Source organism: Pezoporus occidentalis, unplaced genomic scaffold (assembly GCF_034315485.1).
Source record: "Pezoporus occidentalis ecotype Australia unplaced genomic scaffold, CSIRO_AGI_Poc_V1 ctg29, whole genome shotgun sequence".
Classification (NCBI taxonomy): domain Eukaryota; kingdom Metazoa; phylum Chordata; class Aves; order Psittaciformes; family Psittacidae; genus Pezoporus; species Pezoporus occidentalis.
Window position 1 is genome coordinate 7,207,842 of NW_026914829.1, and position 144,179 is coordinate 7,352,020.

The following is a 144,179-nucleotide window of genomic DNA, read 5'->3' on the forward strand; positions in this document are numbered from 1 at the left end:
CTTGGTAACACATCTGTAACAACACTGACCTGCCCATCCAGTGAGCCATCAGTAATCGTATGCTGAGGAAAATGCTTAGATGCAAAATACTTAGACATACAAAGGAAAAAAATATTTCTGGACACCATGAAATTCAAAATTTGAAGTTTACAATATGGTAAGATTTCCTCCAAGAAAGGATTCTACTTTGACTACTTAGGATGGTAAAACATTTAAGGTTAAGATGAATTAAGTTATCTGCTGACTTTGAACACAGAGCATACAGTCCTAACTATGACCCTTTGGGAATTACCTTGATCAAAATAAACCCTATGAAGACTGACAGGAAATTGGGCTGCCATATATAAAATATAGTCCCAAAATAAATACGTAAAGTACTTGTATTATATATAAATTACTACTGTCTGATTAACTGCACTTCACCAATAAAAACAGTTGGTTTATATGCTGAGGGCAACTGCTTCTAAGAGTATGATGACGAATGTACCTGCTCAATGCCACAGCAGTACTTTGCCTGTAATCTCTGTTGCTTTCATTAAAGTATTTCCTTCAGGGAAGCCCACGGCTCTGTAACTCATTTTTTCTCTTCTAGTACAGATACCCACTGATTTGGTCCTATCGACATCTATCCTCCCAACTCCCCACCAAAACTCAGATGCCAGGCCATAGCTGCTCTACAAACACATTTAATGCTTTGTGCTGGAGGCACCACCTTCTTCAGTATCTTTTCTTTCCTCTGGATCTGAGCAGGCATCCTACAGCAAAGGAACACATACATAGACTTTTTTTCATGGAAAACCCTCTCTTACCAGAACAGAAGTCTCTTGGGTGACCCTTTATCTCTAGGTTTTTCTTTCTACACCTGCTTCAGGGAACCCTCCTATATAAACTACTAGTTTCTTACACATCTCTTAAGTTTACTGAGTCGTGCAGACTGCCTTTAACTGTAAAATATTTTTAATGTAAAAACACTTTTGGAATTAGCCTGAGCCCACTGATGTGGGTCAATCCAGCCTGTGTCAAAGGCATGTAGGATGAGACAGTAGAGTTCTGTATTGGTTTAGGAAGGTTTGGTTTTGACAACCAATAGCTTTTCTTGCATTAGGTTAATTCACTGAATCCTCTCTTTCCTCCATTATATTTAGATGAAGAAAGGAATGTTCCAGGTATGAGATACACTTCCCATTCAATATTTTCTCCTAAAAATGCAGCTTGGATTTAGTAATTACTCAACACTATCCTGCAAAGTCTATAGACTATCATGAATACTTACATTAGCCAATCCTCATTTTCCCGCAAACTCAGCTAAGGCAATCCAAGAAACCGAATTTATATAAACAATAAAATGATTTTACTGTGCAAGTTCAGAAATACTGACAGTTTCATGGAAGAAGACACTTGAGATGAATTAAGAAGCTTTAACAACCCTACAGAAAGGCAAGTACACTGGCTGAAAAAGCAGCCAGCATCTGGAAATGAGTAATGAGGTACTACAGCACAATTCAGCTAGTGGAAGCTTCAGCTTTTACTGCATAACTAAAGTGCAGCAACATGGTATGACAAATGCAGGAGTGATTCTTCATGAATATGAGGCATATAGAGCTTCTGGGACTATGATATTAATTCTATTTGCTGAGTCTTCATATTGGACAATTTACTGTTTTCTTGCTTAATAAGCAATAGATGCAGCCTATGATAGGTAAACACAGAATTTGCTTTCTCACCTCAAATTGGCAGATGCTACAACAGTCCTTCTAAAGACATATATTAACACTTCCACTGCAGCTATGTAAGCCTATATAACTTTTTCCAGCTGGTTGGAAAATAACTTCTGAAAAAAATACCTGCAACAGTATGGATCTGTTTGGTGGTGGCATCTGTCTGAAGACAGACCACAGACATCTGTTCTGTCTGTGAGGCAAAGAATATGAAGGATTTTCATTGAAAGCTAGTAAATACATTTCACTATTCCTTCAGTCTCTTCTGTCTCATTTTGAGTTTCTTAAAAACCTGCAGCCCTGTCTGAAAGAAATCCAGGAACTTTTGCCAGTGAGTGTAATGGAATGATTTCCTAATGATGCCTTCCTCTCTACGAGGCTAGAGGAAGTAAAATTTTCTGGGAGGGACTATTCATGCATTTTATTAAGCAAACTTTCAGAAGTGTTTAAACTCTTCAAAGATGAGGGCAATATAAACAAGCTATCAGAGAAGCTGAACTGCTTAACTGTTACAGAGTTGTCTAAAAAAAGGTCTTAATATGCCTAACAAGGATAAATACTGGGAACAGGACCTACAGTAGTTACTAAGAAATACTGCAATGCCTAAAGTGATTTTTAAAACCAAGTATAACGGTAATTTCTTCCACTATACCTGTGAATAAAAGATCTGTGTTTACTAAAAGTAACAAACTACAACTCAGAGATTCTTTGAAGCAAAATTGAGAGCATTTATTAGAGACCATAAATTATAATTTAATAAATTAGTACTTATGTTTAGTTTGAAATTGTTCGTAATTTTTCCCTCATGTGAAAAATAAATCCATATAGCAAGGCAGAATTGAAACAAGACACAAACTGGAGTAGATTTATACAGCAACTTGCTAAAAACTAAAACTTTCTCATAAATGGATTACCAATTACTGTTTATTTAAGAAATGAATTTAGAGGAGAGTTAAGGTCATTTGATGCATTTCAACTTTATGTTAGAATAGTCTTGACCAAGAATCTCATTTTAACAAGATCTGAAAAGTTAAAATGTATTTTTCACTGTAAATATACTACTGCTTCAACATTTTCTTTTATATGAACTCAGTTGTTACTTATGGCAACATAATTGGCTGGAAAGATGCCAGTTTGCCCTCCTACTCTACCTTCCCACCAATCAAACTGGGAATCTGTTTTGGTTGTGACCATGATTTTGTCTCCAGCTTTGAAAGTCAAGTCACCTGGCTGTTGTCCTTCGAATGAATAAAGTGCTGTCACTTCTACCGGCTTACTCCAAGAGTTACCTGAAATGACAGAAATTAAATAAAATTACTAAACTACATATACAATAAGCCCTTAAATACAATATTCTTAAATGACAGTAGAAATCTGTGACAAAGACACCAAAATAATTTATCTGAGCATATAAACTGTTGGTGAAAAAAACCCCTCCATTTCCACTACAAGTGAATGGAATATGGATTCCAGCCTATCAGCACAGTCTATTTAATAATGTAGTCTATGCAAAATAAAGATCAGCAATTTTTTCTATATGCCTCATATGTCAGAGACAGTGGGAACAGAAGCAGTGGGTTGAAGAAAGCACGAGCACTTTCTGAAAGATTGCTGAAAATAAACAGTTTTGGATTTTAGTTTTGGTATATGTTCTCTGTGACATTTTCACCATAGAATCTGCAAAACTTAAACCAGGTATTTGATTTTTTTATCAATACTCAGGATAGAAGATCGCAAAATACAACATCCACAGCACTCCCTTTCTCTTTCCAGGGGGCTTACTGCATGTAGATTCTGGTATACCTTGCATGTTAAACAAAACACACAAAACGTGCTAGCAGAAAGAACCGAGTATGGTTTGATGTATGGGAAGTGATTTGGCTTGCATTGTGGTATGTTAGACCACATACACATGTGGCTTTTATTCTCTTCCCACCAGTCTCTTACATAACTCTTCCAGTCCTTAGCTGAGGTTGGAATCATGCCATGAGTTTTCTGATCTAGTTTTAAAGGGATCTAAATTCTTGGATACCATCATCCAGCCTCCATTCCTGCTGACACATTTTAGCCAGTATCTCAATGGTTATTACTATTGAACTTTTAATCTGAGTATCTTTAATTTGCTAATAACTGTTTTTGCTCTCAATTCCTTCAACTGTCTGAATTATAAGAGGTATCTGTGTCTGTTTAATGTTGATGTAGAAAGTAGTTACATCTCTTGCATGAATGCACCTAAAAGTGAAAAATGGAAGGTACAATGGAAGCATAGTTAAGAGGAAATAATAAAGATGTTCAGACAGTCAAGTGGAGAGATTTCAGGAGGTATGGATCATATGGACATGATGGCTGCACAAACGCTGAAGATTAAAGGTTTCTAGCACGACTTGCACCTGCTTGCTGCCAAAACTGCTGCAAGAGAGGAAACCCAGGCTCTTTTTAGTCTGTATGTTGCAAGTACAGAGCTAGAAAGGATGGTGAGAGAAGCACTGATACAACTCTTTTTTTTGTTTGGAAGTCTGTTGTCAACAACTGATACCCGCAGAACTTTTCTTCCAGTTGCTTTTAGCATTTCAAAAGAAAGAGGAAAAGTCCTTTCCCCCAGGCCTCACAAATATAAACTGCAGCCAAAACAGGACAGGCAGAGAAGAATAATGGACTATAAATACATGCATGAACACCATAGATTTCCTCCCCCCCCCCCCAGCATCTGTCAATATATATATTCATTCCATAGTCCAGTTCTTTGCCTTCATGATCTGCATTTGTAGCAATCATCAAAGATTTATGCAAAATTATTTGGTTGTGTGCTGGGAGAGTGTTGGTTGCAGAGAAGCCAAATCCTGTTTTCCTTGATTCCAGTCTCTCCCTCCTGATATCTATATTCATGATCTAAAGTCAGACACCAGTATTCCTTTTAATGTGAAAACAAAACCAGATGAGAATATCCATGTTTATCAGGTCTGTATCTCCAGCAGTTACTCAAACCAAAAGAACAAAAAAAGGCAGCAATACAGCTTTTCTAAATATCTTTTTTACTTTCACACTTGAAACGCTGACAGGCTGAGTATTTAGCAATTTCATGATCTTCCTCCAAGAATTCAAGCACTTGATGCAGTCAGAATGATATACTGTGGTTTCATGCAAAGTGCAGTTTGAGGCTAGGTATTTTGATTGAGGAAATCACAACAAAAAACAGGAATGTAAAAGACATTTTGACTTTTTACTTCTAGTCTTAAGGCATGAAAACTGCTATGACTTAGTTGCATATAAAAAAAGAAGAGGGGGTGTGTTTTATCCCTGTGCCACATTCAGGCAGCACACTTGGGTAAAACTGCATTCTGTAAGTTACAATTAAGGCTACAAGTTCTTATACTTTTGAGTTCTTAATCATATGCTTCCATCACCTAAGCATTCAAATAGATAATCACCTAAGGAGACTTAGAGTTATTATATATTTATAACTGCCCAAACTATATTAACATACTTGGAAAAATTAGATAATGGTCAGCACAAGAGACTGAAAGTGCTGAAAGTGATGGTGAGAGCTTCTTTTCATTACATTCAATAGAGCAGCCACCACCATGTTAATATGCTGGACTTTTTGGCAATGGCAGCAAGTAATAGTCACCTCATCCATGGCTGAACTTGCTTTAATAGCAAGATTATAATTCCTTTCACACAAGCTACCAAGTAAGCTGACACTGGCTTGGTAAAAGTAGAGAAAAATGAAGGGAAACTAGACATAAGTTAAAGCATGAAAATGCAGAACAAAAAAGTACATGTGACGGATTAAATTGTCGGAGTGCATTCAATGCACCACAATATTGCCTCCAATTATTATTTGCACTGTCATATTAAAAAGATTGGTTTATGCATTTCCCTTCCCACTTTCTGTATCTGTGTAAACATACAGAAACCTCAAAGCACTACAGCTAATTACGAACATGAGTTCTGTGTCCTTGCTCCATTTGCTACTTTGCTACCATTTAAAAGCATTTTCCAACTTTATTCCTGTCAGCTATTTCATAACAATTCCTATTTAATTTTCCCTAGCAGCTCTTTCCCATCCCATAGTTCATTTTATTTCTCACAGAGATTCTAATCTCTCTGCTTTACTTCTGCATTTTTGTAGCATAAAACCAGATAAAATACATATTTATTGCCTCCTGATTGCAGTATCCCATGCCTCGTATTTATTTGGATCATCCTGGCATATAGGTATCTTAAATGAATGCATTGTTATGAAATCTACCACATATATTATAAGGGGGAATTATTTCATGTTCCTGTTTCCCCAATTTCAGTTTTACATGAAAGGGTTTTAAATAAAATTGCTACAGTCAACATGAAGATTGCTGAATGCATATGCTGAAACCGCATTTGAAGCTCACACAAGATGGTGCTACAGGGCTACACACAGGAAAAGATACTGAAATCATTGAGATTTATGAGTGTGCACACTGAAATAAAAACAAATTACATTGTAGAAAATCATTAATTAATGGTATCTGAATAAACACAGCACACTTCTACAAACAGTGGTCAAAACAGAAATTTTGGCTGAAGATCAATTGGTGCAGCAGCCAGCATACATACTCAATGCTCTAGCATACATGTGTATGGTGTATGCTTTATAACAAACTGCTCTGACCACAATATCCTTTCATTTTTATTCATCTTTACATACCATAATGATTTGAACCTTTTGCTAAGGACTACTGCTACAGACTTAATGGGGTATAAACTAGATTGAATTTACAGCCTCTTGGCTGTGCTGCAGTACCCATCCCAGAGTGACTGAAAGAGTGATAAAATTACCTTTAATTAGAGGGCATTTAGCACAGAACAAGAACATTCTCTAGAAAGTTGCTACAGAACAGATACATGGTCTGCATTTCTAATAATTGGCTGAAGAGTGCCAGGAGCCTTTTTTTGACTTCAAGACCAATTGGCATGGACTGGCCACATACCTACCAGTATACACTCACCACACAGGCGGGAGAGCCAAACTACCTACTGTTTCTATGCTGGAGTAACTCCTAAATTACATCTGTGAATTATCTGGAAAAGTGCAAGGTGAGAATAACGCCAAAGAATTTTATAACACCACAACCACACAGGTAACTGAGTTATAGTGCACAGGCCTGTGCCTTCACACTCTTTAATGTAGTAGTAAGTGTAGCCATTAGTTTCACATTCTAATGTAAACCTACAAAATATTAATTAAATCATAGGGTGTTTCTAAGACTGTTTTTTAGAGAAGAACAGTCATTTTACATCATTTTAGGTTCAGCTTATTATGCTTCCATAAATCTGAGTTGGAAGACAGAATAATATAGTTCAGCTGTGGGTCCCAAATTTAATTTTACTGGCATAGATGCACATATACCCTAGCCACTGAATGTCTGATCTTGAAGAGCTTGCAGAAGAATTATACAAAAACTGTAAAGTGCTGCTTTTAGTCCTTGGCACAGCAAACTGAAACAAATTTCACGTGTTTGAGATTACTGGTGAGAATGCTAAACATCCACTTTGGAAAATTTACTAATTATCAATAATTAGAGAGTTAGCATGATTTTGTGGGTCATGTGTGCACCTATGTCATGGTTCAACCACAGCTGGCAACTAAGCACCACACAGCTTCTCACTCACTCCCCCTTGATGGGATAGGGAAGAAAGGAGGGTAAAAGTAAGAAAACTCACGGGCTAAGACAAGAACAGTTTACTAGTAGAAATAATGATAAAATGATAATAATTGTAATGAAAAGGAAAATAAGGAGAGAAATGAGCCCCAAGAAAAACAAGTAATGTGAATGAAAAACAACTGCTCACCATCAACCCGACTGATGCTCAGCCTGTTCCCAAGCAGCAGCTCCCTGGCCAGCTTTCCCCCTAGTTTATATGCTGAGCATGATGCCACATGGTATGGAATATCCCTTTGGCTAGTTAGGGTCAACTGTTATGGCTGTGTCCTCTCACAGCTTCTTGTTCAGCCCCAGCCTATTCACTGGCAGAGCATGAGAAGCTGTAAAGTCCTTGACTTAATGTAAGCACTGCTCAGGAGCAACTAAAACATTGGTGTCTTATCAGCATTGCTCTCATTCTAAATCCAAAACACAGTAATGTACAGCTACTAGGAAAAAAATTAACTCTATCCCAGCTGAAACCAGAACAATCCATATGATAGAAATGATAACTGTACTAACTCAAACTAGTACTTCTGGCTTTGGGTTAATCTAAACCATATTAAATAGCTTACACAAAAGGAGTCCTTGGACTCAACTGCCACGGCCAACAAGCCATCTGATCAAGGTGACTGATGACTGGCAGGGTAATCCTATTGTTGACTGTCCATATATTACACACTTTCTGCTAAATCTCTCCTTTGGTAAATGGGACTGGTTTCTTTTGCAGTTGAAAGGTCGTAACATTGCTTCTATTGGGATGCAACATACCACATGGAAATGTGATTGTCTAGATAGATATATTTTTCCTTGGAACTGAATAGTCTATCATACTCTTTTTTTTTTTTGTGCAACCTTTAGAATGCATGGCTAGTAGTTTTTGATATTTAAAAAACAGTGTGTATGAGTAACACATTCTAAATACTAAATTCTACTTTCTCTGCATATTGTAAAGAAATAGAAGTGACTGGAACTGCAATACAAAATGTTAAAAGTCAGATGAGTCTCCAGCATCAGAGATGACAGAAGTTGTACCCTGCTGCCATAAAAGCTCCACCAAAAAGTGTCAGCTTACAGAAAAGCTGCAATAGAATTCTCATTGGTTAAATGGAGACATAGAAAATTAAACAACCACATGAATCCTGTTTGTGCAGCAGAAGTAAAAGAAAACTGACAAAGAGACCAAAGCACAGAAAACAACTAATCAATCTAGGCAGACATAAACATCTATGCTTTTAAAAACAAATATATCAAGTATCAAAAAGGTTTCCTATCACTAATACACTGTTCAGAGACATTGAAAGCTTCAGTACTGCTTGTAGGTTTAGGATGAGAGCTGTAACCAGCAGGGGACAGAAATCTTAGTTCTTTACCTGTGATGGGACACTGGGCTTTTGTTTGGAAAGAATTAATACTGAGTTTATAATTAGAATTTGGGAAAGGATTCAAGGCAGGCTAATGAACTAAGTTAATTACAGTATCCTGCAAATCTCCAAGTGAAAAATGATAGTTGGTGCCAGCAACAACGAAGAGTTTATAGGAGATTTTAATTATTATCCTTAGCAAATGGTCTGGACAACACCACCTGCTAAGACACTATTGTGAATATAAATACTTGGATGACATGGTCTAGGGTGAGGCATCCCTGCCCATGGCAGGGGGTTTGGAACTAGATGATCTTAACGTCTTTTCCAACCCAAACCATCCTATGATTCTATCAAATACATACACTGATTATAATAAACTGCCTGAAGGATATCTGTCCCAAATTATCATATTAAAAAGGAAGACTATTATCAGGCCCCAAATGGGCATGTTAAAGTGGAAGACAAACATCAGCTTGATTCAACATCTTTAAAAGAACCAGCAACACGTTGTTGCAGCAAAGAAGGTGAACAGTATCCTGAGCTGCATTAAGCAAGAGTCAGTGGAGGAATGTAAAGGATGGGCAAAGTGATAGGGCAGGAAATTAGCTTTGAATCAACAACTGAATCTAAATGAAAATAAAGGAATATTGAATTTGCAAAGGTCAGACAGAAGGATGTTGTAACAATTGAATCATAACAAGACGAAACCCTGGACAAAAGTGGAGACAGAAAGAAAAGGCAGCATCTTTCAAATGGTACTGAAATGGAAGAGAACTATCTATAAGACTTATTGCTCAGAAACTGAAATTCCAAATTGATGATCACATGTGCTCTGCACTGGTTAGGAACAGGCAGTTTCAGATTCTATTTGATCATTTTTAGCTTGAATTCATAATTAATTAACAAAAGAGAACCAGAGTAAGGGAGGAAGAGAGAGATCTGGAACAAAGATAGTTATGAATTGCCTGCAGAAAATGTTATTTAGCAAATGAAAATGGACAAAGGCCAGCTAGCTGGGAAATCTTAACAGAAAAATAGAGGGCTGATAAGAATGCCTTCTCATTGAGACATTGGAAATACACAGAATCATAGAATCATAGAATAGTTAGGGTTGGAAAGGACCTTAAGATCATCTAGTTCCAACCCCCCTGCCATGGGCAGGGACACCTCACACTAAACCATATCGCCCAAGGCCTCATCCAACCTGGTCTTGAACACTGCCAGGGATGGAGCATTCACAACCTCCCTGGGCAACCTATTCCAGTGCCTCACCACCCTAACAGGAAAGAATTTCCTTCTTATGTCCAACATAAACTTCCCCTGTTTAAGTTTTAACCCATTACCCCTTGTCCTGTCACTACAGTCTCTAATGAAGAGTCCCTCTCCAGCATCCCTATAGGCCCCCTTCAGATACTGCAAGGCTGCTAGGAGGTCTCCAAGCAGCCTTCTCTTCTCCAGGCTGAAAAGCCCCAACTTTCTCAGCCTGTCTTCATACTGGAGGTGCTCCAGTCCCCTGATCATCCTCATGGCCCTCCTCTGGACTTGTTCCAACAGTTCCATGTCCTTTTTATGTTGAGGACACCAGAACTGCACACAATACTCCAGGTGAGGTCTCACAAGAGCAGAGTAGAGGGGCAGGATCACCTCCTTTGACCTGCTGGTCACGCTCCTTTTGATGCAGCCCAGGATGCGTTTGGCCTTCTGGGCTGCGAGCGCACACTGCCAGCTCATGTTCATTTTCTCATCAACCAACACCCCCAAGTCCTTCTCTGCAGAGCTGCTTTGAACCTCTTCTCTGCCCAACCTGTAGCTGTGCCTGGGATTGCTCCAACCCAAGTGTAGGACCTTGCACTTGGCATGGTTAAACCTCATGAGGTTGGCATCAGCTCACCTCACAAGCCTGTCAAGGTCCCTCTGGATGGCATTCCTTCCCTCCAGCGTATCAACCGAACCACACAGCTTGGTGTCATCGGCAAACTTGCTGAGGGCGCACTCAATCTCACTGTCCATGTCAGTGACAAAGATGTCAAACAAGACCGGTCCCAGCACCGATCCCTGAGGGATGCCACTCATTTACTGGTCTCCAGCCGGACATTGAGCCATTGACGACAACTATTTGTGTGCGGCCATCCAGCCAGTTCTTTATCCACCGAGTGGTCCATCCATCAAATTGATGTCGCTCTAATTTAGAGACAAGGATGTTGTGTGGGACAGTGTTGAATGCTTTGCACAAGTCCAGGTAGATGACATCAACTGTTCTACTCCTGTCCATCAGTTCTGTAGCCCCATCATAGAAGGCCACCAAATTGGTCAGGCAGGATTTCCCCTTAGTGAAGCCATGCTGGCTGTCACCAAGCACCTTGTTGATTTTCATGTGCCTTAACATGCCTTCCAGGAGAATCTGCTCCAAGATTTTGCTCCAAGATTTTTATATATAAAGGCAATTATAGACATAGGCCGGCAATGGAATTCAGGGAGCACAAGTATTAATGAAGAAAACCAAAGGTAACAATTAATCTGTCTATTAGGGCAAGGGAGGATGGAATGTGATTTCTAATATGTGGTTATAAAGAGGTCACCAGAGATTTGGAAGTAACATTTACATCAGTGAATGGAGCAGTACCAAGGCCAACTGCTAGTCTGGCCCTGTCCATGCTATTAAGTTCCATGTCTCCAAATCAGAGTAGTTTCATTTACATTGACTACTGGGGACAGTCTCTGGCACATCAAACTTCCAAAACACTAAGAACAGCCCACTACACTTCCTAGATCAAAATCACACTGGGAACTTGCTAGCAATTTGATAGAATAAATGATAACATTTCAGTGCCAAAGCACATTCTCTGGCAATGTTTAATTTATCAGCATAGGCAGAACTGATGTCTTGAACCACATGCAAGAGAAACTGTTTTAAAGAGGGTCCAGCATAGTACTGAAAAACGCCAAAGCAACAACATAAAAGATTAGGTTAACAGGATTGTGATCAACTACGGGATTTATAAGATGAAAAGGGATGAGATGCTAACACTGGAAAGATATCGCTAGATGAGCTTGAAAGCTCAAAAGTCAAAAGGAGCAACAAGATATGATGGAAACCTGTAACAGAGAGGTGATAAAACAATGAGAATCTCCTGAATCTGTGAAAACTCAAAAGTTTATAGAAGATATGAGTTGAGGATGAGTAGAACCATCATATCTGTTATTAGCATACTCCTGAAAGATACCCGGTATGTACTGCTAAGAAAGGACAGGAACTGGCTAGGATCTAAGGAATGTTACAGTAACGCAAGACCTCCTTGCGGTGAGACTGGGAGCATGTAACTAAATAAAGCACATTCTCTGAGACACAGGTTGGAGTCTGGTGTGTTGCCACACATTAAACCACCTTTTTGGCCTGTCCTCTTTTTGCCCCCTCTATTCATTTGGAGAGGCTATTTCAGAGCTGTATTCCCCCTGCTGGCAAAATTGCTTTCTTTATGTCCAGCTTCAAGTAATGTGCTACCAGTTTACATCTATTTTGTTGTTTGTTGACATTGGCTTTTGGCTGAAAACTTGCTTTCTTGACAGTTACCTTTCTTATGCTTTTATAGTCAAACCCCGTTTTATTTTTTTAACCTACAGCTTAGACCTGGATTTTCTAGGAAATCACTAATTATTACTATATGCTAGTTTCCTGCAAGCTGTTCAATCCTTTAATTTTATGGATCTCATGCCTTGCATCATTATTACATTTTGTAATTGCTTTTAACTAAGAATTTTAAACAAGAATGAATACTAGTTTTAAATTCCAGGTATATGAATTAACAGTGGTTTTCATCATAATAGTTCTTATGAATCACACTCAAATGACTTGGAACAAAGGATACTTTTGAAAAAACAGAAAAAGATACTCTAGGATGTAAAGAAATAAAGGTGCAAAAGTACATAATTTTATGTTTATTAGTAACTACATGCACACATACAAGAAAAAAAAAATATCTCAGATTTTAGAAAGCAATCAAGATCATTAAAACTACATCAGAAAACAGGATTCTGTTACTGAAATAGAAAATATATGGCTTGCAATGTATGTGACTACCAGTTTAAATATTTCCTCAAAAACCTCTTGCATACGTAACTCCTTAAAAAGGACTGGTTCATTTATGTGCTAGAATGTAAACCAAGAAAAAAAATATTATAAGTTTTACGTAATTAAAAAAAAAATATATCAGTGATGTTCTAAAATATTGAAAAAAACCTGCCTTAAAATATCCACTTTATGACCACATGCACTAATAAAAACACAACAGATACAACATCTTGTTTCATGTGACTTTTGGAAAATAGGCACCTTGGGGATTAAGACTTCAACAGGTATAGTTCAGTGGATCTTCATAATGCTTTATGGATGGGAGAATTTTAATGCAACTAACAGTCCATGCTTTGATGATATTTGAATTCCAATGCTTTACTATTCTTAAGTATTTTCTAACAAATATTGTTTAGGTAATGTGAAATTTGGCTCAAAGTTGGGGTTCAGACCCACAAAGGTAATGCTGAGTTCCTATTCAAAACTAGGTTGCACAGAAGTCAGATTACTGAATTACCTAGGTTACAATGTCATGATAAGCAGAAAAAAATAATACCTGATAAGGTTAGATTCTCTTATTAGGCGACATCAGTTCCCAGGCTTTATCATTCACCATTCCTATCGATAGGCCTAAACCAGCAGCATTTCTGGAAAGTGACAAGGGGTCAGTGTTTGAAGACTTAAAATGGAAGTGAAGTAAGGTAAATCAGAGAAAGGATGAAAGGAAGTGCTATATGAGTGTCCTGGGTTCAGCGGTAGCAGTCATTTTTCTCCTTCTTAGTAGCTGGTGCAGTGCTGTGTTTTTGACTTTCAGCCTGGGAACAATGCTGATAACACCAATGTTTTCAGTTGTTGCTCAGTAATGTTTACTCTGACCAAGGACTTCGTGAGTCTCATGCTCTGCCAGGGAGGAGGGGAAGCTGGGAGGAAGCAGACACAGGACACCTGACCCAAACTAGCCAAAGATGTATTCCATACCACAGCACGTCATGCACACTATATAAACTGGGGGCAGTTACCTGGAAGGGTTGGTTCACTGCTTGGTTGGGCTGGGTATTGGTCGGCCGGTGGTGAGCGGTTGTATTCTCTTCTCTTGTTATTTTCCTTATCATTATTATTACTGGTGGTAGCAGCAGTGGTTTGTGTTATACCTTAGTTACTGGACTGCTCTTATCTTAACCTGTGGGACTTACATTCTTTCAATTCTCCTCCCCATCCCTCCAGGAGCAGGAGAAGAAAGAGAGGGGAGTGAGTGAGCAGCTGCAGGGTTCTGGGTTGCTATAACAGAAAAATTGGACAGCAAACTAGAAGATGTCATGGGGTTCTTCTCAAGACAAGATGAAACATCAGCCAGCGGAGTGGGGAAAACTAAAACAGCAGTATACTGTAGCATGTCACAGAACGGGACTCTCTGAAGAAATTACCTTTTCAGGACCTGCAGAACAACCAAATATTACCTGTGCTAATATACCAAGAAAGAAAGTCTCCATGAGCTCCCATTCAGAAAGAAAAATAATAGCCCAACTGTATCTTAAAGAAGTCATGAAAATAATTTCAGTTCCTGAATAATACCAGTATACAGATAAGTTTTTTTTCAACCTAATGTACTTTATTTTCCATATTCTTGGATCACACCTCTCAGCCTTTAACCTAAAAAGAAAGGGTTTTATCCTAGCTTTTAGAACAGAACAGACATATACCTACTTACAAAGTTCATTTTAATTGTTTCTAGACAGATTACAAAGTGTTTGTTCAACCTTAAAAATGAAATCTCAAACGTCCTATCCACATTAAACTACTAATTTCCATAATGGCTTTTACTTTGTTATATGTAGATTCACTTCAAAAACCCCTCAGCATACACAACACAACAACATCAGATCTCACTGAACAGATGTTTGGGAAGGCCGAAATATGCACAGTAGATTTGACATTTTAAAGCTACAGGTACTAATCTGCCATAATCAGATATAAACATAAATCTTTCCATACAGGTACTTGAAGCATCTCATATGCCACCAGTGATTCAATTAATCTCTAGTAATGCTCATCTGATCAAAGGTCAGGAGACATGATACCCAGCAAATCATGCTCAGAACAAATAATTTCTTGCCTTAGTTGTTGCTCTGCCACTAAGTATAGCTTGCTTGCGGTAATTAAACAAAACCTCTTGTCTTTCTCTGCTTCGTGAAAAAAAAAAACAACAACAAAACCTTCAACAAAACCAACTCTTTTAAGATTCTCAAAGTATTTAAAGTTAACACTGAAATTCGAAAACAATTCCTTCTTCATAACTAAGAAAATAAGGATGGATTTTTTTGGGGAACCTGAGCTTCAGTGACACTACAGTAAAGGAGTACTCTTAAATGCCTACAGAAATTCCTCTGTGCTATCAGTCACACAAACCTGCTCTGAAAGGGAGGTTAGGCACTAGCTGCTTTGCTCTATTCTACAATCACAGGCAAAGAAATGTCCTACATCCAGAAGACCTGATGTCTGTTTTGTTACAGCAGCTGTAGCTTTAAAGCAATTTCAAAAAGTTCAGCACACCTTGGATAATACCAAGGAAGGCCTGTATCATTCTAGGAACTACACTCTTTAATATCTCTTGATAATAAATGTACACCCATCATGGAAAGGACTGCAAACCCAAGTGTTAAGCCCTCTTCGACTTCCATGAGAACAGCCTCAGCAAACCCTATGTTCTGAATTAGTTGCAGAGACAGATGTTACAACTTACTTCAACTAGGTAATTCCTTCAGATTGCAAGTGTTACAAAGCCCTCCAGTTGATTTCTGGAATAACTTAATAACTATGTTCTACATTAACAAAGAAATGGCGTCTGGAAAAAACTATTCCATGCTGTTAAAGACAGTACACAGCAAAGTTAGCCACAGCTGTTCCATACAAGGGATGCCACCCTTAATTTTGCTCCAGAGCCTCAACAGATTCATCATTAGCTGCAAATCTGTTATGCACAGAAGAGAGATATTATACACACTTCTGCAAAAGACTCACAAAAATGAGAAAAAGGATCAAGTATTTTTGACTTCTTTCACATAAGCTAGAAATGGGCAATTTAAAAGCAGCTTCCAGGTCATCAACTTGTGTCACTAGCTGAACAGTCTCAAGTCTAGCAAACAAAACTGGTGGTTTCATTGGTGGTTGAAACAGACCTTACTATATTTAACATTTAAGTTACTGTGCAAATTAAGCTCATTCAGTATGAAACATATTCCACTGTTTTTGAGTTTCTGGCCTAGTAGGGAACATGCTGGCTCATCATCTTCATCTGCTGATGGAATGCTTTCTATCTTTGTTGCAGCACAGTCAGCTTTTGCATTAAAGAAGTGCCTTTTCTGTTAAGCATCTGTGGATGTATTTGATATTTAGGGTATAACCCCCCCCCCCCCCCCCCAGCTTGCAAGAGTCAATTCCATAATAGTACTTCTGCTGACTACTTTTTGGATTTTTCTGCCTTTCCAAAAAGCATTTAAATTTTCATTCAGACTGAAATGGTCAAATAAACTATATTAATACCAAGGGCTTTATTATGTTCAAGATTACTTTAATGCAAATAATGCCTGTGTTGAAATCATACTGCAAAAGCTGAAATGCAATGCTAAGTATAACCTTCATATTTTGAAAAGAAATAAGCACTGTTTTATTCAGGTCAAACTGACAATATAGGAATGATTTGTGGATCTTTTATTACATTGACAAGTTTCTCCATGTTTCCGCTACATATACTGAGTTAACATCTCAACTTGAATACGCTGTCTCTGCATTTTGCTTCTCAAATCTCTGTACTATTAGATTCAATATTCTGATAATTAGGTACTTGCACATGATTCTTGATGTGAGTCTTAGCTTTTTTCCCAGTCTGGGAAAGAATAAAATAAGCCAAACCCAAACAACCTCATAACTAAAAAACTCTCCAAACGCCTAAAGAAATCCCAAATCAAAAGGAGTAAACTCATATTAATTCTATATAGTTTCTGCCAGTTTCTTAGGGTAATACCAATTTAAAATTATTTTCAGCCTTTCATGGAAAAAACCTTATTTGCATTGGTTAGAAAAAATAGTTAAAAATAGCAAAGTTATACGAGACAAAGAGGCATCTCATATAGAAATACAAAAAATAATAGAAATAATATCATTGTATAAGGCCTCATTTGAAGTGCTGCTGACAACCCCCATTACCAGTGTTTAAAACTGGACAGGGAATAGGATGACCAGGAACAGAAACCCTGTTTTCATGGGGAAATGAAAATGAGCTTCACAGAATAAAACTCAGACAAAAGAGGTTACTACTACCAGATAAAGAGATAAGCCAGAAAAGTATTTCAGCGAAAGAGCATGAAACAAGAAAGATTTAATCTTGCTAAGAATGAATTTAAATGAAAAGCATAAAAACATGGCAAGTCATTCAAGATCAAAGTCAATCAAAATCAAAGTCATCAAAATCAAAATCAAAAAAAAAAAAAACAAAAGCAAAGGAAAAAAAAGCTGGACTCTCTATTTTAAGCTAATTTATGTGAACACCTGCAATATATAGAAAAATTTTGTTAATGTTAGTTGGGTTAAAGGGTTCAGGGGCTGTTGAAATCTATGCTAGAATTTATTCTTGCCACAATTACTTATTCTCATTGCTGTTACATTACTCTACTGCAAGTACAGCTATTATTAACTCTACCTATACCATAGTCTGCATCAGCTTCTAAATTCAAAAGGTATTCAACAGATGTTTCCTTCCTCTGCCAAATGGCGACACAAGCAATTGTACTTCCAGTTACAGCATCCCATAGCACAATCCTGCATCATCTGACTACAGTGCAAACTTGTAGAAGAAAGGCAAACACCCCTACTTCATCACAGAACAATTTCTGTAAACTGAGGCTAGAAACAGCACATATCCATGAACTAATGCCTAAACTGATGACTGCAAATATTGCAACTTACAACATTCGCCCTCATGAGGATGAATTATCCTGGACTGTCACCATCACCTAACCTGTGTTCACACTATGATTCCCAGGCTAGCCCTCCCAGCCTTTGCCGAATACTCACTGCATCCGTCTGGCCAAAAAGCACACAGCTACGACAAAGTTCATGAAATGAAACAGTAAACAGTTCTGAAGCTTTCAGTTAAAATTAAAAATGGTATTGGCAGTTGTCCTGGGTTCAGCTGTAGCAGTCATTTTTCTCCTTCTTAGTAGCTGGTGCAGTGCTGTGTTTTTGACTTTCAGCCTGCAAAAAGCACTGGTAACACCAGTGTTTCTAGTTGCTGCTCAGTAATGTTTACTCTGACCAAGGACCTCGCGAGTCTCATGCTCTGCCAGGGAGGAGGGGAAGCCGGGAGGAAGCAGACACAGGACACCTGACCCAAACTGACCAAAGACGTATTCCATACCACAGCACGTCATGCCCAATATATAAACTGGGGGCAGTTTATACTGGAAGGGCTAGATCATTGCTCGGGCTGGGTATCGGTTGGCGGGTGGTGAGCGGTTGTATTCTCTTCCCTTGTTATTTCCCTTATCATTATTATTACTGGTGGTAGCAGCAGTGATTTGTGTTATACCTTAGTTACTGGACTGCTCTTATCTCAACCCGTGGGAGTTACATTCTTTTGATTCTCCTTCCAATCCCTCTGGGAGTGGGGGAAGGAAGGGGGGAGAGTGAGCGAGCAGCTGCATGGTCCTGAGTTACCAGCTGGGCTTAAACCACGACAATAGTATTCTTCATACTTTTGTGAACATGATGCAGTGCTACATATGCTTTAGGTCAAGTGAAATACTGGATGTGTAGATGCTCCTTCAAAAGCAAAAGCTTATAGTAACTATATTTGTGGGGGAAAAAAAACAACCCAACCCCCCGAAAAACAACCCACACAAGACAACAAAACCCAAACACAAAACAAAAAAAACCAAACCAACCAAACCAACCAACCAAAAAAAAAAACCAAACAAAAAACAAACCAAAACCAAAAAACATCCCTTAGTTCAAATATGAGGAAATTCTAACTTGCGGGTGGGATTCAGCCACTAACTCAAATTCATCCAATGTGCAACAAACATGAAGGCAGATTTTGCCCCAGCTCTACCTCCAAACTGCTGCCCCATACCCAGCTGTACCACTAATCCCAAATTCTTCCTCATCCTTCTATCGTAGCTGACAAACAACAGAACTGGTGGAAGGACTAGGGAAGAGATGGGCTGAAGTTCACAGCAAGGGACCAGGTACATGGAATTGTGTACCAGAGCAAGTTTTTCCCTTCTATTTTTCTTTGCAGAAGAGTCTATTTTTTTTTTTTTTTTATTTTCCTTTGACATCTTCCTTGCTAATAGCAAAGGGTCTGCTAAGAACACAAACATGAACCACTGAGTGGTAACAGGGAAGACTGTTTCAAGCCTCCCAGTGTATGAACAGATTAATAATACCTCACACTTCCTTTCCATTAGAGGTCATTTCAGCTGTGTTTCTTAACGAAACAAACAACTGGAAATGGACTATTTGAAGGTTGCCTAAGATGGTGATAAAATTGTTAATGAGAAAGTGAAACTCAATGGAATATAACCACAGAAGCCTCAATTAAATCCTTGCCAGACCTCCCCATGATCAGGTAAAGAAACTCTTGAAACTGTAACTTTTTGTAAAAGTTTGTAAAAGTGAGAAGCATTATTACACCAGTTCTAAACAGTTATTTGTCACACTAATTTAAGTTTGTATTAGTGTTTGCCTTATTGATTTAATTTTGCAATTTTTATTTTTTTTTTTAATTCAGAAACCTACATTTTTTTTCTACAATATATGAATGACCTTCTTGGTGCAATCAGCAATATCCAGCTGGCTATCTGCACAATCTAACACTGAACTAGCACAGCCAAAGTAGAGGCAGGACCCCAGGTCCCTCCATGACAGAGAGCACATCATTTTTTTGGAAATCATGGCACTTAATTTTACTGGTCATGGAAAAATATATTTAAAGTGTTTTTTTGATCAGGGCAAAAATCAAATGAATTCCCAATGAAAGGAAAGTAGTATCAGAGTTTTCCCTTAGCACTTAGTATAAAGTAGATGTTCAGTATCCTTCCAGGAACTTGTACACAGCATTTCCTTCTATCTCCTTCCTGCCTCTTAGCAGAGATAAGGGGACTATGTGGAAAACAAGATGTTCTCAAACATTCAGTTTTCAGATAGAGCAAAACTTTTTGTCCCTGCTACCGTGATGGATCTGTAGGCAATCACCTTACCATTACTGCAAAATTATCTTCATTTCTTAAATCAGTGTTAGCTTTCATCTCAAGTCGATCAAGCACAGGGCACTTTGCCACAGTCTGGACAAAAATCCTGTATATCTATCACTTCCTTGAGGTACTTGAAAATCCTGTTTGGCTTCTACTAGTATTAATGAAGCAGAAGCTCTCATACTCCCAAAGATTTTGAGATAAATAGATAGGAAAGCAATTTAAACTTGCCTTTGTCCTACTCCTTGAATAATAAAGAAAGAAAATACTATCTAATGCAGGACACAGCATCGAAACAACTTTTTAAGCATTTATTTATAAATATGCCAAAACATTAAGCTGCCTGATTGACAAGGGCTTCAAACAAAAGACTTTAACCCATACCATTTAACATTTATGTGTTCACGTGAACCTTTTCATATTTTATCTCCTGTGAACCACACTTAAAAAATAAGTATAGATTGCACTGAGATTTTCCTGTGATTTAGCTCCAGTTACCTAATTTTTATTCCAAAATGCCAAGAAAAAATACTGCTCCCTGTGCCAATATATCTGGTTCATATTTAGCACAACAGCTCTCTGCCCCTGCATGCTCGCATCAGAAAGACACCAATTTCATCCTAGCATGTCTGACCTCAATCTCTCTGTGCCTCATTGTATTTTGAGTTAGTTGATTAAATACAGTAATTTATTTGTTTCAGTATGACCAGTGAAGTCCTGCATGCTACATATTTTCCTCTCAGCTTGCCACAACATAAGCCACAAGCAGCTTGATTATCTGACTTATTACATTCACGTTAGTAATAGTATGAACCTAGTAAAAACGAATCAGGGATAAAAATAGTCTCAAAAATAATTTCCTGGGATTTCCTGGGTTTGGTTAGTATTAAGAAAGAGCTCATAATAGCAAGAAAATTAATACTGTGGGGGACCTCCAGATGGATGTTTTATTTTTCTAAATATAAACACGTCACAAGCCTTGCCATGAAAAACAAAAATAGACCCAAGCTTAGCTAAAACTCGTCAAACAAACAAACAAAAAAAAACCCAAACAAAATCCCACAAAGAAAAAAAAATAAAAGGTATTTTTTTTACTTTTCTGGGAATTAACTTCTTCACGTTTACTAAATTACTAGACAGTATCATGAAGGATTATGACAGATACATCATATATCTTACTTTGTAAAATTTTTCTACAGCAAATATCTATTAGTCACACTGAGCTGTCTTGACTGATTTTACAGTTTATAATCTCCTAGACTTCCTCCTCAAATTATAGTACAGAAGGAACAGATTTCTGCACAGCTTGATGAGGGTTCTTGCTTACAATGTGAAATGGCTCAACTTGATCCTACAGCAAATCTCTGCCTTTCCTGGAAAGGTTCACGAACTGAATAATGAAGAGTGGCTTTTTATCAGTTCCAGATATACAGCATCTAAAGGAATATGCACCTATGTGATTTTATTATTTTATACAGTTTTCAGTTAATTACTGAAATAATTATCTTTTATTCACCATAAAAAATGTTTACCCCACTCCATGAATACACACAATGGGAGAAAAATTTCATTAACCAGTTAACTTCCTTATCTACAAGGAGTGAGTAATAGCTCAGAAATATGACAGGAAAATATGGAAAATTCAACTGAAAGGCTTCCTTTATCAATGCTCCATGAGGTGGAGCAGATTTTTCTATTTATCTACAAGTTATCATACATCCATTACTGAATAGACTTTTAAAGTGTACAGTCTAATGCCTATGAAAATGACTCAGGGCCAACATTTCTGAAATATCAGCTAGTGACAGAAATAAATCATATTTCCATGGATGACTTCATTTCCAGTTCAAAAACAAAATGCATTTTTTCCCTTACTGTGAAACATGGAGCCTTCCTTCATCCTTAAACCCAACAGATTTTGGATTCCTTCTCCATTCCAGGTCTATGCAGATAGCATGGTACAAAAAACACTTTTTAATCTCGCTTAAGTAGAAGTTAAAAGCTTTGATTCATTTTTCCTTCAAGTTGGCAAATCAATCTCCAGAATGATGACACTATTTTAAATCATCTTGATTCAGAATATACGGAAAGAAGCAAGACCTACAATAATTGTCAATATTCTAGAAAGACAGGCTTTCAGTATGTTTTCTGACAACAAAGGAAAAGCAAAACTTAGGTATTACAACAAAGGAAAAGCAAAACTTCAGGTTCAGGTTAAACTACTGGCTTCCAAACTGATGAGATCCTTTTACTTTACTGTTGCAGTGTTTAGTTTTAATTACCATAAAAATACATAACTCAAAAGTCACTCATCAAGCGAAGATTTGGGAATGCTTACGTTTCTCTTATAGTTGTCAGAATTTTTTTGTCCATGGGTATTTCTAAATATGGAACTGCATAGCTGATATAAATAGCCGCATGTTAGATTTCCAGTTAAGTTTGCATTGGTCTAAAATAGTACTAGTTTTGTTAAAACTAATCTGAGCTGCATATTAGAAAAACAAAGTGATTGCTTCAACACACATTATGTGCTTGGAACTTTAAAACAGGCTTGCTTTGCTTAGAGTGATGCTCTCTTCCAGCAGCTCGAACTAAAAATTACATCTTTTCACTACATTGTTTTTAAATAAGCTCAGCAGTGCACATGATTAGAGGTACTAACTAATGAAGAGACAACCAGAATGCTGTCAACATTCCAGGTTATATTTTGTCTTTTCCCCGAATTTGATCAATATTATTCTACAGGATAACAGTTCTAAGAATAACAAGATCATAAGTCAGATGGAAACTGCACTGCAGAACAAGCATGCATGTAAAATAAGAAATGGGAGATGAAGTTACAAGTAAAAATTATGCTATTGCCCTCAGAGAGCTGCAAAACAGAACAACAGACATGAAAAACAGCATCTCTGAGAGGGTTTTAGTTAACACAAATTGAGGTTACCGCAGCTTCATGATACTGCCTAATCAAAAAGGATTTCTTCACTATGGGAGTGGAGAGACACTGTAACAGGTTGCCCAGAGAAGCTGTGGCTGCCCCATCCCTGGCAGTGTTCAGGGTCAGGTTGGATGGGGTTTTGAGCAACCTGGTCTAGTGGAAGGTGACCCTGCCTGTGGCAGGAAGGTTGGAACTGGATGATCTTAAGGTCCCTTCCAACACAAACTCTTCTATGAAACTGTGACATTGTCTCAACCATTTTAACATAGAGTAGCAGTATGTAAGAAGGTTAAAATAAAAAAAAAAAAAAAAAGGTAAGGACTGGAGTTTTGTCCATATTCATTATGGTTTTTAGGAGCCCAAATCTTAATGAGCTTGCATCTCAGAATTTGCTATTTGTAGCACTATTTAAAACTGGAGAGGAAAGAGAAAATTACTTATGACAAAGAGCTCATCAGTCTGTTTAGCAATCAAAAGAAAGATCAAGGAAGATCAAAAGGTGATTTGATTACAGCACAAGTGTCTCAAAGGGAACAAGAGGGGAACAAAAAAAACCCTGGGCAGGAAAGGACTCTATAATATAGTGAAGAAAGCCACAACAAACATCATTGTCTAAAAGATGCAGACAAATTCATATGGGAAGGCAAAAATTTTCAACAATAAGGTTGGCAAATCACTCAAACCATCACTGAAGGAAGGAGGGAAACCAGTAACATTTCTCATTTGCCTCTGTGTCTTCATCAGTAGGCTTGATATAGCACCTCTTTCAGCATGTAAGAATACAAGTATATGCCTAATGGGGCAGTAACAACCTATTAATATTTTCATGTTTTTTTCAAAGTAGAACATTTCTGCTAAAAAATTAGATTTTTAAAAAAAATTTACTGTAATCATGCTTGGGTGTGATGACTTTATGCACAATAATAATCTTAAGAGTTCAATGTCTGCAGATAAATAACTTATTCGGTTCAAAAATCAAAATCAGAGGGCACACATTCTCCCCAAGATAAAATGAAATTCAAAACTATTTAGCTCAATTAATTGTGGATGGTAAGAAAGCCTTCTGAGAGAGTTTGAGAGAAATCTAAAGAAAACCTTGAACACAGGCTTTAGGGCACAAGTTCTTATGAGTTTCTTAAGCAAATCATGACTGCCTAAAACATGCAAACAGCATCATTACTTTTGCCAAATTATGACAAAATTATTAGTTATACTGTTATAAAAAGAACTGCTTTTGTGTTTACGATTAGCATTTGGACTTACAGTATTGTAGCCGTAGGCCTTGTTATAAACATTTTTGAAAGGAAACACATTACTGAGCAAAGGCAGAATGAAGCACTAAGCAAGCACGCATTTGTGAGGCCAGAGAACTCAAGCCCATAATGATTTTTGATAACTGTGAATGAGTACTGAAAGAACAGTGTTTGGATGGAAAACCTTTTTTTTTGCATTTTCATCCCCTTTCCTGCCTCACATCTGTTTCCCGATTCTTTCTGCATCTTGGCAATTTGAAGGGATGATTTTCCAAACATGTGAACAAGTCCTTCCCTGATTAGCTGAGCTAAAGAAAAAGTGAAAAAATACCTGACTTCCGATTCTGAACAATTTGTCTGTTCATTATTTGCTTCTCACCAACATTCACTTTAACCCAGCTCCTACTTTTACTAGAAGATTGCTACCCCTGCTACTACCAGTTCAGCTGGAAAATCATGGCACTGATGTTTGCAGAATCCTACAGTATTCAGCAAACTACTAGGAGGATAGAAAACTAAGTCAAGTAACCATTTATCTACATTTTTGGTTACTTGCTGCTCCATGGGAGTACCCCAAGCAGAAATAATTAGAAATCATAACACTAATAAAAAACTACCATGCATAAATACATATTCTAGTGTGACAAGCTACCAAACTAATGTATCCAAAAAAAAAATGTTCTAATAAAATAAACTTCTCCTGAGTCTACAATGCTGAATTAGTCCATTGAAGAGCCATGGGTCATTTATATTATAGATGTAGTACAGAAACTGTCCATCCAGATAAAGTGAAGCTAGATCACGGTAACAAAGCTTGTAATGCATTGTCGACCCTTTTGTTAGATTGTACAGCATAGAGGTGAAAAGTAGTAAAATGAAGCTGCAAATCCCTAATTTTAGTAATGGAGGAGGTATAAACTATCATAAGCAAATCCAATTTCTTTATCTGAACAGTCACCAGAAAAATCTCTGCTACTGTAGAAACTTCGTACTTCACCAAATCTCAATAACTGCATCAATTATTGGGTTTTGGTTGGTTGGTTTGTTTGTTTCTTTTTCCTCAGAATTGTAAAAGGCTTTTGCAAATTGATAATTAAAAAAATAATAAATTGTGGTATTTTCAAGTTTCTGGAAACATTTTAAAGCATTACTGAATTAATTTTACAACTAAATGCATTACCTGAAGTACTATTCAGTTACATGAAAACAATCTACTTGCATCTGAGTTCAGGTATCACACTGTCAGTTAAGAAAAACATGTTTTTCATTTAAAATTCTTCTTGCATTTGAAATAGGTTATATTATATTACCTATCTAGATAATACAGCCCACATAAAATAATTAAAAATGTTTCATCCAGAAGTCTAGCTCTTCTTCCATCCGATGAGAAAAATTAATGTTTTAACCTCTCTACTACTTTTGTAACTGTTGCAAAACCAAAGCTTCATAACACAATGACATCCTCCTCCCTTCCCACCCAAAAGCAAGTCCTTACTACTGGCAATCCAGAACAGCTTATTGCTCAGCATCAAAACCTACACCTGCATCAGTCATTACACCTAAAATGTAGCTTCCTAAACGTTAGTTTCACACAGTCTTCTATTAGTTAACTAATATATATATTTTTTTTTTTAATTAGGAAGATGCAAAAAAAATGCTGAAGACATTTTTTTCAGATCACTGCAGAACATCAGTTGAAGCAAGTAATCCTGCAATCAAAATTGGCTAGTATGAACTGTAGGTGCTAGGCAGCTCTACTGAAATCATCTGGACTATAAACATGCAGAAAGAGATTACTGACAGGTGGTATGGCCTTAAACCTCCTTCTATTCCACCATCCAGCATTAATCCACTCTTATGTTACTGCTGTAAAAGGGGCTTCAACTCTATTCCAGCCTCCCATCAACATGCATGTAGGCTATAGTATTGAAACACTCAGGGTAAAGGACTTTAACCTTGATTTTTCCCTGGGATAAGAACAATTCTCTAGCCTTTAGAAACATACAGTACTTCTGAGGATTCAGTTGGCATTTGAACTGTTTCCTATGGAAATACAGTCTGCAACAGCAAGCAAAATATACCATGCCAAGCTTACAAAGTAAACAGATTTACCATGAGACATCATTTCTTGCAGGGAGTAACATTTACACAGATGCTACTGCCCCTTGCACTCCTCAAAAATAAGCTTGTGTATTTCTAGAAACTGTTAGAAATCATCAGTAGTAGACTGAACAAGTCTACATATTTATTTCAAAGAATCCCGAATCAGAGATAGTTCTTGAAGATTTCTACCTTGTCTCTTGCACCTGAGAAAGAACACTCCCTTTAATAGAGCAAATGTGTGTGCAAGATTTTCCTACTGCTTTAGTAATCTCAACTGGTCCAAGAAAAGTGAGAAAGTTTAATTTGAGTGGCCAGAAGATTAATTTTTTTTTTGTTTTGGATCACAGCTGCTGAGTACAGATCACTAGGATCATCATTCTTTTCCTGGTAAAAGTGATAGAGCACAACAGCAAACTTTGATTCTCAGAAAGTCTCTAATCTGGAGAACTCACATCAACAGCTGAGCTTAAGATCCTGCTATGCTAGTCCCCTCAAGAGATACACACATCAACAACATGTATACAGAAAAGGTATAAAGAAGAATGTAAAGACAATGACACAGATAATTTATCTTACTTTTTAGTGAAAAATCTCTAATTACATTAACCAAGAAATGAAAAAAACAATGATGATTTGACCTTCAGACAACTATTTAAATAGTGTGTTAAATCACAGTACTCTACCTAAAGTAGACTTTTCACTGTGATCTATTATCAAGCTTGACTTTAGCTCCATTTTCAAAAGTTTTTTTACTTGCAAGTAGTGCACGCAATATATGCAACTTTGCATACACATTCACATATATATATATAATATATATATATACAAACATATATGTATGTAATATATAATGCCTTGGTCTTGGTTTTGATCATAGCAGAGACCATGAAAACATTTGTTTATCAAACGGACAATATATTTCATGGTAGGAATAATTTATTTCACTGACTTTAAACAGCTAACAGTCTTTTACCTGTGTAACATGAGATCCTGGTGGGAGAGAACGCTACAGCAGGCAAGTGAACATAAGCACTTTTTATTATGATTATTTTTTCTAACAGATCACAAATTTCCAGATGATAGGCTCCACACAGCTCAACAGTACTGTGCAAGTACTACACAGTAAAATTCTTCCATTAGAGCCAAAAGTGCTTTAAACTTAAGAGAATCGGAATAAAAAAAAAAAAAAGTCCTGAACTCAGTACATAAACCTGATGGAGTATAACTGCAAGAAAATCTGTGTTTATGCCAGCATAATCAGATATGACCTGCAGAAACATTTTTTAATTAAAACAGCAGTTACAGTACCTTGCATAAGGAGTTGGGCACAAGCTTGTTATATCAGTTTTCTATTTCATTTCAATTAGGTAGTAATATAAAACAGTTTTACTGCTTTCAATTAGTTTTTCAAGCTGACTGAATAAAGCAAAAGAACTTGCATTGTTCAGAGAAAGAACACTGGTAGTGGAATATAAGGCCAGGGAATAAGATTCACATTTGTAAAATATTTTCAGAAAAGCATAAAAGATCTGAATCTCATTTTAACATATGGACAATGAAGAAAAATATGTATAGCCCAATACTGTTAGATGTCTTTCAAAGTACTTTCAGGATTTCTCAGACTGCACATTCCATTAGTAAAATATGTGTAATCTTAGTACTTACCCACAGAGGCATAATCATTTGGAAGCTCAGGATAAAGTTTGTTTGTAGTCTTTTTAGCTGAAAGAGAAAAAGTAGCAAGTTATATAATATACATCACATATTATTATATTTCATATACTGCTTTTGTAATACATGTTCAATAGTTATAAAATTATTGCAGTTACCTAAGGAGCAATACCCAAGAAAGAAATAAGGACTTTGCCTTCTATCCTTGTCTGGAGAAATAAATCAAGTTAACAATAGGAGCTGCACATTAAAGCCTCACTTTCAATGACAGCACTTTGGTAGTCAAACTGTTACAGAGCCCAAACTCTGCCTCCTCTGCTCTGCTGTCAGACATCTACCTATTAATAGATAATGACAACCTAAAAGAGAAACTAAGCTTTCTAGAAACCAGAATTTCTAGGAGTAGGGCTAGCAGTTTCTAGTAGGACTGTTGTTTTTACTAAGAAGCTTCATTGTACCATGGGACTACTAAGCATGCAATAAACATGAATGGTTCCTTTTGAACACTTACATGCTTAAGTAACTACACAAACACTATATATAGCAAACCAAACAAAATATTTACCTTTTAGTGCTCATGGCACTATCCCAACATGCTTTCAATGTTTGCCCAAGTTTTTATAGAGACAGCTACTACTATAATAATTGCATAATATTCATTAGCTTCAGTATCTAATTTTATTTAGAGAATAAATTAATGATTATCAAAATGCTTTTAACCTGGTGGTGTTGGTCTAACAGTGGGTTTAGGTGGTTCAGGTCTCAACGATGGTCTAGCAGGTGGGTCATTTACCTAAAATGTACAAATTTTAATAAAAAATTTGTATCACACCTGGAAGTAGATTGTAACTTCAGAGCCTAGAGGTAGGACAAGTTACACTGGAAAAAAAAAAAAAACATAAAAATCACTCTTTCTCCACTGAAATGGTGTGAACTCCAGAAGCACACTGAAGAACTAGTGACATAACTGTAATGTAATTCACCATAGTTTAACAAAGATGTAAGTAAATTACTGTTTATCTGTAACATCAACATCTACAAGAAAATATCTACAGTCTTAGTATGACCTTGTAAATGTGATTGTTTAAATGGAAGAAAAATAGAAAGAAAGTATCCACATCAAACCTGGTATTAACTTCATTATTATTAAACCCACGTTATTTGCAGATTAACTTGATTAGGAATAGTTGAACAAACTTTTCTAATCATCACCTCAGATTTGATTACACACTACTGTAAAAACAAGGATGTACTTTATTATCCTGGAGGATGCAAAGCAAAATCAACAACATTCTTGTCCACAAGAGCCTACCAGGGCAATGCTTGAATGAATGTATTACTCATATGAAGTATCTGCAATGTGCTTAAGCATCCAATAGTGAACAATGGTACATGAACATCAACATTACCACTGACTAGGAACAGCTCAGGAGCAGAGAAAGCCTATGTGAAAGAGAGGTGCACAAACCCTTCTTTGTTCCCTTACAGTTTTTCCTGGATTATTTTTTTGCTCTTCATTTTCATATACTTCAGTGAAGGATGCTAGAGTTTCATAAAGATCTTCTGCTTGTGCAGGAAAAGGCACATCACCAAGCAAGATGGCACTAGCACGAATATCTTGGCCATAAAACCTGATACAGAAGAAAAGATGCCAGGTATTTGATCATCATTACATTGCAATGTCTAGATAAATTAATGTGTCCAAATGTTGCCCCCCTCCCTGTCCCTGCATTTCTCCTACTGATCATACATTGAGAAGCGACAGAATTAATTCAATTATGTAAATCTCAAATGATAAGTAATTGCAGCAAACCTCAATGCCTACCTACCATCTTACTTCTACCTATTCTTTGTGAGTAATATTTTGTTCCTGGTCACACAGTATAAATCAACTAGACCTTCTGAAATCCAATCACACAGCAAACTGAATAGAATCATAGAATAGTTAGGGCTGGAAAGGACCTTAAGATCATCTAGTTCCACCCCCGCTGCCATGGGCAGGGACACCTCACACTAAACCATGTCACCCAAGGTTCTGCCCAACTTGGCCTTGAACACCACCACGGATGGAACATTCACAACTTCCTTGGGCAACCCACTCCAGTGCCTCTCCAATAAACACCACACCACTTTTCAAAAACACTTTAATAGATTCTTTCCTGAATGGAATTTTTTGAAGAGAGCTAAAAGTTACTGACATGCTGTGATTAAAATCAGTCTTAAGTCTTTGCTGATGTTACCAGAATCACAGTTTTCAGAAACACAGAACATAGAAGTGCAAGACACAGAGGTTCTGTGGATTTTAAACTTAACAGGATGCAAAAAGAAAGCACCATTTCATAAGCTGGGCATTTTTCCAATTTCACTGGTGCTCTAAACCAGATATCTTTTTTTGTTTCGAGTTGCCTAAAAGAATATTATTATGCAGTAAACACCTCAATACCTATCTTCTACAATATGGTGCTGGGTTTAGATGGCAAGGTTGTGGTAAGAGGCAGGGCTGCAAGGGTGGCTACTCTGAGAAGCTGCTAGAAGCACCTAATATATACATAATCTTTGAACATTCAGCATCATCTCAACACCCATTGGAAGATGTCCAAATTGAAGAAACCCTTGTCCCTCAAGAAACTCTAAACTCAGCACAGTATGTTCTTACAACAAAGATTTTTCCAGATTGAATGTGTCCTAGTTAATTTTATCACTATGAATTCACTGAATCTTCTAGATTTAAAGAGAACTTACTTGCGATTTGTTTCTTTCCTTTCTATTAAACAGGTTCCTTCCAGGGATACACCTGCAAACAGACCTCGAGATTTGCAGTATGTATACACAGCCGCAGAACTTCTCAGGGCAACATCCCCTTCTAAGTTTCTAGGAGGAAAAAAAATTTGATTAACATTTTTCAATATGGCTTTTCAACAAGAACAGCAACTGTCTTTTTTTTTTTAATCCTACAAAACACTGCAAAATTTCACTTCCCTCTGTTCTTATAAACTCTATTGAATACACTAAAGTGGGTCAGACTTGAAATCCCTTTTCAGTTCTTATTTTAGACAGGACCCAGTACAGTGTAATTTAGGTTGGTTCCTCTGAAGCACAGAACAATGCTGTCTCGTGTGAATGTTCCACATTAGACCTCCTCTTGCATTCAGAGGTCTGAAATATTACCCCATGTTTTAATCATGTTTTCAAATTATCTGATTATGTTTGTGGTGACTTGGGACCCTATCCAATACATACAAATCTTCCCTGATTTTACGGTGCCCAAAACAGCACAAAATATTCCAAGTCAGACCTTATCAAACCTCAACAGAACTGGAAGATTACAACTTTTGTCCTACACAGGACCACATAATATTCTAGGTTTAAAGATACTTCAGGCAGTCAGCCAGTCCAAAACAGATACAACATCAAATTGAGAGCAGGCAGCTCTGGGCTTTGTTTTGAAGACTTTCAAGGATACAGATTCCACAGACACTCTGAGCAACCTGGATCAGTGCTCAGTTATAATCATAGAATAGTTAGGAAAGGACCTTAAGATCATCTAGCTTCAACCCCCCTGCCATGGGCAGGGACACCTCACACTAAACCATATCACCCAAGCCTCTGTCCAATCCGGTCCTGAACACCACCAGGGATGGAGCATTCACAGCTTCCCTGGGCAACCCATTCCAGTGCCTCACCACCCTTACAGTAGAGAACTTCTTCCTTATATCCAATCTAAACTTCTCCTATTTAAGTTTGAACCTGTTACCCCTTGTCCTATCACTACAGTCCCTAATGAAGATCCCTCCCCAGCATCCCTATAGGCTCCCTTCAGATACTGGAAGGCTGCTAGGAGGTCTCCACTCAAGCTTTCTCTTCTCCAGGATGAATAGACCCAACTTTCTCAGCCTGTCTTCATACAGGAGGTGCTCCAGTCCCCTGATCATCCTCATGGTCCTTCTCTGGACTTGTTCCAACAGTTCCATGTCCTTTTCATGCTGAGGACACCAGAACTGTACACAATACTCCAAGTGAGGTCTCACGACAGCAGAGGAGAGGGGCAGGATCACCTCCTTCACCCTGTTGGTCATGCTCCTTTTGATGCAGCCCAGGGTAGGACTGGCTTTCTGGGCTGTGAGCACACACTGAAGCCGCCTCATGTTCATTTTCTCATTGACCAGCACCCCCAAGTCCTGCTCCACAGGGCTGCTCTGAATCTCTTCTCTGCCCAGCCTGTAGCTGTGCCTGGGATTGCTCCGACCCAGGTGTAGGACCTTGCACTTGGCATGGTTAAACTTCATGAGGTTGGCATCAGCCCACCTCACAAGCGTGTCAAGGTCCCTCTGGATGGCATTCCTTCCCTCCAGGGTATCAACCGAACCACACAGCTTGGTGTCATCGGCAAACTTGCTGAGGGCGCACTCAATCCCACTGTCCGTGTCAGCGACAAAGATGTTAAACAAGACCGGTCCCAACACCGATCCCTGAGGGACGCCACTCGTTACTGGTCTCCAGCCAGACACTGAGCCACTGACCACAACTCTTCGCATGCAGCCATCTAGCCAGTTCTTTATCCACCGAGTGGTCCACCTATCAAGTTGACGTCTCTCCAATTTAGAGACAAGGATGTTGTGCAAGACAGTGCTGAACGCTTTACACAAGTCCAGGTAGATGACATCAACTGCTCTACCCCTGTCCATCAGTTCCATAGCCCCATCATAGAAGGCCACCAAATTGGTCAGGCAGGATTTCCCCTTAGTGAAGCCATGCTGGCTGTCACCAAGCACCTTGTTGTTTTTCATGTGCCTTAGCATGCCTTCCAGGAGAATCTGCTCCAAGATTTTGCCAATAATGCAATAATTTTGCTCCAATTATTTTTGTCATAATCATGTTTTTTTCTTTCTCATATCCAGTCATAACCTTTCTTGTGTAAATTAATGACTATCATTTCTCACTGCCTTGACATGCACCTCAGTAAAGAATTGGGCTCCATCTTCTTGGTGATTCCCTTTTGGGGAAGACCTCAAAGTCTTCTCCAGGTTAAATAAACTGAGCCCTCCCATCTTCATTATACATGTAATCCATGTCCCTGGCCGTCTTGGTAGCCACTCACTGCACAGAATCAAATTTATAAACACCTTTATTGTACTGTAGGGCTGAAACTGGACGAAATAGTCTAGACTGTCTATGAAATGCCAAGTAAAGGGGAACAGTTATGTCTCTTATCCACTGATTAGAGCTTTACACTGTTCAGGATGCTGTTTTCTGTTCTGTACGCTTTCATATTCAACTTACTGTCCACCAGGGTGCTGGTACCTTCCCAATAGGGCAGCTATCCAGCCTGGCAGGCTTGCCTACATGACGTGGTTCATCCAACCAAGGGTGCAGAACTTTGCATATGTCCTTGTTTAACTTCAGGAAGTTTCCTGTTGGATCTTCCCGGTCTATCACTCAAAATGGTGGTCCTACCCTGAAGTGCACCCCCTGATTTGGTGTCATCCACAAACTTGAAGAGAATGTTTTGCAACTGCTCCTCCAGGTAACTGATAAAATATCAAGCAGGAGTGGTCTCATAAGACTCTTCTGAGGAATTCCACAGAAACCTGGCTTCTGAGTACAACATGAATCATTCACCACTGTTCTTAAGCCTGCTTATCTGTTTTGTCACCTATTTGCTAGTCTGTCCCACCCCGACACCAAGGCCGAAATAGCCCTGCTTGGACATGGAGATGATGCAGAACGCTATACTGAATGCCTTTGAAAGGCAGATGACATTCACTGCTCACCCCTGATCCATAGATCTCTCTCATCTGTGGAACAGGAATCATCTTATCCTTTTATTTTGTCAGAGAACATGGAAATAAAAAAAGGTCAGTAAAAAAAACCATAATTAAAAAAGGCATAACGAGGCACATGTCCTAGAGAATAGCCTGAGGCAAGTGGGCTAGGTAAGTCTGGAGAAGGGATGACTTAGGGAGAATGTAGCAGCCTTTAAGTATCTGTGAAGAGGCAATCCAGAATATGAAGTCACCAGCAGTATATGGTGGAAGGATAAAAAGGTACGGACATAAATTGAAGCAACAAATGTTTTGACTGGATGTAAGGAAAAAAATTAACCATGAAGACAGCTGAACAGTCAAGCAGGTTGCCCAGAGAGCCTAAGCAGTTTCCACCTTTTGAAGTTTCCAAGATGCAGCTGGAATAAAGGCCTGAGCAACCTGATCTGAAGTCAAAATAGACTCTGCTTTGAGCAGGAGGTTGGAGTAGAGTTCTTGTAAGATCCCTTTTCAAGTTAAATTATCCTGTGATTACACCATCTTAACCTTCAAAGCCAGCTGGCTTAACCTGCTTTAAGGTTTAAAAGTAATTATTTGGTATATTTTTATTTACTGTCAGGCAGATCTGTGGTGACAGAAAGCAGAACCTGTAATTAACAAAATGATCGCTCAGGCACAATAATGCCTGTGCTCTTTATTGAGCCTACTCAAGCAGTCTCCTGTAAAAAGAGAATAAATGTCAGAACACTTTCCTTCTACCAATAAGTGCCTTTATCAAAAAAAGAAACCAAACCAAACAAACAAAACCCCCACAAACAAAAGAGGGCAACAAGTGACTTAAAAGGTGTAACACTACAAGAACAGCATGATCCAGTCAACATACAGTACAGGTTGCCCAGGTTGTTTTGTAACATATCAGAAAAAGCCACATTAATGTCTATATATAGATTTAAAAACTATCTTCCTTACTTAACTACCCTATACTCAAATCTATTAGGAAAGTATTTCACTCACCTCCCCAGAGGTCCAATTGCCACAGTAAGATTTCCTCCAAGTGTAAGATTACCTCCTTTGGCAAAAGCTTCTACTGCTCTTTCATGATTCAGTATGATTACTAAGTCTGAAACCTACAAAATATCAAATAAAAGTAGTATGCTTTTTAAGAAGAAAATTAGAACATCATGGGAGGAGTATCTTCAGTTTTGTAGGAAAGCAGGTGGAAGCCGCAAATGAGCTTGTTTAAGCTCAGCTTGTTTAAGCACCAGCTTGTTTAAGGCTTTAATTCAAGCAAGAATCACTCATTCTCTCAGAGAATTACTTCTTTACTTGTAAAGGATTCATTTGAAACAGTTTTCATAATAAAGTTGATTCTTTTTCTGCAAGGTATTTTTAAACTAAAAATCAAATTTGACTGATTTTTTCCCAAGCACTGATATGGTCAGTATGTGATAAGCAATAGCTGCAACTGAAACCCTGTTTTAATTCAAAATTTCCAAATTAACAAATTTTTATTTTCTATAGCTTTTGCAAGCAGTTATGAAGGCATTTTCAGATGAGAAGGGAGATTAGATTAAGAAAATAATTTTGATCCTTCAATAATGGAATCAATAATAGCAAGACAGATCTTAGTAAACAAAATTACTGTTCAAAGAATAAACAGCAAAAAGGATACAGTTTATCCCATTATTGACTTTATTTTCTTGAGAAAATTAGCTGTTTAATATATATATGTATATATGTACATATATAAATGTATATTTAGTTTTTTAAGATTTGAATACATGAGATGTAGCCAGTTTCTTCAAGAAACCTAACTAAATAACTGAAAAGCTAACAAAGTATTTTTGAAAGGTTCAAATGCAAAATGGAAAAAAAAAAGAAAAATCACTATTTCTAGAAGACTTTATTTGCCTGAAGTGTGACAGAAAATTACATCAAAGAACTTCTACTAGTATTTAAGTTTATGCCAATTACCATCAGCACTGTAAAACTATAACTGTCTTTGATTACAGAGCCTTGGGTGACATGGTCTAGGGTGAGGTGTCCTTGCCCACGGCAGGGAGGTTGGAACTAGATGATCTTAAGGTCCTTTCCAACCCTAACTATTCTATGATACTACAATTCTATGATTTAACAAATTTCAATAAAAGTCTCCTACAACTCTTCTCAAACTAGGAAGAGTTTTAAAAGAAAGAAAAAGTCTTTCAAACACAAGCATGATCCTATAAAGATCAATATCTTATCTGAGAGCTCAGTAAACACATTACATGTATTAAAAAATATACCAGCCTGATCAACAAAGTATATTACACTATTGCAGCTTATTGTGTTGGATTATCTTTTCAACAGATACCTTGATTATCCAAGAACTGCTGTGCTTGATCTTTCATCCTATGGACTTGACTGAATGCCAGGTTCAGAAAAAACTTTCGACTTACCCCACATTCCAAACAGTGACAGCAGGGAATACAAGAGGAAATACCAAATTATTTGCAAAACAAAGCTGGCCCAGAAATATCACACAGTGTAAGACAGGCCTTTGTTATTAGCCCCCTGGTAAGCTCCACCCCATCCCAAAGAAAAGATAGCTGACATGAGTACTTTCTGAATCATCCAAGGATGGAAAGAGAATGTCATTCATGATGCTGTTACCTCCTCTAACCCATTAAGAGGCTGAATCCACAACTAAAGCTAAATTAATCTATAGTGAGAAAATTCTCAAGGAAAGCATCTAGATGAGTTTAAAAATTGTTCTTTAATTTGAGGTACCAGGTTGCTTACAGTGACTTCTGAAGTCTGTGATTTCCTTGTTGTTTAAAACCACCCATAATTACCACTACAACTATGCCAACTATAATCTCTCCTACAGGAATAAAATTCAACTTATTTCTACAAGGTTTAAGTTTATATATGACTGATATTGGATGCTGATATTGGACTCTGGGCTACTAAGCCACTTAAGTATTTCTGAATAGCATCTCTTCTCTAGAAGAAATAAATAAGATTGTGTTATTATAATGCCAATAAGGAAGCAGTATTTTGTAAGCTAAAATTTCAAATAAAGGAAAATATTGCTCAGAAAAAACACACCATCTCAGAAGTAGCTTCTGTGTCGAAATTATTTCAGTAAGTATCAGTAATGGTTACATTATCTAAAATATCAGATGGAGATGATTAAAGGAAAAGTTTCATAAATTAATCAAAGCATGTGAAAAATCTGTTTCATTGTCATAAAAGCAAAGCTAACCCCCCCCCCCCAAAAAAAAAAAACAACAATCCCTCCCCCCAACCCCCTTAAACCCCTGGATGCTGTGGCTCAAACTCAATGTTTTGTAATGTGTTCAGAACCTGTAGCCATGAACACTGAAGAAAAATCCCTACAAAAAAAAAAAAAATCAAAAAAAAAAAAATCAGTAATTTCATATTCACAGCGTCCTTTAAAAAGTGCATAGCAATAATGGCTGAGATCACACAGCAAACGAGGATACAACAAAATATTGATCCTTCGCTCATTATGTGAGTGCTAGCTAACTGGCTGTCAAGAGCTGTTTAGCTGTAAGAGACACACTGGGAACCGGTGTGGACCATGCATGTCAGCTATGCATGGATTCTTCTGAAGAGCAGAACACCCATAGCAACAGATTTTGCTGGCAGCATACTGTTACTTTGATTTTCTGTGGGAATGGCAGAAAAGAAGCTAAACAGAAACAAAAGAGGGCAGAACTGGAGGCTAGGGTGGAAAAGAAGAAGAAAGATGGAAACAAGCACAGGTGAGAACTGTGAGAAGGAAGAGACAGGAAGCAGAGGCAAAGTGCTGACAGGGCTCAGATCAACAGGATTTTTCTGAACATGCTGAGACCATTGAACTTACTTGACCATTTCTGCTGGCTGCAAACTAGCTTGTTTTCTGCAGCATTCTTAGACAGGAGGAACAATCAGTTTTGGTATTCCCAAAGTCAGTAATCACAAGTTTGAGTGGGAAAGGCATGAAGAACAGTAACATTAGCTAGGCTCCATTTTACTTAGCCTTCAATTCCTTTCACTGTTTCTTGCCAGATGGAGTCCTTGCACTCTTTCATAAAGCATTTGATACTGTATGAAGTCTAGAATACTTTTAATTAATTCCAATTGGCTTGTATGTGAATACTGAAAGGAAACTTTCCATAAGGGAAAAATTCAGTCTTTTAGAAGTGAGAAATCAAGTAAATAGCTGTTATGTCACTTGTTTTCATTTAAATCACTTCAAGCAATTAGACTGATAGGATAAAAATCCCTGCTTTGTTTGTCTTTATATATATATGAATTCTGTAATAGCTTTTTAACATAGAAAAATAGATTCTACTATCTCACTAACATTTAGATCTTTGTCAATATATTTTTATTTCTTGCAAAAAAAGTTACCAACAAATATTTCAAATGAAAAATTATACCTCAATTCCAATTTCAAATCCACCACCCAGGCCAGCAATTCCTATTGCAGAAGGAGCAGACCAGGCTGTCAAGCAAAACAAGACAAATTTACAGAATCTTTACCACATGTTACAAGGAATACTAATTTTACTATTACAGTTAAAAACTACTAGCAAATTCTCTCTTTAAAACTATGTTCAAACCCACTATAATAGAATCACATAACTATACTGGTTTGTTCCACAGGAATTAATTTGAGAAATACAAACCCTTGTGATCTAACAAACCTTCATTACAAATTATTTATCATAGAGTTGTCCATAACTGGATATAATTCATTCTTCTTATGAATTTTAATCCATATGCTTTTATATCTCACCCTTTTCTACAAAGATACTGAAAGCATTTACATCTGGTAAAAAATACGTACAATATTTTGAAAATAGCTTTCAAACCAAACATTGTCACCTACTGGCTTGAATCCTCACACAGCTTTTGTTTTATACTATGAAAAAAAAACTGAAGATTTTTTTTTATTGTTATTATTCTCTTTTAATTCTCCCATGAAGTAGAAAAGGAAAATATCCACTTACTTCCATTAGGAAGACGAGCTAATACAATTCCACTTCCGCCTCGAGCAGTCACCAAAAATCCAGCTTTGATAACAGACAAAACTGCAAGGCCTTTGGCCTTAGCTATTACATGAGCTGAAACAGCAAAATAATTTCTTCAAGATCTTGCAAGAAAACTTGTGAAAGAAGGGGAAAATAAAACTTTAACGATTCTGAAGACAGAAGAGTCAAATAATCAAAGCAAAAGCTTAAAGAAAAATACAGAAAGCTGAACTGATGATGCCTTGTGCTGATTTTGGCTGGGACAGAGTTAATTTTCTTTATAGTAGCTAGTATGAAACTATGTTTTGGATTTGTGCTGATACAGTGTTGGTAATACAGGGATGTTTTAGTTACTGCTGAGCAGAGCTTACACACATTCAAGGCCTTTGCTGCTCCTCACCTCACCCCACCAGCAAGTAGGCTGGAGGTACACAAGGAATTGTGAAGGGACACAGCCAGAACAGCTGACCCCAACTGACCCAAAGGACATTCATAGAATTATAGAATAGTTAGGGTTGGAAAGAATCTTAAGATCATCAAGTTCCAACCCAACTGCCATGGGCAGGGACACCTCACACTAAACCATGTCACCCAAGCCTCTGTCCAATCTGGCCTTGAACACCACCAGGGGTTGAGCATTCACAGCTTCCCTGGGCAAACCATTCCAGTGCCTCACCAACCTCACAGTAAAGAACTTCTTCCTTATATCCAAACTAAACTTCCCCTGTTTAAGTTTTAACCTGTTACACCTTGTCCTATCACTACAGTCCCTAATGAAGAGTACCTCCCTAGAATCCTTATAGGCCCCCTTCAGATACTGGAAGGCAGCTATGAGGTCTCCACTCAGCCTTCTCCAGGATGAACAGCCCCAACTTTTGCAGCCTATAATTCCAGACCACACAGAGTCATGCTCAACAATAAAAGCTGAAGGAGGAAAAAAAAGGGAGGGACATTTGGAATTACAGCATTTGTCTTCCCAAGCAATTGTTTCATGTAATGGAGCTCTGCTTTCCTGGAGATGGCTGAACACTTGCCTGACAATGGGAAGTGAATGAAGTGAATGAATTCCTTGTTTTGCTTTGCTTGTGTGGGCAGCTTTTGCTTTACCTATAAAACTGTCTTCATCTCAACCCATGAGTTTTCTCACTTTTCCAATTCTCTCCCCCATCCCACTGGGAGGGACTGAGCCAGTGGCTGGCTGGGGCTAAACCCACATCTCCACAGTCAACCACAAAACTTGTCACAGGTCATGGTAGCCTGCGTACTGACCCCTAAACTGTCACAACTCCTTCATCTATCCTGGTTAGCTCATCCACAATTAGTTTGCATACTGCCATGAACACTGCGAGTACCCTTAGCAAGATAGCTGACGTCTACGTCTTCACAGATTTCGGAGGAAAGGAGTCTGAATTTAAATCACAATGACATACAGCAGCCTAATGAGCTTATTATCGTTGGACATATTGTGGCAAATAAAGTGTCATCATCTTGCAAGTCTTATTACAGACCTTCTGGAACATAATAGTTATTAATTCAAAGCCACAAACAGCAATACCAGATGAAGGAGGACACTAGTAGAAACACAGAATAACAACTGCAGAATAAAGAGGACAGCAGAAAATAAGAATATCAAAGGAGAAAGATACCCTGATCTCTCTCCTTCAACTTATTTTCACCTTGCTAATTCTAACAAACACAGATATTCTCAAGAACTAGAGCTAGTCTTCCAGGTTCTCCCTTAAAAACACATTCACAGGGTAAGCACGAAAGACAGTCGTCCACCCTAAAGGGAAGCTTTCCTGTTCAGGTACCCTGTGGTTGTAAGCATACGAAAGCTCTTCCCCAGCAAGTAGTGTCTGACTAGAATACAGCAAAATGAAACTGTTCAATTCCAAAATGCTTTCATAAGAGATATGGCACCCCAGATCTCCATTCCTCTCTAACTTATGGCCAGTGAAAACAGAAGGAATTGACAAAAAGAGCATGAGTGCAACACAGGGGAGTGCTGGAGGTTTTAGCGGAATCGGAACATTTTCTTTACTCACGAGGTATGATTTTATCGGGTCCATTTCTAGAAGTTATTTCAGTAAATTCTCGCAATATTTTAGCTGCCTTTTTAGCTTCTGACTTCAAGTTGGAAGGTATAGGGTTATTCACTGTAAAACATGAAAAAAATTATATCTATGGTCAGCTCAGTGTAGCTCATATAAAGGTATAATTTGTATGAGAAAAGTGATTCTTCACAAATAAAGGGTAAACTAAACAAATGGGAAACAGCAAATACAAGAAATGATTTTCTGCATCAGACCTACATTTTGTCTCTGATGGCTGTAACAGAAGATGCCACTTAGAAAGAACACGCAAGCCCAGTTCTTTTCCACTATCTGCGCTCTTGTAATTCCCCAGACTCCATGCTGGTAACAGCAAAGGATGTAGTAAATACATCCTGTTTTTCCCATGACTATTGATGTGCTTGTTGCATATGAATTTGTCTAATACCTTTCAAACCTGCTGATACTCTTTCGCCTCCAGAACACCTGCAGCAGCAGTTCTCTACCTTATACTTGTATAAGTATACTTAAATACTTGATTTAAAATAATCTACTAGTTATAGTGAACGGCTGCTAGTTCAAATCTCACTAATTCTGGTGAACAACTACCTTATTCAACAAATCCACTATCTTCATGCTTTTATAGAAAGCTACAGCTCCACAGCCTTCTCTACTTCTTCAGCCCAGCCTTCATAGTCTCTCCTCAATGTAGTTGCTCCATCACTCTGATCAATCTAACTGCTCTTCTCTGTATCCCCACCAACTCTGCTGTCCTTCAAATCGGCAACTGTTGACCAATGACCACCAAAAGGTTATCATCTCTTCAGGGAACTTCTCTTACAGAGCTAAACTTGCAGTATGTTCTCAAAATGAACAAAATTCTGTTTCAGACCTAGACATCTTCTTTAGAAATCTACTTGCTCTTGAAGGGCTTATCAATATTTTCTCTCTAATGTGACCCAACATAAGCACCTCTGTGTATTTCAGCTCAGGAAAAAGCAGGGATTTGAGATAGACTGTTTGCTTTATAAAGCTAGAGACTACAGCAGCAAATACAAAAGACCTTGAAATGTACCTCCAAAATCCATGAGATTATAAATTCTACAGAAAAGTGTTGAATCCATTTAGATCTACCAGATCACCTGCCATTAATCAAGTAGTGAACAGGATCAATTATGATAAGATAGTAATACTCTGCTATAGTATAAATACCACTTTATGTATGAACAGTAACATTTCACCTGTAGATTGTCAAAAAGAGGCCTTAGTGCAGATAAAAAGATATGAGTTAGTCTTGGTTCTTCTACCTACTGAAACCCACCCAACTTACCACTTAAATTATTCTTCTTGTCCCATCTGGACGTATCAACACCCACAACTTTGAAGTTTACCAGCAAGAAACTGTCCCAGTAATACATTAATTCATTTTCAGACCAAAGATGCATCTAGTCTCATGCCTTGTCCCTAAAAACAGCTATTGACAGTATTTCCATTAAATTCCACTGTTCTTAAACTCACAAAAGCACAGAAAAGACTATGCATAAAGAAACAATGTTCAGTCAAAAGTGGCCTAGTTTGTTTAATTGGTGTTCCCTGAACATTAATTCAGCTCTTCACTCTAGGCAACACTCCCACCCAAAACCATGAAGGTGAGGCCTAAACACATTTTGATATTAAATCAATGAAGCTTGGAGAGCAGCAATTCAGCTCAGACTAAGTGAAACACTTGGCAAGTCAGCCAAGTTTCTGGCCAGGTTCCATTGCCTAGAATAGGAATTACACTTCTATTTTTTAAAATTAGCTATATTCCTCAGTATGTTCTCCAAGCAAGAAGGAAGACTGCCAGAACAAGAAAGGTTTTGACAGCTGAATCTCTGAACTAGCTGCCCCTGCAAAAGCTTGAAGCAACACATTTGGCTTTGGTGAAAATGCAGCAGATATAACATTGGAGAGTGGGAAGTGACAGCAGACATCACAAGGCTGTGCAGAAATATCAGCCTCTGGGAAAGGAAGGAAATATGTGCGCAGCATGCCACAGGCTCTAAACTGCATTACAGTAACAGAGAGAAGACATATTAATTCTATCTCCTAATAATCCTTTCTGTTTTCAGGAATTTAAGATTATAGCCTGATCTCCATGTGTGAAAGGATAGGGGAAGACAAAGCATTAATCACTGAAGCCTCTGAGGACCTTCAGAAAAACCTATTGGCATATGCAATTTTCTCTTAGCTGTTACGACACTAGAACTGTAAGTCAGCTTGCAGGAGTTTTGAACATACGTTTCCTCTTTGGTTGTAAGCCTTCTCCAGGCTGGATCCCAGCTACACAGACACAGGAAGGAGAGACGCCAGTGTAGCCCAAACAAAACATGAACAATTGCATTTGATTTTTTGATTAAAAAACTGGGCTGGAGAAAACGTCTCCATTACTTTTACTTTTGACATTGGATTTTCAAGGTCAGAGAGAAAACATTACCAACATGTCATAAGAGAAAAAAATAAGACTTTTACTTTTGCATGGACATACACCAAGGCAGTCAAAAAGCATATTGCAATGCCATTCTTCTCAAGAACATACAAAAGCTACACTTTTAGTATATTATTTAGTATATTATTTATTATTTAGTATATTATTTGGTGGCCTTCTATGATGGGGCTACGGAACTGATGGACAAGGTTAAAGCAATAGACATCATCTACCTGGACTTGTGCAAGCATTGAACACTGTCCTGCATGACATCCTTATCTCTAAATTGGAGAAACATCAGTTTGATAGATGGACAACTCGGTGGATAAAGAACTGGCTGGATGGCTGCACCCAAAGAGTTGTAGTCAGTGACTCAATGTCCAGATGGAGACCAGTAATGTGTGGTGTCCCTCAGGGATCGGTGTTGGGACATACACCTGGGTCGGAGCAATCCCAGGCACAGCTACAGGTTGGGCAGAGATTCAGAGCAGGCCTGCAGAGAATGACTTGGGTGTGCTGGTCAATGAGAAACTTAACATGAGCCAGCAGTGTGCGCTTGCAGCACAGAACGCCAACCGTATCCGGGGCTGCACCAAAAGGAGTATGACCAGCGGGGCAAAGGAGGTGATCCTGCCCCTCTATTCTGCTCTTGTGAGACCTCACCTGCAGTATTGTGTACAGTTCTGGTGTCCTCAACATAAAAAGGACATGGAACTGTTGGAACAAGTCCAGAGGAGGACCATGAGGATGATCAGAGGACTGGAGCACCTCCCATATGAAGATAGGCTGAGAAAGTTGGGGCTGTTCAGCCTGGAGAAGAGAAGGCTGAGTGGAGACCTCGTAACAGCCTTCCAGTATCTGAAGGGGGGCCTTACAAGGATCCTGGGGAGGGACTCTTCATTAGAGACTGTATTGACAGGACAAGGGGTAACGGGTTAAAACTTAAACAGGGGAAGTTTAGACTGGATATAAGGAAGAAGTTCTTTACTGTGAGAGTGGTGAGGCACTGGAATGGTTTGCCCAGGGCAGTTGGGAATGCTCCACCCCTGGCAGTGTTCAAGGCTGGGCTGAACAGAGCCATGGGCAAGGTCGTTTAGTGTGAGGTGTCCCTGCCCATGGCAGGGGGGTTGGAACTAGAAGATCTTGAGGTCCTTTCAACCCCAACAATTCTATGATTGTTATAACTCATAATATTGTAACACACAGTGCATGTCCACTTGCATAGTCAGATGCACACTTTTGTATGTATGTTTTCACTTAAGGTATTTTAGACGTAGAGATGTCTTGAATACACATTTTATGGTACTTAATGTAATTAAGTACATTTCATAGTACTTAATTATTTTTACAGTTCAGTAAGGTTAACGTGGAAGATATGCTTTACTTTTACTGTTGTAGAATGGACAGCTACATGCCTGACAATGCATGATTCCTAGCAGAGTTATTAAGACAATGAAAATAAGACATGTATACACTGGAGATAAAAAAAAAACAAAACAACAAACCCCAAAACATGGCTAAGATAAAAACATTCTGCGGAGCAAAAGCAAGCACTATCCAGCTTTTAAATTATGGAGAAGCTTTGTGCTATTCTCACTCTCCTCTTCCTTATCTTCACATGAATTCCTTCTTCTCCTTTGCTTCGCTTTGCCCAACCTCAGAACTTGGAGGAATATCTCAAATTCATTTTTGTTACTACTAAAAAAGGAAGAAAAAGCTCGTATTTCGAAAGGATTAGAAGAGAAACCCCTTAGCTAAGTCTATGAAGAAAACATGAGATGTTTTCAGACCTAAAAGTCTGAAAGAATAACAAAAAATATTTAGAATTTAGAATTGCTTCACAAAGATTTGATGCTTACCAGAAAACAGTGGCTGCATGTTTATGTGCATGCAGGCCTTACTATTCAATTGAAGACCATTCAAAGTTGAACTTCATGAGCCAAAAGTAATATTGTTACCATCTCACCGTTTCTTCAATTCTCAACATAGAAGTGGTTTCAAAACCAGGTTTTGGTCACACCTTGGGGCAGGAGGGAGGATGTAACAATAAACCTTCTCAGTATATTTTCAAAGTTTCACAAGATACCTAGGACAACTCCATGATTTTCCTGCCTGGCTTATTGCTTATCCTGATGTTGCTGTTTAGGAAGAATTTTTTTACTACGAGGATGGTGTTTTTACAAACAAGTTGCACAGCAAGGTGGTAGATGCCCCATCCCTGGAAACATTCAAGTCTGGGTTGGATGGGGCTCTGAGCAACCTGACCTAGTTGAAGATGTCTATTGTCTATTGTCCCCTGCTTCTTCCCTTCCTGCCACAGACTGAAGCAATGCAGGATTATTTTTCTGGACTAAAACAGCAAGCATATTTGACAACAACATTCAGCCAGTTACTTTGCATGGAGCCAGATCTATGCACTTTCATAAGTGGTCTAAGAAACAGGTGATCATCCTAAAGCACAGAGGCAGGGGAGAGGGAAGGAGAAAAGGAGGAGGCTGAATGCCTGCCAATGGAAGAGCTCAAAGCTACACCTCGTTGAGAAGGATTACAAGAAAGATGACTTATGCTCCAATGTTAATTTAGACCACAGAATATATAAAAAATAAAGCGACTTTAATTGGTAAGCAAGCATGGCACAGAAAGGTTTCAACAACAATTGACAGGATCAGTAAGCCAACTGATTAAACACTTTCATTGCTGAAAACCAATAGTTACTCTAAGTGGCTACCATATGATTATTTTCATAGTGGCTCGTTTTGAGTTCCTCTATTTATTTCCATAATGTTATACAGATACTAAGGAACTGGCAGGATGCCTACAGGGGTCCTGAGGAACTGATAAATTGTCTAAAAAAACCCCACAACCAACAAGCCAACACCCTGACCTTAATTAACAATATGATGTTTGATAAAGCCTGGCTGGACTCCCATTTTTGCTACAAATGTTAAAGCCACAGCAAAAGAAAACTAATATTTTTATCACTGAAAAAAGGGGGAGGCTTGGCTCTCCCTCTTGGACTATGCCATACTCAGTATTTTGTTGACAGAATTAAACATTAATTAAGGACACAAACAACAATTAACACTTAAAATGCAAAGGTTAATGGTTAGCTATAAAGCATGGATGAGGCCTCAGGTATTATTAAATTTTAGATCAGTTTCATAAAACCTTGTTCAAAACCAAAGAATAGCTTTTTCAGTAAAAAGTGGAAAATCACACAAATATGTCAAAGGCTTCAAAACTACTTATTTAGCTAAAAAAAAAAAAAGTGTGTGGTGGTTTGCACTCTGAAATTGTGCCGTCTCTCCCAAAATACAATAGAAATAAAGTTCCTAAAGATTATAGTGAAGGTTAGGAACAGAATCTCATTTCTACTTATTTTAATCACTGTATAAACAGACAACACTGTAAGTGGGATTTCTGTGACACGAAAAATGGATTAAGCTTCTGTTCACCTATTAAATTGTCCTCCTCCCCTCAAGTTTACCTTAAAATTTAAACCATGAAAATCTTTTCTTAAAAACTGATTTAATATTGCAAGTCTATTCGAGAGATGTTATAGAAATACCTGCTTTTTAATAAAAATACTGCATGAAATATTTAGACATAAGCATTAGTTCCATGTTTAATTTACCCTTCAATAACTTAAGGAATAATCATGTAGTATTGTCTTCACTATCAGCTTTTAAATATGCATATATAATTGTCTGTTTCGTATGCAAGTAATGCTCAGGGAAGAGGTAACCAGGAGCAATACAACAATAACATCTATCAGGAGGATATACTGACTGATGGATTTGGAATGCCATGACCAGTCAATGTTCATCTGGGAGCAAGCTTCATTTGCACTCCTGCTTGCTGTTGAAAGGAGAAGAGATTGAGCATATGTGAGTCAGCAACACAAACCCCATGGGGGAATATCACACCAAAATTGATTAACTGCTTAATTTGTAAGCTGATGAGGCAAGTGCGTCAGCATCTAATTTACATTCTGACTAACAGTAATAATGTGTTGGCTGAACATTTGGTGAAATTATCTGAGCAAGGTGTAATAAAGAATAAATAAAGCCTTTTTACTTTAAAACTATAACTTATTCTGATATAATCAAAATTCTGCTGAATACAAACAGGTGAAATAAAGCATGGTGGTGTTATGAGAATCTGAACATCAAAAATACAGTTTCAAAGAAGACTGATGGTAAAGTGGAGACAACACCTCACATGCAGATTCCCTACATTGCTCATCTATATATGAGCTTTAAAGTATTTGGTGGGTGGGTCATGGCTTTGTTTTGTTTTTTTTTTTAGCTACAAAATAAGGTGATATTTGCTGTATAAGGTGGTATTTGCTGTAAGCCTCAGACAATAATTCAGTCTTCACTTTCACTTCCCTAAAAAGTTTAGTAAAAGCACAATAATACATTAAAGCATAGCTGGCTTGCTAATACCCATGGTTACAGCAGCAACACCAATGCTAAAAAGCTTGTATGAACAGAGACAATTCAAATCTATAATTAAGAGCATTCATAAACATGAGAACTAGCATAGTCAAGAAAGGTTACAGGACATCTAATGGGAAAGAAGAACCTGAAAAGCAAGACAGTGTAGTGATAGAAAAGAGCCTAAACAAGATATTTCAATTCAGCATTACAATTAAAGAGATTAATGTAATTTTGGTTTCACATATAACATTGTGGTAGCCAGCTCCAGCCTTGGGATTCACCTGGTACTTGGAATTCCTAGAAAAGTGTGCAAGATATGAATCATAAGCATTTTGCCTAACCCAAGAAAAGTGAGGCAAAATAGAGGAGTGGATAACAAGGAGCAGACTACGTTAAACATGTCTCCATCAGTCTCCCTCCATTTACTACTTCCAACCCTTGAAGCCAGTGGTAGGCAGCAAAGAAGCAAGGTCAATGAAATGGCAAGAAAAGTCTGTGGAGTCCAAGGAAATAGTGGCAGAACTTGAAATTTGGGGGAAAAGGATGGAATAAAATAAATACAATAACCACTCCCTTTAGCAGAAACCCAGCAGACTTCTGTTGTCAGAGCTTGAGCGTCTTTCTCCTGGTTTTGGAGCCAACAGCAAAAAGCAGATACTTCTTCCCCAAGACACCAAGGAACATGAAAGAGGAAAGCCTCAGAACGCACACTTTGATCATCCTGCTGGAAAACACTAATTGTATGGCTAAAAGTAGTCTAGGAAAGCAGTAGCAGAGAATGAGAAAGTAATAATTACTGACACAAAAGTTCATGCCAATTGTTTATGTTGTACAATTCTGCCATAGGCACCTGGAGAACAGCAAGTGAGGCAGAAGACAACAGAAAATGCATCAGTGTAAGGCAATGGAAGCAAAGTTGAAAAGGCAAAAACGGGGTCTCTCCATACAAGGAAGCCTTACGCTAATGTCATGTATTTCTACCATGTTCCTCTCCTCACTTAGATGCCTGAAATTTTACCAGCTTTCATGCAGTACTTTCTTCAACAGGCTTGGAGTACGTAGTCAGTGCTGTGTCAAGAGACAGAGTTATGGCAGGGTAAAAGTACTACAGCAGGAGCTACATGGCCTTGCAGAGTGACAGCTGAGCTGCACTTGCTCCATAACCCTAGAATTCTTTGCATTGTTGATTACTGTAACTACTTTTACCCCCTTTCCCCACCCTGGATAACAAGAAGTTTATTGGATGGTATGACATTAAGCCGGCGCTGGTAGGAAGGTGGTGGGGGAGGGAGGGAGAACAGATTTGAAAATTCTGCAGAACCTGCAGCCTTCAGCATACAGAAAAACAAGGAGTTGGAAGCATTTTAAGGTTACATAAGACAGATGGAAATATAAGAAATCATATTTTTATTCCCAAACACTACACTGGAAGGAAGTGAAATGGTACTTAGACCCGAAAATTAACACCACCCCACCCCAATCCATGTTAAATCTAGCCTGTTTTTTCTTGGTGTACCTGCAATAACCTACTAAAGTTAGCCATTGATGACAGCCTGCACACAGGAAAAACCTCATGAGCAAAATAAAGTTGCAACTAAATTCAGCCTTCAAGAACTCAAATATTAAAAAGCAATGTCACACACCAAAAGTCAGCACCTTCTATGAAAGGAAAATAGACTGACATTTATATTTCTTAAAATCAGTATCTCACAGACATTTCTATCACTACATAAAGCTATTTACAGTATTTTGAAGATTTATTCTTTTATTGGATCGGGGAGAGGGCTATAAAAAGAAATCATTCTTGAATTTATGAAGCTTATATTTCCAAAGTTACCTCTGTGTATATACTTATGTATTTACAGTAATTGGGGGGGGGGGGGGAAATGACAAATACCATTTTAAAGATTAGTACTTTTGAAAACTTATATGGAATCTTGCATTGCATCTGTGTGCTTAATCCATGACAGCTAAGAATTCAGAAAATAACAAGAAACCTAGACATTTACATTTGGATTTTTGTATGCAAATACACAGGATGAAGTCAAACCAAGATCTACTACAATCACAAGTCTTTATTCAAAAAGGAACTACTTGAAACACAGAAGCCTTTCCACTGATAGAAATGAAGCAATGGAGATAAAAAGCACATTTATTCATTTGCTCTCATCTCTGCAAGCCTGTAGGTTTGTTTGATTTTTCTGTTTGGGTTAAAGTTTTGTTAGGTTTTTTTGTTGGTTGGTGTTGGTGCTTTTTGGCAGTATGTTACCCTGAATTATGGAAATCAAAATACCTCTGAAGATAATTTGAAGGAAGCTAGTATTATTGGAAGCTTCTAAATGTAGTAACTCTGAACCTGGAGATGGAAAGTGCCTCACTCCCAGCCCACACCTGTACTACTTTTACTATTAGCTGGTATTCTGAGGCAAGTTGCTCTTTGATGCTTTTAGAAGCACGTAACTTTGTGCTTTCTGCTATGAATTTTTTAATGGAGAAAACTTCTCCTTCCTGGTCAAGTCTTTAGGCTGCTGTCCTCTCAGCACAGGGGTTTTGTAAACTCAAGCTTACAGACATACAAACTGAGATGTCAGTCAATGACATATCTGAAAGCAAAGAAGATTTTTTTTAAATACAGTAATTACATAAAATAATACATCCAAAAATAAACTTAGCCTCTGCATGGGCTATCTGAATAGATTAAATTGTATGAAATGTGATAAAAGTATTTAAGCTTGTTAGCTATATTAGTGTGAATATTGTCATGTATAGTGTCCAAAAACATACAAGATTTTTGGTCAGCTGCCGGTGTAGACAAGCTGCCGTTTTGCATTCTGCTACCAATTATATAAGTACTTCTACACCATGGAAGCTTATTATTTTTCATGTAGAATACCCATTTTTTAATGCTAAAGAAACCCTACAACAGGCAAAAAGCTCCCATGCCCACAGTTTCTTTGTGTGCATATTCTTAATTACTTTTTTCAATTAAGAGGAAAGGACTTATCCAAACACAAAGTGTAAACATAAACACAAAACTTAATGGGGTATCGATCCTGAATCATGGAATGCTTGGAGCTGGAAGGGACCTTAAAGATCATGTAGCTGCAACCCCCCTACCACCCGCAGGGACACCTTCCACAAGACCTGGTTGCTCCAAGCCCCATACAACCTGGCCTTGAACACTGCCAGGGATGGGGCAGTCACAACTTCTTTGGGCAACCTGTGCCAGTACCTCACCACTCTCACAGGAAAGAATTTTTGGCTAATATCTAATCTAAATCTACCGAATTTGGAATTTAAAAAGTAACTCCAGATCAAAAACTTGTAACATACAAATCCACCCACATCATCAAAAGCATTTGATGAATTGGGTTCCTAGCTGTTACTTAAGTCATCTTGGAGGAAATTCTACAGATGGTGAATTTCCTCTGACCTCCTAGAAGGATGAACTTTCTTATGAGAGCTAAGTTAGATGAGGGTAAAATGATACTGGCATAGCTGAACAATGCACTTTGAAGAAAAACGCATTCCCTTTGTATATGCAAGATGTTACAACTAGGTAATGGCTCCTAATTTTTAAGGCACTGTGGCATAAGAAGACAGTCGCTAACTGCAGGAGGTACAGCTGAATCAGAGGATTTGCTCCAAAAAACACACCAGACATCTGTTCAACTCTATGGGAGGCAGAGCAGCGAACACCTGTAGCTAAAAGTCTTCAAAAATCTTTGTAACTTAGCAATTACAAGAGTCCAACTAAATTGTAGCCTCTGCGCTAGGAAAGAGGATAAACACAAGGGGAATGAAGAAGAAATCACTCAGTTTGTACAAAGATAGTCAGAAAACAGCATTTTCAAGAATAGAGCCAGTGGTATGCTCTACAACAAGCACCAAAGGCAGTTACCCTGGGGGTTGTCTGAGACTAACAAGTGAACTCTTCCAATAGTTTGCACTACAAGAATCGTAAGCTTTTGTTCAAAACATGCCACACCTATCCACCCGGCCACCCAGGCCCTGGGAAACTGTCTATATGAAACCCTTTTAGCAAGTCTTCCATATACACTTGTAATATGTTTGATGTGTGAACAGTTGGTACCAAAGGGGTTGGGTGCTGCCCACCAAGCAAGATACGCAGCATAGCCAAAGCTAAGTCAAAGCTAGGAATTCAGTTCTGCCTGTCTCTCTTTGTGTCAATACAAGAGTTGGCATGATATATGAAATTTATATATGGGAGTAAGGGAGAAACACCAAAGGGAATCCCAACTTATGCTTGCTAACTTCATTTTAATCATGAAGAATAAACTTCAGGGTGATCCAAGCCTGTAAACAAGTACATTAACCTCTGTGGAAGAAGCTCCAAAACAAAGCCTTGTTTTTCAGAAAAAAAAAAAAACTTAAAAAAACATCATTTATATCCTCACCAGGGATAGAAGCATAGAGAGCACAAACATGCAACTTATGACAACCCCAATGTGTACTATGTGATAGTCCTGTCTGTTAAAATAATAACCTACATGAAAAAAAAATTAGCTACACTAAGAAAATACAGACTCCAGTATGTTTTACTGCATAAAACATTCAACACTTCTACCAGTAAAACCATCACTATCATCCTGACCTTCTCATGCCCCCACTTCATAGATGTCCTGATTCTCTATGTGCATGCATCAAATCTAAGAAATTACCAATTCCCACAATGAATTATTTTCTACAATTAATCAGACAGGAAATTTCTTCTAAATAAAAGGAATAAACATTAAAGAAATATAAGCGCTTGATATTTGTTATTCAAGGGTTTGAAAAACCCTCATTGTACCTAAGCTTTTAGATTGTCTTGCTCACAATAGCACTCCTCTCCCACAAAGTCATACTGTTCTTCATAGTAGCCTTGCATTACAGGCTTGTTTATAACAATGTAATGGATGTCTAAAAAAACCCCAACAGAAATACAGAGAGAAACATCAGAAATATGAATTCTTAGTGGTGAGAAACCATGATATAAGACAAAGAACAACAGTGAATTCTGTTACAGTTCATTCCAAAGGTATGAATTTGACGTTAATTGAAGAAGGTACAGACTGTGACTCTCTTCCCCTGCTGAGGGCTGAGAATGCAGGAGAATGCTTAAGATAACAATCCTCCCCAGGACTGCAAAAAATGAAATACTTCATCTCAAAGTTAGAGCTAGGCATACACCTACATATTACATACACACACAGATACTGGGGTTTAGAAAACCTCCAGAATGGTCTTTCAAAGCATCTGCTTCTATATACAGCTTCAATCTCCCCTGACCCACACATGCATAGGAAGTTGGTAGCGAATCTGCTTCCTCTATTGACACCTCAAGGCACTCCACCTGATAGAAAGCAGGGGTAAAGGCACTCTACACTGCTCTGGTTGTGTAACATGGCAGAGCTACGCGTGAGAATTACACAACTGACTCACCTCACCCTGCCCTCCTTTGCTGAGGCCACATCTGACAACTGAACAGTGCCACAGCCCCCTTTGGGGTCCACCACCTCACACTCCTCACACCAGTAAGCAGACCTGTGAGACAGCAGAATGCTGCAGTGCACAGGGAGGGGAGCGATGGATAGAGAATCAATGTTTCTGATTACCAGTAACTGCACTTCCAAGTAAAATAAGTATTTAAAAAATGCGGTTGTACAACTGCATTTACAAATAAACAAACAAACAAAAAAGTGACATATGCAGGTCAGCATATGAAGTTCTATAAAAGGAAATGTGCTATCTGTTCCACTCAACTGAAAATATGTTATATAAGCTTTTCAGGTTATAAGGTTACTTAATCATTGCTTTCATGTGTAAGCCAAAGATTTGGCACAATTTTCAGAACCTGGTATTTTTGTTTAACCTCCAAAGAGCTTCATTTTGACTGAAAACCAAGGTAAACAAGCCATAAAAGCAGCAGAGGAATCCAGCCCTGGCCACACCTTACCATTGCAAAGCCAGCGTTGCAGAACGCAGTCAGGTACATGGATAACCCTACAGGAGAAGCCACGCACAAAAAAAATCCCCAACGCTCAACCTTTTCTGGAAAACAAAGCATTTGTGCGTTCTTAACTTCACCAGCAGCTTGGTGAGGTCGACACCGGATTTGGCACCTCTGAAATTTCTTCTTGGAAGATGCACTACATGCCACAACGTTGGGCGAGATGGCAAATTAATGAGAAAATTACTTGTTGCTCGCCTGTTTGCTTGATCTGCGGCAAGAGCCTGACCGGGGGCAGCCACCCAAGCTGCCCGCCAGGGGCTGACTGGCCCTGTAGCCTATTGATACCCCTTCTGGGTGCCTCTCGCAGCTATAGGGGAGGCGAGGGGCTTCCCCTCAGTACACCAAGCCTGGTCCGACGGACCAACTGATCCGGCTACCCGGGAGGAGAGCGAGGGAGCCGCCGCCTCAGCGGGGGAAGCCCGAGCAACAGCCGAGGAGGGCGGAAGCCCCCCCCCACGGTTCCCCCGCTGAGGAGCCCACCTGTCCCCACAACGATACTCACTCCTGCCTGGGCCAAAGCGCCCCCACTTCCCTTCGCCTCGCTCCTCCTCAGCGCCGCGGCACTGGACTGCGCAAGGGCGGCCCCACAAAGCCGCGCACCTGCCGCAGGTGAGGCAGGCGGGGCCGGGCGGAGCCGGACAGGGCCGAGCACTCCACAAACTGCCTGCCCGCCCGCTGCTCCGTCCCGTCCCTGTCCCGTCCCTGTCCCGGTGCCGGTCCTGGTCTCACCCCTGCATGCGCAAGTGCTCGGTATAGCGCCACAGTTTACCCCTTTTAATTTTGACTCAAATCAGGCAAAAAACGTAGATGGCTGTAACGTCCGGTGCCGTAAAGTGTGGCGCAGGCTGCACGACAGTCGGGAAGGTTTTCTCTGCGGGTGGCTGAACGAAGATGGCGGCTGGGGAGGTGAAGTCGGTGCTTTTTGTGTGCCTGGGTGAGCTGGGCGAGGGGACAGGAGAGTCGGGTCTGCGCTCCTCCGCGTTTCTTCTGGCTCCTTCCGCCGCTCTTCCGTAAGGGGTCCCGGGTGGGGGTGTAGGGAGCGCGGTGAGGTAAGGATCGGCGGACTGCGGGTAGGCCCGGCCCGCAGCTCAGGCGTGCAGGACGAGGGTGGTTCTGCGGGTGTCTGTTTTCTCGGGGAGGGTCGGAGCGATAGCCGGGAAGGGAGGCACAGAGCAGTATCCATCGTTTCCTCGCGCGTCTTTGTGGTAATAAAGCAGCAATCAGTAGGAAATAACGTGGAATTCAGCAATAATAAAAGCGAAGGTGATGTGTGGGGAAAATCAACTTGAGCTCTGAGTTAAATACTGCTGTACGCAGTGTGGTGGGGAACAGCTTTCTGAAATAGGCTGTTCGGTGCTTTGCTTCTAGAGCAGCAGGGGGGGAATACTGCAGCAGTGCCGCATGGACATATGGTTCCGAGCATCTGGCACTAAAAACGGAGCTAAAACAGTGACAAGAATGACCGAAGTTAGTGGAGCAGCCTCTGTAAAAAGAGAGTACATATAGTAGGGCTCCTGTAAAAAAAGGAACTTGGTGGAGGTGGAAGTCATTTTGAGCTATGGAATTCTGGCCAGCATGAAAAAAAAACAAAAACAAGAAAGACTTGTTTTGAAGGGCTATGTAAATGAAGTACTAGGATTTTTTTTTTTTATTTACTCTTTTTTAAGATGTTCTGTATGTTTTAAATTGTGACTCATGTCATAAGAGATCATGAACAACAGAAGTGTAAATGGGATCAGAAATGTTTTGGATGCTTTCCTGAGGGTTAAGACAATTGGTTACTTATAAGCAAGATGATCTGCATCTTCAAAATCAATAGATTGCAAACCTGACTACCTGGATTACAGAGCCATGCCCCATTTTGTACATGCTTTCTCTAAACATCTGCTTCGGCTCCCTCCTGGGGATAACAAGCCAGACAGCTCTTTGCACTGATATAGGAGGGATTTTAACATTATCTGCTTCGTAGTCCTTATAATCTTACCTATGTGCTGAGAGTTGATCCCTATGAATCCCTGGCATTTTGACATTTTTGTTACAACACCATTGGTTAATATCTTTGGTTTTATTTTAGTACCTATGTTTCTGTTGTAATAGAAGTGCAGATTAATTAAACAGCAAAACAAGAGTTTAGTTTTGTGAAATATGTTCTAATGTTTACCTTAGAGAAAAATTGGCCCCTAATAATAATTAAGGGAAAACATTCTTAGGAAGGGATTTTCAGTTGCTTTATGTTTGGGAGCCAGTGGCCTAGATAAACATTTTTTGCAGAAAAACGTGTAATTAATATGCATCCTTCTTTCCAAACACTATGTTCTAAAGGCAGTAATCACCATCTAAAGGCAATAATCATCATCCACATGTGCTGACAGATGAGCTGGCAAGGAAGAAGCCTGGCTGAGCAGAGCTTTGGCTCACACAGCTTTGGCTGTGTTAGGGAGACGCTGCTGCCCAAGCATTCACACACCATTCGAGGAGTTGTCCTCACAATACCTGGGACTTTAACTGCTAAGACCAGAGCTCCTTTGCAGCGGGCAGCTCCAGTGAACTGAGGAGTGCCCCTTTCCACTCCTCAGTCACATACATACTCACTTTTGGACATGATTCCTACTCCTTTGTGCTTGATCCTAGATTTCCTGCAGCAGTCTCACTCATTTGATTCCAGGAAAAAAAAATTTAATAATTGAGTGGTACAGAAAAAAAAACAACAAAAAACCCAACCAACCAAAAACAACAACAAAAACCACACACACACACAAAAAAACCCCACCAAAAAACAAAAAGAAACAAAAAAAAAACAACAAAAAACGAAACAAAACTGGGTACCTCCAGGGATGAACCCTGAACAAAGACATCACTGGGCAATTGGACTGTTGTGATTTATGCACCTGCTCCTCATGTGCCTTTTTTTTATGTTATGGTTATATTTTGGTCTAGGGTCTTATGTTACTGTTGTCTTCATACAGATAGGTCGTTAACTGTTCTTACCTTGTTCAGTTGCAGCTTCTGCTGACAGTGGTAGCCTTTTTCTGATTTGTGCTTCTTGCGCACCTGCTTGTTGCCAGAGCGCAGGACACTGAAAAAGTCCTAGGTCTGGGATAAACATTACTTAGCAATAGCTAAAACATCAGTATTAACAAGATTCTTCTTATACTAAAGACAAAACACAGCACTGTACCATCTTCTAGGAAAATTACTAAGAAAGCTAACTCTATTCCAGCTGAAAGCATATCTAGGTGAAAGTCCACAACTTACAGCCTAAGGCTTCAGTAAATTTAGCTGCTCATGGTACGCAAGTAAAGCTAAGCAAACGGCATTCTAAACCACACAATATAATAACACTGACTCAAACTATTTAAAACTTACTTATTCAAGGTAAATAATATCTCTCAAAAGACTGAACCCAGGACATCAGGAAGAAAAGAGTTTATGACCATTGGAAGAAGGGGCGGGCAACTCAGGATGGCTACAAGGATATCATGAGGTTCTGCAGGAAGAAAATTAGAAGGGCCAAAGCCCAACTAGAACTTAATCTGGCTACTGCCATGAAAGACAAAATGTTCCTATAAATACATTAGCACCAAAAGGAGGGCTAAGGAAACTGTCCATCCTTTACTAGACATGGCAGGAAACGTAGTAACAAAGGATGAGTAAAAAGGCTGATGGACTTAATGCCTTCTTTGCCTTGTTCTTTAATAGTATGACTAGTTCTCAGAGTACCCAGCCCCTTGAGCTTGCGGACAGGGATGGGGAACAGAATGAAGCCCTCATAATTCAAGGGGAAATGGTCAGCAACCTGCTACACCACTTAAACACACACAAGTCTGTGGGGCTGGGTAGGGTCCACCCAGGGGTACTGAGGGAGCTGGCAGAAGTGCTCACTAAGCCTCTTTCAATTATTCATTAGCAGTCCTGGCTAACTGGGGAGATCCCAGCTGACTGGAAGTTAGCAGATGTGATGTCCATCTATAGAAGGGCTGGAAGCAGGATCCAGGTAACTACAGACCTGTCAGTCTGACCTTGGTGCCAGAAAAGGCTATGGAGCAGATCATGTTGAGTGCCATCATGTGACACATACAGGACAACCAAGAGATCAGGCCCAGTTGGCCTGTGTTGGTAAAAGGCAAGTCCTGCTTGACTCTTTTGATCTCCTTCTGTGACAAGGTGACCTGCTTAGTAAATGGAAAAAAAGGCTGTAGCTGTTGTCTACCTAAACATCAGTAAAGCCTTTGACACTGTTTCCCACAGCATTCTCCTGGAGAAATTGGCTGCTCATGGCTTGGACAGGTGTACTCTTTGCTGGGTAAAAAACTGGCTGGATGACTGGGCCCATAGAGCTATGGTGAATGGAGTTAAATCCAGTTGTCAGCTGATCACAAGTGGTGTTTCTCAGCTCAGTATTTGAGACAGTTCTGTTTCGTATCTTTGTCAATGATTTGGATGATGGGATCGAGTGCACCCTCAGTAAGTTTGAAAATGACACCAAGTTGGGTGGGAGTTTTGATCTGCTTGAAGGTAGGAAGGCTCTGCAGAGGGATCTGGACAGCCTGGATCGATTGGCTAAGGCCAGTGTTGGGAGGTTCAACAAGGCAAAGTGTCGGGTCCTGCACTGGTCACAATAACCCCATACAATGCTACAGGCTTGGGGGAGAGTGACTGGAATGGTGGCCTGTGGAAAAACACCTGAGGATGTTGGTGGACAGACAACTGAAGGTGAGCATGAAGTATGCCCAGGCTGCTAAAAAGACCAATGACATCCTGGCCTGTATCAGAAATAGTATGGCCAGCAGGCCAGGGTAGTGATCATTTCCATGTACTTGTCACTGGTGAAGCCACACCTTGAATACTGTGTTCAGTTCTGGGCCCCCCACTACAAGGGAGACATTGAGATGCTGGAGCCTGTCCAGAGAAGGGCAATAAAGCTGGTGAAGGGTCTGGATCACAATTCTTATAAGGAATGGCTGAGGGAACCAGGGTTGTTTGGAGGAGAGGATGAGGGGAGACCTTACTGCTCTCTACAGTTACCTGAAAGAAGGATGGAGCAAGGTGGGTGCTAGCTCTCCTCCCAGGTAACAAGCAGTAGGACAAGAGGAAATGGTCTCAAGCCTCCTTGTGCCAGGGAACGTTTAGATTGGGTATTGGGAAATACTTCTTCACCAGAAGAGTTGTCAAGCATTGGAGCAGGCTCCTCAAGGAAGAGGTGGAATCACCATCCCTGGTGGTATTTAAAGGATGTATAGGTGTGGCACTTGACATGGTTTAGCAGTGGACTTGGCAGTGCTAGGTTTATGGTTGGGGGTGATGATATTAATGGTCTTTTCCAACCTAAATGATTATAGGGTTCTATGAAAGAGTTCATATACATGGGTCTGTAAACCCATGATGGTGATTTGTACTGTTACAAATTCCTAATCTAGTTGAGTCTCTGAGAAACTGTTATTAATGGAAGATGATATAATAATCTAGGTATGGGAGTGATATTACTACTATTAAGCTTGAAGAAAGGGTGAAAAGGTGAGGGCCAATGTTAATGGGGGTGGATTTTTTTTTTTAACAATTGTTATAAATACCTTTTAAACTCTTATGTTACTGTGTTATAAAAAAATAACCATGACAGTGTATGATGACAAGCACTTCTTTTTCCAGTCAAATGCATACTTTTTTCAGTTAAGTTTCAAAGGCAACTTTTTCCTGTTTTAAGTTTGTTTTTTTCTGGTTAGTTTTGAAGAGTGATACTTATGCCCTAATAGCTTTTTTCCTCCTAAATTTAAGTAGAAAGAGTACCTATGGTTATTGCTGAAACGAGTACTAAACAGATTTCTGGAGTTGCATTTATCTGTAGTATTCTGTGCTGGTTAATAAAGCACATTAATTCTGAAGTTTGCAACATTCAGTGAGAGCTGATCCCAAAAACTGCAAGCCTTTATGAAAGATTATTTTATTCCTACATTATTTTGGAAGAAACATATTACTGAGGTATCTATTGACTGTATTATTTGTTTGTAATGAGATAAGTATATATTCATTACACAATAAAATACAGTCTAGTTAATGTACATTACTACATTAATTATAAGGGTTCCTCATCACTGAGAAATAAATGAACATAGGTAATTACAATATATGAAAAGGCACTAGGAAGTAATATTTTTCATGTAAGGCAAAAGAAATAATTAAAACTAGAGGTGAACCAAAATGCAGTTTGCTCTTTTTACACTTAGCTAGCTCATTTAATTAATGGTTGAATTCCAGAAATGAGCTTGATATGATGCTGTGTTACATAAGGCAGTCTCTCTCTGCTGACTTGTCTGCTCTAGTGTAATAAACTGCATGAGCATCTTGGACCAGGCTCTGGTGTACTTATCTCCTCCAGGTGTGGAGGAACAGCTGTAAGGCAGGTGAACAGTAAGCAGCATGGGTTTGGCTGGGTCCTCTGAAAATTGATGTTTGTTGTGAACCACTGAGTATTGCTATCAGTGATTCTAGACTGCACAGATAATTTGAGATTTGAGTTCCTAGTTGTTACGGTTTAAGCCCAGCTGGTAACTCAGAACCACACAGCTGCTTGCTCCCTCCCCCACTTCCTCCACCCTGCTCCTGGAGGGATGGGAAGGAGAATCGAAAGAATCTAACTCCCACAGGTTGAGATAAGACCAGCCCAGTAACTAAGGTATAACACAAACCATTACTGCTACCACCAATAATAATAATGATAAGGGAAATAACAAGTGAAGAGAATACAACCGCTCACCACCCACTGACCAATACCCAGCCTAACCAAGCAGTGAACCAACCCTTCCAGGTAACTGCCCCCAGTTTATATAGTGTGCATGACGTGCTGTGGTATGGAATACATCTTTGGCTAGTTTGGGTCAGGTGTCCTGTGTCTGGTTCCTCCCAGCTTCCCCTCCTCCCTGGCAGAGCATGAGACTCACGAAGTCCTTGGTCAGAGTAAACATTACTGAGCAGCAACTACAAACATCGGTGTTATCAGCATTGTTCCCAGGCTGAAAGTCAAAAAACACAGCACTGCGCCAGCTACTAAGATGGAGAAAAATGACTGCTACAGCTGAACCCAGGTCACTAGTTCAGTTGTCACAATCCATTACATTTGTTTAGGTACAGCCAAATAAGTGGGATAAAATGCCGTTTATAGCTGCAGAATGGGAAAGCAGTAGGTTGGATAAGACATTGAAGACGTTACAGAAAACGGCTGCTGTAATGAGGGTTCTTTGCAAGCTGACAAAAAGAAATAATGCCATTTTTTTTTCTAAAGAAGATAATGTTGGATAAATATAAGAAAAATACCTTTCTTCTGTGGAGCACTGGTAAAGGTAGCTGTAGGAATACATGCCTTATTTAGTCTGCGTTTCAGTGATGCAGAAGTACTAGAGATTTTGAAAGCATGGTTGTAAAAGTGATCTTGGTATTGGAAAATACGATTAAGATGTATGCTTAAAAAAGTCTGTAGTTGTAAGTGCGTGCTTATTTGTTGGAAATCCTAATTTGTTATTGGGGAACGTTTAGATTGCTGGGATAAAGCTTAGTATTCCAGTAGCTGGTAACTCAGTATCATAAATCTTGCTGCAGGGGAAGATTTTTAAAATGTGAACATGAGCAAATTAGTTGATGTTTTGACTACCGTGAATCCTGGCAAGTCATATTGCTATTGACATTGGTTACATTGACTAAGCCTTGATTGGCAAGGGACTTTGAAACCTAGTGCTCCTGTAGACATCCCTATTTAGATCTCTTGAGCCAAAATGGAGTTCTTCTTAGATATATATACATGCACTGGCTAATATTCTACTTCTGAGAGAAATCCCACTGGGTCTTGATAGTGGGGGGCATATATGAAAGTCAGATGTCATTTTGGTAGCCATATACTTAAGTGTTTTAGATAAAGAGTGTAAGTATTCAACGAGATTGACTGTGAATGGAAAAGCCAGGGAGTCTGTACTAACATCAATCTTGAGTGGTTCCTTACAAAGGTAACTGAATGTTGAGTGTGATGTGAGACTTAACCATAAGGAACTAGCACTCATGATGAGCTTCAGACAGGAGTCTGAGTACAGAACTGAATAGAATAAGTAGTAAGTTTTAAATGCTTGCTTACAAAGGGAACCTGATGGATCATGCAAATGGCACTGGGAAGCATTATTATAGTCACTCAGATGAAATGTGCATGGAAAAATAAGTAGAGTTAAAAGCAGGTTTTTAAATGTGAAAGGATGAAAGCGAATAAAACTTCTGTAATACAATAGAAAAACAAGAGAAAAACCTTTGTTTGCTTTAGGGAAGCTCTGAAAAAGCTGAATAAGGAACAGTGAAGATACAAAAATGATTGAGAGAATAGATGATTACATCAGCAGTACCTAGAGATGAGTTATGGACCTGAGCATGAGATGGATTCAGGTTGTCTATCTTGTCAGTAGAAGCAGTGCTTCCATTTCTGTGGGAATGGGTCAAAGCAGAAACTGGAGTAAGAAGTCTGAAAATGAAGCATTGGCTTGAATAGCCATCAGTGGAGTCCTTGTTCCTAGCAAATGAGTGAGAAGGCATGACTCTGTAAAAGTAATCAATAAATGGTTCCAGTACTGATTCTGTGATTGAAATTTAAGTCTCTTATCTTTGAATCATCACATTTGGAGAATTTTGTAGGATTTATTTCAGTGGGCAGACTGTCTGGTACCTTAGGTACTGTCTTTCTGTGATTGAAAATGTCACTGCAACTTAAAGAGGTTGAAATATAAAAACCAGAGAAGATGGAGATTCAGAGAACTTAATACTGCTATCCTCTACATAAAAAGAGCATGAGCACATCAGTCAGAAATATGACAAAGGAGAAAGGAACACCAGAGGAGGACAGGGAGCAGAGATAGGGTGTAGATAATGTTTAAGGGAAATAAAGCTCAATATCAAGGAAGAAGGTAATCTCCTTATGAATATTTTTCTGAGATTGCCCCCTTCATTCCCCAGTTACAGATGTCAATCCATAGCTTTGGAAATACTATGCACCTGTAAGGAACCTTGGCAAAGCCTGGAAAGACAGATGTGGGATGTAAAATGGGGTCCAAAATGGATAGAGATTATATTTGGAAAGGAACAGTGACTGGAAAACAAAGATTGAGGTTTGCATAAGTCAGTGAGAAAAGATAGGACTTTTCATTAATGATGAGCTGAATGGTAACAGTCACAAGGTGTAGCATGAATAGGCAGAGTTGGTTAGGATGAAAATAATACTGCAGGGCATGAGGAGAAAAGAGGTTCTGTTAAGTCAGCTTTAGGATTTGGGCCATAGTGCCCAAGAATAGATTTGAATGATGGCTGCAGTTCCATAATAGAGTTAATAATTCTGGTAGTATTTGGAATGTGTCATCATGGAATATGTTTATTTTTAAGTCACAAACTAGGTTACGTGTTTTGTTTCAGAAATAATGTAACTACAGTTTCTAATTATTGCTAAAAGTAGTAGTAAATACATTTAATCAGTCAGTGATCATGGTGCCATTCATGATGATATTTTTTTTTATATGTTATCATCAATGATGATATTTGTGGCATTTATTTTAATAAGTGAGCAGGTTGTAGAAGGGTGAAAATTTGGAACAATTCATTCTATCCAGGTAAAGCAGAAGGTTAAACAAATAGAAAAAGCAATGAAGGATTTATTCCAAACGAAACATTTTGAAATTTTGGCAGCTGGTTAATGAATTAGTAGGGCCAATAGTATTAATCATTGTTTATTACCGAAATTTTGAATGTAGTAATAAAACTTACTGTTCATGCACAAGTTGTGGGGGATCGTTCATACAGAGGAAAAATATTACACAGTGGATGTCCTCAACAGCTGATTTAATAGAAACAGAATTTAATAGCTTAGAAAGAAGACTTAAATGTCACCTGTTTGATGCAACAGGAGAAAGAGGGAATGGACAAATTAGAAGTAGGGGATTATGATCACAAATCTTGATACTCACGAAGGAGTCAAATGCGATTGTAGAAGTTATCTCAGGTAGTTTTCAAAAGACCTAAGTAAATATTTAAGATTTTTTATTTTTCTTTTATAAAACAAATTGGTAAAAAGCTGCTTGCAGTGTAGTCTGTGGCTATATTTGCCTGTATTCAAGAAAAATAAATTGAAATTAGAACAAGCACAGAGCTGGCTTATTTGGACTGATTGGATAAGGAGTCAGTTAAATTTCAGGAGGAGACCAAGAGCTTGGTTTGTTTAGTTTAGCACAGCTGTGCTGTATCTGTTAAAGGAAAGAAAGGTTTTTAACATAGTGATGTTAACAAAGATCATATGAGCGTAGCCATGCAAGAATAAATACTAAGTGGGAATTTGAAGGTTTCAGGCTACCGTGGGAAGAGAGTATTCATGTATGTTACATGTTCCTTCTGTTTCCTGTTAAAATTATATTGGTTAATGCCTAACTCGCTTATTAAATTAAAAAAGTGAGATTAACTTTTTAATACATTACCACATTCTTTAATGTTTTTATCATTAATTGCTACCCTGTTTTCTTGCTTACTTTATAAATAAAACCAACTTTCCCTGCTTTATTTTTCTTGTAAGACCAATTTAGTTTCTCTGCTTGGAAGAAATTACTTCAGACAAAAGAAATAGTATGCTTTTTCCTGGAAGAAGATTTGCTGCCATCACAATTCCCTTAATGTTTCAGCAAGATCTGTTTCTCAATGGTTAGCCAGTTCCTTTTGCCCATTTAGTGATTTGATATTTTCTAAAACTTTGACATCAAATTTCTATTAGTGGCTCACTTCCCATGCTGGGCTTTTTTATAGGTGGTATGATTGATGGCAAGTTATTAAATGCCCAGATCATAGCAGCTTCTTTAGCACAGAAGTATCTACCTTGATGCTTAGTTTGAAAAATACAGGCATGAAAATGAGGCCAAGTGCCTGATCTGATTTTTATTTTATTTTATTTTATTTTTTTTTTACTGTTTGAGGTTTGAAAAGACCTTTATCAGTAGTAGCAGAGTGATTACTTAAAGGTATAGAAATGAGTGTTGCCATTTGTGGTCTTTTATACTTACCCGTTCAAAAGTAAGAGGTAAGCAAAGTCATACACTCTCTTTGGTGGAAAGTGGAGATTTGTTTGCATGATTCATTGTGCAGCTGGGTGGCATACCAAATATTATGAATAGTCATCTAGTTACTCAGTTTCTGAAGTGTGAAAATGTGGGAGATAAAGTAATAGTTGAATAGACTTTTTATTGTTGAGATACTTCATTCTTTGTCAAAGACTGTATATTTTTGCATGCATTTTTGAGAGGCCTACCTTAGGTGGTTAACTTATTTACACCTTTGTCAGTAGAGCATTTCTACTGCAGGTTGTTCAGCCATTTCACTGCATTGGTCTTTTTTGTGCTAGTGGTCTCATCAGGGTGGCGTACAGTGGGGGAATCACCTCCTTTGACCTGCTGGTCACGCTCCTTTTGCTGCAGCCCAGGATACAGTTGGCTTTCTGGGCTGCAAGTGCACAGTGCTGGCTCATGGCCAGTTTTTCACTCACAGGTATCCCCAAGTCCTCCTTCACAGGGCTGCTCTCAATCCCTTCATCCCTCAATCTGTATACTGGCGATTGCTGGAACCCAGGTACAGTACTCTGGGCTTCCACGCTTACAGAATCTCCTGGGTTATAATAATGTAAGTGATCCACATTCTTCCTAAGTAACTAAAAATCTTTGATCTGTGCTGACAAATCCACACAATTGTTGATTATTTGGTTTTAATTGCCTTAAATTTCACTTTAATCTCCTGTTTCTGTAGGAAACATTTGTCGCTCTCCAATAGCTGAAGCAGTTTTTAGAAAACTTGTAACTGATGAAAAAGTTGAAAATAAGGTAAGCTATTTATTTCTGTTCCTGCCTAAGAAATAACTGTCTCCTAGCCAGTTCAGTAGAAATATAAACAGTGAGAAAGGAAACATAAAAATATAAATCTGTTTTTCTGTAGTGGAGGATAGACAGTGCAGCAACATCTGCCTATGAAATAGGAAGCCCTCCTGACTATCGAGGACAGAGTTGCATGAAGAAGCATGGCATTACCATGAATCATATTGCCAGGCAGGTACTGTACTTTAATTTTCTTTAAATATATGTGTATATTTGTTTTGTTGTTACAGTGGATGACAGACAGCGCTGCTGTTTCAGACTGGAACGTGGGGCGCTCCCCAGATACAAGGGCTTTAAGCTGTCTAAGAAATCATGGCATTGAGACAGCACATAAGGCACGGCAGGTAGAAGAGAGTATATTTTCTTTCTTATTCATACCGATGCTTTGTTTAGTCCTAACCATTCCAATCACAGAAGTCATTTGACCAATGCATGGTTAAGGACCAAGTAACAAATACTATGTTTAGTTTTTCAAAGGTCTCTGAAGTGGCCTAACTCTTAAAGTTGAGGTTAGTGAATTTCCTATTATTAAGCTTCAGTGGAAGTATAACTAAGGAATATAGGAGCAATTGTGGGAAAATCCTGCCTTCAAGTATTTACTATTTTGGGACTTTTTATGAAACAATATTTTTTTTAATACTTTTTAAAATGGACCTACTCTAGTAATCCATGATGCTGCTTGGAGACAGGAATTGTATTTTTATTTAGCAGGTCCAAAAAGAAGTAGAATACCTGTTCATCCGTAACAAAAAGCTGCTGCTCTTGCATGAAGACCATTTACAAAAAAAAAAAAAAAGGGGTGCTAAGTTAGAGTGAAGGCACACAAACCCCAGATTAATAGCATGGTTGGTGGTAAATTCAGAGGAAAATGTACTATTGAAGCATTCTTAGCTTAAATGCAGCTCGTCTTCTAATGAAATCGTCTCAGTTTTCATGAACAAAAGAATGTGTATTTACATGCTGCATTCCAGAGAGACTGGAAATAAATGTGTATGCATCTATTTAAATAATTCAGACACTCCAATAAATGCACATAACTTACTTCATTTAATTATTCTCTGGATATAAGGTAGTCCTTTAGGGCTTGACCTTTAGTTAGCTTGAGTTTATGCCACTAGTTTTTGTATTGACAAAAAGGTCAAGTAGTCTTGTTATTACCTTCCATTTCTGTTCCCTTCAGAATTTCCTAGACCTCACTGAGGTCATATTTACTTTGTTCACTTTCAAAGACTACATGTTTAGGTTTTTAACTTTCAAAAATAAATTCCCTCAATTAGTGAATTGCCCTCTGCTGACCCCTCCTTATGCTGATCTCCGTTATATAATAAGAAACAGGATCGAGCACAACATTGTTTCAGATGTTCAGTGTTTTACTATTGGAATAAATATAAGGGAAGTCTGTTCTGATCTTTTAGTATTAGAAGTTCTGGATTTACTGTTTATCAGTGCTTTATTATTACATGATTGTGTAATGATAAATGATACACAGTATTATTTATCATTACACAAGCTAAATGGTACTGAAACTAATCAGTTGGTGTTTGTCAAAACAGTGTAATTTGTTTGCATTCTTAAAAGACAAGCCTTGGAAACTTGAGAACTGTTCTTGGGTATTACTAGGGTGGTTTATAAGTAGTTAAATTAAAGCAAAGCACTCAAAACTAGTTGATCCTCTCCTTTGAAACATATTCATGTAATCTCCTTTGGCAGAGAGGGAATGAAAACACTGTAATGATGACATTTGCTTAAACATTCTGGCAAATTAAGAGATTCTTAAAGCAGAAGAGCCTAAAACGTTACATATAAAGGGATAGAAAATTAACAAGAATGAGACAATAGAATGAAAGACTAAGAGGATTAATTTTTTTCTAAAACATTCCAGTACAAGCAGTTTCTTTTATGAGGAAAATTTCACATCCCTGAACTAGAGGTAACTGTTAATTTTGCACTGATGTTAACTGTGCAGATAATTGTTTTCAAACTTCTGTCAGATGGTCTCTGCTGATTCTCTAAACTGTGGACCTGATACGGTCTTGTAGTTCTTCTGGAAAGCAGGGAGACTCAACAGTGTAGAATAGGAGTTTTCAAAGTGGTCAGGTTAGTACAAATGGAAGTGTATTTGTTTCACCATTAGAGACAAACTCAAGGATAGAATTTTGTATGTGACTTGTTTCAGAACAGATTAAGAAAGATTTAATACAGGAGCTGCAGGAGTAGAGAGGAGGGATTTATCTTCTGTTGCCTTCGAAATACTGTCATATGATGAGTACCTCATGCAATTATCCTCTTTACTCCTGTGGAAAACTGTTACCCATCCAGTGAAAGGCATTTTCTTTCATGTAATTTCGTGCATAATTATGACAATCATGGATTGTATCTTTAATGCAAAACTGGCATAAATGCTACAAGAATGATTTGTGTAAGAGAAAATGTTAAATTGGTTACATCCTACCATCATATACAGTGATCAAGTGAATTTTAAGTAAAAAGTGAAGTATAACAATAAATGTATATATTCATATATAAAATAAAGGGTATTTTAACATTTTAGTTGATGGTAGGTTGCTGTATGTTTATGCACTGGTTGAAATTCTCTAAACTCTTATTCTTCATGCACAAAACAGATAGGTATTAGTTAGTTTCACTTTTGTTCATGCTGAAACCAAAATTGATTTCTATATGACTCATACTGTGCATTTGCCTTTAACACAACCTTCCTCTAATCTCCATTTGCTATTTAACACTGTTTCACAACTGGATAAATTTGAGGACTGCTGCCTCTCTTTGTTTTTTAGGCAGAGGAAAGATTTCCCTCCTCTAAACAAAGGGAAATTTTTAAGAAATAAATTAGAATGATGATATGTTTCTCCATTGATGGTCTTTAATAATGGTTATATGTTTGGGTTTTTTTTTGAATGTAAAGTTATCGTTTGTGTAGTTCCATCCAAACTTGACTACGTGAACTCTCCGCTACTCTCTTCAAAATGTACATAAATTTTTACGTCCTCAATTTCTTCCCCCAGAGTACTAGTTTTTACAGTTTTTGAGGAGTATCTTCAGTTCACTGGAGTTTGCTCAATTAAGCTTTTTGTATCTGATATTACTATGAGGCTTATGAGCACAAGCGAGCCAGTAATCTTGTTTTTAGGGCTGTGCTAATGCTCTTTCACAGGGAAGTAACTATCAAGTTGTCAAGTACACAGGGAGTGTGGGAAGTGTGGTGGGTATGCTTTTCCCTTTCACTGGTTTTTATTTTATTCCTATGTATGTCTGCACTACACATATTTTCATAGGGGCTAGTATTTAGCCCTGTAGAGTGATCAGAAGCATCTTGTAGAGGTATTGCTTAGAGTTGCCAGGAAAACAGAGCTATTTCCACTGCAAAAATATTTTCGTAGGTCAAAGGCACTGCATGAATACAGCAAATATTTTTACAGTGAAAATAAACAAGTTTGCATTAGCTTCCACTATTAACCCTTTCTTTTCAAATGTTCCCTCCCCCACACCTCATTCATTCATTTCTCCTTGTGTGGAATATTTCATTTAATGGCTTTACTCTGGTGGTGATTTCTGTGTGTCTTTTCTTACTGCTATTATGGGGGCTTGATCAGTATCTATCTGCTGCTTGCACAAAAAAACAAGTGGGTGTTTTGCCATCTAAAACTTTTCTTAAAATATGTAAATGAATTTTACAAGTTAAAACTCTGACTTAAAGGATAAAGTGTTTTGCCCTTTTGTCTGTTCACTTGCTCACTCACTTGTCTGCACATCCTTCTCAGAGATGCCTGCCAGAAAAACCTGTACTGAACAAACTTCCACAGACTATTAATGAAATGCCGTCTTAATGTGAACTCATTACAGATTTTATTCCATTTATGCATTCTCATTATGGACACTTTGTTCAGATATCTTATACTAGCATACTGTGCATTGTAGACATGGTCTGAGAAGGTCTATGCTAAGGCTTAAGTGTAAAATAAAATATAATTATACTGGTAAAAATCTGCAGCCATCCTTATTCAATACAGATAACATTAGTACTTAAGTTAGTGGTTTATCTGCAATGTTTGCCTACCTGACTCTGAACTCGGATCTTGAATTTAGAATGTAGTTAATATTCATGCTTAGGAGTCAGTAGTCCTACTACAGGAAAGAGAAGGAACATGGTATGGTGGTAGGAAGATGTACAATAGATCCCAGTGTTTTTTACATCATACTATAAATTTTGTGAACTTTATATGGCCTAAAATATTGTGAATACATTTGTGTTTAAGGGATTGTAACTCATACCATCTTACTTTAGCTTTGAATTTCATTTGGTATCTTTTTTCTGTGTATGTAATGACAAATTTCTAGATGAGAATTATTGCAGCTGATTTCCAGGTCACCTTCATTTTTGTTTTCCTATCAAGCTAGTAATTCGTCTACATTTTCTACATTTTCACTGCATGGTGTCTGTAACTGGAAACCTACTTTAGTTTTAGTAATTGGAAAGCACTAGAAATGTCACTTGTATTGGTGAAATAGTTAACTTGGGTTTTTTGTGGAAAACTTGCAGAAGTGGGTAATTACGGCAGAGTACACCTACAAGGTCTTAAGTTATTGTAAAAATTGATGAAGGTACACAGTTTTATTCTTTCCATCTGTTTTTCTTTTAATAAATCAGAACTACAAAATTTGAAAGTACTTTCTTTCCCCTTTTTATAAATCAAACACAGTTTATAGGCTAAAGCACGTATTTTTAATTCTAGGTTACTAAAGATGATTTCCAGACCTTTGATTATATACTCTGTATGGATGAGAGCAATCTAAGGTAATGTATGAAGATATGAAGCAAATTCATGTGGATTACTTCTAGTGATGCCTTGTAAATCACTTCGAAGGCAGATGGCACATTTTACTGTTTAGCTTGTCTTGTGGGTTTTTTGGAGGGAGAGGGGTATGGTTTGTTTCTTTGTTTGGTTTAGGGTTTTTGTATGTTTGTGTGGATGATATCCTAATAGATAGACTCTTCACCTCTAGTAAGTGCAGTGAGCTAGAACTCAATGGTTTATTTGTGTGATCCATGCCAATTAAGGATGTGAAAATTGAGTATGCTTTGTGCTATACATGTGCAGCTGATGTCTGTACAGTTAAGAATGAGAACGTACTGTCTTGATCAGTGATCTGGCTTTCTAAGTGCATGGGATTTAAAAGACACTGTGGAAATTTGGAAAGGATTAAATATGTTGTGTTTTTTTTATTTTTTAATAGAAATAGAATAAGCTGTGAGATAAGGTTGTTAGCTGGGGAAATCTTGTTTGTTGCTGTTAGCCATGTTCTAATTAAGTGTGTCTTTGAGACAATTTATGCTTTAGAAAGATTTGGTGACGTAGCTGCCTAGTGTGAGAATTTGGATATCATTATTTTTACTTAATTACATACATATTGGTGATTGGGATTAAGGAGCTGAGCTTTAATAAAGTACTAATATCAAAGTGCTTGTAAGGACTGTTACTTGTAAAGTTAGTTTAAAAAACCCCAAGGCCCAAAAACACCCTGTTAGTAGCACATAGACTTTCAGAAGCAGCACTACTTAACGAAGTATTATTTTGTTGAATTTTCTAGATGTGTGGAATGACCTCTCTTACACAGCCTGCATGAATGAAACACTTTGCTTGATTGCAGCGTGTCGGGCAAAGGCATGACTAGGCTTACTTCTATTTTCACTTGAATTCTTGAATGAAACTTATTCTATATAAACAATTTATATGATACGAGCTGTAGAGCAGAAGAAATGTCATAACTGTAATAGGGATATTGATACTGCTACACTTAAGTTTCACCTTAAACTTGTACCCATTTCAACCATTTTCCCTGGGAAATGTGCTTTTTTGTAGCACTCAGAGTCTGATTCCAGGTGTTGATGGAGTGACAGAAAAGAAAAATTTGGAACAACCCTTTTCCTTAGTACCATAGCTGCTTGGCCCTCTCCTGTTCATTAATTAGTATGCCAAAAGCCTTGAAGAAAAGGGTTAGCCATTATTTTAATAATAAAAGACTAGAGAATTTAATGAGAATCTGTAATTTAAAGCAATAACTTTGTAGAGGAGTCCTGATTTTTCAAGGAAAACAGTATTTTGGTCTCACTGCTATTCTAGACTTTCTAAAATTATTTTCTTACTCAGAATTAATAATTAGAATTTAATTTCTTAAAACTGATTATGCTTATGACTAAGTATTCACAGGGTTTTTCACTTTTTAATGTTGGGTAAGTAAGCTGCTATGGAGATGTGTAATCTTAAAAGAATTTAATATTTCTGGCTGTTTAGCATTGTGAAAATCATAGTATTGAGCTGCTTTTAATCTGAAGATGATGAGAGGTACATTATAACTGCATTTGGGTTAATAGACCGCTTTTTATAAGTAGGTGGGGAAAATACCATCTCAAAACAAGTATGTTTTATCAATGGGAGGCAATGTAAAAGAAACAGGATGTGACAACTGATCGAATGTTACAGTATCTCAGAGGGAAGACCAGTCTAGCTCGCCAGTTTACCATTTTCTGATAACCAAATGCAATAGGGCTTGATGGGAGTTACAGAGGTAGTATTGAGAGCAATACTTGCAGCGTGCCAATTTAAAACACTGGTTTTGAACAAATGGGAGAAGCTTACTCATACTTCTGGAAAAATATCTGGACAATTTCCATTATTTTTTGTTCAGTAGAAGCTAAAGGTGGATATTGAAAGTACTAATAATTGATTTGAGGAAGAAGTTGATAAACATACTGTTACAAAGTTCTGTTAAACCTTAAGTGACTGACTGCTTGTTTATGCTTTGAATTAAGTTTATGTACATGTTCTCCATACTCAATTAAAAGAAAACCCAAACCCCACAACAAGAAACAAATTAAAACAAACAGCAGAGTAGAAGGGCCACAGAACTGGCAGAGTCCAGATGCATATTGTTTTCCTGTGTTCTTTAGAAACGGTCATTGAGCATCTCATGCTGATGCCAAAAAAGTTCTGAAGAAAAATTCACAGAAAAATTTTACTTTCTCTTTTACAGAGATCTGAAAAGGAAAAGCAACCAAGTTAAAGACTGCAAGGCCAAAATTGAGCTGCTTGGGACTTATGATCCACAGAAACAACTTATCATTGAAGATCCATACTATGTATGTATAAAAGAATTCTTCTGGTGGCTTGATTAAAAATTATGTGTATATGGCATATGATCTTTTGAGATCCCGCCTATTGACATGTGATATATGATCTGATACTACACAAAACCTAGTGTAGATGTATTTTTTAAATGACTTAACAAAACTATGAATTATTGGGATAGGAAAAGAGAGCATGTCTATGCTTATAACAGTTGCTTAAATTTAAATAAGGCAGTGCATCTATGTTTTCAATATTGGATGACGCTCTAGTTGGTCAGCCTCCTTGCAAAGAGGACCTAATCAAGACAGAGACAAAGACATGGACAGAGATGGTCAAAGAAGTTGAATAACATGACCTAAGAGCAACCAATTAGATTAAAATTCTTCAGTTTAGAAAAGTGAAGTAGATGAAGGTGCAGGAGGGTTCTGTAAAATCTTGATATCACTGGAAAAGGTGAGTAAGGAATTGCTGTTCATTACCCAAGAAGAACAGAATTATCAAATGGCATATGTGGGAAGTGGGTTCAAAACGGAAACAGGGTGGGGGTTTGAGGGGGTTTTTTTGGTTGTTTTTTGGGGTGTTTTTTTTTTTCACCATCCTTTCATCAAACTCTGAATCTCAAAGTGACAGGTTACTGTGAAAGAAAAAAAGAAAAGGCTTATAAGGGCTCAAAAACTGAATGGAAGAATTTCTTGGAGGGAAAGTTTATCCAGGACAGCTGAGTACAAAGTTATAGTGCTTGGCTGTGGAAACTCCTGAGCTGCAGGTAGTTCAAATTAGGGAGAAATATGCATAATCTATCACTATGTATTTGTACTGTCTTATTCTCCCCTAATGTCAGTTATTTACCATTGCTGACCATGGGGAAACCAGTCTGCAAAACCTTTTTGTTTGAGCCACTACTGCTGTTCTTATGGGTTTTCTTTTCCTCTGTTCTTTTCTAGGGGAGTGAAAAGGACTTTGAAACTGTTTACGAGCAGTGTGTTAGATGCTGTAAAGTGTTTTTGGAGAAGTCTCATTAATGCTTCGTCATTTTATTTCTGAAAGAAAATAATTAGCTTCTCCTGAAATATGTAAGGTTTACTTGATTGATGTATGTAAATTGTAAAATTATGCCTCACCGGGTTCAAAACTGTTTCAGTATCATTTTATATTTTAGGTTTTCTGTCATTAATTAAAAAGCATAGAAAAGTTTTAATTGGATTAGCTGATCAACCGTTTTATCACACATCGATGTTGTAGTAAAGTATGTAATTCAGAATAAATTTATCTCTAAACTTTTCCAGTGCTTTCTCCCAAGCACTGCAAAAGTAACATCTTGCTTCTTTATCTGCTATACTAACTAACTGAGGTCTTATTGTGCCATTAGTGAGTTAGTACAAATGACTTTCATTGGGAGTCTGTGAGATAATAGTTCATGTATGATAATGTAGGCGTGTCATCCTGGTGTTGTTAGACAGCCTTTGGACTGATGCTGTTCCATATTGAGCCTACTAGACTAAAAGAACTGCCTGCCCCCAGACAGATGCTGCTCTTGGCACTATTTCAGAGCTTAAGCAACCAAAACCTCTGTGTGTGTCAACAGGATCCTGTGAAAATGTTTTTGTGTCAGTTTAAGTGCTTAGTTATTTAAAGAAAAAGTAATATTTGTTCTAGTACATTTTCTACTAATTAGGAAGAACACAGTTCAGAAATAATGATTGATGTTAACAGGACTTCTTCAGCTAGTCTTCTTTTGGTCTTTTGGTCAATTCCTAGTGCACTGATACAAGCACAGTAATATTGTATTTACTTTAGGGACAGAACAAGTCAGCATAAAAGCCTAATTGTGAAACGTACAGTTTGTATCTCACAGTAGTAAAATACTCAAATCCATGCAATATATTCAGTGAGATTTGCTGTAATCCTAGTTCCTATGTGGGTGTCAGACAGTATTTTCAGATTTACTCAGGAGAATTGGTAGTCTGTCAGAAGTGTTCTGTGAGAACATAGCTCAGCCCAGAGACAGTCCATCTGTAATGTAATGCAAAGTTAACAGAAGGCCAGTAAGTAGAAAGTTCTGCTTTTGGAAAAAAAAATTGAATGCTTTGTTAAAATCCATTTCTTTTTGTCTGACTATCACCTTTCATTTCTGCCTAGAAACGCAAGTGTACTGCGATCAGTAAGATCAGTAACGTAAATGATACCAGAAGAATTGTCCTATTTTCAATAATGACAACATTGGTATGAACTCACATTACCACATTGTCTGTAAAACTGGATCTATAAAACTTGCGTTCTTACTTATGGAGCTGTGTTTTTCCCTCTGTTTGCCTTCCTAGCTACTAGAGTAGCCTCTGTATTTGTCACCCACTTTCTCCTCTGAGAGAGGGGTGCGTTTTGATAGAGGTCCCTGTTATTCCTGAGGAGGAAAGAATCCTGTTGTCACTCTGCCTGTGCAGCAGCCTGCACAATGGGGATGATCCATCCTGGGACTCTTGCTGTAGAACAGCTGTTTATGTTAGTAAAGTTTCTGTTTTGTGCTAAAATTTCCATCAGACATAAAACTTAAAAACCTGTTTACAGAAAGGCAAGTGGTAGGTGGAACACTTAAGTACAGAAATCTGGCTCTTTGTGCTTTTTTTGCTTTACCAGTATCTTTGACTTTAAAAGAACAAGCTGGGGATTTGCAAATTAATAGATGTTTCACTTCAGGACAAAGAGTAACCGATATATGTAGTATTTCAGGTGAAATGAAGCACCGACTCTGGAATAAATTATTTCCCATTTCTTTTATGGATGTTTTGACAAAGTAAATGAGGGAGAACAATGAGCAGCTAGAGACAAACCATCTTCAATCTGGTTTTATGCGCTGACCTCAGATGTGGAAGTATTTAGGTGTAATCTAACGTTATTCTCTGGTATAATGACCACTTAAAATACTCCAGTGAAAATAAAATAATTCAGAAGATTGAGAACATGATGGTTTGTGCTTTGCCATTCATGGCTGAGTAGGACCATGATGGAATTGAGCCTATATTTTCCTACATATTAAACTTAAGATTTAAAAGTCTTAAATCTTTGTGTTGCTGGGGTGACAGAAGGGAAATAAAAAGGTATGGTTGTTTAACTTCACTAGGCTAAGGAATCTCCCTGCAAAGTAACATGAAGTCAAAACTGTTTGTGTTAAATTCAGTTAAGATTTTAAAAGTTTTTGCCTTAAGATATTTTCAGCAAGTAATCTATTGGCTAAATCATTCACCAGCTCTATTAGGAGGAAGAAACTGATGGATTGATTTTACCCTTAGTGGGTTCCTTTTGGAGAAGGGAAAGGAGAGCACCGTGGTATTTTACATCACTTGTAGAACACAAGAATACAGAGCAGGGATTGCCTTCAGGAGGGACAGTTGTGCAGGACCGTTATTTGGGTTCCAAGAGAAGGAGTGGACATTGGATTAATATACAAGTTATCATCCAGATGTCTAAGCTCTTACAGGTTTAAAATACCCCTCATGAAAAATGTAACGTTGAATTAAAAACTACAGAACGGACTCCTCCTTCCCTCTCTTCTCCCCCATGGCTTGTTTTACATCAGGTAGTAAGGTTATATCCAAGACTAAATACAGAAAATTGTGCTATAGTATAGTTGTATCTTCTTTCAAAGCACACAGACCTCTGCTAAATCCAGAGAAGACTTCCATGGGATTGATTTATTTATATTCATCTATTAAATCATTAAATAAATTTTTTCCTTTTGCAAGATTTTCTAGAAGATTTTTATTGAACTGGATTTCAGGTGTTTTACGACAGAAAGAAATATTTGTACTAATTTATAACTCATGTTCAGTCATATGCTGTGATCTGATCTCAGCCCATGGAACCACAGAGAAGCAGAGTTCCACCCACCCATATGTTTACTGCGGGTGAGCAGCCAAGTGAATCCTGTAGTAGTAGATTCTTTTAACTACCAGTTTTTCAGTATGCATGTGTTACTCCCATTGAGCAATGAAACTTCAGCATTTAGTGATCACTGAAACCAAGTAACAAATATGTACCTCTCTTTTACTAAATACAGCCAAGTTCTAGGCTGGCATTTTGTACTTCTGCCTTTTCTTTCTTCTGAAGAGCTAGATGCTAAAGCCTCTGAAGTGTGCATTTCCAGTATCCCAGCTTCTAGCTGTTTCTCAGGGTGGAGAGGGGTATGTTTGGTTCTGTTTCTGCATTTTGTGGTTTGAATTGAGGGTAAAATGGAAGTTAAATGACAGTATGAAGGTAAGAGTACCTGAGGTTCATGTATAGTTCACAGGTAAAATTTTTCTTCCTGTTTAAACTATTTTATAATGACAACTGGATTTAATACCTGATTTAAGGAATAAAGGGAAATGTGTGTTAAGGTTTCTTGAGTTCACTAAGTCCTTAAAAATGTTATGACACTGAAATGATTTATTGGACATTTACTGATTTTTATTGCCTGGCAGTAGCATAAATAGACTGCAGATTTTTTTATTTTTTTATGATTTTTTAACATGCAAACAAAACCCTGAAACAATCATTGGTAATAAAAAAGATTATGAGGCTGTAGAGAATTGGAGCAGCCTTGTGGTCTAGACTTGAACACACAGATTGGTCCATCCTCACAAATCCATACCAAGTGTTCACATGACCAGACTCCTCTGAGGTGGGTACACCTTTCTTTCTCATTCTAGGGAAACTCTTATCTACACTCAGATCTCTTACAGAAAGAGGTTTGAGTGTGGATAAATGATAGCAGCTACCAGAAGATAGTTTATCTGGATTCAGTGAACAGAAAGCAAAATGAGAACAACTTAATACCAAACACTTTATTACTTACGCTTATTATTTACAGTATTTACATATTGCACGTTTGCTGGAATGTTTTATACATTTATTATATAAAGTAAATTAATGGCAGCTTGTGTTTGTGTACAAAATCCATGCTCCATTGTCCCAAAAAATATGTCTGCTTGGAATCACATTCCTGCTTGTCATGCAATTTGTACTCCTAGGGTACAATGTGACCCCAATGCAAGTCTGTTTTAACCAAACTTTTAAAAAATTGCATAAGCATGAAGGATATCAAGTGACCACAACTACTGTGGAGCAGATCTTTAGTAGTTCTAGATATACAAACAAACATTCCTTGAAACTGTAGAATTAAGCAACAGAACATCAATTTTCTTGGTGAAATATTTGTGTTTACATAATTTTTGGTAGCATTACACATCAGTTGTAAAGTGTAAAGAATGGAGCATTAAGTACTACTGGCAGTTACGCTACTGGAAAGAATGTCACTGCAAACTGTTGATGACATACAAAACACATGTTAAAAGAATTATGGGAAGTAGTCTGTCAATCTGCAAAAATAAATCTCTTGTTCACAATGGAATATGTTATAAAGGTAGTAAATTCTATTTCCCTGTTGGTTTCCAAGGCACTTCTCTTGGTTCTTGGTATTTCTTTTCATGGTAATAACATCTGGTGGATTAAAAGAAAGAAGAAAATTGCCTTTCATCATTTTTATACTTGTATGCATGTGTTTTAAGAATGTATTCATCATATTGAGTCAGTAGAACTGGAGAATTCAGTAGTAACTTTGGAAAGATCCAGTAGTGCAGTTCTGATTTAGCTTAGTTTAGTTCATGGCAGCCTGACTGCTAAATTACTGTTTTGTTTATTAATCAAGGCTGAAATTTTGGAAAGGGTCCCTTTTTGCACTGGTTCATTTTAGGTAAATAGATTTGGAAAATACAGTTCTACCTATTGAAAACGTGCTATGGTTATGTTTAGCCTTTTCTTAAAGTGCAGCTGCGAAGTCAAAAAGCCTCAATGATAGTATTAACAGATTGCAGATTTCTATCTTAATGTCTTGGTGTCTTGAAGCTGATGGTACGATGCCCAGTAATACAAATTTGTCAAGGTAGGGCTGGAAGGACCTAGGAGCGATTTCATGTTTAATTGGGCCCATTAGTGAAGAAATCTGGACTCATGCAGACAAGAAACAAACAGAACTTTCTACAGTTTGATCATATAAATGCAGCCCTTGGGATGTGCAAACACCAAGGCAGCACCAACTGAGTAGGAGTTCCAGGATTTGCTGCCCGTTAACTCTTCCCAGAACAGTTTCTTGGAATGAAATCAAAACCATTTTTATGACAGTGATACCAAAATCACTGACAGAAAATTACAGGCTTCAACCCTTTTCTCCCACATCTTTAAGCCTTTTGAGAAAATGTAGCGTAACTGTCTCGGCTTATACCTATCTAGTAATCCATCCTCCCTCTAGTAACTTCTGAGTTTGTTTTCAGCAACCACATCTTCGAGACTTGCAGCAAGTCTCCTCAGTTTCCTGTGGTTTTAAGACAACCTGTTAATGCCATTATTTCAAAGTAAAAAATGCACTATGTCTTACTGGTCAACAGGACCTGCATGGGTTCCATACTTTTGCATGCCAAGAGATTTCAGCTGAAGCTTGTGTTTCATGGACCCCAAAAGTCCATGTAGGAGATAAAACAGAGGTGTTCTCTGATACTAGAGTTCTGCTGATGTCACTTTTCACAGAAAAAGCTTTCATATTGTCTATCTGACTATAGGTAACCATCTCTCCCAGGATCAGTGGCAATTCTCTGATTTGGGTTTCTCTGCATTTTCTACTGCTGAAGTATAATTTGTAACAAAATCATTTGAATGCAGAGTCAGTTGGACTTGACATAATCCATTGGAAATCAAGCCATTGTTGCATGCAGAAATACTTTTTAATAGTATTTAAACATATTTAGTTTTGCAATTTTTAAAAGCTATTAAGAAATGTAATAATGTTACTGAAAAGCTTAATGTAGTTTAGGTTTTTTTTCTGGCTTTGCAGATAGGACACATACTTCTTTTAAATATCCTTCCGTAGAGGGGAAAATGACGTAAATTTTCCTTGTCTTGCATTTTCATCTAGCTTATTTTCCGTATGTGTGCTTCTGCTGTACCCTGTTTAAGGTGTGATGCTTAAAAGTGATGTTTAAACATGCTTTTGATTAGTGTGTGGTACAACTGACAAGTTAAACACTGAGAATTTAATAGTTTTTTTTTCATTACTAATACTAATGGGAACGTGCAGCTCACTGAGGGTGAAAAACTGGAAGTAGGTAGGATGCTCATTTGTCATCTCATCCATACCTGCCTTTGGATCAAAAGTTGTGGGTTATAGATTCTCAGCTGAATTGCAGTTTTCTAAATCCCTGGCATTTTCAGAAACCCTTGAAAAGGCCCCAGATTTGTTAGCATCAATCAATCTGTTGTACTTTTTTCATGTAGTTATGTTATATACGTCAGTCTAGGAAAATTAGACTGGAATTTAGCTGAAGAATGGCAGGTAGTCTTAGTGAAGATCCTGAGCGCTATCTGATTAAAGTCTCTGTTGGGAACCTCTATCATCAGCTCATGATGATAGAATTAAACTCTCTAAGATAAAGCTGATCTATAGTAGAGAAGAATTTAGTGGTTTAAATATTAATATAAGCTTTAAAATACTGTGCCAGCAGGATTTTGTAGCTCAGCTTCCACGTGCTATAAAAGAAGTTCCTTCCCTGGGTGAATATCCAGGTGGAAGTCTCCTCTAATGTCAACAGATCGCAGTGATCTGTGCATTGAAGCTGATAAAGCTCATAATTTTACATCTGGTGCTAGCCACAAAGAGACCCCATAGTAAGGAAAATGCAGAATTGCTACTTAAATTAAAAATTGTACTCTACCACACTAGTAACCATTTACACTGTCTGCCTCTCTAGTTCAAAGCAGTAGTTCTCATAAAAGTCTTAAACTTGTTACTGTAGGCACTGCTTCCTGTCACCAAGCAGAAGTGATAGAACATGTCATGGGAAGTAATATGTGATAAATCTAGAAAAGGGTCTGCCTTCACTGAATAGTATGCAAACCCCACATCTTAATTCTACCTTCACTTCTTTTGTGAAATGAAAGCATCTGACATTTCCTGAGGGCACTTGATACTAGTTTGAATTAGAAGCTGTGTAAGAGAGAAAGCAATTAAGGGCTGTTGGTTCCATTGTTACAAAACACCTGAAGCAAAACGTAAGAGCTGAAATATTATTTTGGTTTAAGAATAGTTTGAATTAATGGCTATATTAAATGGTGTACAGGAATTGGATATTTATTGTGGTAATTTCAGTTTTACCTGTAGGCATTTAAAGTTTCTAAGTTTATCTTGTATTTTCAGCTTTTTTAACATACATTACTAGTATGGTCAATATATCCTGAGGGGTTTACAAAGATTGAGTTCCAAAGACAATTTCAGTTATCAGAGTGTTTTTGCTGTTTCTGAGTCCCTGCATTGCTTACAGCTGTGGGACAGGCAAAATGTGAACATGTACTCTTAAAGAGAAGAGGGAGCCCAGTTACATATGTGTAGGATAAATGAGGAAAAGTGAAGGCTCTGTAATGCACATTGTATCACACATACCTTTAGGTATGTACTGTGACAGTAACAGATGCCCAATTCCTGTTTTCACTTCTTCCTGTTTGATCTTAACAGTTAGTTTTCAATGTCTTGAGTGCTTTAAAGCTATGATAGTCCAAAATACATTTAAAGTACAAATAAAAATCAAATCCTTTTTTTTAACTTTTCTTCCCCCCAAACCAATGGACAGATATCTGTGTATCTGAAAAATGTGTCATCTTAGTTTGCCTAAGTATCAGAGAGCAATAATTAATCTGTAGCCCAGCCCACGCGTAAGCATCCAATGAAGTGAAAATCACATACTAAGCAAAACAGGAAATCTAATTTAGACCTTTGTGGAGCAGTATCATATAAGAAATTTTTGTTAACTAATATTCAAGCACTAGTCTGAGCTTTAGAACTGATACTAAGTAGTAGCCTTATAGCAGAAACCAGAAGTGTTTACCTATTGCCTTACTACAAATAAATTTCATATACCAGAAAGCCATCTTAAGTATGAAATGGCTTTGAAATCTCTTCTTGCTACATACAAGTGGTACCATGTTCAAAACTTTGCAACTTCTTGAAAATATTTTGGACTAATGATAACTACATGCTTCACGGTGAGAAAGGTAAATGGAAAAATGCAAAAGAACCCATTTTTCTACAATTCAGTCTATGACATGACAAAAACAAATAAGGCCTGCATTATACTTCTGCGTGAGAGGAGATGTCTTACGCACATAAATTGAACTGATGCAGTGGAGAAGCTGTGAGGAGGGATGGTGCTTAATTTTATGAGGACACCTGTAGTTATCAAGGCATGTGTGGTAGATAATAGCCTTCCTCTTTACCAATGGAGGTTACTTACGAGTGCTGATAGTATTAATGATTTGTGCCTGTGTGGAGAATAACAGAAGTGAGGCTTGCTATTCTTGCTGAAACATGCCTGCTAGTTGAGCCAGGGCACTGTTTGGCAAAATGATGTGGATTTTTTTTAAAATAGACTCCCAGCTTGAGCTGTGAACTACTTCAGTTACTATTCCTTTGTATTCTGAGTTTATGTTTACATGACAAGATGTAAAGGTACATATAAAACTTTCTAAGAAAAGGGAGAAAAGAATTCCCTAGTCTGATGTATCTGCTTATTAGCATTGGCAATAACATTAGTCACTTATCTTTCACAGGTGAGTATATAATGGCTTATTTGTTCCTTGCTTTCTGGATTTCACAATTGAAAGGTTGAATCACTAGCCTTTCTTCAGTTAGATAAAAGGAGTTACCTATTGCTAACTTTTATTTATCCAAATACTGTATGCAGTTGTTTCCAAAATTCCATTCCTGAACATATGATGTATGATGTATTCACATCCCTAAGAAGTGTTCAAGGCCAGGCTAGATAGAGCTTGAGAAACCTGAGTGAGTGGGAGGTGCCCCTGCCCATGGCGGGGGGGGGGGGGGGGGGGGGGGGGGTTGAGCTGTATGATCTTGAAAGGTCCCTTCCAACACAAACCATTTTGTGATTCTGTGAGTAAGATTCCTCTCCATGACTGCAGGCTTCAAATTAAGACAAGTAGTGTAAAAGTTACTGAATGTTAGAAACATTGCACATTGAAGCTGGGCTAGTTCAGGTTTATTTTAGGAAGTCAGGGAGAAAACACTTAAGGAAATGTTGAGGAGTTTAGTGTAAATTCAGGATGCTGAATTACATCTAATGTATTGCCTCTGCCCTTGCCACTAGAAAAGTCTTATATCTAGCTGGAATCCTCTCTTGTTGCAAAATTTTAAAAAAAGTATGGTTTTTTATCAACACTGGATAAAAAGAATGGCTTGTAGCTACTTTTTATTAAACTCAATAGCTCCATCATGTTTTCCTGCAATCATCTTGGTTTTAGATTAAATAATCCCAAATCCTTTTAGCTGTTCTTGTAAATTGAGTTTTCTAGGTCTTTGGTCATCTATGTTGCACTTCTTTAGATCCTCACAGGAAGCACCCATAGGTCTTCAGGTGTGGTGTCCTGAAATGTAGTACTGCAGCAACACTGATTATTTCAGGTGGTTTATAAACAATGATTCTATTCATGAATTCTAGTATGTTGTCTTTTTCCAAATGTGAAATGGTTGTCACACTTGGTATGTGATTTACTACAACCTCTGCATTTTCTACAGAACTGTGTCTGCCTATTCACAACATCCCATGTATTTCTGCAGTTGATTACTCCTGCATGACTTCATAATTCTGCTCTTTAAATTTTATCCTGTTTCAGACTCTTCAGTATGAACAGTGTCAGTGCTTTAAAAAAAATAAACTAAGATGCTTAATTTACTGCTTTTTCTCACAGACTCCCTACAAGATGTGTAATTTGTGACAAAGTATCTTGGTTTGATAGCATTTGTTACTGACAGATCCACAGGGGTTATTATTTATCCCTTTGTCAGAGCTCACATTTTTGTCTCAGGTAAAGGTTGAGGACAGAATGTAAATTAGTCCTTCTTTATTCTTATGTGTTGGTTTTCTATAAATACAGATAGTTTGAAAGGTTTTTTTTGTGTTTTTTTTTTTTATTTGGTGGGGTTTTTATTGTTTTGTTTTTTTTTTTTGTTGGTTGGCTTTTGGTTTTGTTTTGGTGCATGGTGAAATTCCCCAAGTATTTGTAGGAGATAGAGGTACATCTAGGCAAAAATGGAATACATAAACCCATAGATATGAGAGGTGAACACAATGAAAATGCCAAAAAGTCTGAGTACCTTAAAGTTGGTTTATCAATGCTACTAATAACACATTTTAATGGAACTGCTTGAAAGCACCTGCAACCTATCTGCATTTCATGTGTATATCTATGTATATATTAACTCATCCTAAAATGCACACCATAGATCTACAGCTGCACACATAAAAGGGCTGCTGCAATTGTGTACTGAGTCAACTTTTGAAAAATAAGCTACAGCTGTTGTGTTTTGTTCTGTAACAACACATTCACTCTGATAACTATACTGCTATGAGTAATTCCCAGCTGAGGCACATGGACTTCTCTATAAAGACTTCCAGTAGGGGGTACCCTTTACTTATTGCCAGTATTTGCCAGATTGAGACAGTTACTTAAAGTACTCTGAAAGGGGATACCTTAGCCAAAGGACAAGTGTTATTACATGCCCATAAATTTTCATGTATAAATTTTCAGTGCTTTGCTATGCAGTTGAGTGTCATTACTGCTATGAGAAAGCTTACCTTTATCCTTCCATGCACATTGGGCTTACTGCCAACCGAGTAAGAAGCCTGGCACATCTTTTATAGTCTGTCATGAAAAGAGCATAAATAAAATTACTAAAGTAACCAATTTTGCCTCTAAAAATAAAAATTTGTAACTGTTCAAATTATTGTTGTTGTGAATGAACACCTTAGTTTGGTGTATAGAAATCAGTATAGAAATCAGATTTTTAGACTTAGAAATAGTGTGTAAAAATTGCATTACTGAAAGCCATGTCCAGTGGCACATATGCAACTGACTTCTGCACATGTACTGTATAAACAAATAGCATGAATGTGCTTGGAGGATCTCCAAATGTATGTACCTACGAAAATGTGTATATCCTTGTCTGTGTTTAAATGTGGGATGTAAACATGTCACTGCAGTATTTCCATGCTAGAGGAAGAATAAGTAGTACACATCCATCTTTAAAATCTAGCCCTCAGGGAGCAAGTCTATCAACTTAAGTAATGCAACCCCAATAAATTTTCTTAATGGAAAAACTGTTAAATTAGACAAATAACATCTCCTAGTTACAGGAATGTTAATTCCAGCCTGAGTAGTGACCACATCATACAAATTAATTCATAACTGTATGGAGCTTCATCTTAAAACTAATAAAATTATTTTTTTCCTATTGTTAGTAGTCCTTATTTTGGGTACCTTCTGCTTTTTGATGCATCATAATAAGGGGCAGAAACAATGTAAAACTGAAAAATTAAGAGGGGGTTGTTTTTTTTTTTTTCAACATGGAAAACTGAAAGCAAATATTGTGAAATTTAGTTATGGACAGATAGCAGAGTATATTACTTTTTAGGTGCCAATGCTGCTATGCTGTACAAAGTCTTAGAAGGTATGCTTCTGTACTGGCTACCACCATGTTGCAGTACCATAGACACTTTTAATTTCTTTGGCCTTTGCATTTCTACACAGAATGAACAGAATTACCTGAAATCAGAATATTTTCATAAAGTAACATCATACTGTGTATGATGCAGTATGAATGCAGAATTCAAGCAGGTTGTTTACCTCATTTTCCTAGAAGAAAGTTACTGGTTAGAAAGTTACTAGAAAGGTGCTAGTCATACAGTCTGGTGACTAATGTTGATTTTCATTAGGCATTATTTCATTAATGAGTATCTACATCTAATGTTTCCTAGAGATGCAGTGTTAACAATATTATAATATTGTATAATTGCCATTCATATAAATTATTCTCTATTATCCAGACGTGATACTGGGTATGTCACCTGTCAGGAGGAAAAGGCAAATTCAGACTGTAAGAGCAACTAGATTTTAGCTTTGAGTACTCATTAGTATTGAGTCAAATGATGTTTGTGTTGTGGTCCTTAAGAAACAGGTAATGTGACCATTTGATGGTTCAAAGCAGACTAGTTATGAACAACTTCCGTCTCCATCCATGTAAACGGAATGTGATCTGGTCAGCCATTATGTGTAAATCCTTATCTTTCCCAGGTACTCCTCATGTGAAGCCTTACAAATAGGGAAAAAGTCTGCAGTTCTTACCAAATATGCCTTTAAAATATATTGGGCTGAAATATTTATTAATACTTAAAACTTGGAATCTCTAACGCTTGTTTCTATTCCCAGCTCTGCTACTGACCCAACTGGTTGACCTCAGACAAGTAAAATAAAGTGTGCTTCCATTCTGAAAAGGCTGTACTAAAATAGCATCTGCTTACACAACAGGTCCACCTCAGTATGAGTCTGGAGTCACATCTACTGACTGATAAATGTCAATGTTTGATTTTTATTTTTTTTTTAAATTCTCTCTGTCAGCACTGATGAGATCTTGTAAGTTGAATTTGACTATCTGTGTCCATCAGCTAAGCCTTAGGAAGTGACACTTTTCGAATGCCCTAAGGATTGCAAAGATTCACTGGCAACATCACTGGAAGATTTGTAGCTGACCAAAGAATAAACTGTCTATAAAACATATTCAACTTAAATGATCACTGAAAAGGAAATAGCCCCACTTGGATTTCTTATCCTACCTTGAACTTGCAGCACTAGAAATTAAAGGTTTGTGAGAGAGGCTTGTGAGAGGAGTTATGTGTTCCTACAAAAAGCAAATGCCTTTTGAACCAGAATCATGTACATCAGTCCTGTGTTTACAGCCATTCTGAGCCGTATATCTGCAGTGAAAAAGCTGTGTTTCCATTTTCCTCACTGTAATGTTGATGCTGTTTTAGCAACACTGTAAAGCATACCCGGTACATTTTACAGCACTCCAAATTCTTCATTGCACAGAATGTAATGTAACATTGTATCACTGCTGGTACCTTATAGAGCTATTAAGTTTTAGGTTCTAGGTTTTTTATGAAGGCCTCTGGCTTTGGGACTTACATGCTGGGATGGTGCAATCCCTTGTATTGTGGTAAAGCCGATGAAAGTGTTTACTACATTTTGGGCTAAAGTAGAGTGGACCTGAAATAGAAATTAAAAATACGTTATGAATCAGCAGAACTCACAGGAAGAGTAGTACAGCTTATGGTATGTACATGAAATGATGGTTACAAATGCAAAATTAAAACATACCTGTTAAATGCTTTAAGAACTTGTCTTTCATCCTCAGATCTCTGGGAACTATTTCTGTCAAGACAAAAAAGAAAAAAATAGAACAGTCATTCTGCTGCACTGGAAATGTGCTTGCCAAGCACAGGATGAGGACAGGGAATAAACTGTCCAGCAAACATCACCACTCCATCTTGACAGACACACAGAGGTCAAAAGTCCTTTGCATACAGTAGGCCAGATTGCAAACATTTGTTTTACATAAGAAGCCACAGTAAAATGCAATGTGAAATACACTGTGATGATGAAAGAAGTTATGTCTGTTAGGTGTGCACTCATTAATGATGACAACAAGTAAGAGTCAGATTATCAAGACTACCTAGATTTAAATTCTTCCACAAATTTTAGTTCATGGTTGTATATACTGCTAGTAATGAAGACTCAAAGGTGTATTCAAATATATCCACTCTTTTGTCACAGGTACGTTTGTACAAGCGCTGTCCTGCTGCAGTCATGAAGCTGGACTGATCTACTTACAGGAATCTCCCCCTGCCTCCTTTAGCAGTAAATAAAATTCACAGGAAATGATCCCAAGCAAATTGCTCTCTTCTGGCTCCCTACGTTTGTGGTTTACCGCCATGCATTTTGCGTTCGGCAGATAGCAAAATGAAACTGGTTTACTGAAATGCATTTTAGCTCTAACCCTTGCTTGTGTCCTCCTGATTTACAGCTATTTTGACTGCTTTCCATTACCAAGTGTATGCTGATAGCATAGTGCTGATTGTGTATGATACACTACACGGTACTTTATTTATTTGACCAAAAATGCCTGAGCAGCCTTTTTCATTCCCCTGGCACCTCTTGTCAGATATAAGGGAGAGAGCATTTCCATCGAGATCTGAATCACTTGTGAGGTTAGACACTTCTCGAAAGTCATTCTTCATTTACTTCTGACTTTAGTCAGTGTAAGTAAAATTGACCATATCATATTTGACCTAATTATGTTGTGAAGAGCATTAAAAACACACATGCTTTACTCAGAAATTTCCCATGGGACAGGCTTACTGGGAAAGTGATGCCAAAACTGAAATGAAAGACTCCAAGCAGTAGTTCCTTTTCAGAGTTGCTGGGAATAACTCCATTATAATAACAGAATGGAAAATACTGCTTAGGAGTCAGTAACACCACTACTAAATAATCTACTCTCAAGTAGATTTACATAGGTTCATTATTTACATAGATAACTTAGCACAAACCAGATGTTTCACACCAATATGCTGATGCAGAGTGACCAAAAACTATGCCCATGTTCCAGGTTGAGATTGAGAGTCCTGCAGATCAGGGTTCCCTGCTTAGTTGGGCCTGCTTTTCAGCATTTATAAAACAAAATGTTCTCACTCTGCTGATCTTAAGTGGAACAAAATTGTCTTCTTTTGTATATTCATTAATCAACCTGATGGAGAAGTAACATTTTCATGACAACCACCAACAAATGCAAGTCATGAGGATATTTGAATATGAATGAGAATGAAGAAGAGGTACAATGAAGCTTCCTGAGACCAATAAAGGCAAAATAAACAGCACACTAATAAATGAAAGCCAGTTTGGGAAAAGGTGAGTAGGCAGCTGCTAACAAATATTCCTAACTAGTAGCAACTACTCCGTTCAGTAGGAGGGGTAAGATGAGCAGCAGTAATGCTGTAGGGGTTTGAGAGTGACAGCAAATGGTATGTTAGAGGTGGCAGTAAGAGAAGCCACATCAACTTTCAGCTAGATGCACAGAAGCACATCACAAAACTGAGTGGTAACGATCCATCACTGTGTGGCTTAGTATGACTGTTTCTGGACTTATCTGTACAACTGTGAACAAGGTCTTACAAACCAACTGGGGCTTCCACTGAAGGTTACAGAAGAGCCATTCCAACGAGTAGGAAGATGACTGAGGAGGGTCCCAAAGTGGTCATAGCTTGCACTGTGACAGAGGAGTATTCTGTTTCCCTTCCTAGTATTTCAAAGGTGCTATCTCTGTAGTACAAAAAGGACTCATAAGCAGGGCAAAAAGTTTTAATGAAGCTGAGCTGCAGGAAAGACTTCTAGCTGTGAGATCTACGAGGACATACTATAGTCCTGGAGGGGAAATTCTCACTAGGGTTGTTTCCAAGAAACACTTAAACAAATCACATTTTAAAAAGTGGTAAACTTTCAGGAGTGGTTTCATCCCTTACTTCTTTGATCTCAGACCATTTAGATTTTTTTTCCCTTATTAATAGGTTTTATTCGAAGCCAGCACACAGGAAGTTGGACTTTCAGTTCAGCACATTATCTAGAGACTAAGAGACTCTTGAGATGTGAATGGAGCTTTTCTATCCCAAATTGCCATCTGTGTCTCTTTCTAGTACCAAAGGGAATCTGCAGGTATTTTGAGCAGTGAATTCTTTATATAAAATTAGTAACCTGGTGTGACGTCTCATTCACCAAGGCATCCCAGGGAAAAAGATCTCCCAAGTCATAGACTGTGACTTACCAACTCTCTGCTCGTCCTGATATCCTCCGTAGTCGGCCACTTCCCTTCTATCTAAGTTATAGTCGTGCTTGGAGAAGTACTGCATCCCACTGTCCTTCTCCAGGTGGTACCTTTTCAGTTCCTGAATGATCTCCATGATCAGATTTAGGAGACTCTGTCTGTCCTTCAAATCTGAGGAGTCAGTTTTCTCTTTGCAGTACCCTGCTGAGAGCATTAAGAGCACCAGCCCCAGCAGCCCAGGAGACCTCAGTCCACTCATTGCGGTCTGACCCGAAGGGTTCAGGAGCAGACGAGAAGGAAGGATCCGCTGCCGCGGGAGGCCGCCTCTTTCACTGGAAGAGAAAAACGGGGGTGGGTCGGGGGTGGAGAGACTCATGGCGGTGAAATCGGAAATGTTACAGGAGGAAAGCGGGGAGGCCGCTTCGCAGCTTACGAAGCGGGGAGAGCAGCGGGCAGAGCAGCAGGCTCACGGGAGGGCGGGCTGCGCAGCTGAGCAGAGGGCCGCAGAGCGGGCAGCCTCGGCGGGAGCCCCTTGTTCGGCGAGCTGCCGGAGCAACTCCCCGGTTGCGGCGGCTAGCGGTGCGTCCCGCCCCACCTCGGAGTGGAGTTGAGGAGCGGGGCGAGGGGCGACAACTTTCCACGAAGTTTCTTGCTGAAGAGCGGCGGCAGCCGTGCACCCAGAGAGTCCCCCGCCCTGCGACGCGCCGCGATGGGGCTGCGGGCAGGAGAGCCGGGACGGGCGGTGCACGGCTGGCGGACAGACGTCCGGGGGCAGGGAGCGGTAATGCCGGCCTTCCCTTCGCCCGTCCTTTCTTAAGGGGCGCGGACGGTCCCGGCCACCTCCACAGGGAACGGCAGCCAGCCGCAGCGGAGGTAACTCGTCCCGGGGGCCGTTCGCCTTCGGACGAACAGCTGTCCCCTCGCCAGCCCCATGCACCGGCTGCCCCGCGCTCCGTGCGGCGGGTCGCCACTAACTCCCGCGGGCGTCCAGCCCGCGGGCTGTCACCGGCACTGCCCCGCCGGGCCGCTGGCCCTGCAGGACGGGAGGGGTGAACACAGAGGAGGGGAGGAAGAAGGGCTGCTGGCCCTTCCCGGCTGCGTTACCTGTCTCTCGGTTCCCCGGAGCCAAGGCGTTGTTCCCCGGGGAGCCGCTCCCCGGACGGCAACAGCTCGCGAGCTGCGCGGAGTCCCAAGTTTTCTGCGGCTGGCCCGCCCGCCCCTCTCACGTCCCTGCGCTCTGTCGTATCCACAAACTACTCCATCGCCGGCAGCCCCGGCGCAGCTGCTTATATAGGCTATAGGATGGACATAAGACGGCAGATAGTATCGACTTGGAAGTGGGTGGAAAACAATAAAAGTCCACTTGGCAACCCCGGGAGCGTCGCTGCTTGCACAAGCCCCCCCCTTCCCGCCCTCCCTTCCCTCCCTCCCCGGTCCCCCCGTCCCTCCCCCTCGCTCGGCTCTCCCGGTAGGGCTCAGTCACTCCTTCGCCTCTCTCCGACGTAAAGAGACGGTCCCAAGCGTGTGTGTGTGGAGTGGGAGGGGGCGGCCGCGGGAAGATGGGGGGGGGGGGGGGTCCGCCTCGCCCGAGCCTTTAATTAGAACCGTGTTGAGGAGCCGCTGAAATATTGATGTGCCTGGCGCGGCTCCCCGTCCGGCGGGTCCCCAGCGCCGCTCCTGCCGTTCTCCCGCGTGGGACCGATGGTGGGGGCTGGCGGGGAAGACGCCTGTTTACCGGGAACTCCGCGCCTGGCCGCGGCGGGGAAGGGGAGGTGTTGGGGCGCGGGCGCGCTGCCGGGGAAGAGGAAGGCTATTTTCTGCTCCCACCGGCCGGGAAGCACGCGGAGAGGTGGCTGGAGCGGGGTCTGGGCGGGCGGGAGGGAGAAGCGGGCGCGTCGCCCTCCTCGCCGATTCTTGGCACGGGCGGTCCCGGGGGGCCAAGCGGCTTCCTGGGCTTGTGGCGCGGCGCTGCCTGGAAGAGCTCCCATCGGGGCCGGGTGCTGTGGGGAAGAGGGAGAAGGCAGCGCCACCGGCAGGAGAGCCCCGCCGGCCCCTCTGCCGCCGGCTCCCTCGGAAGCGGTGACAGCCCAAGGGAAGGGGAGGTGGTGGCCGTGGTGGGTGGGGGCACCCCGGGAACGTAGCGGTTCCCTGTGAGAGCTAGAGCTCCCCCAGCGAACACCAGCAACCCGACCCCCTGCCGCCCTCCCCGCGGAGCCCCTCGGAGTGGAGGGGCTGAAACACGATCCGCCTGAACTTTCCTGTTTACTTTGACTGTGTGGATAAACCTCTCCCTTGGCAGCCGAAACGGGCAAACACGGAGTTGGACCGCGCCGCGGGCGCGCTTCCCAAGTCCCGCAAGCTGGCGGGCTGCGAGCGGGCGGTGCCCCGAGCCCGCCCCCTGAGAAGGCCGCGGCGGTGGGACCGCAGCTCTGCTGGGCACCGCGCACAGGTAGCGCGCGCCGCCGGCACCTACTCAGGCAGAGGCAACAGCGGCCCCCAGCGGCCGGTGCCCAGCCTCTGCAAGGCGCTGCCGCCGGGCGGCGCTGAGGGGCGCGGCCCCCACGAGGGTCCCGCCACACTCGGGCGAGGGCCAGTTCTGCGGCCGTTAGCGGTCACCGCCCCTCCACTCCCCGGAGGAGCCGCCGTGTCCCGCCGGCCACAGGGCGAGCGGAGGGAGCGGGGCGCGAGGGCTGCAGGACAGCTGCGGGTAGCGCTTCACAGCGCTGCACGCCTCCATAGAATCAACCAGGTTGGGAAAGACCTGCAAGATCATCAAGTCCCCAGGACCACCAAGTCCACCACTAAACCATGTCACCGCAGGCTTCATCCACACGGTGTTTGAGCACTTCCAAGGACGGTGACTCCACCACTGCCCTGGGCAGCCTGTTCCAATGCCTGATCACCTTCTCTGTGAAGAAATTTGTCTCAATATCTGATCTAAACCTGTCTTGGCACAGCTTGAGACCATTTCCTCTTGTCCTATCACTTGTTACCTGGGAGGAGAGCCAGCACCCACCTCACTACAACCTCCTTTCACATAGCTGTAGGGAGCACTAAGGTCCCCCAAGAGCGTTCTCTAGACTAAACAACCTCCAGTTCCCTCAGCTGTGTCTCATAAGAATTGTGCTCCAGACCCTTCACCCTCTTACTTCATGCAGTTGTAGTCTCTGACTACTGCTTTATTATTCTTACCTGTATTACCCAATTTCTCTTTCCTTTAAAAATAATGTATAAATGGTATGTACATGTGTTTTCACAAAAATCTTTGTCCATGCTGTCACAATAAAGTTACTAAAGAAAAAGGGACAAATACATCACAGGATGAAGAAAGACACCCAGAGGCAAGACTGAGCAAGAAGGCTCTGTCAGGAGTCCAGAATCCTTCCTTCTCTTTGGCTTCATGGTTTGTTTCCAGTCACCTTAAGGCTCGTGAAGAAACACATAAATTGAATGAGCACTTCAACAAATAGGAGAGAGAGGCCCTTTGCATGAAATAGCTTGGTATGGCTGTATTTACAAGTTAGTCATACCAAATATTGACACATTAGGGTCACCGAATGGAGATAGGGAAGGTGCAAAATGAGCCAGGTAGTATACAGCCTGCTGTTCTGTTTCTGTGATTACATTTCAAGTAATCCTTCACCCACAGTAATCTCTTTGGAAAAAAAGGTAGATAAAGCTGCAGAACTGGAAGAGGTGTTTGGGAAGTCAACTAAACACCTGGGTGGGTTCTCACCTAGCTTATAGCTACAATTTCTGTGTCATTTTTGGTCACCACCCCATAAGGAAGGAACAGCCTGTGTTTTGAATGCACACCAGTTCGACTTAGGAACATTAGTCTGTGTCTTTCCTAGTAAGTTAGGTGTATCTAGACATGCCTGTCATGTTTGGCACAGAGACGAGCTGGCATGGAAAGACCTGTGATTTGTGAGTAATACTGCTTATGTAGCTTCCTTCCTTTTGAGGTGACAGTGGGCATTATCAGAAACTTCATTAATCCCTCTTACGAGGTAACTCCACCGTGAGTCTGGGAATAGGATAGCTGGCACAAGCCCCAGAAGCACTGAGGACAAATTAACATCATAGAAAATTTCATTCCAGTGCTCAGGAATATTCCCTTTACATTTACCAATAGACATGTAGACTCAAAGTACAATAGTAATACTGGGATAGGAGGCAGATAGATAAACAGTCTGTTGCATTTTTGTGCATGCAGAAACTGAGGCAAGGGTCTATTCTCATTTGTTTACTCTGGATTATATGAAGGTATGAAATAGCTCTCATGGCTTCAATGGAGTTAACTGAAATTCACACTGATAGATTTAGGATGATACTTCGATGTTCCAACAAGTTACGTTTTCTTAAGGATGTTTTCTTAGGGCTCCATCTGAGCTAACCATCTACATGCTAATTACCTAAATGTTACCAAGCTCCTACTCCTCATGTATATTGCCAGAACTGCGATCCCTGAGATTTCCACCCACCCTCTGCCTGACTCTTGTGGCTTCTAAAGTGAGTAGGTTCACTGTCTGCCATGACTGCTCGCAGGTTCTTGGACTTCTTCCCTGGATACTGGAAAGCACCTGACTCTTGTCAACACCAAGCAGCCAGGATGGAGAAGAAAACATTCTTCCAGGGTTTACAAGATGTAAGTTTTAATCCCTTCAGGCAGAGATGAAAGATAAACACACCTTCCCAGCCAGGACAAAACCCTGCTTGAGTTCCTTGAAAGAAGATGGAAGGGGAGATATGAAACCTAGTGTCCAAAAGCAGCATGAACCTGGGAGAGCAGATCATTGGAGGTAATGTTATACAGTAGTATTTTGCCTTGTCCTGGAGTGGTAGATTTCATTATAAAACACCTGGTGCAACTTTTTGCTGTGTTTTTACAGGATGTCGAGTTAGTGAATTCTTCTGCAATCAAAATTTGTGAGTAGATCAGTCTACACTGTAATTAAAAATGCCCCATCTTTAAAGTAAAATTCATGATCCTCAGAATAAGGGCCTTGTGAAGTAAGCATACATGAATGAGAAGATCAAATGCAGTATCTGGTGGATAGTTTTAACTTGTATACTCTCCCGTGTTCCCTTGCTGGTTATGAAACAGAGGCACTACATTTGGTATTCGGAGCAAATGCCAGGCAGAATTTCTAACTTTGTTAAATAACACACATTAGTCGCTGTTTTCACCAGTTCCATTCTATTGTGCCATGGTGAGACAGTAAAGGAAGATGTCTTGACTTCTCTTACATGGTGTACATGAAAACAAGAAAATGTGTTCTACTTGGTTCGAAGACTGGTGAAATTTTCATGCTAAGAGCCCTACAGTTTCAAGCATGCTCTTGTTTCAGCTGATTATAACACACATAAGGGTTCCTATCTATATTTAATAAAAGCAAGTGCAATGTTTTCTGAAGTGATTGCAGAGCAGAGCTGATTGTCTAAATCAGGCTCATAACCAATACAGGAACTGAGTATACACTTAGGATAAAATTCCAATGGGCATTCATATAGCTAGCCTACAAAAATGCTGCTTCTGTTGGTCTTTACTGAATTCAGAACCTCAAAATGATATTTTTAAATAAGTTTTTTTTTTTCCTTAAACATCACATCAGATTACAAAAATCTTAAAAAATCAAGTTGCTCTTTTTGGTTTAAAATCTAGACTTTCCACTTTTCACAGAAGAAAACCAGTGTTTAATCTTCAGGTTACACATCAGGCCCATTAGACATAAATGGGATGGAATGAGATGGGGCTGGTAATTCTGTTGGGTTAATTGAATGGGTATCAGTGGGATGACATGGCAGTTGGACTTCTGAAATACTGACAACACACATGGCAGTGTGTGATACATGTGTGACAGTTACTTTTCAAATCTATATAGAAAAATATATACTTTGCATCCAACAGATGATACCTTCCAAAAATTTCTGCTTCAAGTTATGAAAATGCAGAAGATGTTTTCAATATAATGTATTATACATAAGTATAAAATAATATTTATGCACCTGGCTCAGTCGTCTCTGTCAGCCTCCAACTCTCAGAGGCAATGCCCAATGACAGCTGCTGGGGAGAGTAAAGATGAGGCATTAAGAATTCCTGTATCAGCCAGAGAACATATATAACTCAAACAAAAACTTGAACAGATGTTAGGAATATTAAAGCCAATTGATCATTTTAAGGGCTTTCCCCACTTCCTACCTGAGGCAAATGCCAACAGGATTAAAATCCCATCAATCATTGCTGCAACCAAACCTGAAGAACCTTGATGCAGTTCCCAAATGTTTTATCAGTATTATGACCAGGAACAGCTTGATGGCTTGATGTTTGGTGAAAAGTAAATAAATAAATAATTAAATAAATAAATAATAAACCCACCACAGAAACCCCAAACCAGATTTCTGGCTATAACTATTCTCTGCATATAAATTCAAACCTAAAGACAACTCTGAGTTTGCATCAGTTACTGAGCCAGTTTCAGAACTGTCTTCAGTCAAGTTTGCAATGCTGCAGCAGTGTAAAGCTGGTGTGGAAATTCTGCTGAACCAGCAGGAGACCATTTAAGTCTTACCAGAATAGTCTTGCTTTTTTTAGTTGCCTCTCATGGTGTTCAGAGTATTGCCTGAAATCTCCAGAGACCACCACTCTAAATTATTCTATATTTAAGTTTTCAGAGATACTTTATTTTGCACAATAAAATTAATGCCCCAGTGAAGCAAGTCAAACCTCTCTTGGCTGTAGACTGTTGCCTGTGTGAGGACACTAATGTAACCCGTAACTTTGAAGCAGCTAACAGATGGTAGGGGGGCTTAATCATGTTCTAAGAAACTGTCTTTCAGTCCATAAGCATCTCTCCAGCTACAGTGCAGCAGTGAGCCTTCTATATGTGTGTTCACTGTTGAATCCTATCTGTTCGATTAGAGTTGTATAGCTGCAGCTGCAGAAACTGCCTTTCCCCATCAAAATAAGATTATGAGTAAAAGCCCTAGCTGATGTCTCATTAGCTGATGAGTGCATTACACTTTCTGGCTCACTTTGATCTCTCTGTGCCAGAAGGAGAGTATCTTTAGTGTACATAAGAACTCAACAGTTTCAGAGGCAGAGTAGCTTCCTCTTTCATTCCCAGCCACAGTTCTCAGCTTGAGGAGACAAGTGGATCACATGTGTTTTTTAGAGCCATTGCTGATAAATGATAACATGTTTTGATAGTATAGCCTAAATTTGAGAATGTTATCTCACAGTATGTTTGCACCACTTCTTAAAAAATTTATGCTGAAAAACAAATGCCATTTCAGGCAACATAAGGATATCCCATCTGACTCACTGTCATCATCTGAATGATAACCACAAACACTGGGAACTTTAAAGAGCAGGGGTACATCTTTTCTTCTGTGGGTCACCAGTAGGCAGGCATGCTGCCCATTAAGTGAGCAAGCCCCATGACTGGTGGAGAGCTTTGTACAGATCAGCTATAGAGTGGGCCTATTGGCATGATCATGGTCTAGTGACTCCTTGTAGGCAAGTGTACTCTTTGCAAGATCATGTGCCTACAAAAGCAGCTAAGGGAGGGTGGGAGGTTAATCCAATTCTAAGAAACCATGAGCAGCTCTATAGCTACTGTGCAGCAGTGAGCCTGCTATATATGTGTTCACTGTTCACCAGTGGTTCTCTCCTTCCAGAAATTAGCATTGCAGTCCCAACTTATGACCAGCTCTGTAATGAAATAAACTTCCTTCCAGAGTAAAGTTAGAAGGTTTACTCAACAGCAGCAGATGACTATAAAGACCAGTCTATAAATTTAAGATGTCAACTCCTAGCCTTTCTTGATTTTGCTCTTGAAATGGTACAAAGATACAAAAATGCAGAATATATTTTCAATATAATGTATTGTACAACCACTAGCCCAGATTTGTGAATGGTGTTTCTTCTTGCGTGGAAGTCTGCTGTCCTTCACGGGGGAGAAAAAACATCCTGAGTCAGCAAGACTGCGGGAAATCCAGGACCTGGCATATTGAGGCTTCATCTACGGGAGTAAACCTAATGTGCTCAAGAGCATTGGTAGCCTGTGGCACTTAAGCCAGCTGGCACAGGATAGGCCACATTTGTTCTGTCCATTCTTCTTAGTGCCTGTGAGAGGACAGCCTTACTCAGACTACTCATTAGGAACAATTCCTGGACTGTCTAGCTTCCCAACAATACCCTGGAATCGATCGGGACAGTTGTCACAGGCTAACCACATGGCAGGGATTTACCAGTTTCAATAGCTGGGTTCCAGTGCCAGGAGCCCTCCCTGGTAGCATTCAGTTTTGTCTTCTGGTATAGTCACAACCTTCCTATGATGGAAGGGATAGAGGTGGCGGCAAACAGGCCATCTCTTTGGAGACTTTTACTGTTTGGTAGAATTGACAGGAGGGTTTTTTGCATCGTGGCCTAAATTGGAATAAAATAAGCATCAGAATCTGGGAACTGCAGCAGCTGCTAAAAACAGCTTAAAAACTTGAAATCAGCTTAAAAAGAAGAGTTCCGTGTCTTTATGGTTAGGCAGCTGTACAAGGCCTCCACTGGAGGCAGCAAACAATCAATGTAAATTGGGCCGAATCACAGTGAAATCAACTTAGTTACAGAACAGAATAAAAAGATTTTGTCTGTGTAAATGCAAGGGCTTCTAGATCTTGTATGACAATGGACCAAAATTATCAATATCTTTAGTTTTAGCCCAAAAGAAAAGGTTAGAAATAAATTTTGCATGACCTTTACAAGCTGGTCTTTCTCCTAAGACAGAAAATGACTTTGCCTCACATTACATTATTTTTAACAAGCTATAACATACTTACTGAATATTTTGCTACTGGCCATTGATCTCTTCAGCCTCTTTCCTGACCTGATTTTTCCCTCAAAATTACAAGTCTATTTTTTAATAAGTTTTCACACTTAATAGTGCCATTTTGAGACCAGTGAAAATGTTCTATTCATTTGAGGGGTTGATTAATATTATTATTGTTGTTACTATTCTTCTTCACTTTTTAATCTTATTCTAAGCTAAAATGTCAGTTTTTTCCAAATTTGTCTCACAGAACATTAATGCCAAATGGTTCTGAAGCTGAAAATTTACTTGGATTTGACATTTATCACAAAGTGGGACCAATCTTCAATTTTTATGGGTTCTTCCATCGCTGATATTGAAGTGTCATATTAATTAAAAAAATCACATTGTAGTAGCCTTTTCTGCAATTTTTGCTCTAACTTGTTCCTGTGAAGGAAACACAGCTAAATGTAAAAGAACCAACAACAGGAATAGCTATCAGAAGACCTTGTGTTGCTGAATTAGTACCGATTTGTTAGCATTAAAGATAAAAATCTGAGCGACAATTCAGTATTTATGTAATTCATTTAGATTTTACATTGAGCTTAGCCTGAATAACAGAAGCAGTGCAATTGTTTTCACCTTTTCCAGTTGGCACAGTCATCTGTGGAAGTCTTCATGCGTTTTTATAATGATTTAGCGACAAATACCACAAGGGAAAGGTTTCTGTCTTAAAATGTTAATTTCCAATTAAAATATTCAACCAAGGGGTTATTTCTCTTTTATGCAAATTTTGTAAAATGTTGTTCTGATATACCAAAGAACTTGTCTCTGTAATTAAGGAAATGCAGATGGGCTTCTGTAGCTGCCATCAGGTATTGCACATAGATATGACTATTTATGCCCATCGTCTTACTTATTTTGCACTGCTAATTTAGCAAAAATATCACTTTGGTAGCTTCAGTTAAGTCAGGAATTGCAGTCAGATGTTTCTGTTAGAGGCTCTCATCGAGGGAGAATGTTCCCTGGTCAATGCTGCCCAATGCAGCTGTGACCTCTGCAATTATTTTATTTAAACACAGGATTCGGAGTAAAAAAAAAACCTTCTTTCAGACAGAACTATTTGTCTTCTGTTCTTTGTTCATTCCCCACTTGTTAGAGGATCAAGAGGGCAATACTCAAAGGAAAAGGGTTTTGAACAAGTAATAGTGATTAGGAGCTAGATGAAATCTGGAACTTCCATTCTCTGAAAAAGTACTAACATTTCAAAACATCTTTCTTTCAATTTGAGACAATCTGAAAGTCAAATAAAAACCCTTCCAAAATATTGATAGTGGAAAATAAATACTAAAAGAAGTTCAGAAAATCAGAATATCCTGTGATTTTTCCAAAATTAAATGGTGAAAACCCAGCTAATACAGAAGTGGGAGCACTCTTGGGAATTCCCCTGAATTGGGACTAGAGTGGGGAATATGTGGAACAGGATGTCTTAACAGACCAAGTCTTGAAAGGCCTTCCAGGGTCTTTATAGCTTGACTATAACTAGATTTCCCAAGGCTACGACGTGCTTGGCACCTTGATGTCCTGTAACTCCTGACTGTGCCAAGAAACTTGATCTCGAGATTGGCTGTTCAAACTGTTAAGTCCCCAGTTACCTGTCTGTAGAGCAATCTGTTTGGTGCAGCTTACTAGGGAGCTGTGTTGTGGTTTGTCAGTGGTTGATAGAAAGTAAAATATTCCAGCAGAACTTTGTTTTTAGCAAAGGAGTACTCCTCTGATGAAATATTGCCTTGTTTGAAAACATCATACTATCTTTCTTCATGTAGTAGGAAGAGTAAGTTCTCAGTCTGAGAAATGGGGTGAAGGAGTGGAAATTAAAGGAACATGATCCATTTAGGGTGTTTCTTAGTAGCAAAATGCTAATTCCAGCACTCCTCCCCCCAAAAAAAACAAGGTAAAACTTGCTGTGTTCAACAATGAAGTCCTTGTATAGGCAAGCAGTTACCTGCCAAACAGTGAGGCATAGAAAAAAACCAGAAAAACTTCTGGGGTTTATGTGCATTGCAAAAATAGGTATTTTCATCTTATTCATAGTAATCTACATTTGAGGTGAGATGACCCTGCCAACAGAGCAGCTGTCTGCAGTGTATCTCAGGAGAATGCCAAATGTATCTGGCAGTTTTTTGTAGCATCCTTTGGAAAAGAAACAGTATTTCAATATTGATCATACATGTGTCCAGAGTAAATAGATGCTCTGATTAGTTGCTCCAGATAATGTGGAAAACAGGTACCTTTTTGTGTCTATGAAAGGAAAATTGCTTTGTTCTTTCTTATCTTACCCAAAGGAATACCTACAGAAGATCAAATTCAGGTGATATTTAACTCAGCAGAACCACATTAACCTTGGTCCTAGTTCTCTCAGCTGATGAAATATCCATTTACTTTATGCCTCCAGAAGAGTTCTTCATGAAGTCAGCCCCAATTAACCATTCAGACATCAAGAGGTTAATCGTAGCTAATGGAAGAAAACAGACATAAGTTATTGTGTTTACTTGCCCATTTTAGGGGATTTTTATGTTATTCAAGGAAAGAACAACTGAGTTGTTCCAGATTCTGTTAGAATGTTTCTTTTGTCACTTCCTACAGTCCTTATATTGTTTTTATGGTGGGTTTTTTTTTTTTTTTTGGTACTTCCACTTCTCCCCCCGCACACATCCTTTTGTAAAAGGAAATATCAAAAGAGTTCATAGCATAGAATCATAGAATAGTTAGGGTTGGAAAGGACCTTGAGATCATCTAATTCCAGCCCCCCTGTCGTTGGCAGGGACACCTCACACTAAACCATGTCACCCAAGGCTCTGTCCAACCTGGCCTTGAGCACCGCCAGGGGTGGAGCATTCACAGCCTCCCTGGGCAACCCATTCCAGTGCCTCACCACCCTCACAATAAAGAACTTCTTCCTTATATCCAGTCTAAACTTCCCCTGTTTAAGTTTGAAGCTGTTACCCCTTGTCCTATCACTACAGTCCCTAATGAAGAGTCCCTCCCCAGCATCCTTATAAGCCCCCTTCAGATACTGGAAGACTGCTATAAGGTCTCCACATAGCCTTCTCTTGCATGCCAGCAGCAGTCTCATTACTGCTGTATCTGGATTTACAGCTGTATATGATTTGTTAGTAAACTCAAGTGACAATTCATTCTGTCATTTTCCTACAGGATGGCATTGGGTTTTTGTATTTGTAGCACATAATTTATCTCCTTAACAACATATCTTTGCAGTTACTTTTGGAAACAAAATCTACCTAAAAAAATATCCATCACACTCTGTTTGACAAAACCTATTTTTTTTTGTAAAGTCTGTGTTGACTGAGATTCAGTAGATTCCCATATTTTAATTCTTTATTTATGAATTTAAAAATAGTTTTCTATTCCTTTACCTCTGACCGTAATCAGATGAATCAATTATCATCCATATCTCTCCATTTCCTCATCCTGAAGGGTGACAAAAAAAATGAGTGTTTTCAATCTTCTACAGTTTTGTTCTCACTGTAATAAATAAATCAAATTAAAATCAGAAGGCTGGATATTTCCTCAGCAAACAATTAAGTGTTACTGGAAGCATCTTACCTTCTGTAAGATGCTTATGTGTTTTTGATGTTGTCTAATATCTTTTCTCAGTTACTAGTGAATTAAGAATCTTTCATTTATTCCTATGTGATCCATGTATCTTATCTGCTTTCTTCTAAGGACAGAACAAAAGTATTAATTGAATAATTGTTCCTTTTCTGCACTATTAATAATTTAACAATTAATGTCTAGTTAAAAGGCCCGTTTCATTGCTATGATTCATTTCTTTTTCAGTGCATTAGAATTCCTCACTCTTAGCTGTGCTACAAATGGATTTTTTTTCTGTCATTGTTAGCTTTCCTATAGTTCAGGTCGTTTTAGCTGCCTAACATTGTATTTCAGTATTATTAACACGAGTTTTGTAAAGGAAAATTATGCCTCAAAATCTACTGTGCTTTTTTTGAAGGAATCAGATTGCATTAGGGAAATCTATCTGATACAGTCAACAAAATCTCTCGAAAGTCTCCTATATAAATAAACCATCCACTGAATTAGAACCAAAGTCATTATATGAGTAAATAGTTACCTAGAATACAGAAAATGGAGATTGGAGTCAGAAGTATATTTTCATAGTGCAAGAAGGTTATCTATCAGTAGAGCCCTTTAGGGATCTGCGCCAAGATTGGTAATTTCCAGCATATTCATAAATGAGGCATTCCTTGGAAAATGTGGTGGTGTTTATGGATATTAAGTTATCCAGAAAATCCTGACCATGAAAAATCAGAGTCTTAGAAGACTGAATGGTCACTGTAATAGAAATGAACCTCAGTATAGACACATCCAATGTTAATGAAAATATATGGGGAAAATAATCTAAAGTTATTACTTTAATACTACGCAGAAAGCAGTATGATCTCTGAGCTAACTACTATTCTTTTGGAATGATGTCTTGGAATTAGAATAGAAAGTTTTGTTAAAAAGGTCATCCTGATGCTCAAAATCAAGTCAGTATTAAGAACTACTTAAAAAGGAACAGAGAACACATTATAAACAACTCCTTCCCTCTCCATGGAGTGGGGTAATCTGTCTGCAGCTGTTTTCCCTCCTCCCTCTGCACTACAGGAATATATACTAGTACTGGAGGAAGTTATGAAAACTTTAACAAAGGTGGTCAGATATGTAAAATAGCTTTATACAGGGGGCGATTGAGTGGGTTAGGACTTTCAACATGGAAATTATATGAATAAGGGGTATGTGATAGACGAAGTCTGTGAAATCAAGAGTGCCATGGGTGGAGTAGTGAATAAGAATGATTGTGCTTTCCATTGCAAGGTCTGGGGGCCTTAGATTCAAAAGAGAAGATAGGAAGCAGTTCTTAACAAAAAGTCTGCTTTATCTGCAAAACACCCTGACACAGAATGGTCCAAATGGTAAAGGTTTAAATGTATTCAGAGGTGACTGGAAAAATCTATGGAAAAAAATAAAACAAAAGGCTACCTAATTTAAAAAGCTGACACCTCTTTTCTCTGAAGTCTGAATGAGGTCCTGGGGATTCCGAGAGTAATTTTTTCTGATAAATTTATCATTAAATGCATGCACTTCTATGCTATTTCCTATGTGCTCTATTGTTAAAGTCTGGGTGCTGGCCTGTGTGGAATCATGGTTTCAACAGGCATGACCACTCTTCAGGAATGTTATGGGTGAGAGAAAATTCAGTGTAGGCCATTAAGAAATTTAATTAAATATATTTAAGAAATGTATTCATTGCAGTCCAGATCTATCAGAATCAAAATTGGCAGTCGTGACTGTAGTTTGGTGCTACATTTTAAGTCTATCTAGAGCCTGTTTGCCTTCAGTTACCTCAGAATCAACTACAAACTGCGTCCCTGGCTCTAACTTTTCTCCAGGCTCCAAGGACACCATAAAAAAATAGCAATTACTTGTCATTTCAGTCCTTATTTTTATAACTATAACCTTATTTCCAACCTAACCATAGTTTTTAACTGGTTTGGTTTATATCAACTGCAGAATTTAGTCAGTCCACCCTTGCTGGTGTCCAACATACTTGCTCTGCAAATCTAATAATAAATACGCTTTCTGTCATCATTTATAAGATGACTTTAATCAGAATATGATGCCCAGTGTTGTGTTTAACAGAAGTCAGTGAACCAGCTTTTCCCTATAGTTTTTGATAAAACAGTTGCCCACATTGTATACAGCCCTCATTTTAACCACACAGGTTTTGAGGGGCCCTGACACAACCCCAAGCAAACAAACCATAACACAACAGCATGGGAACCTGCAGTTGTAAACATTTTGGTCGTACAGGAACCAGCCCACTTTGTAGGCTTTTGGGGTTTAGCTTCTCATTACGGCTGCCATAGCCTGCAATCCCAATCCCACCTCTCACCTGAATCTTAGTTACAAGCCTGCAAAACAATCAATCTGCTAAAGTGATAGACCTGAATAGAGGACATATGAGCAGTCAGCAAGGGAAGCTGGATAGTTTGTCTTCCAACATGAGTCTGAATTTACTTCAGAAGTCTAGGCAGTGCTAGGTAGCCTCCATCGACAAGATCTGTTTGTGATTTGTGGGACAGATGTATTGGGAAACCCTCTCATAACTGAAGAAGAGATACTTCAGAGGTCTGGGCATATTCAATTTCTTTAAGTTCCAAATTCACCAGTCCAAAGCATTCACGTATTTGTTGTTTCGTTTCTTTTTTTTTTTTTCTAACTGAGGCTGGTAATGTCTCCATTTTCAGTGGCTGCTGTTCTGCTGTTTCTGCACTGGCTGTAATATTATCTTATTTCTCTTCCCAAGGACACTTCCTCAGATTTTCTGTATCTTATTCTTTTGCTATTGTGTTTTGGAGTATTAGACTACTTAACAGCAACTACTCTACTTATTTATGGGGGGAAGTGGAGAAATGCAGTCTTAGGTTATTTATGATGCTACTCATGTCAGCAACAAGTTACTTTATATTTAGAAGTAAATTCAGAAAATGTTAACCATAAACCATTTTGTTAACTCCTTCACCCTACTCAACCAAAGATCTTAATTGTACAGCACTCATCCCAGTTATTTGTAGGCCTGAGCCCTAGCCCATCTCCAAACCACACTGTTAGCTTAACAGTAGCCCATGATCCCATCATGCACTATAACCTATTTTGAGTTGCTGAAAACCAACTATTTTTCTCATGTGATACTATGATCATACTTGCTTCAGAGTTAAATACCACTAATGGCTCCAAACCTCCACGTATTCCTGGAGATCTTGTAAAAGCTGTATAATAAACAAACAAATAAAATAGCAGCTTCTATTTAGAAACCTTAATTGGAAACAGAATTAACTCTGCTGTAGACCAAAGCCAAATACCCACAACCAGTATGATCTCTGACAGTCGTTATAATCCTGTAGATGCATATGCTTTGCTCTTCAGCCCTGTTACCCTCATAAACTACCTATCCATACTTTCTAGAAAATAAAATAAAAACCATTATATGCCTGCTGGTTCCTGGTTTTATCCTAACCCTGCAAGCTTTGCATGGTTCAAGTTTAAAGCTAATCAATCTATCCTTCCTGTTCCAAATACTTTCACTTTACCAGCAATGCTGTGATGACTCACAAGGACTAATTTTGTTAGCTCCCTCAAATAGAGTTCATGTGTCTTTTTCTGAATCTAGCAAATCGACTGTTTGTGTTCCGTAATAAAATGATAACGCATGTGCTTGCGATAGGCCCCAGAGGTTAATTCCTACCTCAATGAATTAAGATCCAGGCTAGAAGGAGTAGGAGAGCTTGCATATCAATTTTTCAAGTATTTGTAGATTTTAAAAGAGCAGGGCTGCCATTATGTATGTCTAGATTCTTCCATAATAACTGAAAAAATATCTTTACTTGAGAAAGAAGGGCTTTGTTGTTTTGTTCCCTGGGTAGAATTGCTACATTTGCACTGTTTTGAAGTAATGATCAAGAGCTGTTCAGTGGAGTGACGCCAGCAGTCCTCCTGCAATGGCTGTGGCTCACTAAGATCCAGACAGCCTTTGGTTGTCAAACCATCCAATTTGTGGAAGGCAGTTTAGGAAAATCCCAGACTTGCTGAGGAACTCTTGCAGGAATGGAAGATCAGAAGTCAAAATGTGGTCTAGCATTGACTAAAACTAAAGGCTAGATCTTACTGGTTACTCAATATGAATATGATATGAAAAGCATTCTCAGGATCTATTCGAGTATCCATGAACCAGTATTGTATTTTAATTCAGTAAGAAAGAGCAAGTTGTTGATCTTCATGGGATTCTGTGGCATGTTGTGTAGTATTATTATAATATACAAGTCCTGGGTGTCTTGTGTTTAGTAAGTCCTTGATGTTTTCGACTGGCTCAGTTTCAGGACTGAGGCACAATCAGAGATGCAGAGATTCTATCCTCAGGATAATAGGGGAACATAAGCAGCTGCCTGGAAAGTTTTCAGAGATGTTTGTTTTGATTTTAAGGACATGCATTTATTTGGACACTTACATAGAGGAGATTGTACAACTTCTGAGTATAGAAAGCCTGCAGCATACAGTAAAAGGGTAACAAAAGATGGGTGTTAATAACATTAAAGAGTTAGGCAACCATGTTAGTTACAAAGCGTGACAGATCTGACTCTATCGACTATGACACAGCTGGTGGCACAATTACCTTTTGTGGGTGTTGGAACGTTTTGTTGCCTTTATCTCAGCTGAAGTATCAGTGAGCTAACCTTTCTGTCTTGCATGGGCTGCAACAATGTGGACAGGGGATAATACTGCAAGTATAACTGAGAAACGAGCTGAGATACTGATCTACTTTTGTATGTGCCTATTCCCTGTTAGCATACATGCATTCAGGTTTCATGGTAGGAGTTTCCCACCTACTCTTGCTGTCAGGGCCATGGGTGCACCAACAATAGTATTCTTTTCCCTTCTCTGAGGAGTTTGACTACCTGTGGTCAAGGCCAGCTCTGATACAATGCAGCCATATCACCTGGGATCAGGCTGCTGTGAAAGGAGTTACAAAAGAGATGTGAGAAGCTGTGTTGGAGGCCTCAGATGGCTTAGGAGCTGAATTTCAGTTCAGGCCCTTGTCCTTGGTAGGTATTGAGCCTTTACATTCACCCTAAATGCACTTTCACCATACCAAAGTGTACCTGTAGTAGCTAGAGAAACAGCTGTAAAACATTTACCTGTGTCACATCCAGCACTCATCTAATTTTTACTTTGTCTCTTATGCTCCTAAGTGGAATCTTTACTAAAATTATAAACTTTTAATTTTCAATAAATCAATGACCCTAAGAATTCAATAGATGGGAATTATAGCTGGTAGTAATTACACTGTAGCCATTCACTTCTGTAAGTTCAACCGTTGCTTTTCCTGTCCTTTGAGAACTCTAAAAAGTTAAGTTTTTACTGTGTCTTATACAAGAACCTCACACCTTTTCCAAAAGCCTAGGCAGTCAGCTCTGGCCAGGAGATTTCATTCCTCCCTAAATCCTCAGGTAAGATAAAAGTGCCAAACAGTTTCATATCATTACCAAGTGTCATAAAGTGAGACCAAGTGGCTGATAATACTGTATTGGAATAAAGGCTCATGCTATTGTAATGAAAGCTGGTACCAACAGGAGGAGTGGGGGTCTCATGGTTCCTTCTGTGACAGTTATGACTAACAAATACAAATTGAGAGCAAATATTAGAAACAGTGTTGCAGTTAATGCTGGCAGGATAGATACTGAACAACTTGATCTTGAAGGCATCTTGCAAGCCATGCAGAGCTAGGATGAGTGTTGAAATCACCAAGGCAAACACTCTATTTTTTTTTTCTGGCTAAATGTAGATGTACATTTCGAGATCAAGTTCAGGTTAAGGAGAAAAAGGATATAGATATTCCAGACCCAGCCTTCATCCAATTTCTCATGTTTAGCAAGATCCAGCAATAATCTTAAGAAGCCAGTTGCTCCTATTCTTAAATTTAATCTCAAAATCAGGGGGCTGAGGGGAATGCAAAAGGGGTGAGAGGAGGGGATGTAAAAGCACTATTCATAATATGGCTATATCCCCCAATTTCTATAATCTCCTCTCCTACTGTCACCAAACTTAAATCTTAATTTCAGTCTTATTTTCAGCCTAAAATAGCCTAGGAATTAACTGTTTAGACTTGATCTGTAACCTTGCCAGGCCCAGACCAAGTCCCAGTTTGCCAACTAGCATGCCTTGACAGTATAATGCAGTAAACTCTTCATTTTGCCATAACCGCAACCTTTCCTTTATCTTAACTGCATGCTAGCAGGCTGGAATAGCCACAGGGTTATCTCCTAGACAATAGCCATTAGAGACTTGTTCCTACAAATCAGACTACTGTGAACAAGTTTAAAAATAAAAGGGATTATCATAACCGTGCCTGCAGAGTTGTCATAATGCTTTGTCTTTCCTGCAAGTTCTGTAGGACCAGAATTCTAGCTGGTTTTGGTCTGAATGAAAAGTTTAGTTCTGCAAGGGAAGGGATCATACTTCTGTGGAAAAGGTAAAGTGTGGGGCTGACTTTATGGTATGGAGTAGTACTAGGAACAGCAGGTAATGAAGTTTTTTCATATGTATTTTACAGAGGCAGAGTGAGGATAAATGTTGTTAGAAAAAATTGTTTCTCTTGATTTTTTGGGTATGATGGTTCTGTTGGACGGTTTACTATTTTAATCAGGTTTACAAATTGAAATAAGGTGAGAGAATCAGATGAAGAAATTAAGTTTATTGCTAGACTGAGCAGAGTATACAGGGCCAAGAAGTTCTTTTAAGGAGTTTATAGGTCCTTAAAGCATAGTTGAGGAGAGGGTTAAATATGAATTTTGTACAAGAGGTACTGAAAAGTTTTGAGAATTTTGTGTTTTCTAATGCCTGCAGAATTAGGATGATCCCACAGCTGGCCTGGATAAGTGGTTTTATTTCTGGTTTGAATATGCTTCACATAAATCTAGGACAGGTGCTGTAATGATTGTAAGGGAGTATTACAGTTTATCAGAGACTGAAAAAAAGTTAATTGTTGCAGCCTGTGTAGACTAAAACAAAGACTGGTATTTAAAGGAAAATTTTGGTTAAGACTAGAGTAGGTGCTGATGTCTTGGTTAATGACTAGTGCAGAAGATACCCAAAATCTATATTTATGCTGGAACTGAAACTACAATGTCTCACAAAGCTGGGATAAAAATTTAGCAATAGAGGCAAGGGGTTTTCTGTAGATTTGAGACAGATTCAGGTTGTATATCTTATTTAAAGGTATATTTATGCTTATTTTAAAGATTAGGTGCTATAAAATGAGACCTCTAGAGGTAAGCTGGTTACAATATAGTTCAAGATATTCTGAGCCAAGACAAGGGGTGGTCTTGGAAAGCCTATTGTTGGTGAAAAGAGGTTGTATATTACAGTTAGGTATGTGTTGGTTTTGGTTTTGGTTTGGTTGTCTTTTTTTTTTTTCTTTTTAAGACAGGAGATCAGCTGTAAGAGATTTGTTTCTAAGATTTCCAGATCTTGTTTTCTGCCTTTTTTGCAGCTTCCATAAATAGTCTTAACTATTTCACACTTTCGGTTCCTGACTGTGAGGCTTACGATCTATAACCTGCAACTTCAGTACTTCCTAAAATTAACCTTCAAACTGAAATGAAATATAAATCAAACTTTAATAACAGACTTGTTGGCCAGATCCATCTAATTCTGACTTTTCTGACCCTGTAAATCACATAAAGAACTGAAAAATTCCGTTCCTGCTTTGTAAAGTTAAACTGCCACCCAAAATAGAAATTCTGTTTGTATCCTACAGTTGTGGACTACAGCATGCCATGTATGAGACACACTTTGAGCCTCTAGTACTGTGCATTCTAGAGTGCAGGACTACAGAAACCATAAAAAACCCCTTGTTAGTCTCTTCTTCATATTCACAAAGTTAAAGCTTTCTTCAGGTATACTTTAATCCATACCTGCATAGATTAGTTTACAATTGCTGGTAAACCCTTCAGATGCTGAAAAATTCTTTTTACGATCATAGAAACATAGAATAGTTAGGGTTGGAAAGGACCTTAAGATCATCTGCTTCCAACCCAACTGCCATGGGCAGGGAAACCTCACACTAAACCATGTCACCCAAGGTTTTATAAACATGGCCTTGAACACTGACAGGGATGGAGCATTCACAGCTTCCCTGGGTACCCCATTCCAGTGCCTCACCACCCTTACAGTAGAGAATTTCTTCTTTCTATCCAATCTAAACTTCCCCTGTTTAAGTTTGAAACCGTTACCCCTTGTCCTATCACTACAGTCCACCCCCAGCATCCCTATAGGCCCCCTTCAGATACTGGAAGGCTGCTATGAGGTCTCCACGCAGCCTTCTCTTCTCTAGGCTGAGCAGCCCCAACTTTCTCAGCCTGCCTTCATATGGGAGGTGCTCCAGTCCCCTGATCATCCTCGTGGCCCTCCTCTGGACTTGTTTCAACAGTTCCATATCCTTCTTATGGTGAGGACACCAGAACTGCACACAATACTGCAAGTGAGGTCTCACAAGAGCAGAGTAGAGGGGCAGGATCGCCTCCTTTGACCTGCTGGTCATGCTCCTTTTGATGCAGTCCAGGATATGTTTGGCTTTCTGGGCTGCGAGTGCACACTGAAGCTGGCTCACGTTCATTTACTCATCAACCAACACCCCCAAGTCCTTCTCCGCAGGGCTGCTCTGAATCTCTTCTCTGCCCAACCTGTAGCTGTGCCTGGGATTGCTCCGACCCAGGTGTAGGACCTTGCACTTGTCATGGCTAAACTTCATGAGGTTGGCATCAGCCCACCTCACAAGCGTGTCAAGGTCCCTCTGGATGGCATTCCTTCCCTCCAGCGTATCAACCGAACCACACAGCTTGGTGTCTTCGGCAAACCTGCTGAGGGCGCACTCAATCCCACTGTCCATGTCAGCAACAAAGATGTTGAACAAGACCGGTCCCAACACCGATCCCTGAGGGACACAACTCGTTACTGGTTTCCAGCTGGACATTGAGCCATTGACCAGAACACTTTCTGTGCAGCCATCCAGCCAGTTCTTTATCCACCGAGTGGTCCATCCATCAAATTGATGTCTCTCCAATTTAGAGACAAGGATGTTGTGCCGGAAAGTGTCAAACACTTTCCACAAGACCAGGTAGATGACATCAACTGCTCTACCCCTGTCCATCGGTTCCGTAGCCCCATCATAGAAGGCCACCAAATTGGTTAGGCAGGATTTCCCCTTAGTGAAGCCATGCTGGCTGTCACCAAGCACCTTGTTGTTTTCCATGTGCCTCAGCATGCCTTCCAGGAGAATCTGCTTCAAGATTTTGCCAGGCACAGAGGTGAGACTGACTGGTCTGTAATTCCCCGGGTCATCCATTTTCCCCTTCTTGAAAATGGGGGTTATATTTCCCCTTTTCCAGTCGTCGAGAACTTCACCTGACTGCCACGATTTTTCAAATATGATGGCCAGTGGCTTAGCAACTTTATTTGCCAGCCCCTTCAGGACTTGCGGATGGATTTCCTCAGGTCCCATGGACTTGTGCACGTTCAGGTTCTTAAGATGGCCTTCAACCAGATCCTCTCCTACAGTGGGCCCAAGGTCTTCATTCTCACAGTCCCTGTGTCTGCCTTCCAAGACTTGGTTGGTGTGGTCAGAGCCTTTGCCAGTGAAGACTGAGGCAAAGAAATCATTAAGAACCTCAGCCTTCTCCAAATCCAGGGTAGCCAGTTCTCCTGATAGCTTCTGGAGAGGGTCCACTTTGTCCCTAGTCTATTTTTTATTCGCTACATACCTATAGAATCCCTTCCGGTTACCTTTAACATCCCTAGCCAAGTTTAATTCTAAGTGGGCCTTATCTTTCCTAACCTGGCCCCTAGCTTCCTGCACAACACCCCTGTATTCTTCCCAGGGCGCCTGTCCTTGCTTCCACCTTTTATAAACTTTTTAATCCTCTGATATGTAACCTGTAGTAAGTTTACTTCTGAAGAGCATCATGAGGTTCCCTCCTTCCTAGGGTCTAGTTAAGAAAAAGCTGTATGAAGCAGCCGTTTTCTTCTATATGCATCTTTATTATGCATGTGTATATATATATATCTTCATTACAAAATACATGAATCTCTTTTTCCTAATAATATGGATAGGTTTTAAAATATTCCATGGTCTGAAAGAAATTTTGTGATAACTTCTCATGTGCATTAAACAACAGACTTTTCATCCCCAATTCACCATATAAATCAGGTTGCTGCCCACCTTCAGAATGAAAAGTTAGGACTGTGTTGCCAAGCCTAATTAAAATAGTGTTATGTTCTCTGTATCAGTTTAGTGTTTATCTTTTTACAGACGCTTCCTTGCATTTCCTATTCATGAGTTCTTAAATGACATAATATGCCCAAAAGGACTGTTTAATCCAGAATTTGTGCTTACTAAAAATACTTACATTCATTTGCTTGCTCATAAAAAAAAGTTACAAAACTCTCAGAATTCATGGAGAAAATAAATGTGGTTGTTTTGTGTGGTGTTTGTTTTTTTTTTGTTTTTTTTTTGTTTTCTATAGGAACTCTTGAAATTGTTACTGGAAAAAATATCAACTTAAAGTGCTGCCTTTCACTTCTCTATTGTAAATTATTCACAAATATGCATTATATGCGATGATAAAATACCAAGTTTTAAAATTATTCCTTAATTTACCTAAATTGTGTAATTAAGCCAATTTAGATTTATTATCTGACTGTTCAAAGAGCCACATTGATTTCTGAATAATTGAGAGCTAGAGCTTTAGATTTTGAGATTTAAATTTATGTTACCAGTCTATGTTACATTTAAAATGATGACTTACTGGTAGGTTGAACTAACTACAAGGGTTCTTGTAGATCTTATGAAAAATTACAATGCTTTATTAGCATTTTTTTCTCCTTTTTGTTTTACAATTACTTCAGTTATAGTGTTTCTCTACCTCCCTTCCCTAAAAATCATCCCAAACAACAGAACATAGTTGTAACAATGACTTATTTCATGCGTATAATCAGCCCAAGGTATGGATGAAGCATGCTAACAGGTGCTGAAAAGAAAGTTGTCTTAAGACTGGTATTCTACCCTCAATTTCAGTGTCAACAAACAAATAAAACGAAGTTACTACAAATATACATTGATTCTGTCCTTAATAATAATTGGATGTATCATTGCATGATTTCCTCAAAACTGAATAAATTTAGGAAAACCACAAATGATCATTTAATAAACATAAAGAAGTTAAACTGAGGTAACACAGGAAACCTTAACGTAGGTATTTCTGAAATTTATATTATATAACTAACTTTGGACCAGAAATAACGTAATTTTTCTATATCTGTTTTTAGGTACCTAAAAGTGAATTACTAATTTTTATTAGATCTCCCTTCCTCCTAGAATCTTTTTAAGTAGAACCATTTTTTTGCACAACAGGTGGATTCATCTTGGGGAGCTACAAACACAGTTTTTACATTTAACTTAGACTTCCTAAGAAGCAGCAGGTGCTTATTTATGTCTTTCTGCATCTTAGCATGATGAAGTTCAGTCATAGCTGGGGGCTCTTTAACTGTCATTTATCTACAGTCTCTGGTCTTGAGAGCATGTAGTAAAACATATAGCCCTCTTAAGCTCCATAAATATACCCTTTTCTTGTCAAAACTTGTTAAAATATTTCTCCCAACCTTCAAAAGCCCCTTGGACTTGCATCTTCTTCAGAAATGAAAACATAGTAATACATCTTTCTAATACTTACCCCAGACTTATTTCAAGGAATACTTGTGCTTTTTCAGTGGTATTCAAATGAGATGAAGGGATTAACATCATTACAGTCTAAATGTGCAAAGCCCTCTACTGAGAAATAATAACTTTCAATCATAGTTAGTCCTCATTTGTAAAAAACCTGCCTTAACTCTACCAACTGCCCTACCTCTATGTAACCAGTTTTTCTCCCAACATTGAACCTATCAGTTTTTCCTTATTTAAATTTATTTAAATTCACAGTTGCCATCAGTTTTGCAGTCAGTAGCATGGTGCCCAAACTGATTTTTTTATATAAGCTTTTCCCACATTATTTTATTTCTTTAGGAAAGACAGAGTTTAATGGCCTAAATGCTAAATTCACATGCAGCCTCCCTTTTCCTACATTTTGCTCATTTTGTACATGCTTAAAGCATTTAGGTGAAGAGTAGAGAACTCTGAGCAGAAATCTTTTACTTCTGTTCCACCATATGGCTGGGATTGGTGCTGAGCTGGCACAAGGCACCCTGTATAAATAGAAGCCTTTGTAAACATGAGCACAATTTTTTGCCAAGCTCAGCTGAGCTCAGTCCAATCCTTCTTCCCCTCTGTATAGTAGCATGTAGTTATAGCTTTCATCAAAAAAGCAGAGAACCTGACTTGTATGCCATATGCAGCCCAAGGGGGACCATGCAGTCCAGGAGAATACATCTCCATGAGAATATTATTTGAAGGCTGCTTTGGTGGTGTTGACCAGGCATTTCACACCTCTACAGAAGCCGTGTTGCCATTCTAGAAGGAGTTCAAGATTAAGAGAGTAGAAAGAGAGAGAGAGCCTGGAGGATGGACTGTGGACCAGGCATCTCTGCTAAGAAGGCAGCTCTATTTTAATCCTCCTCCTCATTCACTTCCTACATTTTATACTAAATTGTTACCAGTTCAATAAACAGCCCTTCTATTTCCCAGTAGATTGTCCTAGCCACGTGGTAACGGTGTTATGTCTTTTTTTTTTTTTTTTCCTAAATTTGAAAACATGGATGATTTTTCAAAACTTTCAGTGTAGAAAATGTCCATAGGATATATGAAGAGCATCCTTTCTTCTTGCAAAGCAATAACTCTTCGAGAACTACCTGAGACACTATAAGGTGCATGTGTCTGTAAGTGCATGTGAGGCCCCTTCAGACTGAAGAACAAAGCGAGTCTTTCCCACTCTACACAAGGGGTGGTTGAGTGTGCACGCACATGTATGCACTAATCAATAAAATATGGAAGGATAACATTCTTAATATTTCTCTGGAATAAAACATTAAATCCCTCTTAGCTCTTAGCACTGAAATAAGCATGTCAGGGACAATTTAGGCAATACAGATGCTCAAGGACACATTTTCCTCCTCATATTGTTTTCTAATAGCTGCTTTGACTTCATGTCCTCTATGCTATTTGATTTGTGTCCTATTCTGAGGTGCCCAGCATCCACAAATACTATCAAGAGACTAGATCTGAGTTCAAGTTTCAGGGATCTAAATGTTAGCTGCAACATGTAACTTTATTATTACCTAACTGAAGCTTGACTGTGAAAAATGTGCTTTTGTTTATCTAAATGTAAATAATCAACCAAAAGTTAATTTTTTCAGATTCATATTTTTTTTCAAGCTACCTTGTCAGTATCACAAAGAGAACTTTATCAACTGATATATCTACTTCCCTCAATATTTAATGCCTTCTGAAAGTTTGTTTTTTTTTTCTGCAGGTTTGTTTCCCTCATTCCTGTATAAATTCTCACTGAGGTTCCATCATAAAAAAAGAGACAGATAATCCTGGCAAAGTATATGCATCCCTTATATGTCCATGTTTAAAGAAGTCTGACTAGACAGGACTTAAACCCTATAAGCATTCTCTTCCTAATAGAAAACATCTGTTGAATGTGTTACAGGAGCAGCACTTCATAAAGCTAACAGGAGTTTTTCTTTATTTAGCATGAAAAAGAATGGCAGAATCCCCGTGGCAATTCAAAAAGTAAGAATATATTTGGAGTGTTTTCTCCAAATCCCTCACGGTATGTGATCTAATTTTCTTTGGGAAATAATAAGTTTTAGCTGCCTTTTATTTAAATAAATTGTTTTATTTGGCTTTACACTCCATAATGGGAGAAAAGAGAAAAAATGCAGATGTGAGGACCATACTTAACACTGAAAGATTTTTCTATCTGCAATTTGGTTATCTATGGTCCCTAAATATTCCAATCACCTCTGCTATTCTGTGTTACATGGTAGAAATAGTAGGGTACCCTGTATTGGCAGGTGACTAGTCTCTTGCAAGTCTTCTTTCTTTCTTCTCAGATGATTTTGTGTCATGCAGGGTGAAAAATGAACTCTGCAGTTTTAGTTAATTACATTCAGAATAAACTAGGGATTAATTAAACTGGAATCATCAAAGATGGGTTTGCTGTCCTGCAGGGGGCTGATGAGGAAATGCACTCGCACCAGAAACAACCGGATGATGCACAGGCAAAGAAGATCTTTACTGGTGCTGCCAGGAAAAAGCAGTGGGTCATAGTAGTAGGGCACTCTACTTTGAAAGGGACAGAAGCACCCATCTGTGGGCCTGACCCGGTCTCAAGGGGGGTGTGTTGCCTACCAGGGTCACGGATCAGGAATGTTGCAGAGAGGCTGCCTGCTCTAGTAAGTCCCAAAGACTATTACCCACTTCTAGTGATCTATGTGGGTGCCAGTGATACAGACAGTAGCAGCCTGGGGAACATAAAGAAGGACTACAGAGCCCTGGGGGAGGTGGTTAGGGGCTCTGGAGCTCAGATTGTCTTTTCGTCAATTCTCCAGGATACAGGGGAGGACCTAAAAAAGCTAGGATGACCAGCCAGGTTAATAAATGGTTAAAAGGGTGGTGTCATAGTCAGGGGTTTGGGTGTCTTGAAGATGGGACCCAAGTTTGTAGGCCAGGTCTACTGGGGGCTGGTGGAACTGCTGTGGTTTTGGTAGGTGGCTTGCCAGACTGGTCAAGGATGCTTTAAACTAGTTGTGTTGGGGGAGGGGGGCATCATTCCATCCCAACACACCCAGTCAGTTACCAGCACCTATAATAAATGCTCAGAGCAATGTAGAGATATTCCAGCCGCTCCAGCCAAAGAGCTGGCTTCATTTGGAGCTCAGCTCAGATACCTCTATACAAATGCCCATAGCATGGGGAACAAACAAAAGGAATTAGAGATGTGTGCACTTCTACGGGGGTATGATATAATAGACATTGCAGAAACATAGGTGGCTCCTATGACTGGAGTGTTGGAATGGGAGGTTACAGGCTCTTTAGAAAAGACAGGCCTGGCAGGTGGGGAGGGGGAGTTGCCCTTTATGTTAGGGATAGGCTGGAGAGTATGGAACTCTGTCTGGGGACAGGTGAGCAGTCCACAGAGAGGTTGTGGGTCAGAGTTAAAGGGAGAAGAGCTATGGGAGACATTACTGTGGGGATTTGTTACAGACCTCCTGATCAAGAGGAACCTGCGGATGCAGCACTCCATAGACAGCTAGGAAAAGCCTCACACTCACAGGCGCTTGTCCTCATGGGGGACTTCAACCACCCTGACATCTGTTAGAGCAATGGTATGGCCCTGCACAAGCAATCCAGGAGGTTCCTTGATTGTGTGGAAGACAACTTCCTTCTGCAAGTAATAGAGAAGCCAACAAACAGAGGTGCCATGCTTGACCTCATGCTCACCAACAGGGAAGGGCTGGGTGGAAATGTGACACTCTACGGCAGCCTTCATTGCAGTGATCATGAGATGGTAGAATTTGAGATCCTAAGGATAGTGAGAAGCGTGTGCAGCAAGCTCACAGCTGTGGACTTCAAGAGAAAAGAGTTTGGCCTCTTCAGGAGCCTGTTTAGTAAGGTTCCATGGGATACAGCCCTAGAGGGCAGGGGGCCCAAGACTCTTGGCTGATATTCAAGGATCACCTGCTACAAGCTCAGGAGTGTTGCATCCCAACGAGAAGAAAGTGCAGAAGGAGGGCCAGGAGACCTCCTTGGATGGATAAGGAGCTCCTGAGGAAAATTCAAATGAAAAAAGAGGCTTATAAAAGGTGGAAGCAAGGACAGGCGCCCTGGGAAGAATACAGGGGTGTTGTGCAGGAAGCTAGGGGCCAGGTTAGGAAAGATAAGGCCCACTTAGAATTAAACTTGGCTAGGGATGTTAAAGGTAACCGGAAGGGATTCTATAGGTATGTAGCGAATAAAAAATAGACTAGGGACAAAGTGGACCCTCTCCAGAAGCTATCAGAAGAACTGGCTACCCTGGATTTGGAGAAGGCTGAGGTTCTTAATGACTTCTTTGCCTCAGTCTTCACTGGCAAAGGCTCTGACCACACCAACCAAGTCTTGGAAGGCAGACACAGGGACTGTGAGAATGAAGACCTTGGGCCCACTGTAGGAGAGGATCTGGTTGAAGGCCATCTTAAGAACCTGAACGTGCACAAGTCCATGGGACCTGAGGAAATCCATCCGCAAGTCCTGAAGGGGCTGGCAAATGAAGTTGCTAAGCCACTGGCCATCATATTTGAAAAATCGTGGCAGTCAGGTGAAGTTCTCGACGACTGGAAAAGGGGAAATATAACCCCCATTTTCAAGAAGGGGAAAATGGATGACCCGGGGAATTACAGACCAGTCAGTCTCACCTCTGTGCCTGGCAAAATCTTGCAGCAGATTCTCCTGGAAGGCATGCTGAGGCACATGGAAAATAACAAGGTGCTTGGTGACAGCCAGCATGGCTTCACTATGGGGAAATCCTGCCTAACCAATTTGGTGGCCTTCTATGATGGGGCTACGGAACCGATGGACAGGGGTAGAGCAGTTGATGTCATCTACCTGGTCTTGTGGAAAGTGTTTGACACTTTCCGGCACAACATCCTTGTCTCTAAATTGGAGAGACATCAATTTGATGGATGGACCACTCGGTGGATAAAGAACTGGCTGGATGGCTGCACAGAAAGTGTTCTGGTCAATGGCTCAATGTCCAGCTGGAAACCAGTAACGAGTTGTGTCCCTCAGGGATCGGTGTTGGGACCGGTCTTGTTCAACATCTTTGTTGCTGACATGGACGGTGGGATTGAGTGCGCCCTCAGCAGGTTTGCCGAAGACACCAAGCTGTGTGGTTCGGTTGATACTCTGGAGGGAAGGAATGCCATCCAGAGGGACCTTGACACGCTTGTGAGGTGGGCTGATGCCAGCCTCATGAAGTTTAGCCATGACAAGTGCAAGGTCCTACACCTGGGTGGGAGCAATCCCAGGCACAGCTACAGGTTGGGCAGAGAAGAGATTCAGAGCAGCCCTGCGGAGAAGGACTTGGGGGTGTTGGTTGATGAGTAAATGAACGTGAGCCAGCTTCAGTGTGCACTCGCAGCCCAGAAAGCCAAACGTATCCTGGACTGCATCAAAAGGAGCATGACCAGCAGGTCAAAGGAGGCGATCCTGCCCCTCTACTCTGCTCTTGTGAGACCTCACTTGCAGTATTGTGTGCAGTTCTGGTGTCCTCACCTCATAAAAAGTATATGGAACTGTTGGAGGGCCACGAGGATGATTAGGGGACTGAAGCACTTCCCGTATGAAGGCAGGCTGAGAAAGTTGGGGGTGTTCAGCCTGGAGAAGAGAAGGCTGCGTGGAGACCTCATAGCAGCCTTCCAGTATCTGAAGGGGGCCTCTGAAGATGCCGGGGGTGGACTATTCATTAGGAACTGTAGTGATAGGACAAGGGGTAACGGTTTCAAACTTAAACAGGGGAAGTTTAGATTGGATATAAGGAAGAAGTTCTCTACTGTAAGGGTGGTGAGGCACTGGAATAGGTTTCCCAGGGATGTTGTGAATGCTCCATCCCTGTCAGTGTCCAAGGCCATGTTTATGAAGCCTTGGGTGACATGGTTTAGTGTGAGGTTTCTCTGCCCATGGCAGTTGGGTTGGAACTAGATGATCTTACGGTCCTTTCCAACCCTAAGTATTCTATGATTCTATGAGTCTAAGGAGGTAAAAGGGAAGTCTTGCACTGTAACTCATAACTCAGGGACAAAGAGGAAGTGATGAGAACTCTCTAATACCACTTTTTGTTCTCTGTCTCTTGAATTCTGTTTGCATACTGCAGAGGTCAGGTGTCTACTGCATTTTTTGTGAGCTGATGAAGCTACAAAGTTCTGGAAAATCACTCTTAAAACAAGTTTTCATCAGAAAATGTTCCTCAGTATGTTATTAAGTGCTGAGACATGGAGCTGAAGTATACTGACTTTGTAAATAACCTATTCTGTTATATGTAATGATAAATAATTTGACCAACCTTAGCCCTCATAGAAGTTTCTCAAATTATCTTTCTAAAAATATGTACTTACCTGACTTAGAAAAAAATGTTTAACAAGGCAACTTAAACATATTTGAAGTACTCAGACTCATGAAAAGGGATTCTGACATTTGGTTTAGTGGCACTACTGCTCTCAGAAAACTCAGCATGTATTGAAAAGGGAGAGAGATGTACTACAGCCATCTACAGAGAGCACTTGATGTGGTTTCATTACGACTGCTACAATGAATGTCACTGTCTTGCAATTAATGGAAAGCGACTGGTATAAACTACGTGGTGACTAAGTAGACCCACCCTCCTTTACAATATTGCAAGCTGCAAATATAGATGAAAGCAAAGTTTTGACCTCTTTCATTGTTGAAAGAGGTTTCACTGTGCTGGTTTTGAACTGCCTACTTATAAGAATATTTGAAATTATTGCCACAATTTTATATTATTACATAATTCTTTGAGCCTTTATTGAATAGTAATCTAATTTTCGCTTATTTTATGTGAAGATCTGTGACTATTACTGCCGTATCTCCTTTTAGAATATGCTAGTATTTGCTCAAATTTTTCATTGTTTTTAATCATTAAATGAAATATTCAGAATAATCAATGAGAAACCTCAATTGTCAAAGGTAACTTACTTCAGTTATAAAATACATAGAAGTATTTGTAGCAAACTTGAAAGGTAACATTTAAAAAGGCAAAGGACAGCTTTTAAAATCTCTGCCTTGTTTTAACTTTCCAGAGTTTTCCTTCAGGCTATATTTTGGAAACTGAATGCATGAATGAGGTTCTGGGATTCATACATTTGTGCACAATATCAGATTAAAGTGTGGAAGCCACAACTATAATTGTGCAAAAACAGAGAATGGAAGCCTAGGAGCTATCTGACTGTGGTGGGCTGACCTCAGCTGGTTACCAGGTGCCCCCCAAGCTGCTCTATTACTCCCCACCTCAGCAGGATGGGGGCAGAGGAAGGGGTAAAACAGAAAAAACTTGTGGGTTAAGATACAGGCAGTTTAATAAAAGCAAAAGGAAAGGTCATGTTGTTTGTAGAAACAGAGGAAAACAGAAGATTTAGCAGGTGGTGTCCAGCCACTTGTGGGAAGTAGGGCTTCAGTACATATAGCAGTTCCTCCAGAAGACACAGTAACAAATGCTCCCCCTTTCTCTCCTTTCCCTTAGCTTTTATTGCTGAACAGATATCATATAGTATGGAATATCCCTTTGTTCAGTTCGGATTAGCTGTCCTGCCTATCTCTGCTCCCAAGATCTTGCCCACCCTAGCCTGCTGCTGAGGGGGGAATGCTGGAGAGACAGCCTTGTTGCTGTGTGAGCACTGCTCAGCAGAAGCCAGAACACTGGTGTGTTATTAACACCTTTCTAGATAACAATGCAAAGCACAGCAGTATTATGGCTGCTACGAGGAAAATTAACTCCACCTCAGCCAGACAAAATACAGTGATAAAGAATGAATCTCATTATAAAAGTGCTGCCTCAAAATCTAGAGCTAATCTGTGTATACCCTTTTATTTATAGGTGTGATCTCTCTTTAAAACTGAACTTTGTGTCTTTTTAGATATATTTGACAGTGTAAATTGAATGAGGTTTCTAGTTTAAAGGATTCTAGTTTAAATCTGAATAAAGGTTCTTGTGACTAAACTTTTTTCAGTTGTATCAGTTATAGTCCTCTTAATTTTGAAAGGATGCTGTCTCTAAGGACTTCCCTTTTTTCCATTATCTTGTTTTTTCTACCTGACTTAACAACACTCATACAGCTCATCCTTAGGAGTAGCCACAGAAAAGTTATTCAGAAAATGAGAGAACAAAAGAAGCTAGATCACAGTGTAAGAAGTTGCAACTGTTCAGTTCAGCACCACTTCATCTTTGATGTATCTTCAAAGCAAGAGCATCACAGATAATGCAGTTATAAAGTACATCTGAATCATCAGAATGAGTATTTTCTTTTAATGGGCGGCAGGGAGGCCAAGGTACAATGGTCTTGAAGAAGTGCTGAACTTATGTAGGTAGAGGCAAGTAATGAGATTTAATCAGAATTAAGGTACATTATTTTGCCTTTCTCAAGACTGCTGCTTGAATTCTGTCTTCCGAGTAAAAGATTTCAGTACTTTGTCTGGGTTAACACTTTGTTAAGATCACATACATTTGGCATTTATAAATTTGTTACAGCTTCCTTGATACCCTAGGAGAGATTAATCAAGCCTTAATTGACATGATTTGCTCATAGCAAACTTGAATCACACTAGTCATTATTTTTCATTAGTGTGATACAAAAAAATCTTGTAACAAATGGAAATAGAAGCATAATTCCTCACAGTAGAGAAGAGGAAAGTACCTTTTCTGCATATGTCCTTTACTAATAATGTGTTGAAAGCTCATGTACAGCTTCTACTGTTAGGAGCATGATAGGGCTATAGTAATGACAAAGCTTATGAAACTTGAAGTTTTCTTATGATCCATGATTTGTCTAAGACCGTAATTCAGTGTTAGGAATTTTCAATGCTTAAATAAATGTACCAATAATCAAGATGCCTGGTATACAAAGGACCTATGATGCAGTTAAAATTAGAAGGCATGTGCTAATGGAAAATCGCAACAGAGCTGTAAATTTCATGGTAAAATTAGTTAACCATGGACAGAAAAAAGTAGGTATTAGAAAAAAAAAAGAAAAAAAAAAGGATTATAGAAGTCTGAGAAAGGGCAGAAATCTGAATTTGCATTGGAAAAAATTTCACAATGAGAACAACCAGGCATTGTAATAATCTCCCCAGGGAAGTGGTGGGGACTTTTCAGATTTGGCTGGACAGAGTGCTGGGACATCTAGTCTAGGTCATTCTTTGCCTAAAAAGGCTGGATCCTTGAGGTCCCTTCCAAACTGGTATTCTATGATTCTGCAATTCACCAGATTGTTTGTGAAGATGTGATGGAGACTGTCAGTAGCATCACTAAACTCAAGATAAGAAACAGTCACTGACGTCCCCTTACCTACCGAGCCAGTCATCTCACTGTGGATGGCTATGAGGCTGGTTATGTCTGATTTCCCTTTGTTTAATACTCCCAATCGCCCTTCTGTCCTTCATATATTTGGAAATGGTTTCCAGAACAGTTATCTCCATCACCTTATGAGGTAGTGAAGTGAGGCTGTCCTGTAATTCTGTTGATCCTCCATCTTGCCCTTCTTGAACACCCCATCAAACAGTAAGTAGTGCAGTTAGAAAGGAATTCTAGTTTGTAATACAGAGCACCTGTAAGTTGTAGGCATACACTTAGTGTAACCCTAGTGACAGAAAATTGTTGAGATCTCTAAAAGAAATGTAAACCTCAATGGTATACTTAAAAGAAGCTCTACTAGCCAAGGAATTGGCTTTTGCCAATCTGAAGAGGGTGTCTGTGTTATCAGCTGCTGATTGTAGACAGAGTTACCCAGAGAAATTGTATTGAATGCAGGTGCACAGGGGCTGGTGGTAGGGTCAACCTCTGTGAGGCTTCAACCAATGCATGACAGAGCACAGCCGAGCCCCACAAACAAGGTGGTGGTCTCTGGGGTGACATACTTATGAAAGAGCAAAGCACCACACAGGCAGAGGAAGAGGGAAAAAGGAGGGCAAAAAACAGCCCTGCAGACACCTAATTCAGAGAAGAAGGAGGGGCAGGAGGTGCTTCAGGCACCAGCACAAAGATTCCCCTGCAGCTCCTGGGAGAGACCATGGTGATGCAGGCATTTCCCCTGCAGCCCATGGAAGAGCATGGAGACCATGCTATCCATGGAGAGCACCACAGCAGAGCAGGTGGATGTGCCCTGAAGGAGCTGAGCCTGTGAAGATATCATGCTGGAGCAGGTTTACCCTGAAAGACTGGGAAAGGGGAAAAGTATGGGAAGGAAGAAACAACAGAAAGGAGCGGTTATGGCCTGACCATGTCCCCTACTCCCCATCTGCCTGTACAACGTGGGGTTGAGAGAAGGGCATAGAAGAGTTGGGAATGAAGGAGTAACATTGAACCAAAGAAAAGTGGAGAGAGGTAAGGTGCTTTAGTTGTTTTTGTTTCTCACCATCCTACTATATTTTTAATTGGCAATAAATAAAATTCATTTTTTTCATGCTGAATCTATTTTGCCCATGGTTGTACTTAGTAAGTGATCTTCCCATCTTTATTTTGACCCGTGAGCTTTCCATCTTATTTTCTCCCTCCATCCCATTGAGGGAGAATGAGAGTGGCTGCATAGGGGTCTGTCTGATGGCCAAAGTCAAACCCACCACAGTCCTTTGTCTTCCTGCAATATGCAGATGGAAACGAAGATGCCCACAGAGCAGTCACAGCAGGGAGAAGCTTGTTGGCAAAATTACTTATTCCTTATACTTTCTATAAAATTCCCAAATATCTAAGTGTGAAAGATGAAAAGAAAAGCATATTTATGTTACAGTTATATTGATTGGAAGAATCCATGACAATAAATTATTCCAGAGGAAAATATTATATGTTCCTTAATTAGATGTCTTTGAAAAATGGGTATTTCAGTACCGGTACTAAGCAGCAACTTGTGAAAATATTTTACTTATGAGCCTGCAATGACAGAATTGGCCTAAAAAGATGCACCTGATTTTGTTATGGAAAATATTAGAAGGAACAGGGGAAAAAATTAGAATTATGACTATTTTATAAACAAGGAAATACACATACAATTGCACAACTAAATGCAGCAGATCCAGCGTGATTGTGGCTACACTGCAGTAAGCAATAATTTTCCCTTTAGTGGGAATTTCATTTCTTGATAGTTGTCAAGGAACTATAACTACTGTAATTGGAACTAAAATAATGCACATAAATTTCTCATTTAGCTTTACTGCTTTTCAGTGGGATATGCTAGACTCCATATGTTTAAATTTCCAAAATAATTTTCATGTATGAAATTATCATATTCCAGCTAAACCTGAAGTATGCAATTTAATCAGTTAAAACATTTTATAGCAAAAAAGATAGAATTTATCCAGTCTGATATTAAGTGTAATAAAATTAGAATTTCATCCACTCATTCCTGTGTTAAATCAGGTTTCTTGATCATATCTTGCTCAAAAATGCAATGTATTGTTTTACTTTCTTAAAATTTTGACAGAGATTGGTTCAATTTCTTGTTGTTTGTATAATATATTGTAAAACAGAAAATGCATAGGAGAAAATTCTCTTTGAGAGCATACAGATAAACAGACAAGAAAGATTTTGGTATCAGTAATGATTCATGTTATAATAGTCTGAAGGTTTTTGTATTTTCTCAAGTGTCCTTTTTATGTTAGGAAATTATTTGAGAGTTCACATAGTTAATAGGAGTCATGACATTTTTCTGTTTTTACACAGAAAGTTTTAACATGAAAACACTGAGAAACTACTTCCACCCAGGCTTTCCTGCTGGAAGGAGAAACATGGCAGTTTGTAAGTTTTCCAACATATATACAATATATATATTCCAAGCATGTGATCTTGGTAATAGGCAACATAATGGACAAAGCTTTACGAAATCTAGATATATGGGACTATTTACCTCAGATCTAATGTTAATTCTAGTTAAGTTTTATTACTTTCAGTAGGCTGGGTTTTTTTTGCTATCATTTCGTAGTGTTTTTTTGTTTGCAAATGAGTAATATGACCTATGTATATATTTGTGAGAAACCTCCTTGTAATGCATAACTGATCTTTTTTGTCTTTATATGTCTTTGTTCTGTCCATCTTCCTTATTTTCTGTCTCCTACCTCACAAGCACAGCCTTTAAAATGTGCTGTTTGGCCTAGTAGCAGACAGCTTCAGATTCACACTGAAAACCAAGACATCTACCTTAAGCCACTACCTGTGATAGAGGCCAAGAGTGGGTGCATAGGAAATAGTATTTTTAAGTATGTCCTCCCACAAACATTTTTTATAGAAAATTCATGAGACTAAGCTATACCTACATCATCATTTTAATAGTTAAATGAACGTTTCTTCCAAAATTACAGCTAATTACTTTTGAACCTGTTTTTATATCTTTATTTTCCAGAATTTTCTGTGACATTGAGTTAGCATTGTGAGAAAATAGTTTTTTTTATAGAAAATTCATAGGGATCATCTGTGATCACTTCAGCTACTTTTAAGTATTCGTTGGTGGCTTTCCACTTAAGGAGTGGCTCTAAAATGCTTAAAAGCCCATAGGCATGGTCCTGACAGACAGGAAAGAAGTTTCAGCAAATGTCTATTAACCTCAGTCATTATCTCCCTTCTAATTCCTCTCATGGATTTATCCTTAAGAGGAATTATTAGAGAGCCAATAGAAACTCACCCATCTAAATCCCTTTGGACTTTTAAATTGTATAATGAGCATTTTCATTTCCCATCTTGAGACACTGTGTGGTATCTCTTTACATTCCTCCATTGCACCCCTTCACCCTTGTCAGAAATGCATGGATGAAATGATATCTTCTGTCTTTCTAGCTTCTAAAGGTATTGTTCAACTCATCTCATTAGCATTTGTGCAGCGGCTGATCAGGACTACTACAAGAAACTTGAAATACTAATACAAATCTCTCACTGAAGTTAATGAAAAGATTTCCATTGACTCCACTGGGTGCCACATGGCTCTCAAGCTTCAGAAGGGCAAAGACCTGACACCCTTCTTAAGAACATTTCCTTTTATATGTTTATCATGTGCTAGAGGCTTTTGTTACCAGGCTAGAATGTTTGACATCTGCTCTTCAACGCTACCTTTGAAAATATTGTGTGAGTATAAATAATGACATACTGGAAAGGCTGCTTAGCTAACGATACTGAAAATATAAAGCTGCTGAGACATTGGTGCAAAACAGAGTGTGTAGCTTATCTACTGTATCATTTTATTGCAGAGGCCAGACTGTTAAGGGTGCAATATCTTTCCAAGCTCTTACATTGTATTAGCTCTCAGATAGAATACTATAAACACAGAATCAGTGATCATAGTCACAACACAGTTGATACTGTAGTATATTATATACATGTTAATGCTGGAGCTGATGCCAAAGCCATAAATTTACCTTGATGTTTATCTGGAAGAAGAAACAGCTCACCCTGAAATTCATAATGCCTCTGAATGAGGAAGTAGTAAGGAGGTAAAAGGTATAAGGAAGAACAGTTTCACAGTAATTTTCTTACTTGTCCTATCTTGACTCAATTGAACCATCTGCTAGGGTTGGGTGTCTTTAGCTCCATAATAGGAGAAGCCCATATTTAGCACGTAACCCCAGCAGAGTCCAACACAGAACTCACAGTGCTGGTGTTTGACCTCCAGAAAGTTGCTAAGTGAGGAGGGGAAAAGATCTATTAATGTATTATATAGAAGCCTGGCACAAAAGTGTCTGGCTAAAGGTTACAACTAGGTTTAGAGATATGTGTGCACCTTTACAATATGAATAACTGATTCTCTGTCTTTCCCAGAATTTTGAACATCCTACTTCAATTTCCTGGTAGGATATCCTCATTGCTAGGCCACAGGTAAGGCTGAGAAGATGCGAGAACAGAACCGTGACCATACTTCCTGAAGAAGTTGTGCCACTGGTTGTACAAAAAAAGAAAGCATCTGTAATGTGAGAGACAGTAAAGATATGTGAGCGCACATATCTACTGCCTGAAGATGAGGTCTCTCTGCTTGGAGAAGGAAGTCTTGATAACTTCCTGTTTTGCCTACTAGGACTCTAGTTTGAAACCTTAAACAAAAAATCTGCTTTTGACCTTTGTTGAGAAATAGATCAAAAGTGGAGTCCAAAGCTATTTAAAACTGCAAATGGAGAGGAACCTCCCCAGGGAAAAAGTGTTCTGCCAGCATCTGCTGTCAAGATAGCTGCCAGAGTAAGCTAATCCTCATTTGAAATGAAGTTATGTAAGGATTTGAGGCATTGCTAGCATTCCAATACATTTTGATGCTTGAGATTTTATTTGGAATTGAAGAGCTGTGTTGTGTGATCTCAGTTCAATGTACCTGAGTGACCACATAACTATGCTGCGGCCTGTGACAGGATCAAGTTTAAAATGGGTAGAACTATGAAAATGTGAAGGAGACACCAATTTTTTTTTCTTTGGCATGTTAAGAATTTAGTCAGATTCTTCTGCAAGAGGTGAAACCTTGCTGGGATTGCTGGAAAAGGTGGGCAGAGGAGAAGGGTCATAAGTGCAGCAGAAAGACAAGCAGTGATGATGGTAACATCATGACTGGGGCAAGAAATAAACCCTTCCAGGTGATTAGCTTTTTAGTCCATTTAAACTTAAGAAAGCCTTATAGGTTGTTTGTTTTTTTTTTTTTTTTTTTTTTGTTTTTTTTTTTTTTTTTTTTTTTTTTTTTTTTTTTTTTTGTTTTGTTTTTGTTTTTGTTTTTTTTTTTCCTGGTGGGGTTTGTTTGTTTAATTGTTGTTATTTTTTGCAAGTGGGGAAATATTGTTCATTACTGAGTAATCAGAGAGTGTTGTTTACTTTATCAAGTTTCTCCAGGGTGCTTCTGGGAGAAGAAATCTGTAGAAATTCTACCTCCAAATGATCAGAGGACAGCAAGCATCATTGCATTAACACAAAGGGCAGTGTGCTAGGCAGTAGATAAATGGCAAGGAATAAGACTGAGAAGTTTTTTTGAGCAGTTGTAGGAGAAAGAGAAGTCTTCAACTTGGTTTGAGAGAAGGAAAGGTAAAGTCGATTTCAGGAAGAAGAAAGATGTTACCAATTTCACTGCCTTTAATAGCAGGTACATGATTCATGCTTGATCCAGAGTGATTTTTATCTACTTAACAGGTAGTTAGGGGGAAAATGAGAAATGAGCGCTTTGAGAAGGGAATTTTTGGTATTCAGTGAGTTTTCCTACGTGTCTGCCTTTCTATTTTGAAATCCCGCTGCTCTTAAGACATGAACAACTAATTCATTATAGAACTAACTAATGGACTTGCAATGGTAAAATTATTTTTGTTGTTGTTTATTTTATAATGTTATTTATAATTCTTAAAACCTTAGTATGAAACTTCAGAGTAAAGGAATAATGTCAAGTTTAAATCCTATAACCTGAGTATGAAAAAAATCTGAAAAGTATTCAAAAATACTTGAGCATTGGAAAACTAAAATAATGCTTTTCACTAAAGCATTAAGTGGAAAATTAGCTCTTTCTATAATCATTTCTGCTCTTATAACAATGCAACTGCCATTATCAGTTGTAGTTGTGAAGGTATTTGGAATTTGAAATATATGGCATTCTTTCACGGATTATGACATTCAAAAATATATTTTATCACTGCTACTATGTATGAAAATATGAGTAGCAGAACCCTTGTGTGGCCAGGCAGTGATAGCCTAGTGATCAAAATGGCAGAGTAAACCTGATGGGAAGCAAAGCCTGTGGATCTCAATTTGTAATGTAGAAATACTGAACAAAACTATTTTAGCTTTTAATTGTTTAACCTAATTCTATCAATCACATTTTGTGAAGTAAGATGTATTTCCTGAACCTTTTTTTTTTTTTTTAAGAATTCCTGATGTAATTAAATATCTTGTTTGTATCAGCTTCAGTTTCAACATGCAGTTTCAAACACTTTTTTCAACTACAGAGCATTTTTCATCTAATCATTGGATTCCTTTACGATATAAAAACTTAAGCAATTAAAAACTGTGCCACAAAGACCAGGTGATCAGAATATTTCAATGAAAATAAACACCTAGTATATTTTCAAAGAACTCAGCCTTAGTTGCTTATCAAAATCTTGACTTTCATTCTTTGCAAAAGTTAACCATTAGTTTCTGGTTTTCAGTGTGTATTTGCCTGTTACAAAAAAAAACAAACCCCAAAACAGGACAAAGCCCCTCAAAATCACAATTATAACTAAAAATCTACATTGGGGGATCTTATCAAAGGGAAGGAATGAAGAAGAGGGAGGTAGACTGTTCTCACTGGTACCTGCTGACAGCACAAGAGGCAATGAGCACAAACTGAAACACAGATACAGCTGTTCAAACATAAGAAAAAATGGACATAGTCCTGAGTTACCTGCACTTGATGCTGCTTTGAGCTGATTGTTGAACTAGACAGTCTCCACAGGTCCCTTCCAGTGTCATCCATTCTGTAATTCAGTGATTCGGATTCTGCCCTGAGTATTTTTATCCTCTTTGGCATACGATTGAAAAACAAAATTAGAGTGTTAAAAGTAAATGGTATGCCCTGTTGATTGAAAGAGTACCATTATTCTTGAAACAACAATTTTCTGGAAACAATGATCCTCTATACTCTCCTCAGTCTATCAAACTAATGGAATACTGAAAGATTTTATAGGTTTATGAGGTCTGGATAAAAGGTCATATAAAATACAGAATGTTATTATACATATTAACACATAAGAAAGTCAGCTACCCTAAGTAGATCTTTGTAGATTACTACTGAAATTTGAGAAGCAGCTACAGAATTATGTATTGCTGCCCACATAATTCTATTTTCATGTGGAGAAACTGGTGCAGATGTGTTGTAGGTGTATACAACCTCTTTTAGCAGTGCACCTAGTTTTATTGAGGATGTTTAGCTTTATTAAACAATAGATTTCATTCATTTATCTGAGATAACTTGTTGGCAAAACTTTGAACATATCTTTTTCATTGTCTTCTATAATAAAGCAATTTCTTAAATTTTTTTCAATTTTTTCACAAGTAGGTAGACCCTCATGTAAGATATTTAGATGTTTATTTCATGGTCTTCTGAAAACCTTTTCATTAATTGCAAATGAACATCTCCTTAGATAGGTGGTCACACATTCTGGCTATGTTCTGGGCATTTCTGCATAGTTCTATAATTTAGGACAGCTCTTTCCCTACATCTCTAATTTGGCACCATATTCCAGAGAATGTTTTTGATGCGTGATATTCAGACAGCAAGATATTAAGCAGCAAGACCTTTGTTGGCTCCTATGGCTAGTATTTCTTTTGAGAATTAAAGACAATCCTGAAGTCCATATAAAGGGAAAGAGATACATAGTCTGGGGGACAGGCTGTTAGGTATGCTCCCCAATAAGGCAGCTCATTATCAGCAGTGAGTAGTTGGACTACATAACAAAGTACATAATGTCAGGATGTCTTCACCTTGAACCTATGTGTAGACTTGCTTTTTGCAGCTGTTATGCCAGGAGGCAGTCTGAGGTTGCACTAGTAGAACCAATTAAGATATTCACAGTGGTGCTCAGATACATCTTTTATGAGACAAGCTGGGAATTTGAGCCTTTTTGGTGAGTCCAAGACATCTAGAAAAGTTCTGAAATTTGGTGATATGATGGTCATAGCCTATCCTGTTCAGTCAGCTCTCAAATCTGTGTGCAAGGACATTGTGCGTTGACAAGAAACGTAATAGCATGCCTTATCTACTTTTCCCCATCATCTCATCTCCTGACCTGGACTTGCCCACTTTGGCCTCGTCCATCCTGTCCCCATTCCATGTCTTGCTCTCTTTTTGTATCTGTGCCACTCTTATGACCATCTGTACTGTTATTGCTATGTTCTCACCTCTGTCTGATATTTTGTATGTATTTGTAATTTGTTAGTTCCTCTAGCTTCTACCCGTCCAATGGTGTGATATGCAGATCTGGAGTTCTCAAAAAAACCCTGGTCATGTTTGTTCTTTCCCCCTTTTTCTCCTACAGTCTTAGCTCAACCTCTCATAAGTCCTATGGCCAGGTCAAGCCAGTTCTGGAAGCTGAAATATTTCAATTTCATAATTATTATTTTTTATATTATCAATGACATAATACTGTGCAGTAGCTGGAATAAACATCAAACAAAATCTCAACACAGCCCATATGGAAGTTATTTCTTGGAAAATTTAAACCACTGGTTTATCCCTTTCTGATTTGAGGTTTTCTGAGATGCAAAACCTGAATATTTAACAGAGGTTTAAAGAAACTTTTGCCATTATTACCTTCTTTATACACCAAGGACTGGAAATAAAGTTTTTATAGATCTGAGTTGGAAACAAGATAGTAGTTAAAATATTGAAGGGGCTAAGTAAGTGAATAGGCAAGGCCAAAATATTGTAGTAGCATGATTAATTGTAGTAGGATAAAAATAGCCGAGTCTTTTCTCCCAAACTTCTCTTAGTCTGAGTCTTTGTGATGTTACAGAAGAGAAAGTTCATAAGAAACTAATCAATCTAACAATATTGGATTCCTGTGGCATTCAAAGGAAGGTGAAATTAATGTAAACTGATCACTGTAGAATCCCTTCCTTTTCTGTAGCTATCTTTAAGAAAATTTATGTAAGGGGAAGCTTCTTTGCAAGCACTTTTGACTCTTTTAGAGTACGAGTGCATAGCACACAATGTGAGGAGGAAAGGTCTCATAGTGCTGTAAATATGTGTGCCCTTCCATGCTGTAGTTCAAAATGGATTGTCTTAGAGGATTTTTTTAAACAATAGTCAGACAGGAACGTTTCTTTCTCTCCATCCTGTATGATATGTAAAAAGGGCAGTGCAGGCTCCAGTTTAAGGTTTAAATGGTAACTGTCAGGTGTTGACCAGTCCATAACATTAATAAGATATATTTTCCCAGTTGTATATTTTTAATATGATAGGTTTTTAATGAGAATATAAATTCCATATGCACATAAAACCTGGTCTCATTACAGTGCCTTAAATACAGAAACTCATACAGATATGTATCTCTTAACTACCGAATGAATTTTTTCTACCTTTTTATGTTGCCCAACATGATCTTTTATACGCATCATGCATGAAGGAAGAGCAAGCCCGTCAGTCATGCAGCATCTCATGCATGATCAGAAGTTAATCTGGGATTTCCTAGTGTATTCTTGATTTGTTCTCCAAAAGCATTCATTTTAATTTGCCAGCCTGCTTAAACAAGAAGATGCTTATGAAGATTGAACTTTTATGTTAAAGGAATGATTTAATAAGATAAATATATAAAGCTATATGCAATTCTTAAATTTCATCATGATTCTTGTGAGGTGATAAAACCATCAGGTTCTTGCTGCTTGATGAATGAATTTGAGCTGTGTTTTCCGTGACACTGAAAGAGAACTCACACACTATTCATGGGAGAATCAGAGTAATACAGCTTAGTTGGTATCTGATTTTAACAACATTCATGTCTGCTAAAATGCAACTACTCTGCATTTTTAATTTACGGTGTGTGAAACTGCTTTGCAAGTCTCCCTAACAAGACAACTACCAAAAACTTTCAACAAGGAGCAAAAATTTCATGTTTCAGTCAAAAGAAACATGATCAAGTTTCAGGATAATAGAATGATTTTAACTCAGGTAAATGCTTAATCTAGTGCTCCCTCCTTTGCATATGGCTTTTGTTTTGTTTTGGGTTTCAGAGTTCCTTATGTGCATGTCATGTATAAAAACTATTTTCATTAATGATATTAAATGTGAACCTATAATTAAACAGCCTATGTTTGTATGGGTCTCTAAGTTAGATTTCAGTACTGCTAAGCCAATTAAAAATTATATCGTTTGAAGCATTTGAGTGCTCTCAATAGATCATGTTATATTACACCCCTGAACTCTATGAAAATTAAGAAGAAAGACAAGAACAGGAAATGGAGATTGTGAATGTCAGCATGAAGGTGCTATATATGGTATGTGTATGTTTGAACACTAATCTTGTTAAGCATATTGTGAACTCTTGTAATTTCTTTCTGGAAAAGATTTGTATTTGTTCGTGTTTGGCTAGATCTGAAGTCGCACTGTATATAATTTAATCAATCACTTTCCAACAGTAAAGACATGAGCCTTTATCACTTGAAAACAAAATTGGTTGACTTCAGGTCTCTATGCCTATGATTTTGAGAAAAGGATCAAGAGTTCATATTTTTTCCCAACTCAGTATATCTAAGTACATATTTTAACAGAACACTTTGAAGGGAATTTAATTTGTATAATTTGCTGTTTTATTAGAAAACAATAGGAAATAAAATAGGAGTTGTTCTGGAGATTGCATGAGGTAAGGCCAAAAAAGTCAGGGCCAATTTGCTGCAATTTGGAAAATGAAGTGGTGGGAGTTAGTATGCAATAAATTCAACCGAGTGTGAGAGAACAAAACTTATTTTAAGTTTTTGTTTCAGAATTCTCAAAATTAATCCTCATCTTCATTTAGGAGACTCTCATGTAATAATATAAAGCCTCTTAGTCCTTGGGGAATTGCCATGGACAGTGCTTCCTGTTACATCAGAGGTTGAGCTGTCTGTACACTGAAATCAATACAGCTAAGAGGATGAGTTGGTATATTCCCTTTTTCAGCTGTGATTCATCATTGCAAGTCATTTTGCTTTCAAAGATTTTTTTTTTTTCCTAGTCTTACTGTCCTGAGCAACCAAAAATACGTGCTTTGGGAGAACAGCATTTTATCAGATTATTGCTCCATTGAGAAATCAAGGCCTGTTTACCTATTTTGTTTTGAAAAAGGTCTACAGAAATTTCAGAAAGAAATACAGACAATCAGGATACATACCCACTTATTTTTTCTTTCAATCACTGCTAACAATGTTATCAGAGAATTCACAATGTAGCAGAGAAATTTGCAGAAATAATGGCCAAAGGATGAGTATGAGAGAGAGGCAGAGATAAAAGCTTGTAGTAAAACCAGTGAGATTGATCTCATCTAATTCTGGACATGTAAGAACTAGGCTTCTGAGCTAATCTGTAATCAGAAGAGACAAGCAATCACCTCACTGTGTGGGGTGTGTGTGTGTGTGTGGGGGGGGGGGTGTTAAACTGTCGATAATTACTGATAATTAGTGATCAACATTTCCGCTTCAGATGATACCACCAGATATCTATTTTATAATGACCTGTATCACTCTTTTTATTTCTACTGATTCTGTTAAATATCCATTGACGATAATGAAAGTTTAACAAACAGTGTACCTGCAGACATCTATGTGTAAACACCTGCTAGGGGGTCTTAAATTCTGAATTTAATTCCTTTAAGGTTGGGTAGCAGGTAGAGAGAATCACTGCAGAGACTTCCATTGTCAACGTATCTGTTGTGTGCTGCCATCTACACACTCAATCATGGTAAATGTGAGAAAATGGTGTTAGCTTAAGTTTCAGCAAAAGAAGTTTAGTCTAATGCACTTTAAACATGTTTGAGATGGGCTACCCCAACACACAGGGTTGGGTACCTCAGTTCAATAGATTTACTCCAGTCTATCAAGCCATGTTAATTCAAACCGGCTTCAAGCAACAATGCTGAGTTAGTGCTGTTTTTTTACCCATCAGTCCCCTGATTCAAGTGCCTAAACCAGAACAGGTCCTCCTTCAGTGGGAAGAGAGAGAAATAAGTCCATTTAAGTTCATTCTCCTTGTTGCCAGGAGGAAATGCAAAGCTCTTCTACTTTGCATTATGTAATTGCTATTTACTGAGCATAAAGGAAGGAGGAAAAGGGAAAACTGATTCATTATCCCAGTGATTAGACAATTTATCTGAACTATGAGAGAATTTATTTTCATCCTTGCTTCACTGTTCTGGTGATTTATTTAAAGAAACATTGAATAAAAGAAATGTAGGTGCCCAAACAGTTTAATCAACTAAATAAGACACAGCTTTTGAGATTCTAATATTTGAATATATGTGCCTAAATCTGAACTAATATGCAGCGCATAGTCTTAGAGACTGGTAAATCTTCAGAGTACAGCACAGGATAGTATCACTGCTCAGATAGGTTTTTTTTTGTTAACTTTGATAGACTTTGAATATCAAAGCAGGAGAGAACAGCATATCAAACTCACTGGAAATAAAGTTTTAAGAAAAGGCTGAAATTTCAAAACACAGCATGGAGGAAAATAACCCAATACTTTGTTCCAGAAGCATCAGAATAGCCATCTTGAAATGTATCCTATGGGTATCAAAATGGCAATTGTTAAATAGATTATATATATTTAATATATAGGTATATATATTCCATTTTCAATTATAGAAATGTTTAGATTATATAAATGCAAAAATTAGAGAATGAAGTGCAATTGTAGATATTAAATTAATACATTTAATGTCAACATCAGTAACATTATTCCATCCAGAGGGATGTTGACAGGCTTGAGAAGTGGGCGCATGTTGACCTCATGAAGTTCAAGAAGGCCAAGGGCAAGATCCTGCACCTGGTCTGGGGCAATGACTGGTATGAGTAGAGACTGCATGGTGAGTGGGTAGACAACAGCCCAATGAAGAACGACTTGGGGGTACTGGTGGTTTTTACTCAAGAATAGAGTTATAACTCTGTGGACTGGATTTATAACAGCAGATAAACAAAATGGTGCTTGCATTGCATGATCTGCTCCTGTTCTGTTTTCAGAAAATTCATTTTCCCAAGTTAGGAAAGAGACTTGAATGTGTAAGAATCAATAACTGAGAAAAGTTCATGTATTTGTGCATGCATTGCTAGAGATCTTTCTAAAGTGCAAATGTCTACCATACTCTGTCTTTTATATTCTTTTTTTTTTTAATAAAGAAAAAGGTTAATTTATAAATAATGTTAGACAAATATTTCTTCTGTTTATCCTAAAAAATCATCTGAACATACAGAAAACATGAAATTACCAGGCTCTGTATGCATGTTAAAAAGATGCAAAGAATCCATATGCTTTAAAAGAGAATTAGATTCAGCGAGCTTCTCAACACTCATTACATAGATGAAAAGGGAGAACTGCATCTTCTTGCTATCTTTCAATTCCAATACCTTTTTAACTAAAAATTACTTTTTTTTTTTTGGTTAAATTATTACTTATTGAAAAAGAAATGATTGGTAGGCTCAGATGTAACATGCTGTCTGAATGTATGGGTACTATTAATACACGGGTACCAAAACGCAAATGCATGGGAACAATTAAAAAGAACTAATCCATTCTATCAGTAAGACAAGAAATTAATTTCATCCTGACAAGAAAGCATCCCTTCAAGAAAGCATCTCTTGTTTTTTCATACAGATTATAAAGATAACTAAGCTGTCTTTGTTACCACCTCTGGGCTCCCTCCAGTGCTATGTTAGGTTCAGTGGCTACACCTGTTTCATGTAGTTTTTGCATAGTTTTCTCATATTCATCTTAGGGGAAAAGTTTGTATGAAATGTAGTTTTTCATAGCCATAGATTTTTTTTAGGGGGCATTTTTCAGATTAAGCTATTACTTTAGTGTTTGTTTTATGTTCATTTTTGGATGCACATTTTATGGTTTACATGACAGAAGCCAAGTTGAAATATTGATGTGCAAGACAGGGAGGTTCTGAATTCAGTTGAAAGACATTCCCAAAGGGAATGTAGGCATCAAAGTCTAGTGAAGTGATTTCTGAAGTAGTAAAGCTCACATCTAGTACTTACACAATTAAGGACCTGTTAGGGCTTAAACTTTTACCATTTATTGTCTTAGATACCTCAAATTCTGCTATTATCACCATCCCAAGATTCCAGCTTTTGAGTTGACTTGAAACTGGATGCCACTGGCCTTTTTGGCTGCATGGGCACACTGCCTGCTCATGCTCAATGTCTGTCAATCAGCACCTCCAGGTCCTTTTCCTTTAGGCTCCTTTGCAGCCACTCTTCCCCAACCCTGTAGCATTGACTGGGGTTGTTGTGACCCAAGTGCAGGACTCAGCACTAGCCTTGTTAACCTCATACATAGCTGAATCGTGTCTCCTTCAGTATCTGTATCACAGAATCATAGAATGGTTAGGGTTGGAAAGGACCTTGAGATCATCTAGTTTCAACCCCTCTGCTATGGTCAGGCATGGTCCTCTAGACCATGTCACCCCAGGTTCTGTCCTACCTGGCCTTGAACACTGCCAGGGATGGAGCGTTTACCATTTATCCTCTTCATGAAGATCTTTATTGTTGCTCAGGAGTCTGGATACAACATAGTGGAAAATCCAAGCCATCAAATAAGTAATTTCAACATTTATCAATAAACAAGTTTCAAAATTTAGTCCCCTTGTGCAGAAAACTTCATTGACCCTCTAACAGGCAAGTAAAAGTTTGATTCATTGGTACTTTAGTGAGGTTATACAGCTTAGGAATTTTTTTACAAATAATTTTAACATTAGAGAGAAAAAGTATGAGTAAATAATTTATTTAACTATGCATTCATGTAACTCTGCATTTGTTGGTAGAAGCAACATCTCTGATAGTATTGATGTTTCAAGGCACACTAGCAAATAAGTTGATGCATCATTTAGAATTATTTTTATGGAATATTTAAAAAACTGGTTAAACACCTACAATGATTTTTGTACTTAATAATGTAATCATGGAAATTTTATCTTACCTGAACGTAGGGCTGAAATTCACTTGCGTAAGCATTTGCTACTCTACTAGATACTTGGAGCATTCTGTTTGGTTTCCAGCTGCTGCTGCGGGTAGATGTGGGTCTCTTAACTTGTTTGTCATCTCTGTTGGCTCCATGAGGATGCCTCACATAATCTTCAGCACCTCTCTATAGACACCTGAATCATTCCTGAAATACCTGAAAGCTATCCTTCTAAATCTAGTACAATTATCATTTTTACAGTTACCGGAGAGAAAAATATGCTTGCAAAGAGTGACTCAGGTAACTAACTCATCTTGGACACCTATTTTATGATGCTATGAATCATTTAATGGAGATGCCTCTTATACTCCATTGCATGTAAAGGGAGTGACTGACACTTAGACATCTAACTTTTTAGACATGGTTGTTAAGTGAAGTGAATCTTTTCTGTATTCACAACTAACACTATAACAGCATCATAGTTTAAATTGACTTCTATTTTCAGTCTAAAAACCTCCCAAGGTGAGCTTCATTTTTCAACTATTTTTAATTGTTGAATCAATCCTAGACTTAAAACTCAGGGGGAAAAAACCTAAACCAGGATAAATTCTGAGAAAGGAAAATTATTTTGTAAATGAAAAAATGAAAAGGAAACACTGAAAGTAAAAGTATTTGTACAGAAATTGTTTGGGTTTTTACTCCTAAATTTTGTAATTCTAGAAGAGAATTTTTGTTTCTTCTAAAATCTTACTGCCTCTATGTTTGATACTGTGATGTCAACAACAGATTCTGAAAAAAACATGGAAAATGCATACCTACACTCTGACAATGGAAGTCTGTGTAGGAATATCAGTTCATGATTTCACAGCAGACTGTGGAAGAATTAGCTCAAACTCAAATATAAACGCTAGTTTAAAGTAGGATCCTTCCTGTTGGCAGATTCCTTCCTTTCTTGCTTGCTAGCAGGAGAAGTTTCCTCCATTTTAGATTTCCCTGCTTCTGTCTCCTGCCTTTTATTTTTATATTAAGCCTTGACAATAACTAGAACAAAATGAAGCCCCTTCAGAGCCTGAGTGTTAAAAACGTTTAGCTTTTTACATGGCCATGCACTCCATCCCTGGCACAGCTAGAAGAGGCCATGTGGCTTCTATGGCCTCACGAGTCCATGTGGCTTTGCTGCAGCAAGTTACACTGCTAGGCTGATGGAAACACTTCATTAGTAGAAATGATCTGTGGAAAAATTTCTGGAAATTCAGCTTTAATTTTTTTTTGCTATTATGTTCACTGTTTAACTGGAACATGCTTTTTTTGAAAAATGCCATAAAGACGCATAAAGATGTGTAATTCTTCATTTGCTTCATAATGCCTACTTAGTTAGGTCAATGCATACTAGGCCTAACAGTTGGTAATATTTTTGGATATATACTTTTCAGGTAAAGATAGCTTTGGGCACTACAAATAGAGATTGCATGTCAGAGAATTGTACCAATACAGCTGCCATAAAGGACAATTGAGAAGTGACCACAAAACCCACAAAAATCTTATTTACCCAGCAGATTTATTGAGAGAAAGCACCAAGCAGTAGTTTGTTAGCACATGTGAATGGACCTTGTAAAACTTGTCTTGAATAAAAAGTACTTTTATGATATTATATGGACAACCACATGTTTTTATCAACTGAGTTTGAACACAGATTATTTTCCAAACCTCTGTCACTTTAAGTAGGAAAAAGAGATAACATGAATCACAAAATCAATCCTTTGATATTAGGAGTGAGACTATGTTTTGAAGCTATGCAAAGCTAAAATAATAATAAGTCTTCATTAACGCTAGGCAATAGCAGATTACTTTATGAAGGCTAGCACATGAGGCATGTGCTCTATTAGCAAGTCTTAGCGATATTTTCTGAAAGCAAAGGACCTAGTTCCAGCCAAGAACATAAGTAGGTTATCTTAGCACTCATTTTTCATTTTTTTTTCAGTATTTGCAGTGCAAGCAAAATATTGTCACAATTTCATTCTCCAGATATTTCTAAAAAAAAAAAAAAAAAGAACTGAAAACAGGTACAGTTCATCAGGTTTCTTATTAATGAGATTTTATTCATCCTTGTCTACATCATTAATAAATTGAACAGTACTGTTCCCAATATGGAACACATCATACTGTTTTCCATTTGGACATTGAATCATTGTCTGCAAGTCTTCATACGTGGAAAATTCCTTATCGACGAAATAGTTTGCCCATCAAATTCATCTCTCCTATTAGAGACAAGTTTTTGTGTGGAACCATGCCAAGGGCCTTAGAGAAGTCCAGGTAAATGTCATCAGCTATCTTTAGATGACCCTACTCTGAGCAGGAGGTTGGACTAGTCTATCGAATAATAGAACCATAGAATAGTTAGGGTTGGAAAGGACCTTAAGATCATCTGGTTCGAACCGTCCTACCATGGGCAGGGACACCTCACACTAGACCGTGTCACCCAAGGCTTCATCCAACCTGGCCTTGAACAACTCAAGAGATGGAGCTTTCACAACCTCCCTGGGCAACCCATTCCAGTGCCTCACCACCCTCACAGTAAAGAACTTCTTCCTTATATCTAATCTAAACTTCCCCTGTTTAAGTTTGAACCCGTTACCCCTTGTCCTATCACTACAGTCCCTAATGAAGAGTCCCTCACCAGCATCCCTGTAGGCCCCCTTCAGATACTGGAAGGCTGCTATGAGGTCTTCAAGAAGCCTTCTCTTCCCCAGGCTGAAAAGCCCCAACTTTCTCAGCCTGTCTTCATACAGGAGGTGCTCCAGTCCCCTGATCATCCTCGTGGCCCTCCGCTGGACTTGTTCCAACAGTTCCATGTCCTTTTTATGTTGAGGACACCAGAACTGCACACAGTACTCCAGGTGAGGTCTCACAAGACCCACTCAGGATAAAGTTGGCTTTCTGGGCTGCAAGCACACACTGGAGCCAGCTCATGTTCATTTTCTCATCAACCAACACCCCCAAGTCCTTCTCCGCAGGGCTGCTCTGAATCTCTTCTCTGCCCAATCTGTAGCTGTGCCTGGGATTGCTCCGACCCAGGTGTAGGACCTTGCACTTGTCATGGCTAAACTTCATGAGGCTGGCATCAGCCCACCTCACAAGCGTGTCAAGGTCCCTCTGGATGGCATTCCTTCCCTCCAGGGTATCAACCGAACCACACAGCTTGGTGTCTTCGGCAAACCTGCTGAGGGCGCACTCAATCCCACTGTCCATGTCAGCAGCAAAGATGTTGAACAAGACCGGTCCCAACACCGATCCCTGAGGGACACAACTCGTTACTGGTTTCCAGCTGGACACTGAGCCAATTACCAGAATACTTTCTGTGCAGCCATCCAGCCAGTTCTTTATCCACCGAGTGGTCCATCCATCAAATTCATGTCTCTCCAATTTAGAGACAAGGATGTTGTGCCAGACAGTGTCGAACGCTTTCCACAAGACCAGGTAGATGACATCAACTGCTCTACCCCTGTCCATCGGTTCCGTAGCCCCATCATAGAAGGCCACCAAATTGGTCAGGCAGGATTTCCCCTTAGTGAAGCCATGCTGGCTGTCACCAAGCACCTTGTTGTTTTTCATGTGCCTCAGCATGCCTTTCAGGAGAATCTGCTGCAAGATTTTGCCAGGCACAGAGGTGAGACTGACTGGTCTGTAATTCTCTGTGTCATCCATTTTCCCCTTCTTGAAAATGGGGGTTATATTTCCCCTTTTGCCAGTTGTTGGGGACTTCACCTGACTGCCATGATCTTTCAAATATGATGGCCAGTTGCTTAGCAACTTCATTTGCCAGCCCCTTCAGGACTTGCGGATGGATTTCCTCAGGTCCCATGGACTTGTGCACGTTCAGGTTCTTAAGATGGCCTTTAACCAGATCCTCTCCTACAGTGGGCCCAAGGTCTTCATTCTCACAGTCCCTGTGTCTGCCTTCCAAGACTTGGTTGGTGTGGTCAGAGCCTTTGCCAGTGAGGACTGAGGCAAAGAAGTCATTAAGAACCTCAGCCTTCTCCAAATCCAGGGTAGCCAGTTCTCCTGATTGCTTCTGGAGAGGGCCCACGTTATCCCTAGTCTGTCTTTTATTTGCAATGTACGTATAGAATCCCTTCCGTTACCTTTAATATCCCTAGCCAAGTTTAATTCTAAGTGGGCCTTATCTTTCCTAACCTGGTCCCTAGCTTCCCAGATTCCTGTAATCTTCCTAGACCATCTCCAGTGGTAGATTCAAACTTAATACTTTTGTAATTTTGTGACTCTATGATCATAGTTTTGGAAAGTGACAAATTTAAGGGGAGTATTATTTCAGTGATGTCTCTCTTTTTTTCCAGGGTAAAATTGTAAAAATGAGTAAACATGCATGTATGTCATTCACAAAGTTCTTTGAGTACTCTAAATATTTTTATTGATTACTATTTGTAATAGACTACAGTATATATTAATAAAAACTACTTAGTTGTTTCAACCTTGAATGATTCGATGCAGCCTGATTAAAGAACTGAAAATATGTCACTTGTTCCCATGTAGTGATAACTAATGTTATTTGGTGAGGGTCTTTATCAGCAATGTTGCTGTGAATTGGAAAGGCCTAAATGTATATTCTTACCGCTTGCCCAATTGATTATCATCACCCATGAGCTGTTATAGAAAAATGGATGTGGTAAATCAGGCAAGATTAGTGTGAAAAGTCTTGTAGTTATTGTATTTTGTTAGGCTTGCTCCAACACCGGGGCTTTTTGTTCTTCAATTTGTAGACAACTCTTTGGGTTGAGTTTTGAGATTATAAGGAGAAACCTTGACAACTGAATTTGAGTTATGAATTTTCCATCCAGCTACCTTGTTTCATTAGTGTTTGATTTTCAGGAAGCGGTCCCCTACAATTTGATGTGAACGTCAGACATAACTGTCAAAGAATTATGTTTTTTAATAATCATAACCAGAGCTGTCATGATTATTTAATGATTATCTCAGCTAGCAAAATGGGGTGCTTTTATTCAGCACTTTGTCCAACAAAATGAAAATCCTACCCTAAATGTTACTGTTACATTTTCACAGCTTTGGATTTCCAAGTAACACATATGGGTAGTATCCAATATAAAACATAAACTTAAAAAACATGAAGAGTGAATAAAATTTTAAATTATAATTTTATTGACTATAAAAAGAAGCATTAAGAGAAGCAATATAAACATGTACAAACAGAATAGCAAAACCATAGTACTTCTTCAGCAATGCAATATACATCTTTCCAACAGGACTTTCAAGCAGATCCTTAGAACTTTTTAAGGTGTAGTGCTACTGGGACTGATGGGCACAGATTTACGTCTCCTAATTTTAGCTGTTTAACTGAGGAGCTCTGCAGTTCAATGAAGACAGGAAATGACAGGTATTTCCAGAAGGTAATTCACTCAGATCTGTGCTCTCAGATAGATTGAATTACTGAAGACACCTATTTCTTTTCATCATTGAGAGTGAAAGTCCTGGATGATTACATAACTTTGCTATCTTACCTGAGTACCTAAATCTGAAGACTCTAATGTGCTCCCAAATCTGACTTAGCTGTGGAGCTGAATTTTCACTGGAACTAAATTTATTCCCCAAATTCTACTAGTGAAGGGTCAGAAACTAATGCAATTGGTGTGGATTTTTACCTGCTCCATCTTTGGGATGCCAGTCTCAGTGAGTCTAGAGAAGGAAGTCACAGCCCCTGATATTTCTCCTGCCAAACTGATCTAAGAAAAGAGCAAGGGA

At 38.9% G+C, this 144,179-nt stretch overlaps 3 protein-coding genes across 8 annotated transcripts; 1 reads left to right on the top strand and 2 right to left on the bottom strand.

The window, feature by feature from the left end:
* Nucleotides 1–2,422: 2,422 nt before the first annotated feature.
* On the bottom strand, nt 2,423–54,439 carry SH3YL1 (SH3 and SYLF domain containing 1). Of its 2 annotated transcripts, none has more exons than XM_062626272.1 (10): nt 54,318–54,439; nt 40,885–40,995; nt 38,819–38,932; nt 38,246–38,310; nt 34,830–34,942; nt 30,796–30,924; nt 29,540–29,684; nt 28,774–28,846; nt 28,048–28,104; nt 2,423–3,007 (listed from the first exon to the last, which is right to left on the bottom strand). In XM_062626272.1, coding segments are annotated over exons 1-10 (1,008 nt in total). In that variant the 5' UTR covers nt 54,319–54,439; the 3' UTR covers nt 2,423–2,807. The 2 variants fall into 2 exon arrangements, with proteins under 2 accessions (XP_062482256.1, XP_062482255.1); XM_062626271.1 differs by having other exon boundaries at nt 29,522–29,684.
* A 151-nt stretch (nt 54,440–54,590) lies between these two features.
* ACP1 (acid phosphatase 1) lies at nt 54,591–77,255 on the top strand. Of its 3 annotated transcripts, none has more exons than XM_062626285.1 (6): nt 54,591–54,749; nt 65,612–65,685; nt 65,967–66,080; nt 70,488–70,549; nt 72,787–72,892; nt 73,826–77,255. In XM_062626285.1, the coding sequence occupies exons 1-6, from the start codon at nt 54,707–54,709 to the stop codon at nt 73,901–73,903; spliced, it is 477 nt and encodes a 158-aa protein (XP_062482269.1). In that variant the 5' UTR covers nt 54,591–54,706; the 3' UTR covers nt 73,904–77,255. The 3 variants fall into 3 exon arrangements, with proteins under 3 accessions (XP_062482269.1, XP_062482270.1, XP_062482268.1); XM_062626284.1 differs by lacking the exon at nt 65,967–66,080 and adding an exon at nt 65,798–65,911 and having other exon boundaries at nt 54,593–54,749; XM_062626286.1 differs by lacking the exon at nt 65,967–66,080.
* Nucleotides 77,256–77,686: 431 nt separating this feature from the next.
* On the bottom strand, nt 77,687–91,991 carry ALKAL2 (ALK and LTK ligand 2). 3 transcript variants are annotated; one of them, XM_062626277.1, is made up of 7 exons: nt 91,456–91,991; nt 90,855–90,923; nt 89,629–89,960; nt 87,129–87,182; nt 86,937–87,017; nt 84,551–84,617; nt 77,687–78,356 (listed from the first exon to the last, which is right to left on the bottom strand). In XM_062626277.1, the coding sequence occupies exons 1-6, from the start codon at nt 91,614–91,616 to the stop codon at nt 84,553–84,555; spliced, it is 762 nt and encodes a 253-aa protein (XP_062482261.1). In that variant the 5' UTR covers nt 91,617–91,991; the 3' UTR covers nt 77,687–78,356; nt 84,551–84,552. The 3 variants fall into 3 exon arrangements, with proteins under 3 accessions (XP_062482261.1, XP_062482263.1, XP_062482262.1); XM_062626279.1 differs by having other exon boundaries at nt 90,733–90,923; nt 91,456–91,513; XM_062626278.1 differs by lacking the exon at nt 91,456–91,991 and having other exon boundaries at nt 90,733–91,147.
* Nucleotides 91,992–144,179: the final 52,188 nt, after the last annotated feature.

Excerpts from the sequence above, each read along its gene's own strand:
- ACP1 (XM_062626285.1), top strand. The coding sequence starts at position 54,707 with ATGGCGGCTGGGGAGGTGAAGTCGGTGCTTTTTGTGTGCCTGG. Across the intron at positions 54,750-65,611 it reads GGTGCTTTTTGTGTGCCTGG|GAAACATTTGTCGCTCTCCA; the intron begins GTGAGCTGGGCG and ends CTGTTTCTGTAG. Across the intron at positions 65,686-65,966 it reads ATGAAAAAGTTGAAAATAAG|TGGATGACAGACAGCGCTGC; the intron begins GTAAGCTATTTA and ends TTGTTGTTACAG.
- ALKAL2 (XM_062626277.1), bottom strand. The coding sequence starts at position 91,616 with ATGGGAGCTCTTCCAGGCAGCGCCGCGCCACAAGCCCAGGAAGCCGCT. Across the intron at positions 87,183-89,628 it reads TCAGGACGAGCAGAGAGTTG|AAATAGTTCCCAGAGATCTG; the intron begins GTAAGTCACAGT and ends TTGTCTTGACAG. Across the intron at positions 84,618-86,936 it reads GGATTGCACCATCCCAGCAT|ACTATAAAAGATGTGCCAGG; the intron begins GTAAGTCCCAAA and ends TTTTCATGACAG.
- SH3YL1 (XM_062626271.1), bottom strand. Across the intron at positions 38,311-38,818 it reads AGCTCGTCTTCCTAATGGAA|CCTGGTCTGCTCCTTCTGCA; the intron begins GTAAGTGGATAT and ends TTTGCTTGACAG. Across the intron at positions 3,008-28,047 it reads AAATGATTATGCCTCTGTGG|GTAACTCTTGGAGTAAGCCG; the intron begins GTAAGTACTAAG and ends CTGTCATTTCAG.